Source organism: Mercenaria mercenaria, chromosome 9 (genome assembly GCF_021730395.1).
Source record: "Mercenaria mercenaria strain notata chromosome 9, MADL_Memer_1, whole genome shotgun sequence".
NCBI classification, from domain to species: Eukaryota; Metazoa; Mollusca; class Bivalvia; order Venerida; family Veneridae; genus Mercenaria; species Mercenaria mercenaria.
In genome coordinates, this window is record NC_069369.1 from 23,121,640 (window position 1) to 23,252,200 (window position 130,561).

General features: G+C 35.1%; 4 protein-coding genes across 8 annotated transcripts in view; 3 read left to right on the top strand and 1 right to left on the bottom strand.

Annotated features, from left to right (window-relative positions):
- Positions 1–47,636: 47,636 nt before the first annotated feature.
- On the top strand, positions 47,637–87,552 carry LOC123546042 (protein regulator of cytokinesis 1-like). Of its 5 annotated transcripts, none has more exons than XM_053551022.1 (16): positions 47,637–47,721; positions 60,361–60,481; positions 62,803–62,925; positions 64,093–64,326; positions 65,854–66,024; positions 66,774–66,923; positions 67,591–67,738; positions 70,634–70,770; positions 72,577–72,675; positions 72,971–73,117; positions 74,625–74,744; positions 75,088–75,138; positions 76,519–76,653; positions 76,997–77,173; positions 77,566–77,597; positions 80,274–87,552. In XM_053551022.1, exons 1-16 carry the CDS (start codon positions 47,711–47,713, stop codon positions 80,281–80,283), a joined length of 1,866 nt encoding a protein of 621 aa, XP_053406997.1. In that variant the 5' UTR covers positions 47,637–47,710; the 3' UTR covers positions 80,284–87,552. The 5 variants fall into 5 exon arrangements, with proteins under 5 accessions (XP_053406997.1, XP_053406995.1, XP_053406994.1 ...); XM_053551020.1 differs by lacking the exon at positions 77,566–77,597 and adding an exon at positions 79,136–79,216; XM_053551019.1 differs by lacking the exon at positions 77,566–77,597.
- Positions 87,553–101,715: 14,163 nt separating this feature from the next.
- On the bottom strand, positions 101,716–104,857 carry LOC123546706 (uncharacterized). The gene is made up of 4 exons (XM_045333200.2): positions 104,748–104,857; positions 103,796–103,833; positions 102,913–103,053; positions 101,716–102,586 (listed from the first exon to the last, which is right to left on the bottom strand). Coding segments are annotated over exons 1-4 (312 nt in total). The 5' UTR covers positions 104,749–104,857; the 3' UTR covers positions 101,716–102,454.
- A 4,483-nt stretch (positions 104,858–109,340) lies between these two features.
- Positions 109,341–118,910, top strand: LOC123546705 (homeobox protein Hox-C5a-like). Its single transcript, XM_045333198.2, has 3 exons — positions 109,341–110,239; positions 117,399–117,552; positions 118,100–118,910. The coding sequence occupies exons 1-3, from the start codon at positions 109,756–109,758 to the stop codon at positions 118,353–118,355; spliced, it is 894 nt and encodes a 297-aa protein (XP_045189133.1). The 5' UTR covers positions 109,341–109,755; the 3' UTR covers positions 118,356–118,910.
- Positions 118,911–129,262: 10,352 nt separating this feature from the next.
- LOC123546704 (forkhead box protein E1-like) overlaps positions 129,263–130,561 on the top strand; it is a 3,484-nt gene continuing 2,185 nt past the window's right edge. Inside the window, exons 1-2 of the mRNA XM_045333196.2 lie at positions 129,263–129,539; positions 130,308–130,561. The exon at positions 130,308–130,561 is cut by the window's right edge and continues 175 nt beyond it. Of these exons, the coding sequence (XP_045189131.2) occupies positions 129,456–129,539; positions 130,308–130,561 (338 nt within the window). The 5' untranslated portion in view covers positions 129,263–129,455. The remainder of the gene's footprint in view (positions 129,540–130,307) is intronic.

Consider the following 130,561-nt stretch of genomic DNA (forward strand, 5'->3'; position numbering starts at 1 on the left):
TGGAGAAGGCCTAGCATGTATTAGTTTATTGAGCTTTTTGTTTCAAATAATCCACATATTTTAAAGAATTTATATTTAAAATAGCGGTTATAACAAGATCAAATTTATTTTATGCTAACTAATGAAATACTGTATTCTATCAGTTAAATAATTTTATATCTCATCATTCACACTGTGAAAATATGAAATCTATATTTTCACACTGTGAGAGATATAGCTCCGCCCCCTCATACATTGTGTATGAATTTTAAATTATTTGCTTAAAACAGGATGAAAATTGTAGTCGCACTTTGTTCTTTATAGTATATTTCTCGATTCAAATAATTTTACTTGATCAGAATTTCTTAACGTTATGCAGCAAAAAATAAAATAAAATGGAACTTTATGTTATGTGCGTCTTTTTAAGGTATGACGTCATGTCTGTTTACGAGCGTCTGTTTCCCGCGCTGAGATTAAAATTGTTGCAAAATGCACATATCAACGCAATTGAGCATAAAATAAAAAGAAAATTTGTTTGTTTTTCTTGAATATGGAATATATCTCCCCTCGAAGTGAGAAAATTTTCACATTTTCACTCGCGCTGCGCGCTCGTGAAAATATTTGAAATTTTCTCACTTCTCAGTGAGATATATTCCATATTCACTCAAAACAAACAAATATCCTCTATCTATTGTATAACAGGCAATAATAAATATGTATGATATTTATTGCCCTTATGAGAGTAAACAAGACATGAATACTGTTGTGGCATATAAATGACCTTGTTTATTTGTCAAAAAAAGTTATGATTTATAAATTGCGGATTTGAAAAGCCCTTATGCTGTTGCCTTTATGGCAGCGCATATGTACTTCCATTATGGAAAACGCAATTACACTAAAAATTGTGGAAATTTTGAAAAGAATTTGGACTAATTGGAGAAAGTGTTTATAGTTTGATCTTTAGATCGAAATTTATGGCAATCCACTTATTTCAATATGTGTTATTTCTGTTCTTAAAATTAAGATAATCATCCAAATTTGAAAAAAGCATTGTAGTATGAGCCGCGCCATGAGAAAACCAACATAGTAGCTTTGCGACCAGCATGGATCCAGACCAGCCTGTGCATCCGCGCAGTCTGGTCAGGATCCATGATGTTCGCTTTAAAAGTCTATTGCAATTAGAGAAACTGTTAGCGAATAGCATGGGTCCTGACTAGACTGCGCGGATGCGCAGGCTGGTCTGGATCCATGCTGGTCGCAAACCCACTATGTTGGTTTTCTCATGGCACGGCTCGTATATTTCTTAGTTTTACATTTGAGATCATGCTTTTTTGCAGTAACCCTTATGACAGGTTATGCAAAAACTAAATAAAGGATTAAATAGAAAAGATAAGTAAGAAATATTCCCGAAAAAAAATGGAACAACATTATAGAATGTTTTCCGGTTTAGACTTAGTTTATACTGATTTGTTTTAGCTCGATTGTGATGAAAGCTTCAAGCTTATTCTAACCACTCTCGAGTTCGCTCCAAGGAAAAACCAGTACTGATATCATATGAGATGTCATTGCCGTGGCCCCAGTGGGGCTCGAACCCACGCTAGTTTGATGTTTTATTTAGGACTGGGACGAGTACTCGGTTAATCGGGTCCGATTCGATTACCAGGTGAAACCGGTTTCAATTTTGCGAAACCGTTAATCGCTCTCAAACAATAAACATCACAAATACTTTATCTATATACATTTCTTTGACAAGCACATAGACCCGCAGTATATTTCCGCTAAAACACATCAACTGATAGTCTTGGATTTGCTTAACGTGATATCTCTAAAATAAAATACACCAAAAGATGACTTATTAATTATCACACTGCTTCCAAATGATATTTAAGTCTGTAAGTTCCTAATGAAGTCAGCTGATGAAGTATCTTTATACGGTCGTCAGGAAAGAAAATAGCATTTCAAATATGGCGGTCGATTAACCGGTTCGATTCGATTTCATACAAATGATTAAACGGTTTCAAAATTTTATAATCGTCCCAGCCCTAGTTTTATTATCACAACAACAATCTTTATGTGCCCTTTCACGGCCGTAATAAATCTCCCGTACGTGGATTCAGTGTTGATATACTTTGAGATCGTGGAAAACATTAATATCAATATAACAGAGTTCCGCCTTAGCAAGGGCTGAGGTGTGTGAAGGATGTTGCACTTCCCATCACCTCTCATGAACACACTCAATCAATCCGAGTCTGCTATTATTTTGCTTGGTTGCATACTATGCTTCCAAAGGATCTTCATATAGATTTTACCATTTAACAAGACTTAGCTAATTGCCCAAAGAGCGGTGCATCGTTACAGCCCTGAGGGAAAGCACGCACATACTTGGTGTCATTTCTCATAAATATACTGAGTAAATCTAGAAACGCAACACTTGGCCTACAGTCAATATCTTTATACCCCACAAAACGAAGTTTGCGGTCGGTCGTTTTGTCGGTCCGTTGGTTTTCATGGTTTCCGGACGATAACTCATGAAAGGCTTGACCAATTTAAATAATTTTTGGTACACAGGTGTAACATAAGAAAATACAGGTCAAGTTCGACTTTGGGGTCAGTAGGTCAAAGGTCAAGGTCACTGTGACTCTGAACAGTTCAACGGTTTCCGGATGCTTGGATCTAGGATCATAATTTTTTGTACACAGGTGTAACATGATAAAATACAGGTCAAGTTCGACTTTGGGATCTGTAAGTCAAAGGTCAAGGTCACAAGGTCCGAAGTTAGTAGGTCAAAGGTCAAGGTCACAATGACACAAAACAGTTAAAGGTTTCCAGATGATAACTTGAGAACGCTTGGGCCAAGGATCATGAAAATTGTTAGGGAGTTTGGTTCTGACCAGCAGATGACCTCTTATGATTTTAAGGTCAGTAGGTCACAGGTCAAGGTCACACTGATCTGGAACATTTAAAACGGTTTTCGGACAATAACTTCAGAACACTTAGGACTAGGATCAGGATCACGAAACTCCATAGTGAAGTTGGTCATGACCAGCAGATGACCCCTATTAATTTTGAGTTCCAAAGTTCAAAGGTCAGAGTGCCCCAGAATATTTAAACCTTTTCTGGATAATAACTTGAGAACGCTTGGGCCGAGGACCATGAAACTTCATAGGGAAGTTGATCATGATCAGCAGATGACCTGTATTGATTTTGAGGTCAGTAGGTGTTTATCCGAGATAGGATATTTTCGCCAACTATGGTGCCTGTAATAGTTAGGTCAACAATTCTCCGAGAAATTCCGGCATGTTTTTATCCTTAATAGGATATTTTCGTTACAGAGGCGCCTGTGACAGTGTCATTTATAATACAGTAAGCCATTTACCAAGAATTTTCGATATGTATTCATATCCAATAGGATATTCTCTATAACAATTAATCAACTCTATTTATGGATGTATACTTAATAAGATATCGTATTCCTGTCATAAATATGGATATCGTTACCTCTTGTACTTTTATTTAAACTATTTTTTCTTATTCGCGATTTTAGAATAGAACTTTAAAGTATTAAATCTGCACTGAACATGGGTAGTGGATAAGTCACCTTCTCGCCCTGTGTGAGGTCCAAAAGAAATACGCAGTTAATAACATTTCTTTACACTTCGTTGAATACTGACCCCTTTCTGTGATAATTACTATGCAGTTAAAAGCTAAATCATGACCAATTGACGCAAATAAGTGAGCCGCACCGTGAGAGAACAAACATAGTGCATTTGCGACCAGCATGGTACAGACCGGCATGGATCCAGACCAGCTTTCGCATTCGCGCAGTCTGGTCAGGATCCATGCTGTTCGCTAACGGTTTCTCTAATTGCAATAGGCTTTGAAAACGAACAGCATTGATCCTGACCAGACTGCGCGGATGCGAAGGCTGGTCTGGATCCATGCCGGTGTAACAGTAAATACAGAAAATGACATGCTCATATGAAGAATTATACACCCTAAGCGAGGGTTCGACCATGTTATTTGAAGTCAGCAATCTTTACTACTAGTAATCGGCCTTTGAGGCGCATTTTCTTTTGTATTGTAGAATCGACATTGTCGATAACAGATAAGTATTTCAATTTACAAAAAAAGTCAAGAACAAAAGGAGAAAAAAAACATACAAATGACAGTTAGATAGATTCCAGTACAAATGTATGCCTCGTCCGAAAGTAATTATGATTCCATTTTTTTTCAATCTACGACATCTGAATACTTTAGACACTAACAACACAATACCATATCTGGTATAAAAGCACCAGGTGTGATAAATGAATATGATCTGATTATTCTCAGATTGTCTTGTTTCCGCTAAAAGAAGATGATGCAGCCAATCAGCATATAATCCGTTTTTCATAAGGTAATAATTTCTTTTGCCACCAACAGACATCATACACAGTTTTAGCACATATTTTTTTACCAACTATTGACGCAAAAACAGCCGCATCTTTTTGCGTTGTTTAGACAACTGACTATTGTATTTACATATTTAAACTGACTTTGTTTCAACATTAGACTTTTACGTTTCATGAAAGTAGCTGCAAATTATTTGATACAAGAAAATGTACTTAATTAATCAGTAGCAGATACATCCATCAACAGAGTTTCCTTAAGACAATGTTTTCATTTTCAGATGCAATAAATATATTCTAAAACTTAAGGTAATGAGCCCGTCATGTCAGTCAGAATGTTCCGTTTGATTACGTAGCTCTTCGACAGGAACAGAAAGCCAGCTGTCCAAATGAGCTGCTAGACCACGGATGTGCAGGCTGATCTTGGTCTGCACTGGTCGCAAAAGCAGAATCACTTGCCACCAGCAAGCCAGAGGTTAGCCCTCTCTTCATCCCTGCGGAATTTTCTACGCTATAATTTTCTGAGAGTGCGAAGCTAAAGGAGTCATTCTAGGAATTCTGCCATCTTGCGGTCGGATTCTTTGCTCGTTACAGGCTATTAATACGTTACCGTTAATATGTTTACGGAAAGTACTGACTGACACTTTTGTCCGTCATAAATGTGTACATGTAACACAATATGCATTGAGTATTCAGAGAAAAAATGTACAGAATGATGTATATTTAGTCACAAAATATACAACTTAGTATTAGCTTTGAAATTTACACTACCAGGTGCACATTAAATTTGAATGTATATTTCGCCCGAAATTTTTCTAGACTATAAATTTTAAAAAGTATGCATCTATGACTATTCGTCGAAAGACGTTTGGTCGAAATGTTCAAACAACAATTAAGTCGTTAAAGATTCAATACATGAGTAATTACAATGAGTAACTGTGACACTTAAAGACATTTAATGTTCATAAGTATGAAGTAATAAATATGCTTGAAAATATTAAATGAGTCTGACTTTGATTATACTCACTAAAGACCCATCTGCTTTGGTGGAACTTTTGAAATGGTATCCTCTTACATACGTCTCCTCCATGTAAAGAATTACGGCGTGGGATGCGTGCGGGACGGTCTTACAAAGCTCCGCAAACACGTGGTATACGTGCTCCACGGGCACAAAAGCCAAAGCTGTGAACATTCTAAGTGAAAGAGCCAATTGTTCGCCAGCGATGTACTGAGCCCGGAGCACAAGGTCGACTACTTTTCGCCAATGGGCTTGACAAAGATGGAAGAAACAGCACTCCACGTGAGCCTCGGAAAACACGTCGGTAAAAGCTTTGATGCAAGCATCTTCGAAATCCACTCTAAGACACGCTGGACCCTGAGATCAATTGTCAAAGTATTGCACCAATTACGAGTTATAAAAAATATCTGTTTGTCGTAATTATTGCATGTTTTCTATGGAAGGGAATCTCCGCCAGGACATGCATGCTGCTAAATGACATTGCTATGTTATTTACTTACATATGCGTTCTGCAACATTGCAACTGCATTTGAGTTTCTTACATTTACCTTAAAAGAAATTCATCTTTAATGCTTCTTAATGCTAAGAAAACAGTCCTTTCATAAATATCGGTTATTCTTGCATGTAATTGACAAGTGCGTTCAACCTTTTTGTTTGCTTACTGCAATATTGAAATGTATACTCATGCTGTTACTAACTGTATTCTATGTTTTCTTACGCGTGTTTGATGTTGTTGCTACTGAATGTAACGAGCTATTAACAAAGTTGTGACTTGTGAATATTCCGAAATTTTCATAACTTGATTGTTACTGCTTTTTGGATTTAACATTAGTGATGCTTGCAACGACTTGGTTCTTGTTTATATTACAGTTTCCCGGCAAAAATAATATACTAAAACACATGGCTTAAATAAATATTTAAACTTGCAGTATAACAAAAATTTAAGCACGGTAGTGCATTACATTACAGGGAACCAACAAAAAGCAAAATTTTTAGCGCAAATTAGTATACACGGGAGACTACTCTCAACAGCAAATTCACATGTTCGGTAGTTTCCGTGGGTTAAACAGTGAGAGAGTCTAAACTTACCTGTGTATACTTGTGTTGTTTTCGGTTGAAATTACGTCCCTGGATAGCTGGAAATTATGAGTACTTTTTTTACTAAAACACCGTTCATGGTTCACTGATTTTACGGAAACTGCCGGAAATTCTGGTTCCCAGCTTTCTACGAATTTCATATTACAAATGTTAAAGTCGCATTTGATTAACTTCGTGCTGCCTAGTGCTTACTTAGCACTGTTTTCGCCTTGCATAAATTTCAATCATTGCGATACTAAGAATCCACGAATTTAAAGTAGGGACCTACATAGAAAAGGTCTACAACAGGGACCTATATATCAAAAACAAAAAACAATGGGCAACAACTAAATGTTAACATGCATGTGTTAGTTTTATATAATGGAGGAACGATTTAAACAATTTCAGAAAGTAAAACGTACAAAACACTTAAAACTTGTTCACATAAACATTTTAATATGCCACAGAATGGATGCATTTGCCATTTACACGCAAGAATATGCAATTTACATACATGCAGTGACAAAAGATGCAAGGTATGTGCCACTAACGAATGGAAGGTAACACAAAGACGCACGGATGTTGCATTTAGTTTAAAACGAATAACACAAGGCAACATGCATTTGTCACTTAGCAGCATGCATGTCCTGGCGGAAATTCACTAAAATGCAGTTGCAATGTTGTAGAACGCATATGTAAGTAAATAACATAGCAATGTCATTTAGCAGCATGCATGTCCTGGCGGAGATTCCCTTCCATAGTTTTCTGGCTCGATGGCTTTTTTTTCGTAGAGAAAGTAAAGAATATAGGATCATACATAAGATCTAGCAACTAATTTTAAGAATATAAGTTATTGTAATGTCAATTTTTAATGATTTACCTCTTTTATCTGCCTGATCTTTTAAAGAATGTAACATCTGAGTGTATATAGCTCTCGTTGTTCTGGTAAGTAGACAATAAGCAAGCGGGAGAAGCTGTCCCATGACGATGCCGTGTATAGTATAGAGTTAATAAAAGAGTTTGGGTGGACACTAAAAGTTCCACCCCCATACCAGAGTTCAGTAAAGCATAGATATTGCAGGTTTCTTTCGGTACTAAAGATGATTAGTCTGTCTCGTCCCTCATCGCCGGATAAATGGACAGAACCCACTGTTCACCCCGGCTGTTCCGCTGCCACTGCTCTGGTAAGTGAACTTCATCGAGCGTCTTCGGAATCTCCGGCAAGTGTTTCCGAATATCGCTGAAGAAGTCTGCTGTCTGGCGGTCAGATTCATGGTTACAGTCTGTTTAATACCTTACCTTTAACATGTTTATGACTGGCACTATTGTTCGTAATAATTAAAATCATGTCATGTATATTATATATAGATGTATAGATGTATATCTAATCACCAATAATACATCTAATGGGTATGTAATTTACCCTACAAAGTATGCGTTACCAAAACTGGTAAAGTGGTTATTGTATAATAATTTAATTCTTAATGTCTACCTTGTAAAGTGTTTCAAATCAAAATTGTTAAGAGGCAGAAATTGTTGCTATATCACATGAGAATTTAATAAATAACATTACTGCAATATGTCTAATGGTTATAAAAAAGAAAATAACTTGATGATGTATTAAAACTGATAACGTATAGTGTGTTTCAGAATTATCTATGTTTCAAAGAAATCAGTTAATTATAGGAATGTCGCGAAACAGGTAGATATGCTTTTTTTCAACCCTGGTATGAATGCTGGAGAAAAAAAATGTGAAAGAGTAATTTCTTCACTAGTGAAGATGGGGTCAGTATTCATCCTAATGCACAGCTTTATTCTATGTAAGCAGAGAGGCAGGCACATTCTTCACTGCTTAGACATAAATGTGAGTACTACCGAAAAGACAACAAATAGTCGTGTTGATTGAACTTTGATCTTTATCGTAAGAAAGTTTGTTTTAGCTATAATTTAATAATTTATTGTGTTGTTTTTTTTTTTTGTTTTTTGTTTTTTTTTGTTGTTGTTGTTGTTGTTTTTTAATTTGGCGTCAAACTTTGAAAGAATTATTAATAACGCCATTTTTTCCATGTTTTCTTTGTAATTGACGTCAGATTGCGCGTGCAATCTCGCGGAAAGGAGCATCCCTGATATCGTTACGCTAATTTTGTTTGTACAGAAATAAACGCTTTTTCATTTCCATTAAAATATGTAGTCACAGTAGAGAATGTAAATATTGTCGCTTAAATGCAGTTGAATGTATTTATGACGAGACGGATCTTACATGACTGCCTGTGTAAGACGGTTTTTTCCCTACCGAGGGACAGTGTTGAATGAAAAACCGAGCGTTACTGCGGCGAGGTTTTTTTTTATCCATACTGTCCCGAGGGCTTGGAGAATATGTCTTACACTGGCAGACATGTAAGACCATTCTTCTTGACAATCACGTTCAAAATAGATCGTGTTGACAAATACATCTAGGTATTTTCTAGCTTTATTTTTGCCCGCCCGCTTAGCTCAGTAGGTAGAGCGTCGGTCTACGGATCGCGGGGTCGTGAGTTCAATCCTCGAGCAGGGCGTATGTTCTCCGTGACTATTTGATAAACGACATTGTGTCTGAAATCATTAGTCCTTCACCTCTGATTCATGTGGGGAAGTTGGCAGTTACTTGCGGAGAACAGGTTTGTACTGGTACAGAATCCAGGAACACTGGTTAGGTTAACAGCCCGCCGTTACATGACTGAAATACTGTTGAAAAACGGCGTTAAACCCAAAACAAACAAAACAAAGCTTTATTTTTATAGTTTATGACGTCAAAATAGTGTCAGTACTACGTAACGTCACCTAAGTGCACGTTATTAGACAAGATTTTTCCCTAAGAAAAGACAGAAATATCTATTCCTGTCGCGTGCTTGGACAATTGTATACTTTCCCCGCTAGGTAGGCAAGAAAATAAAGAGGTAAATATACGGAATAGTTCTGCCTTCTACCTAGTGTCATAATGCCTGATGGCTTTAGCCCGAGGGCCAATATAATACCAGGTTTGTCAATATGGCTAGGAGGCACAAACGAGCCGTTTATTGACCTTTTTATTATATAGGCCTACCTTTGCTTCAGATTTATCTTAGTGTCTTCGCAAAGCATCATTTGTATTGCTTTGCTCATTCTGGCCAAGTTTTACAAAGATACGGTCATAAATGTGGTTTTGTCACAAACTGACATACGGGCCTCATTGTATCTGTAGTGTAAATGCAGGTATTGCATCATCTTTTTGTAAATTTTTGAGTAATTGAGGTAAATGTCAGATTTTTTGCATGAAATACTTCTCATGTTTTTCTGCATTTCATAACTTAAATTTCCATGTAAATTTTATTAAATTCGGTTCAGTAATAAGAAAGCTGATTTTTTTATAAACTTCAGTAATTCATGTTTTTATCCCCAAAACCACTATAACGGGCCTTAAATTGTCAAATTTCAATCCGCGACAAAGTAGTCAGATTTCCCGGCTATATCGTGTTTCCCGTGGAAATGCAAATAGTCAGAGTACACGCATTTGTCGTGAATCCCATGAAATTTAGTATTTGGTGGGACTGAACCCTACAAATAGACTGGTCTAGATGTGCCTAGCGCACAGCACTTTCGACATTAGACGAATTTACGTCAAATGTATTTTTCTTGGTAGAAGTTTATGCTCGATCGAGGTAAGAAGTTCATTTGTTAGATTTTTGTATAATTTTTGAATTACGATTTTTATTTAGTAAATTTTTGTTCATTCTACAGAATTTCCCAACGTTTACTTTTCGGCATGTGATTTTGGCTACTTCCGGTTTGTCAGGATAATTTAGTAAATTTTTCAGACTTTCGTAAATTATTTCAAAAGAGGAATCTAAAATGTTTCATTTATATAAGCTGTAAGATTTGTACTGAAATTTGTGTAACATGCTAATTGTAAAGTACTCTTTGTCATAAACATATGTCAAACATTTCGTTGTTAAAGCCCTGCTCCCGTCCTACCTTTTAACCTTAAATTGCCACTGAAAAAGCATGAAAATCCTGACTATGAACAGTGACGCCTGTCAAAATAGAGTGTATTTTATATAAAATTCTATATGAAATACCTGTGGTTTTGCGTGCTAAAGTGTGGCACGTGGTCGTTAACTGTTACCTATTGTTATCATGGGTTGCATACACACAAAAGAATTTGAATAGCCGGGGAGCAAGGCTTTAATTATGGAACGCCGATACTGCATTGCATTGTAATGTTAAATCTATGTGGCAAGTCTAGTACCATGTATGTAATATGTTATTGTAATTTGAAATTATTGTGTGCCAGTCTATTGCACATCTAAACAGTGTCCGTTTTGTTGTATGGCATTTGATATTATATTGATACCAGCTAGGGTATAACGTTTAAATCGCATTGAATTGTGTTAATTTGTAGTTGTAAATAATAGCTGCAGTTTATCATTTTCGTATCAATAATTTTTCATCATAAACTTCTCATATCTTTTCCATACTTTAACTTTAGACTTGTAAGTGATTAATTTTAGAAATAACGGAAGTAATAAGTATTTTAATCACGTGACGTATGAACTTAGTAGCACATATATTTTGTATAAGTAGCAATGTATTATTTATGGAAGCCTACGGAGGTGTACCAAAAGGAGCAGTTTTATGCCCTGACTTGTATTTTGCTATGGTGCTTACCATATGTTATATATTTTAGCTTCTTCCACCAGACGACTTTTACCTGGTGATTATGTCACGACCCGGAAGTACAATACCCGAGGATTACTTGTCTTCACTCGCCTGGATGTGATTTTCCCAGCGCAGAGCTTTCGTCCCATGGTTGTGCCGTAAACCGCAAAGACGATGATTTTTGTAATCCACTGAAGTCAGCTCAGGGATGCAATCACCTACTATTATAGGGAGCCAAAACGGAGTCAACGTATTCACGGTTTAGAGGGACTTGACTTGAAAATATGTTGTTTATTTTGGTGCTACTTAAAGTTCAAAGTTAACGAAAACATCTGTTACGGAACTGTTAGTGTTAAGACTTTATACTTGTTAAAAAGAGATACTGAGCTCAGATTTTTTTTTCATTCTTACAATAAGATTTTCTTTTTCTTTTCATTTATTCATTGTAAATAATCATTTTTTGTAAATAAATTTGTAAATATTGTAATGGGTGTTGATTTGTTCTGGTAGTTATTGTCCCGGTACGTCCGTCCTGTCACAAATGGTGTCAGAAGTGGGATGGTTGACCAGACACAGTAGCTATTCGAACATAGTAACACTCATTAAACTGCAGCAATAATTTGTAAAGATTCCTCTTGTTTTGTTCTATTGTTGTTACACATAAAATAGTTTTATTCATTTTTTTCAGAGGGACGACTTACCTCAGACAAGACAAGACAGATCCATAGCTTCAGCTAACCAGCTTTAGTGGTCACAAACTGATAGACAGTTGCATACGACACTTGGATTCTGGGGTGAGTTCGTTCCATTTATTTTTCTTTTGGGTTTATTTTGTGCCACTCTATGATAAGCCACCATATATCTGTGCTGAGAGTGACCGCCCTTGACAAGGAGAGTTATCCTACTCTTACTCACTCTTACTTGTGCGTCGCCCTACTTCTCCCAGTGATCCGATTATGTACTAGTGTACTGTATACATACTAGATACAGTATTTTAATTTGTGTGTGTTAGCAAGCTTGTTTACTTGCATATACTTTTACCTACTCTTATGTTTTAATGCTACACAGTTGTGTTATACCTACACTCTATCATAGGATAAAGCACTTTGGTTTATTTTTGTTTTATTTGTTACACTAGTTACAGTTGATTATTAGTTGATAAGGCTAGGGTATTGTTACAGCCTACTGCCGCTGTACATTGTTGATTGTTGCCTATGCAACCTTGATTGACACATAGTACTGTTGCGCAACTTAGTGTATTATTATTTTAGTGAGGACGTTTTGTATAGTACAGTCGAGTCCACTTAATACGAACTCGCTTGATACGAATTTTCGGATTAAACGAACAAAGTCTGAATTCCCCGGCCGAGTCCTTCTATTTTCTTTGTAAAATTATTTCGGTAATAGCGAAATCGCTTGATACGAATAATCGGTACATACGAACACATTTTGGAAGTCCCAATAAGCTTAAATATTATGCTTTTCCATCTTTTGATACGAATTAATTTTAGAAGTCGGGTCCGTTATAAAATGTGTTGAAAATAATAATATGGCCTAGCTTGTGCCGCGTGGTAATTGGACAATGGAGTAGTTCACACTTATTCACAAACAAACACTCGGTCCTTTGTGTATCATATCAATATAAAATAATTTAATCAATTAACAGGTCGATCAAGATTTAAAGAGGTGTAAATAATTTTAAACACATTATTGACGTTCTAGTGTCGATTACAGGTAGGCTGTGTCTTACAAAATATACAAACTTTTATACCTCTTAGAATGCTTGTTATTTATATAGTACAAGCTTCAATGTTGGCGGTGGATATAATTTGGCGCTCTTGACCTCGACCGGACATTAAAATTTAAATTAATACAGTTTACCTGTTTAAGTATAACTTTTCTTGAGTAATTTCAATGTTATCTGAATGAATTAATTTAATCAGTTTAAAACTATTATCATAATATTGGAATCTATTCTACGATGATACCGGTGATACTGCCCAAATTGCTCGGACAAATTATCCGGTCATACATTCATTAAACGAATTTCGTTTGATACGAACATATTTCTTAGGTCCGGATGAGTTCGTATAAAGCGAGTTTGACTGTATATACGTAGAATATAGTATTTTGTTTTGGCTTCAGTGGTAACTGTAGAGCCTTAGTGTAAACTAGTGTAGTCTAGTATACCCTCACGATTGTTTAACTAGTGTCTCAGGTTGTTATAGTAGCTGTTGTACTGTAGTGTTTTATGGTGTTAATTTAGTGTAATCATTTAAACATGACTAGCGTAGTAGGTTATGAAGGAGAGGAGTTACGTAACTTTGTTAAGGAAGAACAGGCTAGGGAACGTGAGGAAAGACATAGTAGATTAGAAGCAGAGAAATTAAAAGTAGAGGCAGAGAAAGATAGGTTAGAAACAGAGAGAGAAAGAGAGAAGGAAAGGTTAAAAGCAGGTAGGGAAAGATTGGAGTCAGAAGTTAGGTTGTAGAAGGAAAAGATTGAATATGAACGACAAAGTAGTTTAGAAGCTGAGAAGAAAAGATTAGAGTTAGAAGCTAGGTTGCAGAAGGAAAAGATGGTTTGTTTGTTGGTTTGTTTTGGGTTTAACGCCGTTTTTCAACAGTATTTCAGTCATGTAACGACGGGCAGTTAACCTAACCAGTATTCCTGGATTCTGTACCAGTACAAACCTGTTCTCCGCAAGTAACTGCCAACTTCCCCACATGAATCAGAGGTGGAGGACTAATGATTTCAGACACAATGTCGTTTATCAAATAGTCACGCAGAACATACGCCCCGCCCGAGGATCGAACTCGCGACCCCGAGATCCGTAGACCAACGCTCTTACCTACTGAGCTAAGCGGGCGGGCTGGAAAAGATAGAGTATGAACGTAAGTTAGAATTAGATAAGTTAGAATACGAATGTAAGTTAGAACAGTATAAGTTAGAAATGGAAAAGGAGAAGTTAATGTTAGCTAGGAAATTAGAAACAGAGAAGGAGGAAGCAGAAAGTAGAAAATTAGAAACAGAGCATAAGTTTAAGAGAGACTTAGAAACGATGAGTAAGAAAAGGGTAAAGGTTAAGATGTTAAGTAGGTATTTAGACGGTTGGCTTAGGTTGAGTAAGGTAGAGAATACTTACGAAAAAAAAACAAAGAAAAATATCAAACAGGGAATGCCACGCACCAAAAACGTAGCCTCCTCAAAACGAAACCCCCAGCACGCAGACGCGTGCACCACACACACACACACACACACACACGCAAAGCCAACACATAAGGACAAAACGAACAACACACACGCACACAAAGCCAACACATAAGACGAAACGAACAAACAAAGGAACACAGTGGGGCACCGCCTTGGAACGGTCAGTGGCTTGTTAGATTTTATACTTAGGGATCAATTCTTAGATGTATGTAACAGAGAACTGTATCAGAATTTGAGTAGTAAGAGGTTAGTTAAAGATAGGGATGTAGCAGAAGATGCAGATTTGTTTGCAAAGACCCGTGGAGGTCCCAAGTATGTCGTGAATCGAACCAATAAGGACCGAAGCCATAAACCATATGAAATACCTCAGAGACAGTATCCTAGTAGTCGTAATGTAGGCACTAGTAATAGAGGTAGTAGTAATGGTGCAAATAAAGATAGAGGTTATCAACCCTTTGGTGTACTGAAGTGTACTAATTGTGGTCTTATAAGGCATAGCTCATATTACTGTAGGAGTGGAAAGTACGGTAATAGTACTAATGCAGCAGCAGAGGTAGAGGTAGAGCAGGAACAGGAAAGTAGTAAAGGGGAGAATAGAGATAGTAAGGAAAATAGAAATAGTGGTAGAGGTCGTGACCGAACTAGGAGTAGAGGTAGAGGAAGAAATAGAGATAGAGATAGGAGCAAGTCTAATAGGTCGGAGAGTGGAAATAGTATTATAGAACTCAGTGATGTTGAGGAGTTAGGTATGCTTAGTGTAAGTACATGTCCTACAAAACCCGGTACTTGTAATGGTATGGATGTAATCGCTATTCGAGATACAGGTTGTACATGTGTGATAGTGAAACGGGACTTAGTTGAAGCAAGTCAGTTTGAAGAGAAAACCCGTAGATGTAAGTACATAGATTTGTGTAGAAAGAAGGCTGAGGAAGGTACGATTAATCAGTGTAGAGGTAAGGGTTCAGTTACGTTTGAGGTTAGGAATAAGTTGTTATATAGAGAGTATACCGTCCAGAATTTAGACAAAAGTAGGCAGTTGGTTGTACCTAAATGTCTTAGAAAAACTGTGCTGCAAGTTGCACATGATTCGTTACTGTCAGGTCATTTAGGAGTAAGGAAAACTAGTGATAGGCTATTAGGTGAATTCTACTGGCCATGAGTAATGGCAGAGGTTAGGAGGTACTGTCAGTCATGTAGTATATGTCAACGTACTATAGCTAAGGGTAGAGTAAGCAAAGTTCCGTTAGGAAAAATGCCTTTGATTGATACTCCGTTTAAGAGAGTTGCTGTCGACATTGTTGGTCCGATCGAACCTATGACTGATAGGAAAAACAGATATATTTTGACTATGGTAGATTATACTACTAGATATCCGGAAACCATAGCACTACCTAGTATTGAAACTGGGAGGGTAGCAGAGGCATTAGTAGATATGTATAGTAGATTAGGAGTGCCAGAGGAAATGCTTACCGACTGTGGATCGCAGTTTACGTCAGACCTTATGGCAGAAGTTAGTAGATTATTGTTATTAAGGCAGTTAACTACAACACCGTATCACCCTATGTGTAACGGTTTAGTAGAGAAGTTTAACGGTAGTTTGAAGCAAATGTTGAAGCGTATGTGTAGTGAGAGACCTAGAGATTGGGATAGGTATTTGAATGCTATGTTGTTTGCTTACCGTGAAGTTCCGCAAGAAAGTTTGGGATTTTCTCCCTTCGAGTTACTTTACGGCAGAACAATCCGTGGACCGATAACTGTGCTAAGAGAGTTATGGGCTGGTAAGACGGAGAATGATGAGGTTAAAACCACTTACCAGTATGTTATGGATTTGCAAGAAAAATTGGAGGATACGTGTAAGAAAAGTAGTGCTAGATACAAGAAGTATTACAATAGGAATGCTAGAGATAGGAGGTTTAAGGCAGTTAAGTAAGGTACTTGTATTGTTACCTACGAAGCATAATAAGTTGTTGTTACATTGGAAGGGTCCTTGCGTAGTAGTAGAGGTAGTAAATAGACTAGATTACAGGATAGATGTAGACGGAAAGTTGAAAACTTTTCACGCAAACATGCTGAAACAGTACTGTGAAAGGAAGGATGATAGTAAGTCTATACCAGATAGGGGTATATTAAGTAAGGTTGGAGCAGCTATTGTAGAGGAGGATCAGAGAGATTATGACCGATTAGATCCGAATGAAATATGTTGTTTATTTTGGTGCTACTTAAAGTTCAAACTTAACGGAAACATCTGTGTTACGGAACTGTCAGTGTTAAGACTTTATACTTGTTAAAAAGAGATACTAAGCTCAGATTTTTTTCTTTCATTCTTACAATAAGGTTTTTTTTCTCTCTTTTCATTTATTCATTGTAAATAATCATTTTTTGTAAATAGATTTGTAAATATTGTAATGGGTGTTGATTTGTTCTGGCAGTTATTGTCCCCGGTACGTCCATCCTGTCACAGGCTTGTAGAGTGGTAACAAACTTTTCCTTTGATTTGACGTGGTGACCTACTTTTTAATCCCACATACATTTGTGTTTTTTCAGATTCAAACTTGATCTAAAGATCATCAAGGTTAACATTCTGATCAAGTTTCATGAAGATACAGTCATAAATGTGGCCACTAGTGTGTAAACAAGCTTTTCCTTTTATTTGACCCCAGAAAATCCAACGCAAACCTACGTCGCATAGCCACACCAATTGTTCTTTGATAAGGACTGTCAAATTTAATCATTTGTCCTCGTGAAGTGTTAGGAGTCATTGCAGTTATGAATTTTTATATCTGTATTCCAAATTTCACGATATTATCCTAATTTTTAATTTTCATGAAAGTATGTGGGAAAAATGTATTGTTCGTTAGTTCGCGTAATACGGCTGTATCTTTACAGTGTAGAAACGGTTTTATTTAAAATCAAATATATATCTTGATAGTGTGTTTTTTTTTTGTTTTTTTTGAGTGGGATGGGAGGGGGGGGGGGTGCGAAAAAATAAAAATAAAATTAGAAACTACTTTATGATTGCTCTGTAAATTTCATATCAAGACAAGAAATACAAAGAATGGCATGCAAGTTCGGCTCAGTGGTCATGTCGTTGGAGGTCACGTATGTGTTATCATTTGGCCTCTCCTTCAGTGTCCCTCTACAGGATGCATGTAATATTTTATGTTTGGCCGTGAAGTCACCGTGTCGCAGTGGTACTGCGTTCGCCTCAAGATCATAGGGTCCCATGTTCAATCCTTAGTACGGACGTGGTAGTAGTGTCCTTAGGCAAGACGTTTTAACCTCTCTCTCCCCCTCTATCTCTCTCTCTCTCTCTCTCTCTCTGAATGAAAGTTAACTGAATCTCAAGGATACATTTATAGAGATAGTTTGCATTCAGGGATATACTATCAAATTCAGAATAGAGTAGTAGACTTTCCTGTAAGTGAGATACGCGCATTATAAATTATCATGTAAGCAGAGAGAATTTATACGAACTAGTCACCACCACAATGTATATGTAAACATCTAGAATAATATGAAAATTAAACAGGTTTTTTTTCAGAGTTTTATGGAGTACGTCAAAGCACGTCAGAATGTAATGGTTATTCTGACATGGCTCCATTTGATTACCTGGTAAAAATGAAAAAAGATCAAGCTACATGTATATACATTCTGCAACAACTGTTGACGTGCGGACCGGTAAATGAGCATTATGACGTCAATTAGGACGTCAAATTGTCACATGTCCATTTCATTACCAGTCAGATAAATGAAATCCAGGATAGGTCTAATTTTATCAGAACATTTCAATGAACATGTAAGAATGAAAACAGTCAAGGTCTCCTTGTGGTTATTCGTTCAGATGCTAACGTCCTCGTGTTTCAATTCCTGCGCATCTGGACTCTGAACCGAGATAATTCAGGCGACAAACTACTCAAAAGCCTTGGTTATTTGTTTAACAGAATAGAAACATTGCCTAATAATTAGATATTGGATATAAACATACTCAAAATTTTACAATGTACATGTACTTTTTAATTGCGTTCCAAGACAATAACTGTGTCTGAATTAGTTTTCAAGACTCAGCCGAATAACTTGAAACACTGCTTATGAAAAATGAGTTATTCTTACGATATAGCATGATTATGATTCATATAACATCAGAATAACTGGTACAAATACAGGAAGTTATTTTATGGTCAATTACAATTGCACATATATAAAAAGAATTTTGTTGATTAGTTGGAAAAAAACGTTATTTTTGTGTTAATTTTTTGCGCTGAGGAAGAGAGGCAACTATTCCAAATGCCTGCAAAAGACGGTAGTACCATTAAGTTAGCTTTTTGCACACTTCAGCGTTTTATTTCATTTATTATACTTCTGATAGTAAGATCATTAACTTGAAGCGACATAAAGAATTGATTTAGTTATTTTCTGCTGTTCTATGAAGTTTTGTGTTGAATTCGACCTTTGTTGTGTATGTTCTGACTTTGATTAGGATGTAGTTACACTGAACCATCTGGGAATGACGATATGTTCATATATAAGAGCGGTCAGTTCGAGAATCTACAATAAATATTTAGTTCTAGGAATATACCATTCAAACGCCTATCATTCACCAAACATATGCATATCGTTATTTCAAGCAGACACGTTCTCCGCAGGTAACTGGCTGATTCTTCGCGTGAATCAAAGGCGGTGGAGTGGGGGTGGGGGAGCGAAATGACTTCGAGATTTTAATTATTTTTTTTCTTTTGTATGTACCTTTAACTGTGTATATGTCTTTACCTTTCGTTTCATAAAACATTGGATGTAACGTTTCATGGTATGCCGGTGAGCCGCGTGTTTGTGTTACATAAACATTCATGTAAAATAGAACAAATGATATGAACCCGTTTTATATCCTCGTTTTCACTGTTGGTTTATTGAGATCATTTTTGATGTTTTGTACACGGTGACAATAAAAACTTGTCAGATATGATTTATAAGATAATCAAGTCCTTGGAGTGGTTTGTCGCCTGATGTATCACAGTCCAGAGTTCCGATGCACATGAATTGAACCAAGAGGGCGTTAGCCAGAGTGATGGAATATCTAAGCATCTGAACGATGAACCGAGGTAAATTAGACGATAAACCACAACAAGAATTTGATTATCTTAATTTTTACATTCTCATTGAAATATTTTGATAAGAAGTATTCTGGGTTTAATTTATCCGATTAGCTGAACCAGACTTCTTACGGTAATTTAATTAACGTCATAATTGACGTCATTGTGCCTTCTTACCGATCCGCGCGTCAACCGTTATTTATCAAAGAATATAATTATATAGCTTGATCTTCTTTGTTTAACTGGCAATCAAATCAAGGCATGTTAGACTTTACGCTGGGTCTGTTATAGTATCAATCACATAACAGAAGGGTTTGACCAAATTGATTTTCGAAATGTTTCTGCTTTATTATGTTGTTATGAGCAGTTATAGATCTAATCAATGAAACTGTACTTGTTATAACTTGTGATTTTATTGACAAACTCTCAAATGAACAAATGTGCTATGCTATTTACAGAGGCCCTGTCAACAGACGCCAACTACGTTGTGTTTCATGTTATGTTGTATGTCATGATTTTTTTATTAAAATTACTTAAACTCTTTATAGAAAAAGACATAAAGTTGTACATTGCTTTTTCCGGCCGCAGGCCGATATTGTATTCACCTTTACTTTCTGTAAATATCTGGGGTGAAGGTCATTTAACAGCTGGTTAAAACTGTACATTTTTACTGGTGGATGAAAAAATCCACAGGATTTCGAATGGAATAGATATTATTTTCTTAAGTGGTGTGCATGTGGTCTGAGCTGTATTGTTAGACAGTTTAATCTGTTGTAAGACTCCTGTGGAAATAGCTTAACTTCTGATACGGAGTGATTTCCCGTAAACGATTTACAGTCAACATGTCCCCCAATCAACTCGTCCCCATTTCCGTCGTTTGGTACCCCTTGACCATTTCAAATTGGTTATTTAGTAGTAGTAGTAGTAGTAGTATAGTAGTAGTAGTAGTAGAAGTAGTAGTAGTAGTAGTAGTGGTAGTTTAATTTGGCACACGTGTACATAGCATGGCAATTTAAAACAAATGACATATAACATTGGTGAACTTCATCAGACTAGAAATATGACATGACATAGATAAATTATATGAAATAAAGCCATGTAATGCTCACCAAATACCAGGGATTACACAAAAAAGAGAAAAGGATTCCTCTTATTTCCATTGTGGTCCCTGATATTGGAGGTATGACACAGAAAGTCATGTTATAATTAAATGAGTATGAGTACTAGTATTGCACAAAGTTACATAAATCAAAATAGTTCATTTCGTCCCCCACTTTTCGAGCCTTCCGTTTCAGTCTTATTTTTGTCAAAGTTTCCTAGATTATGATTCACATAATTATGATGTAAAAATATGTGTTCTGTAAAATATTTTCTAGATATAAAGAAAAAAACATGATAAGTTTACTTTAAAACTACATTTTGTTTTGCTTTATAGATACCCTATCGTATGTAAAAGTGCAGAGTGCATGCACGTTTCGTAGCTTGTAGTGTGCATTGGCTTAAATGCGGCTATGTATCTTTTTTAAAGATACTTCTAGTTTGTTAACATTTTCTTCCATTAAAAGAAAACCTCTACCATTTCATTCATCTTCTTTTCAATTACGTGTGTTTGGATTCTAGATTGTCTATTTATTTTGCAATGATATACATTAAGGCAAAGGATATTGCGTAACTTTAATATTCATATATCTCTAAGGGGAGGAAAAGAGCAAACATGACAACAGTCTAAAGGTATGAGATGGTATTGTAACGGAGATAGAAACGGAAATTATTCTGGATATAGCGCTCTGTTGTGTTCTTGTTCTTTCTAGATAATTTCATGATTGCAAAGGACCAGAAATAGTCACAGTATGGGGATACCTTTTACGGCTTCCATAACTGATAATTAGATGTTTTAAAACCAAACAGATATATGGCGATTGTAGATTTTATAATAATAACGTCCCATTACAGCAAGAATGTACCAACTGACATTTTAATATCAAATGTACTATCGTTACATTCATGTTATATTATTCAAATATGAATGTTTTTATTGTTTTATGTTAAAATGTTCACCGTAACCTTTACCATACTGGCATATATATTACTAAAACGTAGTATTTTTGCGCTATTGCTTTTTCAAAATGTTTCTAAAATGTTTCTAATATGTTGTTCATTTATATGGTATCTTTGTATATTATTATTATTTGTATATCAATTTTCTACTGACAATATTATTTTCCAGTAAATTCATGGATTCCAGGGATGTTCACTCTAAAGTCTGGACAGTCGAATTTAATGTCGGCATAGGTCAAAAAACGTCTGACATTTCTTGGAGTTCAATGACTACATGACTTGGGGCAGAGAAAGGTTGTGCACAAATCACCACGATACTGATATTGAATAAGAAATAAAGCCTAATTTGAGAAAGCAATAGCGGAAAAATACTACGTTTTACCTGACCTTGTAAGCTTTATACGCGATTTCAAGTGCAAAATTTTCCAGTTTTATTTTCATTCATCTAGAATGTCATAGGCCAACATGGTCAAGTTTTATTTTCATTTATCTAGAATGTCACAGGCCAGCATGACCAACATTTCAGAAACATTTTGAGAAAAGAATAGCGCAAAAATAGTATGTTTTAGTATTATATTACCTGACCTTGTTTGCTTTTTACGCGTTTTTAAGTGCAAACATTTCAAGTTTTATTTTTTTATTCATCTAGAATGCCATATGCCATCCTGTGCTCTATCAAGTGTTTCTACGCTTTGCGTAAGAATGGGTATTCCTGTTTTTATTACAGTTCATACATCAATATCCTTTATTCACTGTTAAAAGGAGTCAAAATAGTAGCCTTACTTAATCGCCACAAGCATCCCAGTTGCGTACTTACCCATATATTTACGTTCTTGCAATTTTGGCATGTCTATAATGTTTACCACCCTGTTAGATTTTGAATTGTTGGAACACACTGAATGTAGACAAACAGCAAAACAACGTTATACACAGTTGTTCGAACATGTTGCTTCTTTAACATATATATTAAACAAACTGTATACTTCATTCAATCCTTACAGATTTGGTACAGTATAATACGACAGTTAGCGATCAGGACTGTTACAGAGTTTAATTTCAGTACACTAGAGAGGAATTCTTTCTATTGTCCAATCGAGTATACCGTTTGACAGCTTTAAATAGTATTTGTATTTAACGTGACTATACTATTCGGGCAAATAGGTTTAACTAATCACCGTCAAACTTTTTTAAGTGTTTTATTACATGCTATCTTATTTTGTTTTGCAGGATTTATACCGGTCTTTTCACATCAGCCATGCAAACCTGGTGTTAAATGGCCTTGTTAGAGGAGGTGGGACGATGGCTAAAAATGAAATCAACTTCTTCCCAACTTGCTTCTAACCAGGTGAAAAGCAAATGACCTAACTAAGTAAAAGAATAGCCTTTTTGTTGTACGGTCTCTGTATTTTATCTCATTCGGTTGACATGCCGTTTCATTACTGTTTAATTTATTTCTTCTGTATACGTAATAACAAGAAAGAACTCTGTTAGGCATAACCACAAGAAAACTGAGGACTATTAAGGCAACAAAACTATAGACAGTCAAATAGCAAAACGAACGAGGGAATCATGACATTTGTGTTAAATGTAATGGATGTCACAGATCACCATTTGGTTAAAAGAAAAAGCGCCACAATCAGCACAGGAATAATGGCTGTTCTAATAATTAGTACCTTTACTGCTGTGAGATTTTTCCATTTTCCTCTAACTTGATCGATGTCCACTTACAATTCTGCCTATGATTATCTACGGATTCATGTAACAGTTAACGGGTCACAAAGCATAAAATGTTCATTTTTATCAAGAGTGTAGACGGTATTTTCATCACCATTCTAATAAAACAAATATTCACAATTGTTCATATCATATGCGATACCAGAACTTCAGTTTTCCAAAGCCAAGCTTCTGTCATTTCATTTATTCTCTTCAGTCGGCACACTACAGCGGGTTACAAGTTTTCCTTTCTTTTGTTTTAATTTTCTATTTGCACTGACAACTGACAGTTGCAAATTTCACAAATTGATTAATTCAAAGCAAAAGAAAAAATGTCTTCCATCGATTCTACGTCAGAATTCTCAAAACCATCTTAAGAAATAATAGAAGAACGATGGTAACATTATTCTATAACCTAAAATATTATTTTTCCAAGGCAAGTTACTAAATAATGTACATTGTGGTTTTGTAGAACTACATTGTAGGGCTATATCTGTTGTGCTGTAACCCGATAATAAAAATTAAGAGTGGCAATGCTGTCACATAATTATCAGAAGGCATGCATTCAACAGAGTCAACTTTTGCAAATGACTTCGCTTATTTAGTTTTGTAGTACTATTTTGTTATGGTTGGTTGGATAGGACAGAATGGATGACACAAAAGCAGAAAATCAACATTTTTCAATTCATTAAGATTTAAATGAAATGGTTTAATTAAGAACATGAATAATCGCATCAATGGGATTATAATATTTTATAATTGCAGATCTAACTTTTTTCTACGATCACCATACTTTTGTCTACTTCAAGTCGTTTGACATTTTGTTCTTATTTGACTTGTTATATTTCTAAAATGTCTAAACTCATTTTACGCAAGCTTAAGCCTGTCTGTATCTAAATATATTTGCTGGAATAACCCAAAAGAAATGTGTGATTGCTTTAAAACAAGGAAAGATTGGACATTTGACAACAACAAAGCCATATAACGGTCATATTGCAAATACTATAAGAAGTCCTGAAATAAATGACATTGATGTCACTTGTCACAAGTGACCATTCGGATACAATGAGCACCATATTTAACATCGGAATTGCGGTGAATGTAACACCGAATAAGATAGATATCGTACTGCGGTGACAATTTCCCTTCTTGATGGATCAAAACTAACATCATTACCCTTTAATCACCTCTGGTTTCAGGTCGTATGCTATGAAATTTCCAGGAGTTTCTCGACGTATATACAAACTATTAGCGTGGTTCCAATTTTTCATAAGAAACAAACGTGATAAATCTAGATCTATGTATTTCAAACATCATTTTAGGAACGTTCTACTTTTCGCTTACTAGTACTTGCTCATACCTTTTTTTAGATATATATATTGTTAAAACCGACATTCACAGTATTGTACTTCTAGCATTTTCCTTTATTCGTTTGTGGGAGCTTTTATATTGGTAAAGACTATTAGTATTTCAAATGCTTTACAGCGGTCGTCTAATATATTTTACATTATATTTTTCGCATCTGTTTTCTAGGAATCTTATCGCCGCAATATACACATAACAGTTAAAACGTTATATTAAATTAATACATGCGCATGGGTGATTATTACTGTTACAAAGAATATTGCCAAATACTTAGTATTTAGTATTCTTAGCAAACTTCGCACCTGAGACATACATTTATCAAGCATGACAGTAAATAGCGTCTCCAAAAAAGAAAGCGGTGTGTCTTTTTGTCTTTTTGTTCTTTACTATGTAAGTCGTATGTCCAAAAATGTCTTGTTATTTGAAGCATATTGTTTTTCTCGGAATCTGTTTTGCTCTGATTTCAGGGTTTCCGAAAATGACTTGATCGACTCGACTGTTGTATCCCCAGGACAGGTATCACCACATCCCTTGCTACCCAGATGAGACAAAACAGTAGTCACATTTCCAGAATATAACTGTAGATCATAAAGTACTGCCATGAAGAGATGGTTCAAGGACATGGTGTAATCATTTTCCTCATGTCGTATTTGTTCTTTTGTGTATTTTGAGATAAGCTGCTATCTCTAAAAATTCTATATTGTTATGAATGAAATTGTTTGTCTGTCTAATTACCTTGATGTGGTAGTGTCAGGGGCATGAACTCTGTTGGTTAAAGGGAAGAAATGAAAAGATAAGCAATGGTATGTAAGACAGGCTAGAATGTGTGAACTGTAACCGTGGATACATAAATGATTTTAGACTGAAATCTAGAACAAAATAAAACAAGATAAAAACAAGTATATCTTGTTCGATAATTTATATTTGAAGTATATAAAGCAGGTATATTTTCTCACGGTATCGGACATATCACTGTTCCTGTTAAGGAAGTCAAAACTTATAATAACAGACCTACCGAATAATTAATGGCCATGGACAAAGTGGATACAGTTTCTCATATTCCCATAATTGTCAAACTCTTTTTATTTTTTCGTTCATCTACCGGTTATAATACGCAAATATCAGACTGTGGTATAAAACTTCATTTATCTGCCTGTAATAATTAAAAGTATCTCACTATTCTCCCGGGTTTTTTTTATATATTTACCTTTCGTACCCTGTCATTTTGTTATAAATTTTCGGACGAATGGGGATTAAAGTATACATTGCTAGATCTAGTTGTACACTTAGCCTGTTATTAAGACGGTTAAAACTGTGATAATATTCAAATCATGTAACAGATCTATATAACGTCATAAAATAGAACTTAAACTGAATTTCTACCACCTGTGAACAGGATCTACATATATGTTTATTATAGATAGGGGAAATTCTGTTATACCGGGTATTACAAATTTATGGACAGCCCAAGGATTTGTTATTAATCCACATGTATTCTCAGACTCTGGTTCTGATAAAAAAAAAGTTTACCCCTCTAAAATGGAACGTTTGGAGAATGGAACGTGAATCCTACGTTATAGTCAAAATGTTTAACGAAATTGTTGACAGGGGATAGGTGTTCGTTGTTTTTTTTAAATAGTCTCAAAAGATCATTTAAACTTTGTGTTCTCTAGAATGCAAAATTACAAATTATAATTGTGTTCCTCTTTGTTTGTTTTGTTTTACAAAAGTCTCTAGTACAATTCAACGAAACTGTCTCAAAAGTTCGTGAAAGTCTATCTACAGTACAGAGTTTTGAGCTATAGCTGCGAGTGCGACAACCTCCTTCTCTTCCAATCGCGTAAGCCCACGCCCCCCCCCCCCCCCCCCCCCGCACCCCCACCCCGCACACACACACGCACATGAACACACACTTCCGGCAGCAAGTGCAGGTTGTTAGTAAATATATTTGCTGGAATAACAGTTTGATTATTCGTCAAGCAGCTAATACTGCTTTCATTTAATCTTTTTATACCTAGCCATTGCTTGCCTGTCTTTTATAGTTATAATAAGGTGTAATGTATTAAAAGCCGACATATTAAAGGTGACGTATGATACATTGAAGATATTGTCATATATACAAAAACACATATAGATAATCGCAATAATTTGAGTATAAACAAAGTGTCTTTTCTTCGAAGAACATAGAACGTTTTCATGTGTCTTCACTGATAAGGCTTGAACCTCTTCATCCTGCAACAATGTATAATTACGTGAAAATTATAAACTTACACGGAATAATTAATTTAAAAACTTAGTAAAGATGGAAATTTCAGTTTCTGTCATATGGAAGCCGTCAGGAGTCATTTGATCATAGAACTTCTGACTTAGAGCCTTAACCTTAAAACTTTTGATTTTACGGTTGATATACAAAATCACCTGCATGTGGTGATTCAGGTGATAATTTGATTTTGTCTTATTACGATTTCATTATTGGTAATAACTTTGACGATAAGGTACGTACTTCTAGAATTAGAACTTGATGGCTTATATACGAAGGTAGCATTTTTTTGTTGTTGATTTTTTTGGATGACGATTTGACTATATCATTTTAAGAATATATGAGCCGCACCATGAGAAAACCAACATAGTGGGTTTGCGACCAGCATGGATCCAGACCAGCCTGCGCATCGGCGCAGTCTGGTCAGGATCCATGCTGTTCGCTAACAGTTTCTTCAATTCCAATAGGCTTTAAAAACGAACAGCATGGATCCTGACCAGACTGCGCGGATGGGAAAGGCTGGTCTGGATCCATGCTGGTCGCAAACCCACCATGTTGGTTTTCTCATGACACAGCTCATATTGTTTGTTATTTGATAAGGCCTGTATTGTTATCCTTATCAACTTAAAACTTAATTGATAACAACGCAGAAGGTAGAGCAAAGAACTTAGAACCTAGAATTAAGAACTTAGAAAAACAAGACTTACACACTACCATTAAGATGTAACAAACATTTCTTGTACAAAGAAGCTTCAGTATTACGTTTCACAATCATTTAAAAGACATTTTGATCTGTACAAACATGGATATCAGAGTTGTGAGATATAGTATGAATCACTGGTCTGTTGCAAAGTCAAACATTTAAAGCGTTTCTAGTCAAGTCATGTCAAGTCAAGTCAAATAGTTTATTTTTATCTTTCTGTGTTTTAACATGCACCATTACATATTGCAAATGGTACTCTTGCACAGAGCATGTAAAACCTTAAGTAAAGAACTGTTTGGTCCTACAGTATAATAAAAAACAAAAATTCATTAAAACCAATTTCCAGCAAGACCGGATTCTTGTAGTGATGTCATATATTCAACATTGTTTTGGTCTAATTTATGTGTTAGGCCAGTATCAAATGTCAATTTAGCTTACTTTACATTGTTTTAATAGCTTAAGTTTGCAGGAATGATTCACTGCATCTAAATTCTATTCCTAATTGTTTCGTTCTAAATTCTAGGTTCTAAGAGCTCATTTACAAACGATAACTTTTGAACGTAGGTTTCCAATGGATTAATGCGCCAGCCCAAAATTATAGCAACTGATATCTGTAACAAAGTATGAGCCATACATCGTACAAATTAAAGAAATGCAAGTATGATTTGTTCATCGACAATTACCTTTGTGCTCTAAGACATTGGTTCTGAATCGTACGTTTTGGGTCCAAATTACAGCTGCACTATTTTTAAAATAATGATCGAAGATACTGTGCAATACACGACATTTTGTTTCATGTTCTAGAATAAGGAAAGAAATTAAATAATGTAACCGTGCCTATATATGCTCAGTACATCTATAAACGCATCTTTTCCCCTTGATTTTTTCATACTTTCCTTGAACATGTATATTTGAATTTTATGTAAAGTAACACATTTATAATGAATTTGTAAAAAATGTACCTGTAATAACTTTACTTATAAATTAACGACCAACAAGGCGAGCCACGACAAAAGATGCCAACATCAAAGGAAAGAAGATGGTGCTAAAACTGGCAGAACCATACATCTGTAAATAATCAAAATATACCATTTTTCTAGTTTGAAAACTTTATCATTTCCCTTTGAGAGATAAGAAGCATAAAAACTATTCTATTGTCATATATTGGTGTATGTTAGCTGTTACATAAAAATTGTATTTTAGTAAATAATATGTATTTGATTCATTTCTAAACAAGTTTTAAGGATAAAACGTGATTACTCAGTAATCATCATTTCTAGTCTTTTGGGGTCGTTTGAACCCATTCAATGTTATTGTATTGTAGAGCTCTACGCCCGCTTAGCTCAGTAGGTACAGCGTTGGTCTACGGATCGCGGGGTCGTGAGTTCGATCCCCGTGAATATTTGATAAACGATATTGTGTCTTAAATCATTAGTCCTCCACCTCTTATTCATGTGGGGAAGTTGGCAGTTATTTGCGGAGAACAGGTTTGTACTGGTACAGAATCCAAGAACACTGGTTAGGTTAACTGCCCGCCGTTACATGACTGAAATACTGTTGAAAAACGGCGTTATACCCAAAACAAACAAAACAAACAAACTTCACATGGTGCCACGTGTCATTGATTTGCACATTGCATTATCTCTGATGAGTAAACTCAAGAAAACCAAGTCTTCTTTGTATTACTTGGTTTCTATGCTTTCAAAGGATGTTTAAAAAGATTATTACATTTAGAGCTAACTGTGCACATAACAGGCACACTAAGAAGCACGCTGATACATAAATCTGAATATAATCTGCAAAAAAACGATCCATAAAGTCATGTGAAAATAATAGCAGACAGATTAAGGTCTAACAATGAAAGTTTATGACACGTGCAACATCTGTCCTGACCCCTAGCTGCGGCCTGTTATACAAAAACTTTAAAACGACATAATGACCGTAAGGACAATGAATTATACTTATTCCAAACACGATGATACCTTTTGCGGCCGCAACATGGCACATAATAGATTGCTGCTACGACAGTTAATAAAATCTACAAGAAATTCATCTGAAGCATAGGATGCAATCAAGCAAAATAATAACAGACACTGTTGGAGTTTTTTTAGTTTGTCCGTGATGAATACAGCAACACACTTAATCATTGTTCAAGAAGCAAACAGAACGGGTTCCAGTCACACCTACATTTAGGAACGAAAAAAAACTTACTACTTTTTTTGTCCCTATCCATGAAATTTATTACAAAATTTATCAATTGTTTTCTTGTTCTGTTTATCATGTTATTCACGCTATTTTGCTGCTCTTACATCATTAGAAGTATCTATATTCTTCTTGTTTGTTTAAAAAATTGTGCGTAACACCCACACAAGCGCGCGTGCACACGCACACGCACACACATACACACACACACACGCGCGCGCGCACACACAGAGAGAGAGAGAGAGACAGACAGACAGAGAGAGAGAGAGAGAGATACGGTTCTACCCCTTTTAGCTTTGCAAATAAATATATCACCATTTTTTTTAATCTGAAAGGTCCTCAGATCTATCAGGTCTATCAGGGCTGTTATATTTCGATCTTTTCAGATCGTTCAGCACGACATTTATGCCGTGTGGTACTGTTTAGTTTCTTAGTTTGAACATTTCGGCCTGGGTTTTTCCATACTCCCGCTTTCATAGCTTTGAGTATTGTATAATTACCCCTTGGATATCGTGCCTGCTTTTTAATTTTGTCTTCTGGCAGTTTCTGTGATATGCAGGCTCTAGAACCTCAGATCCCCTTTCTAAATTCCACTTTGTTTAGTTCTTCCCATTGTTTTCTCGTTTAGGACAAACCCATTTTTCAACTAGAGACCATACGCCGCTTTTCATGGAATTACATGCAAGTGTATCATTGAAGGATCCATGTGCATCGCCTTATGAACACATATGCGGATGTCTCTAAATTACTTTTGTACTTGTACTTGTAGCATGCGTAAATGTTGATTTCTGCTCAACCCGGGGCTAGAGGGCGTGGACGGTAGCATGCAGTTCTACTACCGTCCATGAACAGGTTCAATTAAACCGAGCCTGCAACATTTTCGTTTTTGTCGTGTTGAGTGACCTGTGGAGTTTCCACTTCTCCTATTTCAATATAGCGTCTGGGATCATGGAGTCTATTCAGTACGTGTGTAATAGAATTTCGTTTAAGCGTTTAAGCCTATGTCAGGGGACGTGACGGGTTTTGCACTTCTAGTTGCTTCTCATAAACAGACCCAGTCAAAGCGAGTCTGCTATCATATATATTTTGGTTGGCTATATTCTAAACTTCTACGGGTATTCTTATAGGTATTATTGACTATCACAATAGGAATCTTTAAAGTCTTCCCGTACTAGGGGGTTACATTTGATTCCATCAAACCTAGTCTGCTATTATTTTGCCTTGTTGCACCTTCTTATATACTTCATTATTCATAAAGATAATAGAAAGTTGGATTGGGACTTTTTGTAACTAAATAAATGTACGGTCATCATATATATACAAAATCGTACCTGATCGTGCCATTCATTTGGCTCTGATGTATGAGTGGCCGCTGTTGGCCATTCCTTTTCGGTTTTCGCCCACTCATCACCCATATCATCCCAGGTCTCTTCCGCTTGAGCTTTAAAAATAAATACATAACTCATTTTCAAACTGTTTTGATGTGTTTTACTTTATCGTCAAAAACGATCTTGCCTGGATTTTTTTTTTCATTGTAAATTTCAGCTATTTTGACACAACTTTAATGTAAATTTAACAGATTGTAAAAAATCATGGTTTCTTATTTGACACTAAAACAACATTATCTTAAAAAGTTGTAATTTTTACTGTTTTTCGAATTTCTTAAGGAAAATGCTTTAATAGATTTGAAGGATCACAGAGTTATGTTTTCACCTTAGCCATCGCAAAAAATGTCGTGGGTAGACAGATAACAGATAAAAAGACATATTGTACATGTTTCAGTATACTGAAGTCAATTTGCCGTGTCGGTATAGTTTTTTTTTCAATACCTATTTAATCGCTTTGTAAAGGGACATTTAAGAATAAAACCTATCGGTTTGAAATCCAAAACTGTGTCGATGTGTGATTCTTACCAGTATTAATATGTTTTATGTGTACTTGTATCTCAGATTCGATATTACGGGTCTTGTTTACATTCGTCTCGATATTTAGTTGACTATGCAATATGTTGTATTTATCAGATGTATGAGCCCGCCATTTCACGTTACGTCTTCTTACGTTACGTAACTTCCGTTTTACCTATTTATCTTGAGGGACCTCCGAAGTGGTTATGGTCACTGAATTAAAATCACTTGCCCCTCACCAATGTGGTTTTAGCCTACTTTATAAGTTATAATGTTTTAAAATAGATTAATCACCGAAATCAGCAATAGGGAAAATTCTGGTTTCCTCCCCTTTCAAAACCTTAGACCCTGAAGACAATATTGGCATACCTAGTAAAAGGCAAGACCCTTTGGGAAATTATTAATACTGCAAGACCGAATAATATTTTAAGTTTTGTCAATCCACGGGCCCATAAGAAAATTGTTATCCATTATGAAAAAACATTTTCATAAAGAAACTAGTCTACTATTACTGCAAGCATGTTCCCTACATTAAAGTTTGAAATTTTTACTAAAAGGTATGGGTAAGAATATTCGTTTATCCATTACCGCCGCTTTTCGTAAAGAAATATTGTTTATCCAGTTACCCCGCTTACGTAAAGGAAAATCCGTTTATCCAGTTTCCGCCGGGTTACGTAAAGATATTTGTTTTAAGTTACGCCCCTTACGGAATAGAACAAGACCCTCCCAGAATTATATTTGTTTTAACCCTAACGGGAAATGCAGGCCTTTTAAGAAAAATTTGGGTAATTAATTGCCAAATGGTTATCAGCTACTAAAATGCATTGATCCTAAACGATACTGTTTGGTCAATCCTTTAAACCAATATGCAGGGTCCATAAAAAAGATATGTCCATCTGTTTGTGGAAAAGCGGGACCAATCAAAAACGTATTTGGTTATCAACTTACCGAAAAGCATAACCCGCGATAAAACTATTTGGTTCATCCACAAATTGAGAAGCAAGACCGACAAAGAACATATTTGTCCAGTTATTTATTGAAAAGCAGGACTCGTAACAAATATTACCGGTTATCAAACTTCCATAATGCAAGACTCATAAAAGAAATACATTACAATCTACTTTGAATATGACTATTATGGAAAATCCTTCATTTTCTGCTTACCGAAAAACAAGACCTATGAAGAAAATATCAGTCTACTTACCGAAATGAAGGAAGACAAAACCCACAATCACAATGATGTTCATCATTTTTCTGAAAGGCAAATGGTTACCTGTCTTTTAAATTTCCAGGTTTGTTAATGTAGGTTTTTTTTTCTCTATAAGATAACCTCCAGAGAAAGCGAACAGTCCCTAAGCAAAACGTAGTTTCAAAATTAACATTTCCAATGGGTGGTTAAACTTTATCTATTTTTTTATTTACGAAGATATTTCACAATACCATCGGTGTTTTTGTTATTTTTAAAATTAAGAATATTCAAAGGGGCATTAAGCAGTCTTGTGGTGTCTTATATACTCGAAAACCGTTCCATAGTTAAATCTTATACATTTATTGACTAAACTTCATGATCACCACATGTACGGTTTCAGTTTTGGGCAAAAAGAACAGAAATATCATAATGTTTTTATTATTGACATTGGAATACACGACTATTGTAATAGCTAAATACGTGTGCACGCGAGGTAAGTCGTCATGACCCTTTCTAAAGGAAATCGAAGTGAAGACCTTTTCGATAAGGATTCAAGTCTGGAAGATCTTATTATTATATTATTATTAGTGCGCGCAAATATAATTCATAAAGTGCACCGGATTTGTTAGCTAGTACTTTGAGTATTTTGATTTTAGTGCAACGAATTTTATCTCGCACGTATAGTATAAAACATATTGTCAATTTTGCACCATAAAAATCACACTGTAATACTTTTTAATTAAAATATTATTCATACCACACTTTTTAAAGCAGGAAAATTTCAAGTAGAAATAATATTTAATGTGATTTAAAATTCACCTAAACGATGTCCATGATCGACGTGAAGATGTAATTTAGCTATTAGTAAATTCACTCGAATAAAATTGCAATTAATCACGAAAAAAAAAAAGAAGAAAATATTAAAATTGCATAACAAACAAAATTACTTACAAATTGTTTCTTTACCCCTTTTTAGATTAACAAATGGAAAGCGTAATTTAAAAGTGGGAACGCTTGAAAAGAGGCGGGTCAAATAAAATGGAATAATTAAAGATTGCTTATCCTATTATTATCCAGTTAGTAAGAGGTCCGACCGTTAAAGGTAAATAGTCAACACTTTTTAATATCTTATTTTGATAGAGCTTGAAAGAGCTTGTTAAAACAAGAAAACTTCTAAAATGGAAATCGGGCTTCAACAAAAAGATATATCTATTTCAATATTGTTATTGTAATGAACAGGCAGCCATTTGAACACAGTGACGTCATTGTTTTTCCCGTCATAAAAGCATTACCAAATATGGCAGCTATTGCGAAAGTATGTTAAAAAAACTACATGTATACCTTTTGTTTGTACATAGTCCTATTTTCTTTGTTTCTCGCTTCACAAAGTTATTTCTAAATTTTGTTTTTCAAATATTGCATCTTCGCCTTAAAGCGTTTATCGTATTCGAATCTTGGTCATACACCGTGCATTTCAATGACATATAAGCTGAAATTATAAGATACAAAAAAAACAACTTTGTTTAAAGTAATAAACATTAACTATCAGTTTTTTCCGACAATATCATGAAAATATTGTAAAACAATCACCTGTATGGATAAAACAATACAATTACCTAAAATAAAACAGCTAAATTAAGCTAGGAGAGTACGAAACTAAGCTAAATACATGCCAAATACATGTAGGTATTAAAAAGTATCTGACATTGATATAAGAATGACCCCTGCACAACGGTGATTATAGATTTATGATCGAATTAATCATAATATTGCTTATAGACAGATCATATAATAGATATCTACATACACCCAAGTAACTGTTTCGGACTCATGAAACTTTGAGTATTTGACACTACTAAGAAACCACCACAGAGTGACCACCCGCTTAGCTCAATAGGGAGAGCGCACATCTACGGATTAAGGGGTCGTGAGTTCGATCATCGGATGGGGCGTATGTTCTCCTTGACGATTTGATAAAAGACTTTGTCACTAAAATTATTCGTCCTCCGCCTCTGATTCATGTGGGGAAGTTGTCATTTACAGGTGTGTACTGGTACAGAATTCAGGAACACTGGTTAGTTTAACTGCCCAACAAACAAACCATCACTGAATGGATTTTTAGCTCACCTGTCACAAAGTGACAAGGTGAGCTTTTGTGATCGCGTGGTGTCCGTCGTCCGTCGTCCGTCCGTGCGTCAGTGCGTCCGTGCGTCCGTAAACTTTTTCTTGTGACCACTCTAGAGGTCACATTTTTCATGGGATCTTAAAAGAAAGTTGGTCAGAATGTTCATCTTGATGATAATCAGGTCAAGTTCGAACTGGGTCACGTGCCATCAAAAATAGGCAGTAGGTCTAAAAATAAAAAACCTTGTGACCTCTCAGAGGCCATATATTTCACAAGACTTCATGAAAATTGGTCAGAATGTTCACCTTGATGATATCTAGGTCAAGTTCAAAACTGGGTCATGTGGGGTCAAAACTAGGTCAGTAGGTCTAAAAAAGAAAAACCTTGTGAAACCCCTTAGAGGGCCCTATTTTTCATGAGATCTTCATGAATATTGGTCAGAATGTTATCTTGATGTATCTAGGTCAAGTTCGAAACTGGGTCACGTAGGGTCAAAAACTAGGTCATTTGGGCTAAAAATAGAAAAACCTTGTGACCTCTCTAGAGGCCATATTTTCAATGCATCTTCATGAAAATTTGGGCAGAATGTTTATCTTGATGTTATCTAGGTCAAGTTCGAAAAATGGGTCACGTGGGTTAAAAATAGTCAGTAGATCTAAAAAAAAGAAAAACCTTGTGACCCTCCTAGAGGGCCCTATTTTCATGAGATCTTTAGAATATTGGGTCAGAAAAGTTCACCTTGATGATATCTAGGTCGATTCGAAAAATGGTTCATGTGGGGGGCAAAAACTAGGTCAGTAGATCTAAAAATAGAAAAACCTTGTGACCTCATTATTGGCCATATTTCTCAAAGGATCTTCATGAAAATGGTCAGAATGTTCACCTTGATGATATCTAGGTCGAGTTCGAATCTGGGTCATGTGCGGTCAAAAACAGGTCAGTAGGTCTAAAATTAAAAAAACCCTTTTGACCTCTCTAGAGGCGATATTTTCAATGGATCTTCATGAAAAATTTGGTCGAATGTTTTCCTGATGATATCTAGGTCAAGTTCGAAACTGGGTCACGTGGGGTTAAAAACTAAGGGCAGTAGATCTAAAAAAGAAAAACCTTGTGACCCTCTAGAGGCCATATTTTCATGAGATCTTCATGAATATTGGTCAGAATGTTCATCTTGGATGATATCTAAGTCAGATTCAAAACTGGGTCACGTTGGGTCAAAACCCAGGTCAGTAGGTCTAAAATAGAAAAAACCTTGTGAACCTCTCTAGAGGCCATATTTCTCCATGGATCTTCATGAAAATTGGTGAGAAGTTCAGCTTGATGATATCTAAGGTCAGGTTCGTAACGGGTCATGTGCGGGCAAAACTAGGTCGATGGTTCGAAAAAATAGAAAAACCTTGTGACCTCTCTAGAGGCATAATTTTTTACGAGATCTTCATGAAAATTGGTGAGAATGTTCACCTTGATGATATCTAGGTCAAGTTTAAAAGTGGGTCACGTGCCTTCAAAAACTAGGTCATTAGGTCAAATAATAGAAAAAGCTTGTGACCTCTCTAGAGGCCATGTTTTTCAATGGATCTTCATGATAATTGGTCAGAATTTTTTATCTTGATGATATCTAGGTCACATGTGCTCAAAAACTAGGTCACTATGTCAAATAATAGAAATAACGATGTCATACTCAGTTGAACACTGGGTCATGTGGAGATAGGTGAGCGATTCAGGACCATCATGGTCCTCTTGTTCTTATTTAGTCATGGAAGTAATTATATGTTGAATCAATAGCCAAACTTTCTTGAAAATTGACAGGACAAAAGTCCGACAATTCCAATAAGAGTGTTAGTCTGCATGGACTGTCATTAATTCACTCTTAAAAGTGTTATTTAACATTACTAGTATACTGAAATTATATACAAATGTATTTTTTCTGTTTTATAAAGTATATCAAATTTTGCCTCTTCACCCCTTCACACAAATCAAAATAAATGGGACTTTATTTACAACTTTGAAGTTATCGACAGTGCTTCAAGTTGACAATAAATCATATTGTCACATAAAAGCTTGTTAGCTCGACTATTCGAAGAATAGTCTAGCTATTTTACTCACCCTGGCGTCGGCGTCGGCGTCGGCGTCACACCTTGGTTAAGTTTTTGCATGCAAGTACATACAGCTATCATTTAAAGGCATATAGCTTTGAAACTTATTTTTTCTTTTTCTAGGTCAATTACCAACCTCACTGGGTCAAGTTCCATAACTCTGACATGTATTTTGAGCAAATTATGCCCCCTTTTGGACTTAGAAAATTCTGGTTAAAGTTTTACATGCAAGTTACAATCTCCAAAACTAATGCAGATATTGAATTGAAACTTCACATGTGTCTTCGGGGTTATAAAACTAGTTGACGGCGGCAAGTCCCATAACTCTGATATTCATTTTGGCCAAATTATGCCCCTTTTTGAACTTAGAAAATTCTGGTTAAATTTTGCGTGCAAGTACATACAGCTAGTACTAAAAGGCATATAGATTTGAAACTTATTTTTTTTCTTTTTCTAGGTCAATTACCAACCTCACTGGGTCAAGTCCCATAACTCTGACATGTATTTTGAGCAAATTATGCCCCCTTTTGGACTTAGAAAATTCTGGTTAAAGTTTTACATGCAAGTTACTATCTCCAAAAGTAATGCAGGTATTGAATTGAAACTTCACATGTGTCTTCGGGGTTATAAAACTAGTTGGTAACACCAAGTCCCATAACTCTGACCTTCATTTTGGCCAAATTATGCCCCCTTTTGGACTTAGAAAATCCTGGTTAAAGTTTTACGTGCAAGTACATACAGCTTTTACTAAAAGGCATATAGCTTTGAAACTTATTTTTTATTTTTCTAGATCAATTACCAACCTCAACTGGGTCAGGTCCCATAACTCTGGCATGTGTTTTGAGCAAAGTATGCCCCCTTTAGGACTTAGAAAATTCTGGTTAAAGTTTTACATGCAAGTTACTATCTCCAAAACTAATACAGTTATTGAATTGTAACTTCACATGTGCCTTTGGGGTTATAAAACTAGATGATAGCAGCAAGTCCCATAACTCTGATATGCATTTTGGTCAAATTATGTCCCCTCTTGAACTTAAAACTCTTTTGATATTTAACCTTTTTGGGTAATATTTTCCTGCTTCTGGGACAATATTTCGAATAGTCGAGCTTGGCTGTCTTACGGGCAGCTCTTGTTTTACTATTAAACTGTTAGAGATAGAAGTTTCCCTGGTTCTTTAGCGTATCTGGTTTAATGTACCCACTCATCGGACTCCCAGCCGAACGTTAGCAAATTTAACTGGAGAAGGGGCTTGAACTCACGATCCCTGATTTCGTAGTTTAAAGTTTTACCATTTGACTGGACCATTGTGTCCCTTCTTTACGTAGTTAATAATAATGAGTATCGTCTTCAGAAAACATCTTTGGTTTGAATAGCTTGGACCAATTCTGTATAAATCAGTGAGTTATCTTTTTGTATCCCGCTGTTATTTAATTAACCCTTTTATTACAAAGATATTAATACATTGTATCTGATTGTCGGCTTTCAAAGCATCCCGGAGTTATGTCTATCACATATATTGTTCATGATATTAATATGTCCTTATTTCGTTCCAAACTGATATTTTCTATGATAGCGAAATGTCCTGAATTCGTTGTCATATTGATGTTGTCTATAATAACGAGACGTCCTTATTTCTTGTCTAGCAAGTGCGTGGTAGCAAAGACGAATACTAGTATGTTCTTTTTCAAAGAAACTCTAGACCCTCATCTAAACTTTTGGCATACGTCCTCTCCTTGAACATATTTTACTATATCCGTGACATCTGAACACAGAATAAAGTGATCAAACTAACGTAGAAATCAGTGTTATTAACACGGAGGTATAACTAAAAAGTATATGCCAGTATTGTTGTCGCGGAGGTGTTTCCCTGAACTTTGTTGTCTTTATTTTTGACTGTTGCATGTAATTTTACAAAATGTTTATACCAATCCGCAAATGCTTGACTCTTTCCCCGACATTTTTTCAGCCAATCCTAGACAGTTCCCTTCCGACTGCATCACCTGACCATAAAGAATCATTGCTGATTCTGTTAAATATTATGTTATATTTCCTACATTTTCTTCATTCTAATATATGAAGGTTTTCTTCTCTCTGATATAAATATGCGCGGCTAATTTTATTGAATAGCTTTTTCTTAGTGCATCCATCATTATCCGTAAGAGGTTCACCATATTCCCAAGATGAAACACGGAAGAAACTTGGTATGTGAGAATGGAAATCACGTTGCAGGATACAACCACAACCTTTGCTATTCTGCTGAAAGTTATTTTTCTAAATTGTATTCATCGAAGAAAGCTGTGAGGTTTGTTAGCACACTCTAGATCACCAGCTAATCCATTTGTCAGGGTTTTAATAAAATCCATGTAACAACTTCGCCCGGTAGGGGCCGCTAGAGCTAAAACTAGAACTACATTAAATGACTTTTTCTCATGAACCGCTTGATGGAACTTCATAAAACTTGATTTGTAGCATCATTATAAGGTCTTCGACCAACTTTGTTCATTTAGGGGTACATGGCACCTTTTATGGGCTGCTGATGCTAAAAAATAGAAATACTAAACAATGTACCTTCATATGGGAAAATTAGACCCATCGATTTTTCACACGAGTGAAAATATTTTATATAGCGCAAAGAAGGAGCCGTTTACTTTATTTAAATTCATGGAAAAAGTATTATAGATATTTTAGCTTTGCAAACGATGTGAGAATATTCAATGCATTGTCTTTCTTATGAATATTTTATTTTAAAAATGAATTTAAAAGAAAATGGTCTTTTTGCGTATACTTTATGTCTGTCTATCTACAATTAGAAATTTAGTAACATATGGATAATTTGCTGAAATTTCTTCTGTTTAACAAAGAATAAATAGATTCTTATGTGTGCTTAAAGACCTTTGCAAACGACTTAGTAATCTATATTCATTTAGCTATTGTTTCATACTAATTTCAGTTTTCTAGGTGAAGAAGAAAATGGTCTTTTTTAAGCATTTTGCAGATGAGTATAGGTTTTTTTTTTCCTTATCGGAAAGACTCGAACATTCTCGTATGTTTCCGTCAATTCTTACGGAATTTAAGCTCCTTAACGGTAAAGACTGATATCTTCTCACCCGCTAAACAGCACACATGTACGGATTTATAAATTAGTGGACGCTCCATAATATGATTTTTTTACAGCCAATAGTCAATTTTAAACAGCTTGAGGATCGAAGTTCAAAATTTTAAAAAGAAACGTTGAAATTTTAGGCGGCATATTTTGGGCAAGTTAGAAGTAGAAAATCAAAATTCAAATTTTGAAAGGATGATGTTGAATTTCGCTTACATTGAATTTCGCACAGACTCGGATATCGAAATTAAAATAAAAAGAATTCGTCGAATTTCGAGGCAGAATTGAAATTAGATCCAGCAGGATGACCGAAATTCAAATATTTTGAGGGGTGCGGTCGTCCAGTGAATAATGTGTCGGCCGCTCAACCCAGAGGTCGTGGGTTCGAGCATCCGTGAAAGGGGTCACGACCATGACTTCTCATATGACACCAGTACTGGGTTTTCCCGGAAGCTGGCTGTTTAAAAGATAGATTCACAGTCAATACCAGTTTTAAATTCGACTGCTTTGAAAATTCGAGCATGCTTGAAATATAATACCGAGAATAATCTATTTAGATTTTTAACAAGGAGCTGTGTTCAATAAACGCCTGATGCCCCCGGTGGCATCCTTGTCGATACAAAGCAACCTAAGTCCAAAACGAGGTCAAGTTCAAGGTCAAGGTCAAACTGAGGTCAGGTGATGTCTGAAGATGAGGGATGGTCACAGGTTACATCTGCATTAGTATCAAGTCATTCTAGTAAGGGGTATTGATGCTTGACGAAACCATTTGGTTAACCTCGTACGGATGGACGGACGGACGGACAGACGAACGAACGGACGAACGGACGGACAGGACAATCACTATATGCCTCCCGCATCAGTAGATGCCGGGGGCATAAAACTTGAATTTCGATCATTGTCATTGTTTGGTTTTATAATAATGTGTTGTTGAGAATACCGTTATAAATGGTATTCTGATTAAACCATCAACAGCCATTTAGGTTTCTATTTTCTAATCTATCTTTGCAATCACTGTAAATTAGACTTAACAATATCCCTAAATCCATATGATCAAAAGTATTAATGTAACGGTACATTGGCGAAGAAGGGTTAGACATCGGCCTGAAATACGGAGTAGGCCGAAAACTAGCGAACAGTCCCGACAGCCGATTTACCTGGCCAAACGTATTATCGGCTTTTGTGGTGATTTTCACGATGGGTCTAATTTTCCCATATGTAACTGATTTCTTCTCATGTAACATTTGATGGATCTTCATCGAACATGGTGTGAAGCACCAAACTTGGTTTGTAGCATCACTGTAAGGCCTTCTCACATTTTTTAAGTCTTACTCAGTTTGACCCTTTTATGGGTCACTACAGTTTAAATGGGAAAAAAAATTAAATAATGTTCAGTTTTTTATGAAACACTGGCTGGATCTTCATCAAATTTGGTTTTCAGTAAGTAAGTAAGTAAGTTTTATTTGGCACAAGTGTACATGACATGGCAATATAGCGATAAAACAAATGACAAATCAATGCATATTGTAAGGTCCACGCAAAAACTTGTTCAAATGGGAGCAGCTGGCCTCTTTTGGGGCCCACTATAGCTAAAAATAAAAATAAAAACTCTCATGAACTGCTTAACGGTTTTCATGAATCTTTGTCAGTAGTGTCTTTGTAAGGGACTCTCCCAAATTTGTTCGAATTGTTCTGCTTTGTCCCACTTAGGGGTCACCAGAGCCAAAAATAGAAAAAAATGTGGGGAAATATTATCTTAAAGTTTGTTTTAATGATAACGCATTTTTGGGCCATAGAAAAAACTTTTAAATAACTTTCAATGAACTTCTTAAAGGATGTTCACAAAGCTTAGTCAGAAGCAAGGTCAGATAGTAAAGGTCTTATTCAGGTGAGCGACATAGGCCCATTTGGGCCACTTGTTGTTGAAAGTGTTATATTTAATGCAATTTTTCAAACGTATTAAATGTATTTCAATAACGTATAGAGATCAATGAACATAACCGTTGTTCCTGGAATCAGGAAATTATAAACTTATTCTTGGCTAGTAATATTAACAATATCCCACCTGAACCATAGACGGAAGACGATGACCTAGTTGTGATGTGATCATTCAATCTTTATAAAGAACTTATTTCTCGCACCAGAATTTCTGGTTGGAATGTTCATGTTGTACTTATGGCGCTAAACAGGCGGGTGACGATAATGAAAATGTAACCGTGGAATATGATTTTAATGGTATTATAACTATAATTTTCCAAACTGAACCACGTTTTAACTCATGCACGTAGTGGCAGCTTTGTAATTAGAACCATGTTCTATGGTAATATAATTCAGTCTGATGTTCTTAAAAGTGTTCTATGCTACACAAATAAATGGCCTGTCCAGGTACTTCTGAATCAGCTGTGATACCGTGGAACCGTCAAACAAGAGGTTGTGAGTTCTCACATGGACGCGGCAAACGTCAGAACTTAATTCGATTAACTAACATCTGAAAAATGCTCGTCATCAGCCTCTATTAAAAGTATATAGTAAGTTACCTAAATCGTTTTATTATTATTATTATTGTTTGTTTGTTTGTTTTTTAATTGACAGTCACTTGTATTAGATACCTGTTTCAGAATTGAATAAAATTTTAACATTTAACAACTAAAAATAATGGGTTTTAGAACGGTAAACATACTGGTAATTAACAAGCACAATTTATGCTTACTGGTAATTTCAAGATGTCCTGCAACACGGAACAAAGAAATCTAATCAATCCATCTTCAAAACAGGCATTTTGTGCAGAGAAAACTTTGTTTGTGCCGCTTGACTGTGCGGAATTCTATACCATTCTGTTTCACTTTACAATTTTCTTTTACAGTGTACAACTCTGTACAGTTTAACTCCGCAGTGTAGAACTATGTACAATTATGTTACTTAGTGCAGAATTATGTACAACTCTGTTCCACAGTGTAGAATTTTATACAAATCGAATTCTGTACAACTCTGTTACACAGTGTAGAATTCTGTACAACTCTGTTCCACAGTGTAGAATTCTGTACAATTCTGTTCCACAGTGTAGAATTCTGTACAACTCTGTTCCACAGTGTAGAATTCTGTACAACTCTGTTCCACAGTGTAGAATTCTGTACAACTCTGTTCCACTTCCATTTGGGCTGAAATTACACTACCGTCTTGTCTAGAAATGACACTAATATAACAGTTATTTTTATTAAAGCTTTGTTCGTACAACTCACGCCACAAATAAGCATTTGTATGCAATGAATCCCATAATAAGTATTGGTGCGGTGGCAGAGGAATAATCGTCAGAATGGCTTTTGCTGCTGTGATTACTGTATTATTGACAGAAGAAATTCATTAAGCTTGACCGACCGCGACTTGATGTATTTCCAGTACAACACTGAACTATAATCATTTCTGACTTCGTTTTATGGTTAGTATCTGTTCCGACGCACAAAAATCTTTATTGATGTAGTTTTGTTACATTGAGGGCATTGCCTATATTTACACATATCTACTTCGGTATTTACTCTGTCAATTTCAGTGATTATTAAGGTACGTCATCATGTTTGTTTTTAATGTATAGATAGGGTAAAGGAATGGTAATTAGAAACAGTTGTTCAAATAAGAGAACAAAGAATAGTAGCACACTATGAATTAAAAGTCATGACAAATTAAATCTACCAGCAAATTTTCTTACTTTTTTACTACTGTACATATGATATCACATAACTGATACAAATAATTTTATGAGTTCCAAAACTAACTTAAAATACTTTTTTATAGTTTTTATATCAGAGAATACTCTTCCTGTAAAACACTAAATTGTAACAAAAGTTGCACATTTTCATAATACAGACAAGTTTTTCTCTTCTTTTTTTTTAATGTATAAGTGGCTTACATCTATTACCGCAAGTTACAGAATAAACTGAATTTTAATCATATCTGTTTTTCACGCACACGAATGATACACTATCTTATTTATCTCATTGATTTTAGATATGTTAAATTTCCTGTTATACTTCAGAGCTGATAGTCTGTCTTTAACTACACTTGTCATTACGAAATATGCAATACTTTGTTTAAATAAAAGTTTAAATAAAGTTTGTTTTTATTTGCACTGTCTTGTCATTACAAAATATGCAATACTTGTTTAATTAAAAGTTGGTATCACTAAAAGATAACAGTTTTGTCAACCTGGTAAAAGTTTTAAATCTAAAGTTTTTACTTTAAATACCTGCATATTTTCTTTTGTTTGTTAGTTTTGGTTAAGCACCGCTTTGCAACAGAAAACCAGTCATGTAATGTTTAGCAGTTAACCTAACTAGTGTCCCTGGATTCTGAACCGGAAATACTCAGTTTTCTACAGGTAAGTGCTAAGTTCTCCGTATTATACAGGTGTAAGTCTATTGACTTCAGACACGATGTATTTAATGAATCGTCATGGAGAACAAAGACCTCATCCAGATATCTGACTCAAGACACTATGATTCTTCCTATTGAGCTAGGGTTGGTTTTGTATATGTTCTTATAATGCTACTACTAGTATTTCTAAAATTCAAAGACTATTTTTCATAAAAGTTGATTTGTACTCACAGGAAGACTGTATATATCAGCTGTATGATTATAATGAATGCACAGATTGATATTATTGTGTGTTTTATTGAAATTCCATCTAAAATTATAATTACATGGATGGTACAATATATATTTAGGCAATTTCTGGAATAACAGAAGAAAACTATTTTAAAACTTACCCCTAACAGTTTAGATAAATCAGTATGTGACAATTTTGGCTTCAATTTCTTCTTAAATATATATATATATATATATATATATATATATATATATATATATATATATATATATATATATATATATATATATATATATATATATATATATATATATATATATTAAAAAACACACAATGGTAGTGGTAACGTTTTTTAATGTATGTTACGGAAATAAATCACACTGTCTGACAAGTAAAGAAGCATAATATTGTATTATTATATTACAAAATAAGTAATGTTAATTGTGTTTCTTGAATATTTTCTAAGTAATTGATGCAATACAACAAGGTTGTTGAAATGGTTACGTAACATCTGTAATGTATGTTACATTATTATTCCTCCTTCGATTAAGTGTCTGCGAACATTATAGATCACATAAAAATTGTTATTTCATCGATAACAATTAATTATATCATTTTATTCAGTTTTAGTGGTCTCAGAATTTTATTCATTGTTTGTGACACTGGTTCATTTTATGCAAATTAGCTAAGCACACCCAGTAAAAAAAAATACATAAAATAACATAAGAGTAACAAGATAATATGATAAAAATCACTGAGAGACTTTCAGAACAGATCAAAACTTATTCATACATTTAAATTGATTTGAAACTTAGAAAATGTTGTGTGTTTTTTTTTTAAATTGTCATCTTGTGACATTCTCATTAATATTCATGAATATGTTAATTAGTTAATTCACATAAGAATGCTGCTGTTTTAAGGCCAATTTCTTAGCTCCATTTTGACACCATTTTTATTGTTTTATCACCAAAACTGACCAAGATATGACTGATTATCATCTATATGGTTGTCCTTTTCAAAAATGAACGGTTGCCACGGAAACAGTGAAATCATATATAATTCAAAAGAGTTTTTCATGGGAACATTTTTTATTTTGAAAGAATTGGTCCTGCCGAACAATTTGGTACCAATGAAAAAAGTCTAGGGGTGGGGCGAGGGTGCATGGTAGACGTTATTGGTCCCCGTACTACTAAAGAAGGTACATCAAATCCTGATTTTATGGGGATGTTGTTTACTAATTTCCTTGAATTTGAGTCATGGCACTTTCCATTCGTATTTTGTAGTTACATTTTTTTTTGTATTGAAAATGGTTACGATCCGACTGTTTTGACACAAATCGATGTGTGGAGTCCAACTCTTTTACAGATGGACGCTTTTCTATCCTCTTCCGTCGTGTTTGATGGAACCCGTGAAAGGACGTTCTTAAATACTACCGGTAGCGCGGTAGCGTGAGCTGTTTCAATATCTTATTTTGGCCTGTTTTGTTTAGCGGTTATAATGGTGTTTTTCTTGTTGCGTTGTTTTCTGAAAAGGCACATTCTAGTCTATACGTCTGTTAATGCGTCTTCAGGATTGCTTTATATTTAACATATTTAAACTTAATGAGCATTTTGTTCTTTACCAACTTAGGTTTTTGTTTTTGTAAGGGATTCACCTGACAGTGACACATTTTATTTACACTGTCCTGCAAGTTTTGAAAATGTGTGGGGTTATTTTCCAATAACAGTGATTATATGTTTATGATAAAATCGTTTTCCTTTTTTTCAATTATTTTATACAAATATAAAGGTAAGATCACTTTCATTACTATGACCCATTTCAGTGTCATGATATTGACAGACATTGCCTGTCAATAAAACCAAGTTAATAAGTTTACACTATAATTGTGATTTGTTACTGTTATTATTACTGTCATTATTATTACTATTATCATTATCATAAGCAGCAATAGCAAGTGGTAGTGGTAATTAATTTCTATTAAATCATTTGCGCACCTCTTCGTGATCTAGTGGAAACCCCTGCTGTGCTACTTGCTCTCCAATCAACTACCATTTCATGATCGCTGATAAGCAGCAGATAAGGACTTTAGGATGGTGACACTTATATTGTAATGGAACTAGACCTTTACTCTTGTTCTACTATTTGATCCACCATTTCCCTAACAAGCTCTTTTTCTTTCTAGATATAAAACGATACCACTGATATTACATAATCATTCCAGAGTATTCCAAGGTTGGTTATATAGGACCTTTTTAAACCTTCAAAATATGCTTGATTTGTTTTTAGATTTGTCATCAGAAAATATTTCGATGCAGGGCAGGGGAGTGGGGAAGTATTTTACAATTTTTTGTCAATTGTCAATTCACATGTCATGACTTTTTCCATAGGAAAAATACATTTTTGCCACAAAGTTTACATTATTCAAAATATTCAAAAACTTCAAAAGCATCTTTCTACCACCCTCGGGGACCTTTTGAGTGATATAGTTTATGTCTAGATCTTGCAGAATAAAGCTGCCATTTACGAAAAAAACGATGTTGTGGTTCAGGTAGAACAATTAAAGAGTATTCATGATACAGATACAGATACAAGTACAGATACAAATTTTATTTAAAGTCGGTGTTACATATATAGACAACATTATAGCTATTGGCCGACATAATTCATAATTTCAATGTGCACAGATCCTGATTATGCCAGGATGTTAGAAAACATTACTTATTTAATTAAATTAACGACAACGGTCCATTTTGGCCTCCTTTTGTCCATTTCGTTAAATTCATATCATTTCCGTGAAATAAATTTTGTTTCGTCTCTTTCGTATTTCATCGTTATTAGCATGACGGGAAATCGTATCGCCCAATCAAAAAGCGTATTACTGCGGGAATTTTGAATCCGAATTTAGAACTAGGAAAAAGGACAAAATAAATATAGAAAAATACACTTGATCCAGCCATGGAGTCCAGGTAAACTCAATATTTGTCAGTTGTAAATGAAGCTGTATAAATGTATAACGAAAAATATAACACATTAAAGGCGGAATTTGTTCTACTTGAAATTTCTAAAGTTCCGCTTCTAAGTTCTGTCCTAACGATATTTTTTTTTTTATAAAATTTTGAAACTTTAACATGTTTATTCACAGGAACCTGAAATTCTATCAATAATTAAGCCAACACAAGTCTTTATAAAAAAAGACACCCCTCTATATATAAAAAACACACTAGTTAGGAATGCAACGCATTCACACCCCACCCACCACACGAAAACAAGGAAAATTTCACAAAACAGAAGTGTGACTTGGTGGTGTCGTTATCTAAAGGCAACAAAAATATACCCAAAACTATGCTTACTAGTCACTGTCATTGTATTGACTAACACAAAATCAACAGTTTTAACATTTCGTTTGTCGTCGAAGCTATTGTGTGACGTCACGTTTTGCCTCGGAGATAATAAAAATACAAACTTGAGCATAATAATTTCCCAAAAGCAGGAAAGTAACTCGACCACTGACGCAAGCGATTAGAATAACAACAAGGTGAAGAAATCCCTGGTGAAGTCCCTAAAATGACTTCCTTCATGAAAAAAAACGCTGAATGCCAGAAATTCCAAACGAAATGTTTGTAATTCAGGGGGAGGGTAGGGTCATTGAGTTTGACTTCAAAGGTATTCTGGCCTAATGGAAGTGTATCAGATCCAGAAAGATTAAAATATAACTGAACTTCCACTTGGACAGAGCAGCTTTGAAGTAAAAGCTCAAAGTTAATTCCTTACTGAAAGGAAAAATGCATGTGGACCCTGCACTCGGCTACAACTTTCGTCAGCCTATTCAGACACTAAAATTTTGAGTTATATGTTAAAAGTGTCTCTGAAAGGAACTGTTTTACAATTAAAGTTTATTTACAAAGATAAATTGTTCTTACAAATAAACAGATGTTTGCTTTTCAGCGTAATCAAGGCTGTCCGCCGATGTAAAATCTCATTATAAAAAGAAAAAATTCCATTCATTTTGTTAAAATCTCATTGATTCAATGCAAATGGGAATTAATCTCATAAAGGTATCTGCCAAAAGTGATTCCTGTTTAGGGAATAAATGAACACTACAAACTTGATTTTTTTTTCTTTAAAAATGCACCATATAAACAAACTGATTTCGGGCAAGTAAAAATGTTTTCGGGCAAGTGGTTTTCTTAAGTTACTTGCCCAAAAGGGCAAGTGCTGAAAAAAATTAAGCCGAAGACTGTGTGTATTTTATACTTCTTTGCTTTACAGTATGAGTTTTGTGATGATAAATGTTATAAATTTGTGTTGTAAATGACAATCATGCTATGACCAGACTTCCGGAAAGTCGTCGGTCCAACAGACGTGACCGCAAAATTTTGGTGTGGGTCGCCGTTTTTAAACCCGGATGCAGTCCGACTGACCGGCATTTATTGTACTCCGAGAACCGCAACATCTCTGACAAAATGGCGTCATTAAAAAAATACCTGTGCCGAATCCAGAAATTAATGCGAAAACGCCTGCCGAACGTACAGAAAGCAAAAATGAGTACGAAATGAAGAGGTTCTATCTTGATATAAATGATAAATGGCGAAGATTCGTGCCTAGCTTGTAAAACAGCATGTTAAAACAGGGCTTTTCATCAGGAAATTGGGAAGAGGCCTTGGCCTTTCAGACTGGGAAATTTATTTGCGATAATTGTCCATTTTGGGAAAAATAATCAACTGGAAGTAAACAAAGAAAGACAGATTAAATTTATCTCCCCTGAAATACACAGATTAAAATCCAGGCCATGGAACATAACCGATTAGACTTGTAATGAGTTACATGTGGTTCTGTGCGTTGTTAGGTTATAGTGCGACAAAAAATCGATACCAGACAAACGCTTCCTCTGGAAATACTAAAATGTAAACAAAGTCCTAACCATCTGTTGGCATAATTTTGGGAAATCTTACCTTGCATTTTGGGAAATATCTCTGCCACAGTTGGGAAAAAATAGTATATTTTTGGATTGGAAAGTGGCCTTATATAGGCCTCTGTTATATAAGGATGAAAAGCCCTGTAAAATGGTAGCTTACTAAGGCTTTTTTGGTTCTGCATTACTAGTCCAGCCATTTTTCCCAACTTTCTGGAAGCCTGATGACAAAATTGAAAATATATGGTTATGCGTTCGTAATATTGAACTTTATCCCATATATGTTCCTTACCGTATAACCGGATCAGGCATTTACCAGAGCTCCAGATAAGCTGCGTATTTGCGTATTTACGCAAATAAAATTGCAGAAAACCCAATTGAATTCATACAGTGTGCGTACTGAAACGCAATTAAAATTCCTAATACCAAATTTGTACAAAACGCTAGATTTGACTGACTGGTTATACGTTACTGCAGAACAGGTTGCAATTTATCGGAAAAATCAGGGACTACCTTAGCCTGGAAATTTAGGGAGAAGTGACTTCTCCCTCCTTGGGAAACAGGGAGAAGTTTTGAAATTTTGGGAGAAGTTCGGCAAACGTGAGACAGAACATTGCTTACATGCATTAAATAACAATAATAATGTTTATTCAGTTCCATTTTAGTATTATCTTGCTATGACTTAAATAAAAATGGTGCAATGTTTCAACAATACAGTACATATTTGTACTGTTTTACTGCAAAATATTTAACAACTTGACACAACAAATCTTTCCTCATATAATCAGTACTTAATATTTCTTGGATTAAATTTTTTCCTTCCTAGAGCAGCTTTTTCAGGTATGTGAGCATTCTGAGTTTAAATTTTTTTTATGTTCCTTCAATTTGACAAATTACAGAGTTTAAAAAACTCTCTATCTTACAATGAAATGTTATTTGTATTGATCAGAAGATAAAATACTTAAAAATCAGGGGCAATATTTTTTAAAACTACATATTTTGACATAAAAAAATCTAAAAATTGGTTAAATGTATTACCTCCCTTTAACACATTTCAGAATTAATTAAAAGAGTTGTCTGCTGTTTTTGTAAAACAACAAATTTAATAGTTTGTCAAGGGCCATATATTTAACTTAAATATGTTTTTAATGAAAGAGAAATGCAGATTAAAATGAATAGTAAGCAGATCCCAACTGAAAAAAAAAACGTCGGGAGTAACGGGTAGTCTACACTGTGATGGCAATAAAAATTTCGAAACGATTTTTATCTGAAAACAAGAATAACTGGATAAGACAAGTTCTGAGGGCGTTCGGTTGACCCGAGGTTCCGTGTTTTGACCCGCGAAAATCATGAAAAACTCGTAGTTGACCCGCACAAAAAAAGTGTCCCGTGCGTCAGCTCGATCCGCGAAATGCGTCTCGAGTTCGAAGTTCTGCATTGTGAATCAAAATCTCGGTGAATTTCAATTGTTCGCTGCCACAAACTAAGTATGCCAGTAGGCGGAGCGTCGTAAGTTAATTAGCTACTGACAGATGTCCATCACTCCACGCGCCGACTGACACGTAATTAGGTTTGTAATTCGGAAGTTAATTATCGCCGTTTTACGAAGTTTTCGGGCTCTCTGATCTCCGATGTCGGTCAGCTTTAATTATTACTCTTTCATTCTTTAATTATCGTTTACTGCAATCACATTAAATGCAAACAATTAGCAGCTTATCATGCGGCGTCAATCTGAAATCGAGTGATCATCTTTTGTTGTCATGGACACGTTTCGCCGCGCGTGCCTCCCGGTGACATCCTGTGTATTGCGTATTGTGTTTACAGACTTTACATAACCGAGATGTATAATATCGGCGCACTTTATTGCCGATTATGTTTTCCTTTCATCCAATTTTAAGGCGACTTGAACTTCGCTTTTCTGGGCGGGAAGGGCGAAGTGAAATATTTTAAAGCGAAGTTTTCGCTCAACTTCGCCACAAACGCAGTCCCTGAAAAATAACAGGACCATTCAGTCGGCTGATCGATGTTATTTGGTCGCTTTGTAAACAATTTTACGCCGATAAAATGTAAAGAGGTTGCAGGAAAAAACATTGTTGCAGCACAAACAAACAAATTAGTGGGATATTTTGCTGTTCAACAATGACAGTTATCTGTTTGTGACGATGTAGTGTCACCAATACTGGATGACATCTTTTGGGAGAATGCATATTGCGGTGACCACATCGTTCGGGATATTGTGGATGAACTGATCTCAGACTGCATTAAAAGTGAAAAAGAAAACAACAGTATGAAACATTCATTACAATTTTAAATACATTTTTGTATTAAACATTGAAGGGCGCCATTAAAATACTTAGTCAATCCTGTTTAATGATATATACCATGTATACTGTAAGCAAAAAAATACTCAATTGTTAGTGCGAGATTGGTAAAATACCCAATTGGTTTTAGCAAATACCCAATTACTTCTGAAAAGGCTGGGTAATGATATTATTTTTACCCAATTCAAATTTCCAATACCCAATTCAGACAAAAAGTGATGGGTAAATACCCAATTGCACCAAAAGCTTATCTGGAGCTCTGATTTACACAACAACTTTATTAACTCCATGGCAGATATATACATTAACCTGTGATGTCGTGCAATGGCTTTGACGACAAACAAACTGTTGATTTAAATAAAATCATATGCAAGTTGAACGTATTTTATGTAAATTTCCACTCGAAATTTCGGCATATAGTGACGCTTCCAGCCTGGCACTTTCGACTCACATTTCGGCCTTATAAAAACATTTTGACAAATTATTTATGAAAAGATAACTAGGGCCTTGCATTTATAATTGATTCATTGAAAACTCGATAAGTTTTTATAACTTTATCGCTGAATTATCGGTTCTTTTCATACTGATGTATGTTTTCAAGATGGCAGCGACTTTTCATTGGGAAAAGTATGGCCAAGTAGTACGGCTTCGTATTTATAAATCGAGATGCGGGCCATTCTCATCCATCAAAGGTTCGTCAAAATCCCAATTTCATCCGGGGAACCATGGTAGACCTCTGGTATGCGAGAATGGATGCGGGAGTAAAGACATCGGTCGATTCTTATGACTTTGGTATCCTAAATGTTTCGTACTAAAATAATTTGTACCAAAAAAAATCGGAAAAAAAATTGTTAGGCTTGGCAGGTAAAATTAGGGTCGGTCGGTTTCCCTGAACCACACATATTTTTTATTTTGGCCTTAAACATATATATATTGTACCTGATGTACCTCCTTTTGGAGACGCGAGTCGTTAGACTTTTGGGGTTCTTGTGCCCCCCTACTGGTTGCATATCCAGCCCCTAGTTCAGGGATGTACCGTATATTTAGTGTCTCCCATAAAATCATCCAATCTTGACTTAAATGTATTTAAAGATGGTGCTAAAACTATTTTGGCTGGCTTTGCATACTGAAAAGAAATGCCTCCTTAGTGATTGCTTATAAAATATAAACAGAAAAAATGTATGGTGACAGGGATTTTTTTCCTTCTTTATAAAGTACCCCTTAAAGGACCTTTTCCCAATTGAAAAATGCAATCTTTTTTCCCAATTATCATCCAAAAATTCCCCAAATGACCAAACTAAGTTTGCATTTTGATGACTGCAGAAGGAAAACTTAGTTACATTGACATTCACCATGATTTAACCATACAAAGCCCTCCTGTGTCAATTCCTCATTTTGAATGTGACTAATGCAATCATTTCCTGAATCCTTGAAGTTTTATCTTTCCAGCTATGCAGTAAAAAACAATTACGCAGCCAAGGCTGATAAAGTCTTACGCAAATGGTTTTAAAGCTATAAAACTCAACATCCCATTATGCTCATCAGGTCATGATCAGACTAAAAGAGAATTTGATTAACCACAGTTTGCTACTAATTACACTTTAAAGGTCACTTTGTGAGAACAGCAAAAAGGCTTTTTTTGAATAACTTACCTGGGTTATCTATATTTTATAACTAATACAGGTTACAAAATGCTTGAAAAAGTAACTGAAATAGGTTACATAACTTAAAACAGTTACACCCCTGACTGTTTAATTTGTACACCACTGAACAATAAAGGAAGCGTTTCTTGAATAAAGCAGCTAGAGCTGTACTTTTCAGCAAAACTAAGCACTTCGAGTCCGTATACGAAATTATCATATTAAATTGTGTTTGTCGCTTCAAAATATATGTAAGTGTTATAACCTATGTTCCTTCAATGTGCACACATTCTTAAACACACTGGTTATTCGGGTACCTACTCGTGTGAGCGATACCGCCCTCGTGTGATTTATGTACATGTTGGTGAACAGGAAATTCACACCTTTAACAGGTTATTATACCGTAATTAACTGAAGATTTGAAAAGTTTTAGTATTGAATGTGTAAGATCATACCTTAACTATATCCATGTCAAATATCTGTCTAATATAATCTGAATAACTGTGAAAAAAAATACGTTTTTTGCTGCGAAAATGAAGATATTTTAAGGCGATGGTATATATTCTCACGATTGATGGTATTATTTCGGATTATATGAGGATATTTTTGTTAGGAAAATGAAAAGCAGTAATTCTATGTGTTAGCCGTTACTTTCATTTCACAAAAAATGGAATCACAGTAAAATTAGATCGATTTTTTCGAAGACAGTGTGTAGAAAAAAAGATACCTCTGACGCAGTGATTCATTTTGCCGTGCGTCCTGCGTCAAAGACGCGTATTTTTCATGGGGGACGCGTTAATTTAAAATGTGTGCAGCCGCGGGACGCAAACAAAATTTACTTTATCACTGTTCGATTTGTAAAGCATAGGGCTTGAGCTAGGGAGAAACTTGAGCGAAATAGTCGCTTTGTAGCTCCCCACTTCGCTCTAATCTAACATCAAAGCAAAATTCAAGTCGCCCGATTTTTTTTTATCCACACTCCACCAGTTATCCGCTGTCAGCCTGTTGACACTCGACTGGAATATACGATTGCATAATTTAAGCTCCGCCTACTTCAGATTACCGAGAAGTGCGAAGGTGACACTTGTTTTGTAAACTGACTGTTGATAAACAAAGCAGTAGAGATTTATATTACCCGTACATTAGCTTACACATGCTTTTTTGACCTTTAAAAAGTATCTTACCTTGACTGGCTCGAATAATTTCCTTAAATCCACTTATTTTTACTCATATTTTTCAAAACCAAGACTTTAGAAACATAATTTTAATCACTGACACGTTCTGAGATTAAAATAACAACTGAAATTTACCCAAATTTTTGACACTCGCATCAAATTTAGAAATTGGGTTAAACATGTTTGACAACTGTTTCTTTTGATGTGAGCCGACACCAGCAGATCAAAGAAGACAGTATTCGAGTGATGTCATAGTGATGTCACTGCTATTGACATGCATTTAATTCACATACTTGTTATTTAAAGTGACTGACTTTGGGTGCATTAGCACTGGGAGCTTTATTTATTTTCTGCTGATATGGAATTAACATTTTTAATTAATTGTATTCTTATATTTTAGGGGTTTTCTTGGTTTGTGCAATCATTGCAAGAGTGAAAAAAAAAACCTTTAATTTGCAGTTTAATCACATCAGATTCACAAGGTTTACAAAGATTAGAAAACAGAATCACTGACATTTTCAGTGAATTTATTTACTTTAAATTAATAGACTTAAACAAAGACAGGAAATAATAAAATTAGTTACGTTATAATAATTATATATTAAGCGTATTTAGTTCCTTTTTCAACTTGCATGACTCATTACTCACTGGCTGGGACTCATTGTTTCAAAATATGTGAGTCCCATGGACTCGTATCTTCAGATTTCAAAATGAATCACTGCTGACGATGTACCATGGTACCATCCTCGTTGTTTCTGTCAATCGAGCGGATACCGTCCTCGTTATTGAAATGATCATTACATTGAGGCAGACCCATTTTCTAATTTAGCGATAACATGCAATGACCAGCCAACAGAAAGATAAAACTTTGGTCTTTTATGCCCTTCAGCTACTGGAAGCAGCCTATTCAGAGAAAAACTTCTCACATCGCTTCAAATTCGCCATCAACTTAGTATCAAGATCCATCTACATAGACACATTCTTATGTGTATTTTCAATTGAATATTGCTTCCGTACATTTTGTCTTGTTATTTAAGTTGTTACGGGGTATAAAATGTTCATAGCAAAAACAAAATTAAATTTGTTCAGAAATTCTATGATTTTTGTCAAATATTTTATTGCGATTGACCCATGTTTCTAAGCTTCGTTTTGAGGAATAAAGCCAGTGATTCGGTCGAAAAGTAGTCGAAAGAAGCCGGTAGTAAACAGATCCTTATTTCTCCATGTTTTGTTTTTCGAAAATTCGTATGGCACAAGTGCTTTAATCACACATTTTACTGCAAGAATACATCATGCTTGCATGAAATGAGGTGGTTTATGTTTATAGGCCTACACTCCAAACTGCAAGTTTTGCGGATCGAAACCGAAAGTAGGGGTTTATTGTGCGGACATGAGCATATTTTAGGGTAGCAGACCACAACTGACAGGCATTTTATTAGGAACTATTACACTCCCTCTTTATTTTCATCGGTACTTTAAGTTATGATAGAACTTTCATGAAAAATAGGTGTTGGAAAAAGGGATGTTCTATTATAATTTAAGATAGGTAAAGAGGACATGAAGTTTAGTAGGTTTGCAGGTTTGTCGGAGCATCGAGAAATTTGCTTATCATCAAAATGTTAAAAATCAGAGCTGAAAGGATGGGGGGGAAAAAAGAAAACGACGAGAAATTTTGGTGAACTGGGTCCACCCTATGCTTGCTCTGGGTAACTTTTTGTACATCATTTCAAAGTTATTACAGCTCGTCTGATACTTAAACTTTAACAAAATATCATCTTACCTGTCTTATCGTCTGTTGCTAATTCTGTATTGCAAATGGTGATTATGAATCTCAGGGGAGTAAGTTAAAGTATAAACAAACCAATCTGCTCTTATATTGTGCCTTTGTATTGTGCCTTTGTAGATTACAAGAAAGCGTTTGATTCTGTCGATCGTACGTGTTTATGGAATGAATTGCTGCAGCATAACATTGATGACAAAGTCTTTGAGGCTAAATATGCAATATATGATAAAGCCAAATCTTGTGTAAAGAGTAGCCATGGTCTATCAAATTTCTTCATTATAGCTCAACTGGTGTACGACAAGGTGAAAATTTATCACCAATCTTATTTTCTGTTTTCTTGAATGATTTAGTCTCACGTATGCCTAATTTTTTTCAGGACTAGTGGAATTATCAAACAATGTAAAGGACCTGCTAAATGATGATATTTCAGAAATGTTTTCAAGTTATTTTTGTTACTTTACTTTACTAGGAACAATTTGTTACAAGTTGAAAGAGGAATATATTTTAATATTGAGCTCAATAACAGGACTTGTTATCTGTGTGATAATACATCTTACCAAATGACTTTCAACAGTCAAATGTAATGTCATTTCAACGTTTATTTCATAGTAATGATAGTACTCTTCTTTTTAAAGTTAGCATTGTTTGTACAGAAAATAATTCAAATTTTTTGGGAGGAATAGATTTTTGTCACTAGCAGTTATCTGCTGGCCAGTTAAAACACTGTTTTCAAACCTGGTTAATTCTAAATGTACACCATCTTTTATCTTTTAGCTTACAAAATATTTGTATCAGATCTATTATGACCGTTAAACTACTGTTTTATTTTATGTATGCCCTTTAAGTGTTGTTTTGTTAAATTTGTTGTTATTATAATACTAATGCCCGTATGGGTCCAGTTATAACTAAAATCTTGAAATCTTGAATCTCACAGATTTCCTCCCTTGACGTACATTTAACGTTTACAACCGCTGTGAGGAATTTGTGAACAAACATTAAAAAGAGATTGGATCTGATAACCAGACTTCCCTATCTGCTTCTTTTTCTTCAGTTAGTCACCTGTAAGACACTTATACAGTAGTGTATATTGTATGCACTTGTAAATAAGTCGCATAATTAGCACGAACTTAATGGAGGGTGCACCTATAATTACAAGATACAATAAAAGGCAGATTTATGAAGCCGCTGCCTCTCCCTATACGAATACATGCCCAGAGAGAGGGTCCGATTTCCCTTTCAGGAAGAAATAGAAGGTCAGTCTTAACATAAGCACTTATGCACGATGCGACAAGTTTGGTCGCTTTCATAATGAGACTGAAGGAGAAAAAGAAAAACTCCAAGTAGGCAAGATGATAGAATGTGTAGAATAGAGGGTGGGTGTGAGGGAAGATTTGATATTGGTGAAATACTGCTAACTCACTTCTTTACATTTTTAAAGTTAACATTCTAATCAGATAGATCTACTAAAGGTCGGGTTTCACAATTCCAGTTCTTATTTCCAGATCCTCAAAGCGATTACCTTTAATTGCGTTCATTTAAGTGTACCGTATTGAGGAAGTAATCGTTGCGGGGAGTTTTATAAATGTTCACTGACATAACGAGGACGGTACCCATGTGCAAACGGGTAGGTATCATCGTTTATTTTCATCCATCGTCAGAGGTACCATCAAAAACAGCGACAGGATGCATATAATTTAAATTTTATCAACAAAAATAACTTGCAGGTACACGATCCATTCGTTTTGTAGTTGAGTATGCATAGTTTTACCAAGGAGAGTGCCAAATTCAGTTATCTCAACTTCGAACAAAGAAAAATACGTCTCAAAACGTCAAATTACATGAATTTCGTTACATTTCTTCAAATTTTGTAGTCATATCAATATTATTGAGGACTGATATTTTCACCAGCGCGAATTAATGCATTTCCTCGGACGATTATGTCTTTAAAATGTTCAACATGCTTAAATATGTGTCATACGTTGGTATTGTTTTTATATACCCTATACAACCTACATGTATATAAATCACACGAGGGCGGTATCGCTCACTCGAGTAGGTACCCGAATAACCAGTGTGTTAAAGTTTACAAAAATATTTTTTCTAACTTTTACTGTAGTATTTATTATCGTCAGTTGTAAAGTGTTGAAAGTGATACACATTTTAAACTGATTCAGGATACCCGAGTAGACTGTACACCTACCACACTCAACGGTCTTCGAATTTGATACACTAACGAGACTGATCAGATATTTTCTGAAGTTTTCAGACATTTTCATCTATCATCAAAACATTTAGCTGACATCACAGCAATAACAACAATTACAGTGCCTCTATATAAAAATCATTAGGAGTGCAATGACTTTCACACCCAACCCTTTTCTCCATTAACCAGGGATTTTTTTACCATTTCAAAACTGGGGCCCGGGGCCCATTCAGTTGGGAAAAATGGTGCGTAAAACCTGAAAATTTGGAAATCCAAACAAGAGCTGTCAGTGGACAGCGCGCTCGACTATTCTCAGTGCTTGATAGTATAATATAAGCAATGAGTAAAACTTTAACATTACAATAAGCATATTCTAAGACGAAAAGGGGCCATAATTCAGTCAAAATGCTTGATAGAGTTGCCTCCTCCTTTTTACAGACTGGGGTCATGATAGTAAACAAGTATGCAAAATATGAAAGCAATATTTCAATGGACTTTGCAAATATTTGGGGTGGTACGCAAACTTTAACATTTATTCTAAGTCGAAAAGGGGCCATAATTCAGTCAAAATGCTTGATAGAGTTGCCTCCTCCTTTTTACAGACTGGGGTCATGATGGTAAACAAGTATGCAAAAAATGAAAGCAATATCTCAATGGACTTTGAAAATATTTGGGATGGTACGCAAACTTTAACATTTATTCTAAGTTGAAAAGGGGCCATAATTCAGTCAAAATGCTTGATAGAGTTGCCTCCTCCTTTTTACAGACTAGGGTCATGATGGTAAACAAGTATGCAAAATATGAAAGCAATATCTCAATGGACGTTGAAAATGTTTGGGGTGGTACGCAAACTTTAACATTTGTGTGACGCCGACGCCAGGGCGAGTAGGATAGCTCCCCTATTCTTCGAATAGTCGAGCTAAAAATAAGTTTTACCATCATGCAACATTTATTTCAGCATTGTTATTGTTGGGTGTCGTATTGCAAGTCTTTTGTGTGACGCTAACGCCGACGCCAGGGCGGGTAGGATAGCTCCCCTATTCTTCGAATAGTCGAGCTAAAAATAAGTTTTACCATCATGCAACATTTATTTCAGCATTGTTATTGTTGGGTGTCGTATTGCAAGTGTTTTGTTTTGTATTTTTTTGTCTTTTGAAAGTGTCTACTAAATTTTCTGGTATTTCTTCAGTGAGAAACTCGCAGACACTCAACAGTCAGTAAAATTTTGGGAAATTTAAACCTATGAATTGGGAAAATAAGCACATTTTTGCAATTGGGATGGGGCCCATATTCGGCCCCAAAATCAGCCTTAAAAATCCCTGTTAGCAGAATTTTCATTGAAACAGCTTCGCAACCATCTTTTCTGGTGTAGTAGACAGTTAGTGTTTAAAAATCTCACAAAATCTATAGATATATATTATTCTATCTTTAAATGTATCATGTTGCGTTTCAATTCCCCAATGTAGATGATTTCTCAGGACATTTTCCCAGTTCTGTCGGTATTGGTGGCATTCCGAAACTGATGAAAAAAGGCTTCCCTTCATACAGGTGTGTATTTTTTTGTCTTTCAGCAAACAGTTACTGATGTCCTTGGAAAAGGCTATGGACAGGCTGAACAAGATTTGGGACCGAATTGGAATAGGAAGGGCAGCAAAGGAAGAAAGAAGCTCAACAGTTCTCAGGCATTTACAGGTATATGGTGTACATTGTAGCTGCTGCTAAATACTGTCATAGTGTGATTAAATCCTCTGTGGAAACACTGAGGTCAAGATATTTCAGTTTTCTTAAGATTTCATGAAATGATGGAAATGTATAAATGATATTAAAAATGAAAAATAACATCTTCAACATATAGTACATGTATGAATAAACATGATCGTAAGGTAGTGAAAGCAAGTGCCTCCATCTACAGTGGAATACTAGCCCTTACAGAAGAAAAAGGCCTGCTGCGTACTCTTGCTGTGTACATACTGCGTATATGATGCGTACATGATGTGTACTGAAATCAAGGGCTTTAAATAGTACGCAGGATATACACCGCACATACACCGATAGTACGTTTGTAGTACACTTTTGACATGCAAATGAGCTCTGCCGCGTACTACTTGCTGCGTACATGCTGTGGACTACATAGTACACAGGATGTACGCTGGAGGAAATTAGTATGCGGGAAATAGTACGCAGCATGTACGCGGCACATACACTTTTCACATGCAAATGAGCCTGCGGTGTACTACCCCTGTGGCGTACATGCTGTGTACTCCTGCGGCGTACAAGCTGTATACTCCTGGCCCGAGTCCTGCGGCGTACATGCTGTGTACTCCTGCTGCATACATGCTGTGTACTCTTGTGGCGAAACTGCTGTGATAATGTAAATTCCTTACCCACCAACTTTCGTATGCAAATGCTGATCATTTGGACAGAAAAAAAACAGAAAAAAGATAAGTGACATGCATCAATAAGTATTTACCCTTACCAAAATAATGTAGATTGATGTTATCAAATAAATTAGTATGCTTTTCTTCATCCACTTTTCAATGAAATAAATCAATTTTTGTAGCATGTAATTTGCTAAACATTTGAAGAAAATGGCGTAACTGCATCAAGGGGAAACAACTTTAATGCAACTAAATATAAGTGTTATGATTTATTATAGACGATGTGTGCGTAGTATGTATTTATTTTGATTAAAATCCATCTGATAACAATCTAGGACTGGAATTATATTAGCATTTATACACTTTTACGTCCGTAAAAAGTAGAGCACCAAAAAATTTTGGATTGATTTTTTCCAATGGGGCGAGCGCAATTAGCCAAAAATGTTCTGAAAATATACGAGCGGCAAATCTGATGAACAACTTTTTAATTTGGTGAGGCCTTAATGAGTTAACATAATGAGCATTAAAGCCTTTATAAAACATGATAGAATGTTGTTTTGCTTAAGAGTATTCAAATAACAGTGAGAGCTATTAATTCTTCTCATTTGGGCGCTGTTGAGGCATTATCCTGGTAATTATTTCATGTATTACAAAATGTAATGCAACGAAGTTCAAATAAGGCTTTTCAATTATCCAAGTTAGAAAGCTCCAGGATTAATTCAAAATGAAAAAAATATATATTTACACTGCATGCAAGGTGCAGCTCAGAAATCACTAAGATGTAAGCTTCACAAATGAACATTGCAAATAGTTTGGAAAATTTTCATTGTTCAGAATACCGGTAATCTGAACTATTCTATGCTATTAAGATAAAAGTTACTCGGAAATCAAGTTCTTGCTTCCAAAAAAAAAAAAAAAAATGTACAAATCCTTCCTGCATGAAGTGTACTTCAGACTTTTACCTAAAAAAATTCAAAGTATAAACACCAAAAGAAAATGAACAAGTCCCTCACGCATATATGAAGTTTACTTCAGACTTTAACTTATAAAAAAAAAAATAAGTATAAATGCCAAAAGAAATTGTACAAGTCCCTCCTGCGTACATGCAGTGTACTCCTTAAATTTTCAGAGTCTGTGCTGCGTACTTGAAGTGTACTAGTGACCTCCTGCGTACATGCTGTGTACTCGTCGAAATAGTACGCGGCATGTACGCGGCATGCGGTGTATGTAAAATGTACTCCTCTGGCGTACTACTGTGTTCGCGGCATATACACAGCAAATACGCAGCATGTACGCCACAGAGGCTTGCTTCTGTAAGGGAGGTCTACATATCAAGGAGCAAACAGAACAGGGAAAAATGTTAACTCCTTATTGCACAATGAAAACAAAGTTACAGAACTTTCAAAATTAGATCATAATTTGGTCTGAAGCAGGGTTGGCATTAAAGTGGGAAATACACATATTTCCGTGGACGTCAGGAAACACTGAGAATTCTTGAGTAATGCTGAGAAATATGATTCAGACGAATTGTTAGATTTAAAATTCTCCAGAATGGAAATTGGGTAACTGTTAACAAGATTATTGAAAACTTAAAGTGTTTGGAATTTGAAGATGTTAGTTTAATTTGTATTTTAGGGATTACTTGATGATATGGTTGAAGAAGAGGAGACACTAGAGAAACAGATTGAGCAGAGAGTAGAGGATCTTACCGTGGAACTGAAACAGCTTATACAAGACCTCAATTTACAAGAATTCAAGGTATATTAGCATCAGTTTACCAAGGCCAAGTGGCACTGACTATTTAATCAAATGCCGACATGACTCTAAATAGTTTTTTAGTTTATTCTTTATTTGTCAGAGTCTCATTGTAGGGATAACGCATGTTTTTTTTTCATGTTAAAAGATCTGCAGAATCTCGAGGGATTGGTTGGTGCCCGAGCCCATAGGGCGAGGGTACCAACGAATCCCATGGGATTCTGAAGATGTTATAACACGAAATGAACATGCGCTCACACTATTATAGCAAAAACGTGAAAAATTTCTAATAAATGAATAATTCTTCCTCAACGTCATTAAATTTCCATGAAATGCTAAGGTTGTTTTTTCACATTGACGTCATTTCCATTTGAATTATCCGTTTTGGGGCTGTAATATGTTTACGCTTTGCACGGAATGTCCATATATAAAAAGGTGTTATAACAGCACATGAGCGCGAGAATCTCTCTGTTAACACACGGTTTCTCTCCTGTTAAAACACCCCAGAAAAGTGACAATAACAGCAGTTTTATGCTAGAATGAATATTTTGGCATTTTTCCTGTGCATAATATTTTCATTAACAGGTACCATTTCTGTGGACATTATTATTTGCAGAAGGTATCGCTTTAAAAGGTAGATAGTCCAATTAAAGTAGTATAGAGAAGAAATAAAATACTTGTTGAAATACCACAGTAAATAAAAAGTGAAAAGTTATTGCAACCGCAAAAACAAATACACGTCACATGTGACAGTTCTTTTGCAAAAATTGTTATAATAGCCAGGGGTTAGTATGCCATTTGCCACTTGAGCCATTTGCTACAGTTTCATGAAAGAGGCTGAAAATGTGTTCAGGTTACTCTTAAAATGAGGTTATTTCCTTTGCATAACATTCTAATTCTATAATTCTTGTACTGAATCTGTCTGAAAATGGTTATTAAATGTTTAGTCAGTCTGACCATAGATAGCAATTAGCATTGATATATTTGAAAGACATCAAATGGAGGAAATGTTTCTAGGGCTAGTAATGATAAAGGCCTTTTGTCTTCTTTGTACAAAGTTTGTAACACATAGTCTGTTATGGTTTTATACTGAGCAAAACTTCTTTTATGTAACTTAACTTAAAAATGCTCAGAGCCTCAGATAAATGATTAAAGGTGGATATTTTGTAGAAAACACCAGGACTAGCAGTCCTACAAGTGGAGAAGGAGTTAAGGACAAAAGTGGAGACGCTGCGCAAGGAGAAGAAGGAACGTATGAAGATACTTGCCAAGTTGAAGCAGGAAGACCAGTTACTATGTGACGCCATGTGTATGACACCGTATTATATCCCGTCAGGTACCACCCCTTCTGGCGAACAGCTTGAGCAGCTGAAACAACACGTGGAAAAACTTGCAGTGGAAAAGGTAGTTGGTGATAAATCACGTGGTATCAGTAAAGGAAATTTTACAATAGATTAGAGTCATTTTACCTATGCTCGACCAGCCAAGTGCTCGACCACTATTTATAAATGTACATGATTATTGAAATAAACCTTTGATCTCACGATTGTTGTTCATTTATTTCCTTCCGAGTATACTTGTATGACATCATACACATTTGATCTAGATCTTTAAGGGGCCTGTTTGATTACAGACGACAGCTTCTTTGCATCTGTCAAAATACTTACCGTGAATCTCCTTTAGAAAATGATGCGTCTTTCCAGAATTCTTTAAGAAGAGTACTGGAACAACGTATTTTATAGTCTTCTAACCTTTATTGATAATTTGACATAAGCTTATATCTGTAAACTATCGACTTGAAAGTAAAATTTAAGATGTAAACAAACACGCCCACCTCTCGACGGGTGAAAACAAAAATGGCGCCTTCGTTAGTTGCGTTTGAGATAAAGAGATTCACCGCGCCATAAGACAAGTTCGATAAAATGATTATGGACATTTGACTTTTTGAAGTTTTTAGGTTGGTTTGATTGTTAAAACAGTTCGATTTCTTGTTAAATTACTTGATGGATACTGCAGACACACCATTTACCAATGTTCCTTTTGCCCGCTTTTCAGGTAGGTGTTTCTATCTCTTGTTTGAAAGTCTGAAACTTATTAGTTTTCAAATCTGAAAACAAAACTAGAAAATATGAAGTTTTGACTATAAAAATATTTGTTTGATCCTATGATTATCTCTGAAAAAAGAAATCGGCTGGTCGAGCATAGGAAAATGTCACTTTAAAATTTAGTGTTTTACACCCTATAGTTTGAACCGCGCAATATTTTATCCTGATCAATGCCAGCCAGACGCATAAGTGGAAATTAACCAATAAAAGTAGGTCAATTCAGAAACTAAACGTTTTCCACAACCTTGTCAGTTCTTAATTTGTTTCGAGAGATATACATGTAAATCTGGTCGAGCATAGGTTAAATGAGTCTAAGCTTGTTGGGAAAGCATGCACATATATCTGAAAAAATGTTTTCTGAAAGAACTAATCAAGTAAAATATCTGCTCCATTCTTGAGTATCTTAGTATATATCAAGTTTTGTTTTAATACATAAACATTGAATTATGTTACTTTTAAATTTTTGTTACAGTAAACAGAACTTAGTTCACATAGAGCAGTACCAACACATAAAAAATCAGATGTTATTGACATTTTGTTTACAAAACTGAGTCCTTGAAGAGCTTTGAAAAAGATATATTTATATACATGTCTATAAGTATAAAAATTGAAAACTTTGTTTTTTATTACTATGAAATTATATTTGCTTTGAGTGTGTTGATTAAGTTATGGTCATATTATTGTAACATGTGTTTGAATGGAAATTGTTAATGATTGATCATATTTTTATAGTTCAGTGTAACACTGGATTACTTAATCTGATGACATAGAACCTTTCTGTGTCATATCTTATTGTATTTACCACCAGTTTTGTCCATCATTTCAGACCCAGCGTTACGAGACATTTATCAAACAGAAGAAAGAAATCACAGACCTGATGTTACAGATGGACAGATCACCAGAGTCCGGCTTTGAGAAAGAGGTTGTAAACGAAGAAGAAGCATCATTCACCTTGTCCAAGGACAACATGCATGCCCTTGATGCTCTTGTTGCAGAGGTAAATATATATTAGTCTTGGTTGGATATGCTAGTTGTGTGACACGAAATGTAATGAACTTTTGTTTAATATGACTGACAGCTGGTTACCAGGGAACCTTGATGGCCGGGTGATTAAGGTAGCTGATTTTGAATTACTTGCCTGTCACCACCGCGGGTACAAAACACAATTTCTTAGTGTATAGAATTCTTCCTTGTGAGGAAGCAGTCTAGCTTGTGTTAATACTGATGGTTAGGGAGTCAATCTAGGTGCCCATTCATTCTGAAATAGTGGCTAAAGGAGCATCTCGGCTTTCCCTCAACCATCAAGGGCTGGACTTATAATTGTGTAAGTGTAGGATTAAACCAAACAGAACAAAAATAATCTTGCATAAAGCTTGAGATTTTAAAATAGATAAAATAAAATATTATATAGATTTAAGTTGAGACGAAACTTATTTGCCTGAATGTATATGCTTTGAACTAATCGATTTTAAATGATGGTGTTGAAGTTTGACTGAAATATCTGAGATATGCTGTATGCCCTGATTTGCTGAAACACTAGACTATTTTGCTTGTAATAGTTTTGTTTTAAATGTGATTGTCCATGTTCACATATATGAAAAAGATGAAGAAAGAATGTGAAATTACTTACCTGAAAGTTTTTGTCGTGTATGCAAGAGAGTTGTAAAAAAGCTTGACTGAGAAAATGTTTTTCCCTTATCAACTTCTTTTTTAATGTGTTTAAAAGTGTACCTTTCAATTTTACAGCTTTTATCCAGTAAGACCAAATTGGAAATGACAGTTGCTAAACTGTGGGATAAGTTACACACACTGTGGGAAAGGTTAGAAGTTGCTAAACACGAGCAGGAGTTATTTGAGGACGGTAAAGAAGGCATAAAACCAGCAGTTATTGAAGCAGTAAGTCATTCTTCTAATGCAGTCTGAAATCATAGACTGCTGAAAGCATGTGTTAGAGATGATGATCATTTGAACTTAATAACATTGACCTTCACACTATATGAAATATCCAGTGTGGCTTTTAAGTGATTAGTATGCTACAGATTGAGTAAAACTTGCTTATGCTATATATATATATATATATATATATATTGTCAATTCTAATATGTCTTAGATGTAAAATAGTAGATAATATGACATAGCACTATTTATGGGTTGCTGGGTTGCTACAAGTAGTAGTTGGAAGTGTAGTCTAATGTTGCCTGTCAACTAAGGGGCCGTGACTTCAAGCCCACCTTGGCCTTGACCATACCTTCATGTATGACAGCAGTATAGGAAGTGGATTGTAGAGTGATTTGAAAGAGCACTAAGCTATCATTAATCGAGCTGAAATAAAATTGTATCCACTTAAAAACATCTGTGTTGACATGATGATGATGTCACTTTTGGTTTGTGTTATTTAAGAATAAACATTATTTGTCATATTGGAATTGAACTTGAGTTGAAATGTCATATAACATATAGATAAAATGCTGCCTTAGGCCCAGATAGCTTTAATAATACATTGCTAATGATACTTGTAAAATTTGACATTCAGCTTTAGATAACTAGATTATTTTGTCTTCAGCTTAACAGTGAAATACAGAGATGTGAGGCCCAGAAGTTAGCACATATTCAGAAGTTTATAGATGGTATGAGACAGGAATTAGAACTCTGGTGGAACAAATGTTACTTCAGTGCTAAACAAAGGAGTGAATTTAAATTCTTTACTGAAAGTAAGTTTGTTCATGTCTCTGAATTTGAAGTGAATTGAGAGGATGAAACCTGATTGAAATCATATAAATTCATACTGGTTAGAATGTGTGTCTTAGGATGGTCAGAATTTTGTTATTAACATACATATACATGTGTGTTGTAGAGTGTAAGCATTCAGTTGATAGCTTAGTTGCAGTCTGCTTGCTTAACCCTTTAGCCTGCTTGCGGCAAGGGATTATGCCTTTGAGACCAGTGTAGACCTTGATCAGCCTGTACATCCATGCAATCTGATCAAGATCTGCTCTGTTCACCACTCAGTCGGTATCTAATTGGTAAGCATCCCTTTTAACAGTCAATGGTACTGTCCAGATTGAAAGATGGGCAAGTTCATTATAGAAATTTAGTAGGGTAATGGTTAAAAAGGGAAGTGTTGCATCTGTTTTAATAGTAACATTGTTTATTTCTGTGCTGGACAACTTGGGTCAAATTTTTAAAAAGAAATTTATCATAAGCACTTTCCTGTTATTTAGTCAGAACCAAGAACATTAGCTTATAGCAGTACATATACATCTACTGTGAAATCATGTCAATTCGTGGGCATGAAATTTTATGGTTTGGGCTGAAAAAAGTGGGAGGGGGAGCATTAATATTTCCCCTTGTCTGTGTCTGTCACAATTTTTATTGTACGTATCTCAAAAAGTACTTGACCCAGAGTCATCAAACCTAACAAGATTGTTGTTCAGCACGTAAAGTTATGCACCTAGTGTTTAAATTTGGATTTCATACAGTCAGAACAATGGCCCTTGATTAAATTTGATGGTTTGGGCTTAAAAAATGGTAGAGGAGCACTTAGAAGTAAGATTTGCCCTTGTCGGTCTGTTGCCCATCACGAGGATGATTGAGGGTTATAGGCATGGTCTCCGTCCGTCCTTCTGTCTGTCCATAACATTTTGTGTCGGCTCTGTATCTTGTTAAGCCCTTAAAGGATTTTCATAAAACGTGGGTCAAATGATCAACTCATCAAGACAATGTGCAGAACTCATGAGTCAGCCATGTTGGCTCAAGGTCAAGGTCCAAGGTTTGAGCCTTCCATTTAGTGTCCGCTCTGTATCTCTTAAACCCCATGAAGGATTTTCATGAAACTTGGGTCAAATGATCAACTCATCAAGAGGATGTGCAGAACTCCTGTCATCTCAATGTCACAACTCAAGGTCAAAGGTTTGAGCTCTGTATCTCCTAAACCCCTTGCAGGATTTTTATACTTGGGTCAGATGATCTCATCTTGACGATGTGCAGAACTCATGAGACAACCATGTTTGCTCAAGATCAAGATCACAACTCTAGGTCAAAGGTTTGAGGCTTCCATTTTGTGTCTGCTCTGTATCTCCTAAACCCCGTGCAAAATTTACAAATTTATTGATTTCATCATACAGGGACTATAAAATATACTAAACAACATCAAAGCTTCCACCCAGAACCATCAATCCTTTCATTATCCATAATAGCAGCTGGGGATATAGCTGTCTTTCAGACTGCCTTGTTCATTATTTGTGTTGTGAATATCTCAAAAAAGTATTTGACCCAGAGTCATCTAACCTCACAAGATTGTTTTTCAGCACGTAAAGTTATCACCTAGTGTTTTCATTGGGATTTCACACAGCCAGAACAATGGCCCTTGACTCAAAAAATGTGCATACTGTGAGAAGAGTTGGAGCACCAGTGTCCTGTAGACAAACATCTTGTTTGAAAAATAAATGAACTTTTTATGCCCCCGAAGGGAGGCATATAGTTCTTGAACCGTCTGTCGATCTGTCCGTAATTTTCGTGTCCGGTCCATATCTTTGTCATCCATGGATGGATTTTCAAATAACTTGGCATGAATGTGTACCACAGTAAGACTATGTGCCGCGCGCAAGACCCAGGTCCGTAGCTCAAAGGTCAAGGTCACACGTAGACGTTAAAGGTCATATTTCATGATAGTGCATTGATGGGCGTGTCCGGTCCATATCTTTGTCATCCATGGATGGATTTTCAAATAACTTGGCATGAATATGTACCACAGTAAGACGACGGGTCGCGCGCAAGACCCAGGTCCGTAGCTCAAAGGTCAAGGTCACACTTAGACGTTAAAAGTCATATTTCATAATAGTGCATTGATGGGCGTGTCCGGTCCATATCTTTGTCATTCATGCATGGATTTTAAAATTATTGGGCATGAATGTGTACCACAGTAAGACGACGTGTCGCGCGCAAGACCCAGGTCCGTAGGTCAAAGGTCCTAAACTCTAACATCGGCCATAACTATTCATTCAAAGTGCCATCGGGGGCATGTGTCATCCTATGGAGACAGCTCTTGTTTTTATGCCCCCAAAGGGAGGCATATAGTTTTTGAACCGTCTGTCCGCAATTTTCGTGTCCGGTCCATATCTTTGTCATCCATGGATGGATTTTCAAATAACTTGGCATGAATGTGTACCACAGTAAGACGACGTGTCACGCGCAAGACACAGGTCTGTAGCTCAAAGGTCAAGGTCACACTTAGACGTTAAAGGTCATATTTCATGATAGTGCATTGATGGGCGTGTCCGGTCCATATCTTTGTCATTCATGCATGGATTTTAAAATAACTACGCATGAATGTGTGGCACAGTAAGACGACGTGTCACGTGCAAGACCCAGGTCCGTAGGTCAAAGGTCCTAAACTCTAACATCGGCCATAACTATTCATTCAAAGTGCCATCGGGGGCATGTGTCATCCTATGGAGACAGCTCTTGTTTTTATTTTATTACATGGATAAACCTAACCTAAGTCCCCCACAAAATATTTATAATTTTACTTCATTTATAATGAAATGTGATATTAGGGGATCACTTGAATGTCAAAATATTTTATTAAATGTTTAACATATTTTCAGCAAATTACACGGAAGAATTATTAGAATTGCATGAAAAGGAAGTAATGAGGCTTAAAGAACACTACGAAACCCATAAGCAGATCTTAGAACTGGTTGGGAAACGTGAAATTCTCTTCAACAAAATGATTGAATTTGAGGTAAATGTATACTGATATCGAATGAAATCCAGAACCCAGCAGAACTTCAGTTTTGTGAGTAGTACTTGAATCAACATGCTTTCAAAAGTGAGACATTTAAGCAAATATTGTAAATAAGAAAAAGAGACAAAGAAGTTTAAAGGATATTAAAGTTCGGAATCTTAACTGCCCATGAATCACGAAACTTGGCCATGTTGAATTTTTAAGTTCCTAGTATGGTATAGCTATTTTGGCAGTAATTTGTAAGAAAATGGTTGAAAAAGTAACTTTCGACCCCTTTTTATACGCCCGTTTTACGCCGTTTGAAAAACGGGACGTATTATGGGAACGCCCGTGGCGGGCGGCGTCCACAGACTTTGTCCAGAGCATATCTTCTACATGCATGAAGTGATTTTGATGAAACTTGGCACAGTTGTTCACCATCATGAGACGGAGTGTCATGCGCAAAAACCAGGTCCCTAGGTCTAAGGTCAAGGTCACACTTAGAGGTCAAAGGTCAAATTCAAGAATGACTTTGTTCTTCATGCATGGAGGGATTTTGATGAAAGTTGGCACAATTGTTCATCATCATGATCCGGAGTGTCATGCGCAAGAACCAGGTCCCTAGGTCTAAGGTCAAAGTCACAGAGGTCAAAGGATACAAGAAAGAAAACTTTGTCGGGAGCATATCTTCTTCATGCATGGAGTGATATTGATATAACTTGGCACAAATGTTCATCATCATGAGGCGGAGTGTCATGCGCAAGAACCAGGTCCCTAGGACTAAGGTCAAGGTCACACTTAGAGGTCAAAGGATACTTGTAAGAATGAAAACCTTGTCCGGAGCATTTTTTCTTCATTCATAAAGGGATTTTGATATAACTTGGCATTAATGTTCACCACCACAAGACGGTGTGTCATGTGCAAGAACCAGGTCCCTAGGTCTAAGGTCAAGGTCACACTTAGAGGCCAAAGGTCAGATACAAGTATGACTGTCCGAAGCATGCTCTTTTCTTCTTCATGCATGGAGGGATTTTGATGTACCTTGGCACAATTATACACCATCATGAGACGAAGTGTCATGCGCAGTTCCCTTCTTTAGAATTACTTCCCTTTGTTGTTACTATAAATAGCTTATATTGTAACTTTTTCATTACTAGTCGTATGGAAAAATCGAGACCACTTTTCTGTAGTACAACATGCATGCTACATCCAATTTTGAGGTGTATTTTGACCAATTTCTACCTAGTAAAGATTTTTGTGTGGACTTACAATTTTTTTTTTATTTATTTTTTTTTTTAAGATTAACTTCCCTTAGTTGTTACTATAAATAACTTATATTGTAACTTTTTTATAATTGACCATAGGGAAAAAACAAGACCACTTTTCTGTGGTACAACATAGATGTTACTTTCCAATTTTAGGTGTATTTTAAGGTATCTCTACCTGGTAAGGAGCTTTTTTGTGGACTTGGAAAAACAAAAGACTTACAATGATTACTAAACAACCACAAAATTAAAATTCCATTTGCAAATACAGGTGCTAGAGTAAAGAAATTGGCTGTGACAGGCGTATATTGTGACATTCTGGCACTCTTGTTTGTATATAGACAACAAGAAACTTGATTTACTGTGTTTTGAACATTAAACAGGTTTTTTTTTTCCACTTTTACCAGAATAGCCCTACTTAGGGTAGATTGGGGGCATTCAGAGGTGCAACATGGCAGTTTTGGTTTGTTAATTGTCCCATGTAAATTGAATTATCTATGAAGAGAATGTGTGTTCATTCAAGAAGTGAATTTTTGAAATTATTATTTGTACTTTGCAGAAAAGAGCAAATGATCCAAATCGCTTCTTTTCCGATAGAGGCGGAAAATTGCTACTGGAAGAAAAAGAGCGTAAGGCCCTAATGAAACAATTACCAAAGGTAAGCTGTTCATTATGTGATTATAAAGGTTTCATTTTACACATTGATGATTATTCTGTTGTTTAATTTGTTGTTGGAGAAACAACATATGTAGGTCATTAATTCAGCTTATTGGAGTCTGTGTAAAGTAGAAAGGGAATTAAAGAAAGAAAAGCTTTAGGTGTACTGTCAACTTACTGTGCAAGAGTAAAGTCCCTTGACAGAGTATCATGGCCCATTGAGTTAGATACTAGGGTCAAAGATTTTGATTTATATCATTATGCTTTGACAAAGATATGTTGACATTTACTTCTAGGTTGAGCAGGCTGTGAAAGATGATATTTTACTTTGGGAAAAGGAACATGGAAGATCATTCTTAGTAAATGGAATGTCCTTTATAAGATATATTGAGAAAACATGGACAGACTACGAGGAGGCAAAAGTTAGAGAAAAAGAAGAAAGGGTAAGATTGATGAGGTTTCAAGTGTTGAGTTTCAATGAATATTGTTATTTTAGAACAAAATTTAGAAAATGACCACATATATAGCAGTAAATGTCTACTAAATGGTGTGTGAAAAATAAATTACACAGCTACCTTCGTACAAGAACCTGACTAGAAAGCAGTAAGCATTTAATTTTAAATTCTCTTACACCTACCCAGAAATGAGAACAGTCAAACTTATGCTACAGACCATTTCTTAACATAGACTATCTTGCTCTAAAGACTGCTCTTTTGTTTCCTGTTTTAATTTTACCTTGAGTTTTAACCTGTGAATAAAGACCACCTGCAAAATAAAGAATATTTTTAGCACCCACAACGTGGAGAAATATAATAGTCTGAGACTGAAAACGGTTTCTGATCAATAACTGAAGAACACTTTGGACTACAGGTGTAAAAAACCCCGCCCGCTTAGCTCAGTAGGTAAGAGCGTTGGTCTACTGATCGCGGGGTCGTGAGTTCGATCCTCGGGCGGGGCGTATATTCTCCGTGACTATTTGATAAACGACATTGTGTCTGAAATCATTAGTCCTCCGCCTCTGATTCATGTGGGGAAGTTGGCAGTTACTTGCGGAGAACAGGTTTGTACTGGTACAGAATCCAGGAACACTGGTTAGGTTAACTGCCCGCCGTTACATGACTGAAATACTGTTGGAAAACGGCGTTAAACCCAAAACAAACAAACAGGTGTAAAACTTCATAGGATGATTGCCTATGGTCTGTTAATAACCCCTATTGTTTTAGGGGTCAGTAGGTCAAGGTAGGAGTGACCTTGAGACTGAACATAGTTTCCAAGCAATAACTGTAGAACACTTGGATTACGGGCGTTAAACTTTATAGGGCTATTGTTTTTGGGGTCAGTAGTTCAAGGTCACAGTGGTCTTCAGACCGAAAATTGTTTCTGAAGTATGCTTTTGCATTATGTCATCAAACTTCATTGAATGGTTGCCTATTGTCATTAGATGACATTCATTGTTTTGTGGGTCCATAGGTCACTGGAGAACTTTTGGCCTACAGGCATCAAACTTTATGGGATGATTGACTGCGGTCAGTAGATCACCCCTAATATTTTTGGTATCAGTAGGTTAAAGATCGTTGTCACAATGACTTTGAGACTGAAAACGGTTACTGACAATGCACAAACCACCAAAATGGTTGGCAGATGTCCCCTATCCGTGTTGAACACCCAGGATCTACACACTTTTTCTAGGAGTGGATTTGTTGAGCGCTAATTTTTTCTGTTGACTTTTTGCAAAGAAATCTTAAGCTTTTTACTTTCTTCTGATGTTTCATGTTTTGTTTATGGTCATGATGGAAATGGAAACTTAAATATTGCCATCAAAACTTTGACATTGCAGTTTAGAGAAAGGAAAATTTATTTGAAAAGAAAATGAACCTGGTAAAATAAGAAATAGCAATGAATTTTGTCCAGGCAGTATCAGTAGGAGTTTTTTATTATAACTGTTCACAGCAAAAAGCCAGAACGAAGCTGATGAATGAAGAGATGATTTTTGGCAGTAAGCCAAGTACGCCAGTGAAACGAAGGTTCCAGACAACAAATACACCGACAAAAACACCAAAATATAGAAAGGTAAATACTTTTTCATAGAAGAATCAGTTCAATCCTCAACATTGGACCAACAGAAATGAAGTGTATCTTAAATCATGTCTTAATGTTATAAAAATGATTGTTTAACAGATGTAAGGATAGAATATAATATAACTGTAGATGTTTATGAATGAAAGAAAAATATGTTGGCATTTCTTTGTTCTGTCAAAAGTAAACATAGTTCAATAATCTTTTAAATTTTTCATAAGTGTAGATTTTGTTTTGATAGGTTTTGTTAGAAATGCCTTTTTGATAGAAACTTCAGTTGTAAAGAAATATAGAGGAAAAAAGACAAGAATTTTTATCAGTATTTGTGCTGTTTTAGATTGACAGTACATGTAGCAGTGGTAGTTCTACAGTACATGTAAATATACGGGTAAAACAACACTTTGTACTTATGAATGCAATCTGTTATTAATAGTCTTTTCAACTTGTTTCCTAACAACTTTCAGCTTCACTTGTTACCTGCAGCATAGGAAGGCATTCTTCTTTCACTCCTAATATTTTTCAAGTTTTTCCATACAGTAACATGTTCAAAATGTTTTTAAAAAGTGCCCTTTTACTCATTGTTAAATTGATAAGATGAGTTTAACCTAAAATTATATAATATTCTTGAGCTGTTTCGATTACTGGGTATACAATGGAACCCCTCTAATCTGAATGACCTGGAACAGAGTAGAAGTTCAGTATAGATGGGTTTTTGGAGGAGAGGGGTTTTGTCAGTGAAATTCATGCTACATTACATTGTTATACAATTACATGTACCAAGCAACCTGATTCATTAAAAATCCTTCTCTTGGTTAGTTACTGTATGAAACAACACCATTAAAGTTTTATGGACATGACTGTGCTACCAAACAGAGTAAATTTTGTCATTATGCTAAAAAGCAAGAGCAAAATTTCCAATTGGCGTTATAACTGTTCGGTTTTCAGAGGTAATTTTACATTGATAGATATAGGTTCGGTCTGGAAAACTTATGGTTTATTTTCCGAAATACAGGGAGTGCGGTTTACGGTAGTATATTTCAAATGAAATAAGAAGGTCAAAAATCGGGCTGCAAAATGCGCTTGGTTTGGACGGGTTTCTGAATTCAGGGGTTCCAGTTTACAGGGGTTAAACTGTACTAAGGAGATGATACTTACTGTTATTACACCACTAAATTTTCACACTGCAGCATGTTGATCTAACCTTTTCTATCGCTGGTTATTTTATGAGTTAAGGTGTAATCAGTTAAAATTTGTTTTTGAATATTCAACAAACAACTTCAGTCTTAAAATATCCAGGAGTGATCCTGGTAGAGAAATACAGGTAATTAACATCTTACCACTTTCCCCATACTGCTGTGGGTTCGAAACACCTCTGGCAGAAACTTTTGGATGTATCATTTTCAATATGTTGAAGTTGTCCAGTTGATTTGCAGAATATTGAAAGTTACAATATGCTCAAAATGGCATTTTTATGGCTAAAAATCCAAGAAAACAAACAGAAAATTCCAGGGCATATTTAAGAAAAATGAAGTAAGACATATGCAGGAAAGAAGGATGTTTGTATTTTGTGTGAATTTCTCTGTTTATCTAAGCATTTGTGAAGGACTTAACTGCAAACAGAGAGCACCTGTTTCTAAAAGTCAGTAATTACTTTCCTGTTTTAAACAGAAGTATATTTCAACCTGATATTGTAAATACACTAATTGCGTCTCTTTTTAGTATGATATCTATACACAAGATTTGACTGTTACATTGTTTCTCATTGTAGATTAATGATTCCAAGACACCTGCATCGTCCACAAGCAGAATGCAGCATACTACAGTTTACCACTCTCCGTACAGAAAGGCCCCAGTGTCGGCAGTTCCGCAAGCTAGTAAAGTCATGTCCGCTTCTAGCAAAACAGTAAGAATATACAGTAATGTAATGTAATAATTCAGTAATGCAAATAAGTTGTCACCAACATGAACAACTGACTAATAAGTATAAGTTTACTGTAAACAGCTTCTGAGTTAACTCGTGTGTTAGTCACACATACCATTGCCTCTCTGCCTCAGACTTAGAGAAATAACAGAGTAAGTAGTTCTAATTTTTGTTTACTCTCCATGATCCAAAAATTATATAGAGCACTTATTTCTTCTGTAGCACCTACAGTGAAAAGTTTGAAGCTGCAATTATAAAATCCTTATGCAGTTGTAGTTTAACTTTTATTTGCTAGCATAACACATTATGTCATTGTTCATTTCAGGCCCCTGGATCTCGTAACAGAAGGCGATCAAACAGACTTGCTCGTAAAGTTTTAGCAGAGAAGAAGGAGGGTACGAACGAGACGGTGTTCAGTCATACAACAGTTAGCAGCAATACAAACACAGGGTTTGGTGGGAATATATCTCTGGCCTCAACCGGATCTTACCACGATTTCGCTGTGTGTACTCATGTTGTTATACCCACTGTTTCTGTCAAATTAAAATTGTGATGTTTGCTTTTTAATTTGTTATGGTTAGGTAGCAGTGTTTTTTAATGCATGACAGAGGTTAAATAAGACACATTGTAATGAGTTTGACATTTTGCACAGAAAACAAGAGATCTTCCCTTTCTCTTGGGTTAGATTTTGTTAGAAACCAGAGTTTTCAGACCAGTCGGAGAGTGCAGTCTTGTAAGTGGTCATCTTCAGAAATGAGTTCAAAATCTACCCAACATAATGCTGGAGTTGTGAGACTGGTCTTGAATCTCAGTTTATGAAACTAGTTACACTATGTTTGTTCTGGAACTTGCTTAAAGTTTGTTTCATAAGTAACTACCTCATTTGTGTTTTAGAGCAAGTATTTTAAGATAAGCACAGAAAAGGGGTAACTTCAGTTTTAAAGAAATTCAGTATTTATGTAATAGGGAATTTCTTTCCTATATGACTTAGAATCAGCTTGACATACTATTTGACTGCAAGAAAAAATGTTTTGTCACATTGGTCAGTCTTGCAAAAATGCAAGTTTTTTTATGTTTTGACATTCTTGTTTTGCCTTAACTTTACGTATTTTTGTACAACCCATTTTAATCATTTTCATTTTCTTCCATCTGAACTTTTGTTGCTGTTTCTAAATTCATGAAATTTTAAAGTGTAATGCCTCTCAACAGATAGGTGGGCCGGTGGTCTAATGGTAACACACTTGACTGTCAATCCAGAGGTCCTGGGTTCGAATCCCAATCCAGGCAGTGGAAGTTTCTGAGATGCTCTTGAGTGTCTCCCACCTAACTAGAGGCCTGCACTGGTTCTTCCGAGGAAAGATGGCTTCGCGTGTATCTGTGCTATACACCAGGCACGTTAAAGAACCAGACTGTCTATTCGCAAAGAGCTAGGCTAAGTTAACCTGACACATCTGTATCTAAAAAGTTCTCTCTTGTCTGTTCTGAGGGCTTTATCTCACTCTGTCCCTCTGGTCAGATTGCTCTGTGTCTGTACTAGGTTGAATTTTGCGCCCTGTGTGGATGCGTTTGCTATATGTAAAGCGCATTTGAACGTGTTTATCATGAAAGGGCGCTATATAAATCTGGTATAATAATAATAATAATGTGTTGAAACGGCTTTAAAGGGGTATTTGTGATTGGATGGTTAAGATTTCTGAGTTTAAATAACTCGCTCTCATCTCTGCAGGCAGTAATTAGGAACCGCTCCAACTGAATTATAAAAGATTGATGATTCTTCCCAGGGGACCACCTTTGCCTAAAATACTGCCTGGAGGGGTAACAAGGGTCTTCCTCCACCATTATTTCTTTACGTAAATTTTCGACCCAATAAGAAAAAGGTTTTACAAATTCTCATTCATGAAATTGTTTGTGTAGCAATAAATGCTTAGGTATTCCAGTTTGGTAGAAAAACATACAGATTTATGTTTGAGCAAAGGAAGTACAAATATAAAATCAATGAATTCCCCTTACTTTTTCTGGAGAAGTAGGAAACATTTTTTTCATGTGGGTTAGAACTTTAACTCGCATGCCCCGTAGGTGCTGTGGGTTAAAGCCCTACTCCGGTTGTCTTTCAAGAGAGTCATCCAGCTGACTTGAAGGTTCATGGTCCTGTGCCTAATATAATGATGCCATAGGAACATTGGGTCTTCCATTGCCATTTACGCTGGATAGCTGTCATATATGACCTGAAGTATAAACACTACCTGAGGCCACATAATGAACTGAACTTTTCGTTGTGTTTATGGGCTGAAAACAAGTTTGCATTTTCTTTCTGAGGGCCACATATTATATTAAGTTCATATTTGTTAGCTTTATTGATAGAATACTGTAATTCTGAAGATTTGTCAAATCGGACGGTCAGGCTGGTTTTATTTCTCAGTTGAAATTTACATTATATTTATTTAAATGCCCTTATTTTATTCAGAGCACCCTGTCAGTAAATCATCACTCAACACAGTTATTCAGCCCGTCACCCAAGCCTAAAGGCCTCCATTCACTTTGATATGTAAGCAGTTACACCTTTTACACCTGCATCTTTTAAGTTCTTTATTTATTTTTTGTAGAAAGTACCTGTATAGTTTCTTTTGGCTTTTACTGGATTCTGAATAACTTCAGCTGACTTCACATAAATACAGACTTAGATAAGCCAGATGATTATTAAAACTGAGAAAAAAAAAAGGAAAAAAAATTAGATTCCATTTTGGAATTCCAGTCACAACTGTTTTAAACGACTGCACTGCGACTGTCCTTCATAACTGGGAAGTTTAGCTTGAAAGTGGGTTTCTTAGTATCAGATAATTGAAACCGCATATGTATAGAAGCTGTTGTAAAAGCTGTTACAAAAATGAAATTGGGAACACTTAATTAAACTCAGTTGAGTCAGAGTGACTGCTGGAAAAATTGAGGTTGAGGTTTGACCATTCATTAGATATGATATATTTGTTACTCAAATGGGAGTTTGAAATGATATTTTAAAGTCAACACACTTAAGACTAATATGTTGATTACTAACAGGATTTTCTTTTGTTCCTTAACAGTATGCATGTATGTTACATTATTGACTTTATGTTCTGTTGCATGGTATTCCCACCAAGTTCTCGCTGTTTACTTACTGCTAACTCTTTATTTCAGTGTTTCATTGATAATAAATTGCATGCATTTTTTGCAAGAATGACCAATTTTACCATTCTTTAGTAGAAACCTATTCAGTTTTAGAGCATTTACGTAAGCAACTATTACGTAATAACAGTATATCTATTGATTTATTTTGTGAAAAGATTTATTTTAGTAATGAAACACAGTAGGTACAAGTTTGACAACAGTGGAAGGAATTTATCGGATTGACAGTCATGAATATTGCAAATTTCTGTTAAAGAACTAATATCTATGACTTGTATTTAATAGCTTAACTGGTATAGTTGTTTGAAATTAGCATGTATTAAAAGTAAAGGTTAAAAAATCTGATGAAAGTCGATTATAGATTATCAATACATTTATTTCTGGAGAGAAAAAAATGTTTTCAATGAAGGAAAAAAAGTCAGTGTTTTTGTTTTCTTTTTTAGGTGGGATTGAACCCCTCAGCCCGTCCGTTTTGCCGCAGCTCTATCGCTCCCCCACACACCAGCCCAAACAAAAATATGGACCATCATAGACTATAGATAAAAACGCCTAATGAATAGACTATCTCATCATAGAGGACACAAAACTCTGAAATATGCAACAGTTTCGGCCCGCGGAAGGAAGATCTGCAGGGTAAAGTTTGATAAGGGTACATAATGAATGCCTCATAGCGGATGACACAAATACCCTACAAATTCATACAGCAGTCTGTAGAATTTTGATTTGCAAACTGAATGAAGGCAGAGTGTTATGTGACCTACATGCTTCCACTATATTAGCTGCTTCTGTTGCGAGACAATGTAAGAAAAACAATGCTGTGCAAAAAAATGTGCTTTATTTACAGGAATTGCTACAGACAGCTGCAGTAAAAATAAAGGAAGACAATGTTCTAGGAGAAACAGATACTTGTGTTATATTTGCTGCTACAGTCTGGATGTTTTCATAACCAAGAAGTTCAAATAGTTACACAACTGGCAGATATGCTTTCACTGTGGTTCAGGACCTCAAAGATGCGGAGAAGAAATTGATGCACATTTGTTTCAGTTTTTGAGAAAACAAAATACCAAATGAACCGCACCATGAGAAAACCAACATAGTGCGTTTGCAACCAGCATGGATCCAGACCAGCCTGCACATCCATGCAGTCTCGTCATGATCCATGCTGTTCGCTAACGGTTTCTCTAATTGCATGGATCCTGACCAGACTGCGCGGATGCACATTCTGGTCTGGATCCATGTTGGTCGCAAACGCACTATGTTGGTTTTCTCATGGTGCAGCTCAAATATTAACTGACTTGTAAGCAGAAATTCTGTCAGTTTCATCTGTTGTGATGTTTTGATTAGGACCAAAATGTAAATATGCTACTAGTATATTGTTACACTGGGTAGTTAAAACTTATACATGCTAGATCTCAATTACATGTTGAGGGATGAGTGAGAAATAGGTCTAAATGCATGTAAATAAAGAAGCACTCAAACCTCATGGGCATTCACCCTGTCAGTGTGTTTACACTGGAATTGAAGAGGACAATTTTCTCAAAGATGGACCATTTTAAAAAGTAGAGAATAGATCACAGATCATGCTTTGGAAGATTGGTCTGCGTCATAGTTGTATTAGAGGCTTTGTATAAATTATAATGTACATTTGTATATGTAAACATAGCTTTCAAAACTATTTATTGTTTTATTATGTAATAGAAAATTTATCAGTGACAGTTCAGAGCTTGGCATTTGTTTTTAAGTGTTTTTTTTTTTTTTTTTTTTTTTTAGCTCACCCGAGCCTAATGCTCATGGTGAGCTTTTGTGACCGCTCAGTGTCTGTCGTGTGTCCGTCAAAATTTTCTTTAAAGATCTTGAAATCCACTGGACAGAATTACATCAAACTTCACAGGAATGATCTTTGGGTGGCCCCTTTTCAAAATTGTTCAAAGAATTGAATTCTATGCAGAACTCTTGTTGCCATGGTAACCGAAAGGAAAAACTGTAAAATCTTCTTGACCAAAACTACAGGGCCTAGGGCTTTGATATCTGGTATGTAGCATCATCTAGTGGTCCTCTACCAAGGTTGTTCAAATTATCCCCCTAGGGTCAAATATGGCCCAGCCCCGGGGGTCATGGTTTATATAGACTTATATGGGGAAAACTTTGAAAATCTTGTCTGAAACCACAAGACCTAGGCCTTTGGTATTTGGTTTGTAGCACTGTCTTATGGTCTTCTACCAAAATTGTTAAAATTATACCCCAGGGGTGAAAAGAGGTCCTGCCCTTGGGTCCTAAGTTTTACATAAACTGATACAGGAAAAAACTTCAAAAATCTTCTTGTCTGAAACCACAAAAGCTAGGCGTTTGATATTTAGTATGTAGCATTGCCTTGTGGTCCTCTACCAAGATTTTTCAAATTATTACCCTGGGATGAAAAGAGGCCCCGCCCTGGGGTCACTTAGTTAATATTTGAGTTACGAGTATATAGGAAAATATTTAAAAATCTTCTGGTCTGAAACTGAAAGGCCTAGGCTTTTGATATTTGGTATGTTGCATTGCCTAGTTGTCCTCTACCAATATTATTCATATTATTACCCCCGAGATGAAAAGAGGCCCCATTAAAGGGGTCCCAAGTTTTACACAGACATATAGGAAAAACTTTAAAAATCTTCTTGCCTGAAACTGCAAGGCCTGTGCTTTTGATATTTGGTATTATGCATTGCCTAGTAGTCCTCTACTAATATTGTTCAAATCATGCCCCTGGAGTGAAAAGAGGCCCCGCCCTCATTATATGAGTTATATAGGAAAAAAATACTTAAAAATTATCTGATCCTATTTCCTAGTCTGTTTAATTATAATTACCTGATAACCCCAAGTAATATGATGTCCCTTGACCTGCTGACCTACTTTCTTGTTTTTGAAGATGAAGCCTTGAAATTTGGATGACTTGCACAGTTTTGCACACCGATCTTAAAACTGACTTTCATTGACCATGAATATGACCTACTGACTTTCTCAGTATTTTAGCATCAGTTTGACATTTGAAACATGTAGCTCATATTACTCAGGTGAGTGATCCAGGGTCACCCTCTTACTTTTAATTTGTTCAAGACGTTTTTTTATGCATGAATATTTCCAAATGTTATAGCCATAATTGTTTACAGGTTCTTGGTAGGATAATTTAGCTATGAAAACATTCCTTATCAAGCTGAAAATGTAACTGGAAATGAGCATTTCTGAACAGACAAGTTTTTTTATAAAAGTAACAGAAATGCCAGGGTCAGTTTTCTGACTTTCGAGTTATTGACTGTGGCATGTGAAATATGATGATGAAGGTAACCTGATCAGCCAAATGTTTTATAACAAAAATGGGTAGATTTATAACTTTCTGGGCTTGTTTTCATCAACGTTAAGTCCAAAAAAATCTGATACAGACTTGTTTATTTGTTTAAAGCTGAAAACAGTATAATGTGAAATTCTTCTGAAAAATAGCAAATTGTTAATTGTTTGAGTGTGTAGAAGTTATTCTAAAAATTTGGACATAATATATTTGCTTTATTTTTGTAATTATCCAGGAATTTTTTTAAAGCCATTATTAGCAGAGTGCAATTTTTTAGTGTAGATAGTTGTTTTTTAATGTTCCTAAAATCACATATAATATTTGTTTTATGGTGCTGACTTGTGGCTTCCTTATTGTTGCCATGCCCCAATCCCTCTTCCCCACCCTACCATATAGCAAGTGAATGGAAAATGAATATTTGCTACATATATGTACGTAAATTATGTTATTTTGTCAGGTTAAATTTGTATTTTAAAACCACCATGTGAAAATTTAGTAAATCACTGCTTGAATGAAATAATCTGTTGTTTGTATATACAGTTGCTTGTACACATACTTGTATATACTTTGTATTATTATTGTACCAGCATTTTACTAGTCAGAAAATGAGTTACCTCATTTATGAAGCTGTTTTTGAATATAATCATTGAAATTATTTTGGTCTGTTGCTGGTCATGGGTAGAACTTTGAAAACCTCACAGATTTCCTGGTTGTGAAGTAACTTATGCAAAACATGAATTAAACCTGAAACATTGGTAAGCTTATTTATAATATTGTTCATAGATTCTTTTTTGTATGAGCAGCCATATATTCACAGAGCTTTTAAACATAGTTGCACTTATAATATATTTAAGGAAATTGATTTTTTTTATAAAGCTTCTCTGTTTTACATAAAAATGACTTTGTTCTGTAAGTATTTGTCCATTTTAATTCTTATGACAAAAAAAACTGGTACATAAGTTCACATCACCTTGAACTTGGTGTAATGGAGATTTACACTCATTATTATTTCATGAGCAAAGAATTTGATGTTTTAATGCAAATGTTGACCCCATCAATTAATTTCCGTAAATCATATAATCATTATTGCATGGTAGAATGATTTGAAGAATTTTTATTTAAGAACTGTAAAAAATGCATTTTGTCCCAGCCTTTCTTGTCTTAAGTGTGACCTTGCTACTTTTAAAATTCCTGTCCAATCTTCTAGAAATTTAATATAAAAAGCAACTACACCCTTTGGCTTGTAAATATTGCAGTTGTTTCTGTACATGTTACTTGTTCTGTGCATTCTTCCTTATTCTTTCTATTTCATCCTCTTTTCTAGCAGATTCTCATGAATTGCAAGTTCTTATACATGTATGCGGAGTAGTATTTAAATTTTGAAGGAAAATTTCATAGATTACATAATTGAATAGTTACCAGATTTATTTGAAGTTCATTTTATTTGCGTTAGAACTAGTTTTATTGTGTAACAACTCGCTTTTTTAAATTGGTGGTGTTAATGTGAATTAGAAGGATCTTGTGTGGTAAAAATGTATTGTTGTGAGAACTCTGGTTAGAGGAAAATTTCATAAAGTAGGGTGATCAGGAATAAGGTACTGAATTACCACTTTAATACAAGATATTAGTAGACTTGACATGAAATGCAACTTTGCTGTTGGATAACTGAAAAATCATTCTTGGGAACAACTAGTCATATGCTCGAGTTTTTGGGCTGGTTTCTGTACTAAGTTTTTTTACCTTGATCCATAACTGTTTAGATCGAGAGTGAAATTCTGTAGCACATGTGCAAATTTGACTATATTTTAGTTTTAAGCAAATCATGTTCATTACCTATGATTGTAGCTAGGGCTGGGACGATTTCAAAATTTTGAAACCGGTAATCTTTTGTATGAAATCGAATCGAACCGGTTAATCGGCCGCCATATTGAAAATGCTGTTTTCAATCCTGACGACGGTATCAAGGTACTTCCAACAGCTGATTACATTTGGAGCTTAAAAACTTTATCCTTTTCACACAATGTGACAATTAATAAGTCATATTTTGGTGTATTTTATTTTACACATATCATGACAGGCAAATCCGCGACTGTTGACTATGTTCAATGTGTTTTAGCGGACATATACCACGGGGCTATGTGCTAGTCAAAGAAATGTATAAAGATGAAGTACAAATTGTGATGTTTATTGATTGAGAGCGATTAGCGGTTTTGCAAAATTGAAACCGGTTTCACCTAGTAATCAAAATGGATCCGATTAACCGAGTAATCGTCCCAGTCCTAATTGTAGCTTCATTCGACAGTCAGTGTTGTACTTTTCAGTATTACTGCAAAACAGATACAAACAATAGCTAAATCATAGACCTGTTTTGTTTGATATAATTAAAATTTTCATGCATTTATGGGCTGCATAAGTTTCTCAGAGTATTAAAACAAGGTTTTATTTAGTTAAAATTTAAATAAAAAAGATCTTTATTGTTATATGTTTGGTACTGTTTGATGATATGTAGCAAGAAGGGTATAAGGTTTTAAAAGAGACTAGACTAAGGATGTATTGCATCGATTGGTCAGTTTGAATTTGGAGCCCAGATTCAACTAATCAAAGTCTCTAGATTTCCAAACATAATTTTATAGCCTAGCCTTGTCATTAAACCAAAGCTGTGACAAGAATTTAACTATTAAAAGTACTTCTGGTTTATTATTGATAGGTTACTGTGAAAGTATTTGCATCAACTTAAAAGTTTTTTCTGCTTTAGTCCATAGTAATATTTTACTTGCTTCAATGGTTATGTCCCCTGGTTAATTACCATTGCAGAACTGAGGTACTTTATCAAAGCAGCTTTAAACTGATATTTTAGAAAATGTAATAATAAAATTTTGAAACATTTCATTGCTGTTTAACTATAACTGGATTGTAAAGCTTACTTCAGTGAATAACCTTGTATTTTTGATCATTTTAACAAGATCTATGCCAAACAGGTAATTTATGTTTGATTCTGTTTTATAAAGTTATCTTGTACAAGAAGGTTGAACATCTTAACCAGAAGATTTAACATTTTGAGTTGCCTCAGGTCTCCCCCCCCCCCCCCCCCCCAATATGAAATGGTATTTTTATTATTAAAATTTTCAAAAAAGATAATGTTAAGAATTTGACCTATTATTGGCTTTATAGGTCATTTAAAAAGCACTTACATTAAAAGTTTGTAATAATGTACTTTTATATTTATTATAAGGAGAAAGCATGGCCACAGATCTGTACAGTTAAAAAAATACTTGAAGATTTGTGTATTAATTAATGAAGACCTTCACATGGTTTATTGTCAGATTTGCCACAATTCTAAGTTTAGACGCGCAAGAATTGAACAATTAGGGCCGAAGCTCCAGACTGTGATAAATTTGTCATTCTTGTTTACTGCTCATTGAAACATTTTAATTAAATGAGCTGCGTCATGGGAAAACCAACATAGTGGCTTTGCGACCAGCATGGATCCAGACCAGCCTGCGCATCCGCGCAGTCTGGTCAGGATCCATGCTGTTCGCTAACAGTTTCTCTAATTGCAATAGGCTTAGAAAGCGAACAGCATGGATCCTGACCAGACTGCGCGGATGCGCAGGCTGGTCTGGATCCATGCTGGTCGCAAAGCCACTATGTTGGTTTTCTCATGGCACGGCTCATATGTTGAACTTCATTTATCCTGGTAGTATGAATGTACGTCTTGTGGCAATTTGACATCAAAATGGTCTCTCACTTGTCAGCGTGTCAACTGTTGTTTATGAAAGAATATACATGTCCTGACTTCCTTCTTTGTTCAACTGACAGACAGATCAAGCCCTTCCTTCTTTGTTCAACTGACAGACAAATCAAGCCATGTTAAAATGAGCATTCTGATATGCTTATTTCTGTGAAACACACTTGAGCTAAAATGACGTCACTGTTTTAGTTGCGGCCAAGAAAGAGCACTACTATATTTTATCCTCTGTTTTAGATAAGGGCATATCAGAATTGAAAAAATGTAGAGCAAAATCATGTTTTATTTAAATTGATACACTGGAAATTGGTTATATGTCAGCAGAATTATTCACTCGGGCTATGCCCTCATGAAATTATTCCACAGACATACCTTTTTTGTGTATTGATGAATTAAAGCATGATTTTTCTATACATTATTTCTTAATTAAAAAAATACCCATAGAAAATAAACATGTGTGTACATTTGGTAAATATAGCATTGTATTTATCGTACATGTACTGTTTATGTTGAAATGTGCTTGCCAGTAATGTATTTGACATGTATAAATTTTAAACATTAAGCTTCCTGGGAAATACAATTATTTAATATAAACACCTTTTAATCTTCCATATTTAACATTTTGAGAACAGTAAACTTATTTTACAGGTTGCTTTGTGTTTTATTTCTTTTCATTGGATCCTGCCCTGTATAAGCTCAGTTTACTTATCTCGGGTTGTATTTTACCTTGATAGCAGAATCTGATGTGTACCTATTTTTAGTTCACCTGAAAACAAAGTTTTCATGGTGAGCTATTGTGATCACGTTGTGTCTATCGTCTGTCCATCAAGTCGTCTGTCATCAACAATTGTGTTTAAACAACATCTCCAAAACCACAGAATGGATTTTGATGAAACTTGGCCATGATGTTTCTTGGGTGGTCCTCCACCAAAGTTGTTCAAACGGTTCCACTTGGTTGCACATAGGGGTTCCAGAGCTAAAATTAGAAGAAGAAAATCAGACGACATCTCCTAAAACAATGGTCCAATTTTGAAATAATTTCACACAAATGGTCTTTATGTAGCCCTCTACCAAGATTGTTCAAATTATACTGAATCGTCAAAAAACATGGCAGCCAGGGGCCGTGGTCAATTTTCCCTGTATGTATATAGTACAAACTTTTAAAATCTTGTATAAAACTGTTAGCACAATTTTAAAATAATTTCACACAAATGGTCCTTGTGTGACCTACAAATAGTGTTCAAATCTTTTTGATTCGTGAAAAAACATGGCTGCCAGAGGGCATGGTCACTTACCATAACAATTTCTTTAAACAACAAAAGCACTGAATGGATTTTGATGAAACATTACACAAATGATCTTTGGGTAGCCCTCTTTCAAAGTTGTTCAAATGGTTCTGGTTCATTGAACATATGGGTCTTTTTTGTTAGAAATAGGTTTTCAGTTATCAGACTTGTAAAATCTTTTTATGCCTCCGGCATCTACTGATGCGGGAGACATAAAGTGATTGTCCTGTCCGTTCGTCCGTCCGTATGAGGTTAACCAAATGGGACCGTTTCGTCTAGCATCAATACCCCTTACTAGAATTACTTGATACTAATGCAGATGTAACCTGTGACCATTCCTCATCTTCAGACATCACCTGACCTCAGTTTGACCTTGACCTTGACTCATTTTGGACTTAGGTTGCTTTATAGGGCCATCTCTTGGTTAACCAAATGGGACCGTTTCGTCGCATCAATACCGTTTACAAGAATGAAATGATACTAATACAGATGTAACCTGTGACCGTTCCTCATCTTCAAACATCACCTGACCTCAGTTTGACCTTGACCTCGTTTCGGACTTAGGTTGCTTTGTATCGGCAAGGATGCCACCGGGGGCATCAAGCGTTTATTGAACGCAGCTCCTTGTTCTCTAGAGCTTTGATATTTGCATATGATATAAGGGTGTGACTCTCTACCATAATTGTCCAAATTATTGCCCTGAAGTCAAAAATGGCCATGCCCCTGTGTGTGACATGTACTTACTATCGGTGTATATATAAGAAACTTGTTGTACTGTCTAACATAATTGTCCAAATTATTGCCCTAAGTTCCAAAATGTGTGTGACATGTAATTGATATAGGCTAACATAGAAGAAACCTAACTTTGTACTTGTAACATTATGTAACACAAACACACTTGAAGCCTTGTACACAGGTGAGCGCTTTAGAGTCAACGACCCTCTTGTATTATTAAGCAATAGGGATGATATATACAAGCATAAACTTTGTTACTTGGCTCTTGCATCTGTGATGTGCCACAATTTTTCAGAGCGTCGGTTACTGTTCCATTACTGGTAATTTGTTCTGAAACAAGGTTTTTGTACCCCACCCCCCACCACGATGAGTGGTGGGGGCATATAGATTTGTCCATCCGTCCAAAGTTCGTGATGCGCCTAGCTCAACAACTATTTGATATAAATTGATGAAACCTTGCATGAGTCTTTATCATGATATGAACTTGCACACCTCCTATTTTTCGTCTGGCTCCGCCCCCTATTTCCAGAGTTATGGCCCCTGAAATAGTCAAAAATGCACTTTTTCATCTTGTGACGCACCTAGCTCAAAAAGTATTTGATATAGATTCATGAAACCTTGCACGAGTCTTAATCATGGTATGAACTTGCGCACCTCCTATTTTTCATCTGGCCCCGCCCCATATTTCCAGAGTTACGGTCCATGAAATAGTCAAAAATACACCTTTTCACCTTGTGACGAGCCTAGCTTAAAAAGTTTTTAATATAAATTGATTAAACCTTGCATGAGTCTTTATCATGATATGAACTTGCGCACCTATTTTTCAAGTAGGTCCGCCCCCTATTTCCAGAGTTGTGGCCCCTGAAATAGTCAAAAATGCACATTTTCACCTTGTGACGCACCTAGCTCAAGAAGTATTTGACATAAATTGATGAAAACTTGCATGAGTCTTTATCATGATATAAACTTGCGCACCTCCTATTTTTTGGCCGGCTCCACCCCTATTTTTAAAGTTATGGCCCCTGAAATAGTCAAAAATGCACATTTTCACCTAATAATGTGCCTAGCTAAAAAAGTATTTGATGTAAATTCATAAAACCTTGCTCGAGTCTTTATCATGATGTGACCTTGCACACTTAGCATTCTTTTTGAGAATCTTAGCGCTTATTACAGAGTTATGGCCCTTGAAATAGCCAGAATAGTGGATTTTTTGTTTGTGATGCTCATAGTTCAAAAAGTATATGGCCTAGAATAATGAATCCTTTTTATAACATGTTTGTTGAGGCTTTACCCCTTTAAGACTGGAAACATTTGAATTATTGCCCCTTAGTTGTGACAAATGTACCAGTGGGGGCGCACCCTGTGTCCTACAGACACGTTCTAGTTTCTTTGAATGCTCTTTAGATATTCACAATTCCATTGTATACATTATCTGAATTTTTACAGACCTTCACACATTGTTAGAGAAACATTTTCAAAATGTTGGTTAAAAAACTCTTGAAAGCATTTTCCATTGTCGAAATATTTTAGGGTCATAAAATTTATTTTTGAATTCCGTTCAGACCATATTTGTTGCTTGTTGGGTCCATATGAAAAACTCTACAAATGGAAAGTTTGCCCTTGTCCATATGTCTGTTAGGCCAAAGTTGTGTCACATATATTTAAAAAGTACTGAAACTAGAGGAACATTGAAGCTGTGCATCTGGGTTTTATATGGGAGTGTTTAACCCCCATCCCCTTTACCTCTCACAAAAAAACTCTTTCAGTTTCTTGTGAATTTCTTGATTATGTTTTGTAGTATATCATGATGAATACCCCCAGACAGCAGCTTATTGCCGATTTTTCAAACTGAAGAAATTGTTAGGGAATTTCTAAAAACAACCATCGTTTTCATCCCAGAAATTCTAAATGTAAGCGATGTCCATTCCTTAACAAAACTGTCTGACTTCAAATCACTTGCCCTTCGTCGATGTGGGTTCGAGCCTCACTCGGGTTGTTGAATTCTTCATGTGCGGAAGCCATCCGGCTGCCTTACGGAAGGTCGGTGGTTCTACCCAGGCGGCCGCCCGTGATGAAATAATGCACTGAGAGGCATCTTAGTTTAAACATATTTTTTTGCTCATTTAATATTTACAAGAATATATAACACTTTTACAACCACAAACAAATAAGCGAATGGGTCGGGCCACAAGTTCTTACAACATCAGATGACGGCCCTCCCCAACAGAAATAATACGAAACAAATTGGCGGGGAAAATCGACGCTTTTGTAATTTGAGATATATTTTTTATGAGAGATAGAGGGGAGTGGGGGTCCAGCTCCTTGGGAAGTCGATCTTATATATAAGACATATCAATATTTTCAACTTTATATTCTCATTCACTATTGATTCCGAGTTTCTAATGTCTGGTTCAAGATTATTCACAAGAGAAGTTGCTGATGCCGGAATAAAAGGTGAACTGCATATCTGACTACGACGAGCTAATGTTTCATATTCGTTGTTATTACGAATAGGATAGGGAGTAGATTCAGAAACAGATGCAGGAAATACATCTACTCGATAATTTGGCAAGTTTCATTGTCTTGCTAAGTATAAACAGTTACAAGTTTTTTGAATAGTGCGCCTGTCTTTTAATGAAGCCCAACCTATTTCCTTCATTAGGCGTTCAATTGAGACTGATCTGGTTAAGTTTGTCAATGCATGCTGCTTCGTATAGAATTTTTTTCTAAAGCTTAATCCTCGTAGTCGGTACATCCATCCCATACAACAGATGCTGTTCTAATAAGGGTCTTAAGTAAGATATGTTTATTTGATTCAAGGAATCCACCATCAAAGCCGAAAAGTCGCCATATAATAATATTATATAGAAAGTGACTTATAATTGTGTCGGTGCGACGTTAAACCCAACAAAACTGTCGATTTGATCAAGAAATGGCTTCGTTTTAGTTTAGTTTATACTAATTTATTTTCGCTCGGTTGTAATGAAAGCATTAAGCTTATTTGAACAACTTTCGAGTCCGCTTCCTGAAAGAAACCAGTACTGGTGTCATACGAGAAGTCATGGTCGCGCCCTCAGTGGGACTCGAACCCACAACCCCCGGATTGAGCGGCCGACCCCTTAACCACTAGACCACCGCTCCCCTTGGCTTCGTATTAATAGAAATAAATGAAAAACTTTCACTACCGATTTACAGCTGTTTTTTTTTTTTTTTTTGTCCAGCAGGCGTCAGGTTAGCCGGTTATCCAGTGTGATTATGTCCACATCAATGGCTGCCACCATGTCCTAGAAGGCATTTCGTGCTTTTCAACTACTTGACATATTTAAATATATTTTACCGACCATGTTCCAGCCAACAACTTTCCGGTTATTTGAGCTGAAAGAAATATCCTTGGTAAAATAATTGGAAAAATGGAGACAACTCCGCTAAGTCTTTATTGTAGGCTTAGGTGATTATCTCGTGCAAACCATGCACTTTTTATCTCAATGCATGAAAAAATCATGCATAATTAGAACACCAGGCGCGTAACTTCACATGCTATATAACTTTTATGAAAAAGTCAAATACTTTTTGAGAAACATGCGACACAATCTTTACGCCCTTAATGCATATACTTGACAATCAATGGCCATAACTCAAGCCCCGTGTTCACAAAACGTTTTAGGGTCTCAGCTGAGTTTGCGTTTGAAATTTTAATTTAAATTTTACTAAAACTTCAAGGTTAAATCCCATCTGAGACTGACCATCAATACTGAATATTTACTTGAACAGGAGGTTTATAGCTCAATGAATCAGAGTACATTTACAAATGGATTTACGATTTGGCAAGTGGTGGACTTCACTATTCCCCTGTGGTTCTCTCTACTGATGTTTTGTTGTAATGATAATCAGTTTGTTCACAGTTCTTTTGCCTGTAAAAGTTTTAAGGGACTATCCAAACTTTCGCATTTTGTTAGGATATACATGCACTACCGAATAAGTACAAATATACTCCCTAACAAACGCCCCCACCCCACCCCCTCCCTCTTATTTACCAAAAACTTATCCACGTCTCTGGTAGAAAAGATGTTGCAAAAAAAGCAGAATTTCTAAATTTTCAGTTACCAAAACTAGACGATTGACAATGCCGCGTGGACATGCGGACTTATATTATGATCAAAAGATGAATCTCATTGATTATTCATTTTATTTAAAATGTTTCTCATTTTTGTGTTGATTTTGTTTATTTTGAAAAGTGATTAACTTTGAACAGCGCGAAGGTGTTTTTGTTGTTGTTGTATCATTATATTATGCAGACGATAGGTAATGCCGCGCGGACATATGGTATCGTCGTGTATAGATGAAACTTCATAATTTTGAAACCACTTAATGATCTATACATGTAATGCTCTGAGAGGAGTTATTGATTTGTCTCCCCTTTTGCACTTAATTTTCGTCAAAAACTTCGAAACAACTGATGTCAATTTGACAGAACTTGATATGTTGGTAGACTGAACAAATATCTAAAAGGAAGAACCGTTTGTTTTTATTTCAAGAACCATAACTACTCTGATTAGAATTGACAATATTTTGTGCACTTAGTAACTTAGTTTCTCACATTTTCTCTTGCAGAATAATCTGCTGAATGCATGGAATTAAACGAAATTTTAACATATTGACAGATAAAAATAAGAGAAAACGCAAAGATTTCATATTGCATAATTTCTGATTAATCTCCCATTTATAAAAGAACACGGCGGTATGGGATATAAATGAATCTCAGACTGCACTCTTGTTGAATCTGCAAGCAGTTAGTGCAGAATGGTTCAGACGCATCAGCTTTCGGCTACATGCTTGAAAATATAGCACATTCTATTCATCACGGCTGTTCCTCCACTCTTAATCGTAGTAACAAGCCACTCAAAGGTTTCAATCAATCTTGTATATAATTAATTTGTAGTATTTAGCACGTGTCATGATTGACGCGCTGACAGATTTAGTCGTCACATGATCTGGATGCTTAACCACGTGACCTAGACCTCACATCTTGCCAAGCTATACCGGCAATGTGTAATTCTCTTGTATAAACTAATTTTATCTTTTAATTCTATATTTCACTCTAATTCGACTATTTATTCACTTAAATAGGTGTTCGGCTAATGCTTAACATGATACAAACCGATTTAATCAATCGAATGATGTTAAAATAGAAATGCACGCTTAACTTGGCTCATTTTGTACTTTATAATTGAAATTTCCGGCTAAATTTTCTCAAATTTCTGTTTGATTGAAACAGGTCTCCACACCTGGTGAAAATTGCTGGTCTAAAGCATTACAAATTGTTTCAAAACACATTATCAAATGTATTATATAAATCTAATTCTGCCAAATAACTGATATTTTTTGCGTGAACGCTCATCTTTTGAGAAAACCAGTAGTTAAACCAAATAGACAATTTAAGATCTTTTTATCATTTTGTTGCTGCAAGCAAAAATACTTCTACTATTTATTGACTGTTTACTCTGTAAACAAGATCAGCCTTTATTAGCCTCAATTATTGACTGTCACATTCTGACGAATAAAGAGATATTTGAACATTTTTAACAACCGAACAGTATGAAATATGTGAATTCAACTACATTTTTGTGCCTTTGAAACATTTTTTATAGTGAATGCTTTATTTATAAGTACTGCCTTATTCGCTAATTCTGAACCAAGTTTTTTTTTGTACATCTTGATTGTACAAGAACTAACTATGCGTTATTATAAACCTACAGGTCGTTGAAGAATGATTTCTTTGATCATCATGAAAATGCAGTTTTATAAAACTCATCTGTTATATTCCAGCTATTGTTACGTCTAAAATATTCCCAGTCATTTTTTACTTTCAAAAAGAATAAAAACATAAAATTTCGCAAGACGTAAATTAAAAATGGCAACCCGTGTCTATCATGATATGATTAAATATAATATAAAAAATAGCATAATGAAATAATCGTGAATAATGCCATAGAATGCGGATCTCCGATTTTAATCATGGACAGACTTCGCCAAAATAAGTACAAATGTACACAGAATTATACAGTTTATCTGAGCATAGATTTTATTGTTTATTAATGTCTCATCAATGTACATAAATATATTGCAATTAAGACAACGTATGACAATATACTAGTATGCAAAAGTACATGATCACTCAATGAAGACTTATAAGAGGTAATATGATATTTGATATAATACCATTCCATTCATTCTAATACATAGAACAATAAAGACTATAAGACAGAAAATATGTTTCACTTAGAAATTTTCCTTCAAGGAATATGTAATTGACATTGTTTCTTTTTTTTTCAAATCAAGCTAGCATAAAAATGTAGCACACAGCTCTGCTTTTGTTTTGTTTTTTGTGCCCAATTGTCACAGAATATCGTGAAATTCTGAAAAATCAGGATCTAATCAAATTCTAAATTGTAAAAAGAACGTAAATCGAAACAACCGGAACTACTTTTTAAATATTAAGATATCCCGAATATTGAAATGCAACGACGTAAAGTAAAGTAAAAGTATTTGTTTGCTTTGATATCACCCTTACTGAAAGGGCCAGCCTTTGTGCCATCCGAGACACCAACATTACTCCCTGATTTCCATTTCTTAATGCCAGACACCAGGTAGGCAGTCAGTAACCATCATTTAAGTAGCTGTCGGCTTACCTACCGGTCCTGGACTCGAACCTTAGACTTCCCGATTGCGAAGCCAGCTCCTTATCGATAAAGCCACAGCAGCTATATATAGCCAAAATCTACTGCAGTAGGATAGAGTATAAGGGTGCACTTATACTTCCTTACTATTGAGCTATAGCTTTTATAGCGACACGGTAGAGGATCTGTCTTAGGTGGTAAAGGTCCCGCGTTCGATCTCCGTTCCGGATTGAAGTATTTTCAGTCTGGTGTACACTACTATCAAAAGTAAGTCAGTAACTTTTGTGTCTCCTGCAACGCTTCGCTTTTTTATACACTTTTTTGTTGAGGGGCGAGTACTTATGTCAGTTATAAAAATAGAAGCTTTTAGACATCAACAGAATCAGTCAATCTGTAGGTCAATGCACATTTGAAGCAAAACGCGCTAAAACTAAACTTTAAAAATTATTCTGTTCTTTCAGTTATATGCATCAAGTAAATCATCCATACAAAAACACGTAAAAGTCTCTATGTCAAAATTTGAGAATGAGCTATGATATTCAACTTTCGAGTTAAAATAATTCATTCGAGTTACATATATATACTCTCACAAAGAAACAAATTCAAATAAAATAGGTAAAACTCCTGACGGAAGAAAAAACAAATAGACGTTAAAATGTGGCTAAAGTTCAGTCATATACATTCTTTTTCTCTTTTTTCCGGGTTTCTTTATATCTGTCAAAATAATTAATTTTGTCATGTTTTTGTTTTTATTTAACACATTATTTTTAATTTGCATTTTTTTTTTACATTTTGAGCGCACGTCACTGGACCTACATTTCAAGATCCGATAAAAGTTGCGTGCATGTGGGTCATTTCCGCAAGATTTTACGTGTAGGTAAGATTCGAATCTATATATTTACTGAACAGATCAATTTGTATCAATTTAGTTTATTTAATTAAAGCCACCCTTTCGTTAATTTCTTCCATACGCAAAAGTAGGCGTATAATTTGATAAAGTAAAATATCGCATCTTTTGTGTGTTCATTTATGATAAATACGTCAGTAATCGGCCAAATCTTTGACCAAATAAATAGATAATGTATATATTTCTATTTGAATTTAACACTTAAATATGACTTAAGCCTTTCTATCCAACTGATTTAATGAGAAATCGACCCCCGAGGGTCATTACCGCATGAGACTATTTGGATATAGAGTGTAAGTGGTAACTGTATCAATTAGATATAATTGGACAGAGATAGGCATCGTATTGACTTTTAGCACCTACGTACGACCCCTCACTGGATTGAAAGTCATGTGTGTTGTTCATTCAAAAACAAATATATATATATACAAGAAATATCCTTAAAAATGATGGTCGGCGAATTGTAATAAGGAAAGAAGTTTATGAATTTTTCATCTAACATTCATCTTTCATCTAACATTTTTCAAATTGCAAAACTAAACACCGCACTTTAACAATTGAAATGGTTCTCTTTTAATTTTTCGCAAAGGTTTCGTAGGGTTGCAATTTTGTTTCGTTTATCCTTAGACGAATACTTACAGCAGTAGTTTGATGAAGATTCATGAAACGGTTCATGAGAAGAGGTCATTAAACGTGTTTATATTTTTAGCTAAATTGGTCCCTATCCTCATTTGTAACAAAATAGCAGAAGACCTTACGATATTGTTACACATCGAGTTTGATAAAAATCCATTGAAATTTTAGTGGTTAATGCGAAGAAAGGCATATCTACTTTTAGCTATGGTGGTCCTTAATAGGGCCCAAGTTCCTATATAAATAAATTTGGAAGAGGACCTTATAATGATGTTCCAGACCAAGTATGACAAAGATCCACCAAGCTGTCCATGAGACGCTGTATAAAGGCATTTCTAGTTTTAGCTCTAGCAGCCCCTAAAAAGGGTCAAATGTCACAGCTGAACAAAGTTGGCTGCGGGCCTAATAAAGATGCTACAAATCAAGTTTGATTAGAATACATGAGAAAAAATCAATTAAAGGATTTTTTTATTTATTATTTTTATTTATTTCTAAAATAGGCCAGCTGATCCCTGCTTTCACAAATGCATATTCGCTATTCATGAATCTTTGGACAATGACGTCACACCTATAAAAAAAGTGAAGGTCAAGCAGAACGTACAATTGTAATTGACCGTAGTCATATCACATAGATAAACTGTATGCAGCGTACCTTCATTACAGTGTAATGAGATTCAGTCATTATATAGCATATATATAATGAAACAGATTTCAACTGAGTTCAATATTTGCATACCATACTAAAGAAAAATATCCATATATAATAAATCAGTTAAATAATTTATAACAAATATGTCAAAGCAAACAAGTACTCATTTTAATATGCAATCTGAATAAGTCACAAAAGCAAGAAACCTTTTCATATACAGACGACAATTGTAACAAGGAAAATCTTTTAAAAAGCACTTCTCTACATAAAAGACTCTTATCACACCCTTATTCATGTGATACGCAGACCGTATTCAGCTCTTTCTTTAATTTGATATATGTTGGTATTTGAACAGGTTTTTATCATATTTATTAAAATTACTTATCATTTTGAGATATATCAATATTTTTGCTAAATATACTGAGCTAAAGTTAGCTTTAAAACTGTGAACAGCGTCGTTTAGGATAAACGCTTTGTCTACATTTCACAATCAACAGAGTGAAAGAAATTGACACTCTCGTCCAATCAGGCAGAGTGTTGCATAAATCTTCCATTTTGATAAATTATCTATAATGCGTTATCAAGCAGTTTGATTTGCAGTTTGAAGTCACGTGGCATAAGTAACGAAAACGAATTTAGACGGCGTCGCCGAAAAATTCTGTTCTGCTATTTCGAAATCCTTCAAGCCAGTTTAAAATTTCAAAGTGAAAGAGTTTCAAATGAACAGGTCACACGAATTGACCGGAAGTTAAAATTGAATTTATAAATATCAATATAACCTTTCTTACTCATTTAAGGCTCCAGTATGCTTATTTAAATCGAAACCACGTGCTCGATATTTTGTTTGTTTCTTAATAGCGCAGGATTTGTGAAAGTCACAATCGGCGATATGACATTATAAACAGTATTTTGTGTATATGTTTATATGGATAATAAACTATGTTTAAGTCCAAAATTTAATGAAATATTGTCTGTTGTCTAGTATTTGCCGCACGGATAATTTTAGAAACTATATAATAGCACAGAAAACGGCATATTTTCGTACCATAATGCAGAAAACGGTATATCTTCGTACCATAGTGCAGAGAACGGCATATTTTCGTGCCATAGTGCAAAAAACGGTATATTTACGTACTATAGTGCAGAAAACGTATATTTTCGTGCCATGGTGCAGAAAACTGCATATTTACGTACCATAGTGCAGAATATGGTATATTTTCGTACCATAGTGCAGAAAACGGCATATGTTCCTACCGTAGTGCAGAAAACGGCATATTTTCGTGCCGTAGTACAGAAAATGGCACATTTACGTACTATAGTGCAGAAAACGGCATATTTTCGTACATTAGTACAGAAAATGGTATACTTTCGTACAAGATAAAAGCAAACACAATTTTGTCAAAATGGCATACAACAAACTCGCCACACTTATATCGTAGCTAAAGTTATGTGTCATCAAGTAATTAGATTCTTTACAATAAATCCAGAAAAAGTTGGCGATACTAAAATGATAGGAATATGGCCTTCAACGGAGCAATATATTAATTCTACTTATTATTTCTTTTAGTTTAAGATACTGGTATGTTATGAATTTCTATGTGACTTGCGTCCAAAATCATACAATACATTTCATTGTTTTCAATATGTATTGTTAAAATTCAATTTTCAATGCTAAAATCTTACTAAAAATATGCTATATTTAGACCATTTCTTGTAAGACGTGTTGTATGTACATGTATATGTTTCGTAAAAAAGTGAATTTGTTTGTTTGTTTTGGGTTTAACGCCGTTTTTCAACAGTATTTCAGTCATGTAACGGCATGGGTAAAAAAGTGAAATCAGCATCAGCATTTTTATTCTACTCACCCTGGCGTCGGCGTCGGCGTCACACTTTGGTTAAAATTTTGCATGCAAATACATATGGCTATCATTTAAAAATATATTGCTTTGAAACTTTTTTTTTTTCTAGGTCACTTACCAACCTCTCTGGGTCAAGTCCCACAACTCTGACATGTATTTTGGTCAAATTATGCCCCCTTTTGGACTTAGAAAATCCTGGTAAAAGTTTTACATGCAAGTTCCTATCTCCAAAACTAATATGCAGATATTGAATTGAAACTTCACATGTGTCTTCGGGGTCATAAAACTAGATGATAACATCAAGAGTAATAACTCTGACATGCATTTTGGCCAAATTATCTCCCCTGTGAAGTTTTGCATGCAAGTTACTATCTCCAAAACTAATACAGATACTGGATTGAAACTCTATAGATATTCTAATACTAGTATTTAGGGTAATATTCCTGCTTCTGGGACAACAATTCGAATAATCGACTGCATTTGCTGTCTTACGGACAGCTCTTGTTTAGTTAATGAAACAATCGACTTTATGTAGCGACAATTTCTGTGTAAAATTGATAGAAATTTTATATTCGTCTAGCAAAACATTTGATACTTTGTTGGTTTTCTAGACTTCTGGTGACTACAAAACTGCTTTATGATCTAGAACAAAGCAAAACAAAAACAAAAACATACACAACTTTTCACTTACATCGAAATGACTCATGGCTGAAATTGAAAATATTGGCATGGTCAAGCAAGGACTGAATGAAGTCCTAACCCCGCCATGACAAGCAAAAACGCGTTGGAATGCACGATATTTTCAATACACTTGATTACGTTCGTACTATAGAGATATTTAATTAATAGACTTGAAGAAAAGATATGGCCAAGGGGAGTTGAGGTGTCACAGTTATTTGAATCATTTGTTGACATTTGAAGTTTGGCTGTGAAATGAAGTTGTATATAATTATTCAACTTATTGAAAAGCATTTTGCTCTTTTTAACTATGCCCCCTTATCGTGGGAACATTACTTAAATTATTGCAAACCATTTTAAAGAAAAGACAATTATTTTCTAAATCAGTGCGCTGATCTATAGTTAGATAGGAGATTGCACAAATAAACTTTTAAGTGAGAAAACGTTGTGTCAATTGAATTCGTTTACGGTTCTTAGGGCTTAATATTAATACGGGATAATGAAAAATAAACTCGATTAGTGTATGTATAGATGTGAAAAAAATAATCATAAAATGACATCATCCAGAGTATTTTAGCAGGTGTGTATGTTGATAAGTGAATAAAGCATAAATAATGAAACTTTTCACGTCTGAAGGAGTTCCGTGTACACATCTCTGTCAGTGGGTGGTACATTCTCACTAATAGATTTACGTCATAGGGCATGAAACATTTTGATACAATAAAAATCGTCTTAAGAATGAATTAGTCTAAATGAACATATGTTCGTTACTCATCCTCTCAAGCTATAAAAGAACTATTATCATTTCATTAGAATGACAAGGCAGTTGATGTGACCGCAACAATTTTCTTGTTTACCAGCCATTTGCCAGGTGTCATCCTAGTGAGTGTTTCATAGAGAAAAAAAAAAGAAACAATTCCTTTTACTATTTGAGTCTCTAGTTGGTACTCTGAGGTTGCATCCAAATCCCATGCCTTCATAAATGACTGAAAGATAATATGAGCCGTGCCATGAGAAAACCAACATAATGGGTATGCGATCAGCATGGATCCAGACCAGCCTGCGCATCCGCGCAGTCTGGTCAGGCTCCATGCTGTTCGCTTTTAAAGCCTATTGGAATTAGAGAAACTGTTAGCGAACAGCATGGATCCTGACCAGACTGCGCGGATGCGCAGGCTGGTCTGGATCCATGCTGGTCGCAAAGCCACTGTGTTGGTTTTCTCATGGCGCGGCTCATATTCAAAGTACAGACGTAGTCTCTGATACAAAATTAAAACTGCATAAAACGAAGCGTCATGTTCGTCCTGGACTATACTTTTAACATTTTTCTTTCCAGGCTTTGGGGCGGATAACAAAACGAAGCTGAAAATCCGAGTTATTCTAGTATATATATTTTACTCATTTATCAGACATGAAGTCGAAGGGTGTAACCAACATTTGCACACTATGATATATAAAAACAAACTGTTCACTACAGACCGGCATAGGAGCGTCTTCAAAAATTAGGAGCCAATCTGGCGACACGCCCAAAAATTTTCGTAAACATTTTAAACAACCCCAAAAATCATTTTTTCCTATTGAAATATACATTATATCTGTTATTTATATTATACAAGACTTATATAGCGCCCTTATCATGATAAACACGTTCAAAGGCGTTTTACACAGTACAAAGGTAGCCACTCGGGGCTCCAAGTTCATTCTCTATTAGTACAGACACTGAGCGATCTGACCAGAGGGACAGAGCAAGGGAAAGCACCAGAGATAGAGAGAGAGACTACTATATTCAGAAGCATGTATCGTTAGATCTATTCGCTCATAAAACAGGCTTACTTTATTTTTTCCTGTAAAATCAATATCTTTGTGCCAAATGCAAAGGACCAAGGAAAAATTATTTTGCCACTCCAAACACATACACTCAAAGTTGGATAGCCCGGCTCCCACGTTGCTCTCCTATACCTATGATCAAAGAAGTATAAATATAGCTCATTGCTATGATGTAGCTGATGATATTTGCGCACTTTAGGCCAACCAGTTGCTTCTTATTAACAAACGCAGATACATATTGAGGAGAAATCATGCCATCGCAGTTAGATGTTCATGTTTTCTCAGTCATAAAACAGTCACAGATCAAATAACTAGTCCAATAACAAGGCCAATCCAGACTGCACCAAGCACCACGGCAACCGATGCTATAATCTGCGCGAGCTGGCCACGCGCGTTGGCACCAACTGAATTTCCGTCCTGAAACTGTTTCCTTGCCTGAAAATATTATACAGAAATAAGTAACCATATAGAAATATTATCAAAAGAAAAACACTTGCCAATACCCTTTTTTTTTACAAAACTTACTCTTGGAAATAGATCAAAACGGTTAAAGAAACATTCATCTGTTTGATGCCTTATAAACTCCTTTAAGCTATATTTTTACTTATTTTCCAGGGCCAGAATTCAGTTGTACTAAAAATTGTAATGATTAAAAATAGTGCAGAGAATAGTGTACTTTTTTTTATTCCTTAGCTTACTCTAGAAGTTTTAGAACACTGTTCTAGATAGTCAAAGGAATATGGCCTAATATAATTACTCACCGTTAACAAGAAATAGAGAGCTACAAGCCCAACAGGAGGAAATACGACAACAGATGCGATCACCAGTGTCCATAGCAACACCCCTGAGTGTTCTTGAATTTGTCTGTTACTTGTTTGCCCTGTATCTTCTATTTTAAACACCTGAATATACATTATATATTTAACAAATAATCAAGGCCTTCGAGTGGTTTATCGTCTAATTTAGCATGGTTCAGAGTTCAGATGCATAGGAATTGAACCTCGAGGGCGTTACTGAAGCATCTGAAGATATGATAAATTACAAGAAGGCCTTGATTGTTTTCATTCTGACATGCTCACTGACATATTTTAATAAATATTATGCTGGACATCATTTAACCGAGGGGTAATGTATCGGACGTCATGTGGCATTTTGATGTCATAATTGACGTCATGATGCTCTCTTAGCGGTCCGCGCATCAACCGTTGCTTATTTAAGAAATAATTCATAGCAAAAGCGTGTTTTAACACTATTTATACACGGTGGGTGGTTATATGTCGGGCGTAATAATATCATGAGGGCGCAGCCCGAGTGAAATTATTTGTACGACGTATTACCGCCAGAGTGTTTAAATAGTGTTAAAACACGGTTTTGCTATAAATTATCTCGATTCTAATATGCCCTTAATTTAAAACAATAGATAAAATATAGAAACGATCTTTCTTTATCGCAACAAAATCTTTGATGTCACCACACGTTAACGTGACGTCTTTCTAGCGTATGGATGTTTTAACAGAGACAAGCATATTAGAATTGTTTGGCTTTTTTCATAAATTAACAGCGCTAGATTAATTTAAAAATAATCAGATAACAAGGTCGTGTTGATATAAAAAAATAAGCGGCAAATCAGGCTGTTTCCCTTACCTCACTGTTTGTCTGTCCTTCTCTATTTTCTATAATCACTGAAATTATATTAATTTCAAAAAATTACAAAAGCTAGACATACTAACATTATTAATAGCATATGGTAGATATATCCCATTTAGGTCTACCTCAAGAAGAATATGCAACATTTTGCAACATTTCCTATCATATTATTATAGTAATCCCAGGGCATGTTCAGTATTTATGTATAATTATTATATTTATTATACCAGATTTATATAGCGCCCTTTTCATGAAAAACACGTTCAAAGGTGCTTTACATATAGCAAACGCAGCCAGACAGGGCGCAAAATTCATCCTCAACAGACTCTGAGCGATCTGACCAAAGGGACAGAGTGAGATAAAGCCCGCAGAACAGATAGAGAGAGCAGATTTTGATACAGGCCTTTCCGGCTAACTTAGCCTAGCTCTTTGCGAATAGACATTCTTGTTCTTTAACGTGCCCAGTGTATAGCACCGATACACGCGAAGCCGTCTTTTCTGGGAAGAACCAGTACAGGCCTCTTAGTTAGGTGGGGGTCACTCAAGAGCATCTCAGAAATTTCTAGTGCCTGGTCCGGGATTCAAACCCCGGATCTCTGAATTGGCAGTCAAGCGTGTTACCACCGGTCCACCGTACAAAACTAAGACATGATATCACGTTTTCTTATTTACAAGAGCATAATATCGCACTTATTTAAGATGAAGCATTTTCTAGAAAAATGCACATACACCAGAAGTTATAGCGTATAAATGAAAAGTTTAAATCGAGAACCACACACTTAAAATATCAATTACAGATGTGTTCAGCTTTTCAATGTGATACATAAAATACAATAAGCCAAATTATTTAATTCCTTTTGCTAAATAGGTATAAACTATTAAAAGACAGAGAAGTACATTACATTTTTAAATCATTTTGTCCAAAACAGAGAAAAAGAAACACACTTACTTTTCAAGCTTGTAGTTCCATGTTTTCAATTATTTAATTGAAACTTGTTAATTAAGTCTTTAAAGAAAAAACAAAAGTTCATCTAAATGTGTGTAATAAAGTCTATACAAGAGTTTTAATTTCAATAGCAATTGTTCTATACCTGTCAAGTAAAGAGCCGGAACGTTGCATTTTTGAAGCACTTATACTACAAATATTTTTTATTGTTATTTTCAGAAATAGACCTAGAGATCGTCGTTTATCAATTGGCAGTGACATGATTTAATTTATGAATATTTGCTTTTCGATTCCAGATTTTGAGCAAAAAGGATCTATCTTTACAACTGAAGTTTGGTCATATTATAAACGTTTAATTTTGAGTTTTGTTTCTCTTTTTTAAATGCTTTAAATCAGGAAAAACATGTCTGAGTCGGGAATCGAACCAGGTTGCCTGGGAAATAAACACTTTCCCAACATTTTTGCCAATACACCACGGGGGCCATTTATCACGGAGAAACGCTTTTCAGTTTTGCATGGAAACTTAGTGAAAAGTCCCATGTGTTTCCATAACATATTATATTTCAAAGCCTTCTTAAGAAATATTATCGCAATAATTTCGGGATATCTAAATTTTTCCCTTTTTTTCTATGTGATATGTAACCATTGAGATTTAACAGTTTTATAGTATTTAGCACATTGTATTTCTGATTTTTGTCTCTTTAATATATTTGCGGCCTATTTCAAAAACGTACTTGTTACACAGCTTGAATATGAAACAATTTGATATCATTTTTTATAGATTGCCATCCGCACATGCATTGACAGATACGTTAAACGGTATCGGCGACATCTCATTTGAATTTCCGTTTTATATTCTGTTGATTCCTCAGTTACGCAAATCTCTTTCATTGGGTTTTAATAATTTACCTATAAGATAGAATTTTGATCGTAAGTAAAGAGAGCGGCATGAGCCAACGCAAAGAGCCACTGACCGTTATATTATTGTCCATTTCTTCTATGATAATCATCTTTCAATCGTGTACCATAACACTTACATTACAGAAAAAGTGCTAAAATGGTTTTATATTGCAATTTTTACAACAATTTTATGACTTTTATATGTCTGATGTACATTGATACGCCGACGATAATTATTGATGAAATATCCAAATTACGCCGGCTGGCGGCCATTTCCTTTGATATCTAGTCAAAAAATTAGTTTGTCTTTGAAAAATTATTCTTAATTTGTCAGAAAATACCGTTTAAATGGTTATTAATTTGATATCAACCCGTTTATAAAATAGTTTCTTAATTTACATGAAAATGCTATTGACACCATTTCGTCCGTATAAATTTTATAACATTGTTAAAGAATTACAAATATAAGAATCATTGTTCAGGAATTGCAAATATTAGAAAGAAAAGTGAAATATGTTAATTAAGGTTTATTTTATGAAAATTGGTTTTTATGTCTCTCCATTTTTATTACATTCATTTAAGCTGAAAATATTGTAGAATATGTCTACTAATTCGAAACCCTAGTCATTCCGCTTTCTCTCATGCGAATGCGAGTTCTTATTTTGATTGACTGTAATATGAAACAGCTGGATTATCACCGAGTCCTTTACTAAACATATTTCTGGTAGACATGTGTATAAATATATATGTAATAGAACTAATGCGTGTTTTGTATCACTCCAACATTTTAACACTTTCAGTGAAACTACAAACTGACTTCGTGGAGTAAAAGCTATTGTGAAAGGGATTCTGCACTTGACTTTCTGAGTGCATTTATATTATTCTTTTGATTCCATGCATTAATGTCGACATAATGTATTCAAGCGGAATAAAACTTTCTTGTCCGACTCTCGTCCGATTCTTGTCGAAAAAAAAACCTTCAGAAATGATCCTGGATAAGAAATTCTGTCCGATGTACCGTATAAAATGAAGTCGTGATCTTTGGGGAGAAAATGTCTCCCGAGTCTTCACCAATGTGAATTAATTTCTCAGGAATACCAGTCTCTGAACAACAGACATATGTCAGACTTCCAAGTGGTGGTCGCTATAGAAAGGTTGCATTATAATATAAAATTGTTGATATTCTCGCGCTTTAATAAAGAAACGCGTGAAATCACGAGATAATTACAATTCTTCATTTTTACAGAATATGCAAATATTCATATTGATACACAAATGTCACGCCATCTTGAAACTGGTATTCAATTTACCGTTAAAACATGTCGCTGCCATAACATTCTCAGTGTTTTAAGATATACCTTCGTGATAAAATATATGATTAAAATCTAACAATATCTACAAATTGACAAAAAATATGCATGCAATTTAGAATTGTTTAAATTTTAGAGTTATATATATACCTGCAGGCGGGTGATAATATAGGACTGAATTTGTACGCACATTGATGTATGCTACAACAACTGATTTGTCCAAGCTGTTTCAGATTTACTAATTACCATTAATTTATTTATATACATATTTTTTTCACCGTTCGTCACATACATAATGTATGCTGGTTATGTCAACAAGGATCGATAATTTGATAGAATGAGTCATATACTCTTGCCGGGGCCGTTGTCTGTTCAGTTTGGCCACACGTTGTCAATTTAGATAGTTTATTTGTCCATTTATTCAATAAACTCTTACATGAATTTTACCACAAAATAAATGCTAAAAGACAGGATAATATTAAGAATACACATGGCCGCTCTTACTACAGTTGAAAGAGACTAGATAATAATAATAATAATAATAATAATAATAATGATAATAATAATGATGTTCAGGCACGTGTCCAGGTGGGGGGCCAGGGGGCCCGGCCCCCCCCCCCCCCCCCCCCCCAGCTGGCTGCCTAGTTACGATTTTTATTACTATGGGCCCCTCAATTAACAAATTTATACACCAGCGCAACTGGCTTGATTTGACAGCAATACACAGGCTAAAGAGCCATAAAACCGTGTCCGGTAGTGGAAATTAGCCCCAGGCATGTCACAGGTAAAGTTTATCTGTGCATGCTTCATTGATCGCTTGATGGGTACTTGATTGGGTAGTGGAGAAACTATTATGTTTTTTACTCTTTGGAAGTGTTATAAAATGATCAGAACATTGTTGGTTTTGTTAAGTAAATCTTAAAATGAATCTGAAAATTGAAAATTATGATGGTTGTATTTTGTTTTTACATTAAGGCACATTCCCCAAATTTATTAAATTGATAGATATTTATCCTATCTTTTTATTTTACAACAATTATGAATTTGAAACTACTGTATCAATTTTACTCTTTTGGGTCCAATAACCTTACTTAAAAACTCTCATAGTTTTAAAAGTAGTTTCTCAGTAAAGCTCACAAAACGCATCTAAAACTCGTTGCTTATGAGGGGTTTTATACATAAAAATATCATTTAATATGTGTTGTGATGTTATAGTTTGTACAGTCAAAGAAGTATAAAATACACATCTATTTATTTTTATAGATCTTTGGTACAGTTAAGAGTTCATTGTCATTTGAAATCTATGATGTAAATAGTAATTGTCATAATACTTCGTTTGTTTTGTTGGAAATCTAAAAACATTTGGCCATTTTGCAAATAGGATACCCTTAATAATTAGACTAGCCACTAGACTGATAATTACGATATTTCTATGATTTTTTTTTCTTTTTTATGTTCATACAGACAAAAGCCAGTCTATTCTAGAGATTTTCTAAGAGGACTGATGTTAAAATTGTAATATTGGACATAGTATATAGACTGGCTCAGTTCACTACATGAAATCATAAAAATGTGAAAAAAATTATCATAGTCTAGGAGCTAGTTTTCTTAATAATCATCTTAAAACTTCAACATTTTTTTCAACTGGGTATCATACAGAAAAATAAGTCCATACACTGTGACTGCACAATCATATATACATTGAAAAAGGAAGACTTGATGAAGTGATTAAAAAGTAGACTTTTCCTTAAATATATGATACATTCATGCATCCTTAAAGGTGCTTCAGGTAGCAGGAAAATGCATCTATTCATGTGCCATATTAAAAAAAATTTTGCAATCGGGAGGGGTAACCCACCCCAGGTTAGGCCCCCCAGCAAACAAAACCTGCACACGGGCCTGATGTTAATAATAATAATAATAATAATAATAATACGTTCGGTTGGAAATGCTCTAACTATTCAGCCTGGTTTACATCTAAATACATGTACCACATTTCGAAGCCATTATTTACAGTCGAGAATAGGTTATATCAAAGATCTATGAAGTAATTTTTTTTTTAATTTTTCTCGTTATAATGTTATATGTAATGTTCACATTCTTTGAAGTCTAAGAGGTTATGATCTAATTCAGGGCTAATATTGTTTTCAGGGAATATTAACAAACATGAACAATAAAACAACACCCAACATAATATGCGAATGAAAACTGAAAATATGAGCAAAAAATTCTTTTGCAGCTTTCTATCAATTCATTAACGCCTTATGCTGATTGGTCCGCCTACCACCACGCACACCAATGGGAATCGACGAATTGCGCTTAATTGAAGATGGCATAAAATGGCCGGGAGGAGTCGAAAATGAATGGTATAATGGGATGTTAAAAGGATTTAACGCGATTAGATTACTATCACGATACAATATTGCAATTATCAATGAGATAACTTGAAAAGATCGGTTAATCGAATCAGTGTCAAGTAGGGGGATGAGCAGAAAAAGTGACAATTTAGATATATAAGGAGAATTTGCACGCACCCAGTATATAAAGGATCTAATGACCCCAATAGGTTCATTAATGTTTTACATCTTTTGGTGACTGGATTTAATGGAGATTTATATAAATTAATGACAGATAAAAAACAACATTTTTCGTATTTTTATTCTGTGGTTACCATAAGTAAATGGACGTTTTTCTCATGAATTTCAAGTTCGTTGAACGTTTTTGATGCACATGGGTAAGGCCATTTGAACGGACTTCGCACTTACGCTTTTACCTTTATTTAGTGGCATATAGGAAGTGAAATGCATTCAAGTTCTGCCCAGATGCTAGCCATGGCTAATTCATTTTGGCCCTTGGCTTATTCGTTGAAATCATATGACTTGTCTGTGCATCCCGCATTTTTATCATCTGCATACAGAACAATTCCAACCTTACCGTATGCTCCACCGGCAACTTCGCAGACGACACCAACATCATCGCCTCCTCAAAAATCCAGTGACAAATTTTCAATAGACGCTATTCTAAGCAAGGACAAACGACCGGACTCAACGAGTTCAGAAAATTCAACAGACAATTTAAAGAAATTTACACACAGTTTTCTCGAAAGTGACAAAATTCATGATACAAGTTTTCAAAGACGACACCAGCGTTTGTTTGAAGCAGCACATCCGTATCTAGGTCACACGAACGCTGTTCAAGATCTACATCAACATGTTCAGCATTCGCAGCAGCCGACACACCTATCGCCTGCGTACAGACAATTGAACGACTCTCCGAGAACAACCGGTAGGTGAACTTGTGACGAAAAAACTTTTTTTTTGTAATAAACTTTTCTGAACTATAGAAAAAAATTGATCGTACATCCTTACCTAAAAATTGACATGGATCACTACTGCATAAGACTGCAGTAATCTGCATGTTAGACGGCGTCCGGTACCGAAGGACGCGAAACATCTCGTTTTGTTACAAAACATTTTTACCCTTTCCTTTTTCATTCAATCAAAATTCAACCAGCAGTTCTATACAATATCCTTGCGCGCTAACAAATAACACGTATGTTAATACAGACCAAAGTAAATAGTGGAAATCAAAAAGAAAAACAGAACACGTCAGAAATGGAAATTCGATATGGAATATATTCATGTATTCGTGCACATTTAAATGTACTCTCAAGTCAAATGACCAGTTCTGACTCTGCCTCCTCCAAATAATAAGAATAATAAAAAAAAACGTCGTTAAAAATGCAAGTAGTAATCCATGTCCATTTTTAGGTAAGGATGTACAATCATTTTTTTCTTTAGTTAAGAATTTTTTCATACTCTGTGAGCTTGAAGAACATTAATGTCTAAGACATATAAGAGCAGAAAAAGTACAAGCCACCGCACTGGTTTTTATTTTATATGGCATTTTCTGCACCTACTGTTTAAGCATTTTCTGAAAGTAAGTAAAACTTAAAAAAAAAAAAATAGGGGTACTTTATAAAACATATTTTAAAGAAACATTTTTCAAAATGGCGGATATCCTGAAAAGATGAAACAACAAACGCTCGTATATCCTTAAAGAGAACAAAGGTTTTTTTATGAAAAAGACAGCTAAACAGATACCCATAGCTTTTTTTTCCAAAGTTTTTTTTATTGGAGTTGCATTTAAGAACAGAACAGCACAGAATCGAACAGAACTGAATCATTTATTGAGACTTGTACATTGTACATCGTCTAAACACCAACATTTACAATACATATATTCACGTTCATACAATTTTAAAGAAAATAAAATCTGGAAGTAGATCCCTCGGAAGCACCGAGAACAAGGCAAACAGTGAAAATTGCAGACTCGGTTTGATTGAGTCTGTTCATGAGCAGTAAGGGAAAGTCACAAATATGTTATGAACCATAGAAAAAAGAGAAAACATAACGTAGTCCTTATAATCAAATATAATGTAGTTAGCAAAGGCAGTGAGAAAAATAACTAGAATGGATGAAAGGTGCAGGCTTTATGGCGAGATGTTAACACTTAACACATTTTACTAAAATTAAAAAGAGCGACAACAAAAAACTGTCGATATGTGCGACAAAGTTTAAGTTTACCTGACCAGGAAGCAGTGGGTTAGAATCCTGCTAGTTTCAAGCTGGAGGGTGAGCCAGTGTATATGTGCACTTGTCAGAAGTCAAGTTAATGCAATTCGTAATTTTTTAATAGATTCATCAGTTTTATAATTTCTTGGATTTTTAAACGACTATGAATATGCCTTCATTTTGCACAGACGTGAAGATGAAAAATATATGCATTCATGCGATGATTTAATATTTTTAGAATTGACTAAGAAGACAGTGGTAACATGCCGGACTGCGAAACCATGGGTCGCGATTTTTTAAAACCACCGGCTCCTCAAACTAAAATTACCAAAATAGCCGTTGTAGCTTTAAATCGAGGTCCCATGTATGTTTAAGTAAGAAAGCCTAAACTGAGCGTTGTCTGTATTTAATAATATTCTCCGAAATTTCCATGACTTGAAATCTCATGGAGAAATTGGTGGCCACAAAATTAGCCGACTGTGTACTTTTACAGAGCTGTATACTAATTACGTTTTTGCAGTGAATTATTGAAGTATATAAGTGAAATACATGTATAACATTTATATATTACACTACTTTGCGCGGAAAAAATGAGTAAAATTTAGTTTAAACCATTGAAAAAAAAATAAATAAAAAAGAAACGTTGTTTGTTATAAATACGTCGAAGATCAAAAGATATTTCACTCGTGGACACCAAATCTTCCATTTTCAAATTTGGCTGAAACTGTTACATCTGGGGTTTGCTATTTCGATCTTACACTCTCGGAAACAAACAAATACTTATATCTTGTTATTTTCTTCTGTCTCGTAGTTGGTTTACAGAAACTGATATAAATAAATGTGATATTATTTTTTTAGTTTGGGAATTTTGGCCTTTGGGATCTAAATGTATCTAATGGTATGATTATGGTTGTTCAGTGTTATTGAGACCTAGATACAAATTAATGTAGTTTTCTTAATCAATGAAGAAACAAAATTGAGCAATGTCAGATTTTATCTGTATTTGCTAACATTGACCAGTTTATTAAAAAAATGTCAGTTATACCGTTCTTAATTGAAACTGGATCAAAGTATTTTCTAATTACGAAACATGGTTCTTTCACAAATCTTTCAACACCTCGGTCTTAAAGTTATATAATGTGCTAGTACTGAATTAACTGAGAGTAACTGATATGAGACGTGCCATGAGAAAACCAACATAGTGGCTTTGCGACCAGCATGGATCCAGACCAGCCTGCGCATCCGCGCAGTCTGGTCAGGCTCCATGCTGTTCGCTTTTAAAGCCTATTGGAATTGGAGAAACTGTTAGCGAACAGCATGGATCCTGACCAGACTGCGCGGATGCGCAGGCTGGTCTGGATCCATGCTGGTCGCAAAGCCACTATGTTGGTTTTCTCATGGCACGGCCCACATGTTCTATTACGTACAATCACACGCATTTTCGCGATTTCAATTTACTGGCTTTATAAACACGCCGGTGACGTTGAGAAATGCCAGATCATGGAGAGGCAGGTTTACCAGAGAAAGTGCGAACATACATAATCACATACGTATCTACTAAACATATACACAGAAACGAAAATTAGCAATAAATACTTTGACACTTATAATTAAAATCGCAAAAAAGGTTCTTATTTTTTTCTTATTACTGTTTTAATTTAGCCCACCAAAGAATCACCTGCCTATAGACAGCCTATAATGCAAGAAAAAGCTAATATATCTAAATTTCTCAGCAAGATTTCAAAGTTTACGCGGCAGAAATTTAATTTGCAAAATAATTTGTTAAGATATGTAGAATATATTTCGTAGTTTTTCGTAACTAAGGAAGATGAAAAAATGCAAGGCACTGAATACATGCAGTTGATTTTGAATACAAATAATACGTTTTAAAATGAAGTTCATTCAGCATCACATTGAAAAAGTCAAGTCAAATGTTTTAAAAAGAAAACGATTACTGTTACACTTTTTTTGCCGTTACTGTACCATCGAACAGCAGTTGTTACAACCTTACCGTAAATGTTACAATTAAGATTGTGCTTGACAAAACTTATTATTCACTTGTATTTTATAGGAAAAGTTATACAAATTTATCCCAAAATTTTATACTTTTTTTCTTAAATCTTATCAATTTTGCTGAAGAATTCGTAGATAGAAAGTTTTGTCACATGTGTAAAAAGCACGTCAATATTATTCATAATAACTGACATTCGCTGATAACTGTATTTTTTAGCGATTGCTTTTGCAGATAGAATTTTTGTCACATCACTTTTTGATTTCTGTAAGTTATGTTCCAACATCCTGTTCATACTTTCTGCAGAAAAAAAACCATCATCGTGCACTGGAAAACCAAACACAATTTTATTGCTACTTCTACAAAATACTCCCTATATGAAAACACACTTTTTGATGGCAATATGTGTAACAAGTACCTGAACAGTTTCTATGTTTATATGTAAAATTTTAATAACATTTCTACACAAAATGAATTATAAAATGACGATGGCGGACACCGGCTGAAAATGGAAATTAAAATCTTTTTCGCTGTTTCATTAGTATATCAAAATTGAAATAGTATATTCATATATGAGATAACAGAAGTTAAACTAAACGCATCTGAGTTATATTTACTATTTTTCTTGATTTCAATTGCAAACGATGGTATATAATTGTCTTTTTTTTTAAAGAGAAGACACAGTAATTGACTGACGACTTAAAATACCTACAAGAACATAATGATTAATTCCGTTTTTTTACAGTTTTATATTTGGGCTACAGTATTTTGTACAACAACAAAAATAGCAAATGATTTAATGCAGCATTAAAATTTACCGGAAGCTTTAATCGAATGGGCGTTTGAAATTCAAACGGGAACAGTCTTCTTTCAGATGTAGGAAAACGACGGAACTACTTTCAGGAAATGGTTCCATCAAGCACTTTATTTTATGTGTATTAATTTTTTCAGTACCTCATCAGGTTTTGTGGTTAGCATTAAATAGACTTTTCATTTACATTATGAGAAATTGACAAAAGTTAAAAGCTCCATTACCTTTTTTGTATTTGAAACGCTAAATGCCACTTTTCCAAACCCCATAATTTTCGCCTTTTGTGAAAAAAAAATGCCACTTTTCTAAAATATATTAACTAATTACAATACTCAAATATTAATATTGATAATTTTCGTAAACCTTAGTCACTTCCATTATATTTATATTTAATAAAGTTAAAAGGGTCCTCGATTCTATTTGAGGAGTAATTTAACATTGTTGCCTTTTTTGAAAGAAGATTCAATTCACATTGAACCCAATTCTAATTTTGTATAATAACCTTTTTTGAATGGGCGTAACTTTTCCCGCAGTTTAATTTGTACCATATTATTTTGTTCATTTCAATGAATCTTATTCACTAAGGGGTTTATTAACCTTTTTCAATGACTGAATCGACATATTATGTCAACACTTATAATTTATTTATATATTAGATCGCTTATTCGACGAGTTAATAAAAAATGTCGAAGTATTTTGTATTTCTTCCGTTAATTTTTCTCAAATTACCTGTTAGTAATCAAAGAAAGATTTTTTTGTATGTGGAAAACGACTTTCAAATTAACGCCTTTTTTTGGCACACATTTGAGACACTTTTTTTTCAACAAATAAATACAAAGATTTTCATGAATGAGAAAGATATGATTATTAAAAACTTTTACAACGGTTCTCGAACACCAGATTATCGCGAATTTTAACCAGACGACCATTTTTACGTGACTACCCACAATTTTTGTTAGATGTCGCGAATGTTTTTAGAGTATTTAAAAAAGTATAGTTTCACCAGAATATGAACAAAGCGCTTCCATTAGTGATACACATGAAAATACCATAATCTGGTATGATTTCCCCCCTTACTTTTAATGCGACGACAAATATTCTATATATAGAACTTTGTTAGTTCTTATATTTGTTTATTTTTTCTTGTTTTCATTTTTAACCAGTATTACAGTTAATTGCTGTCATATAATCAGTTCACAGTTTCTCCGCAAGTTTTAGGTTCGTTTAATCATATTTCATTGTAATTATCACACAAGACATAATAGTAAATGTTCATCAAGAAATAAATGTACAGATACATATATATACAACAGCAAACCAACAGTACATCAAAACATATAATACTACAGTACATCAAAATATTTTTGGTAATATTGCAATGGTGTGATAATACAAAAAAGGTTCCGCAAATAACTGACAACTTTCACACATGCATCAGAAGCAGGGTACGAATGACTTGAGACAAATTGTCTTGTGGCAAATTGTCACGGAGAGCATACGCCTCACCAGATTTCTTGTATTTTCCGTGTTTAATTTACAGTTATTACATGTTAGCGGATCAGTATTTCCAGAACTCTTTATAATTTGGTATTCATTTTATCAGAAAGAGAAAGAATCAGTGGCAAAATATGGTTAGGGTTTTCAACGTCGGAGTTTCGATCAAAGCGGAGCCCCAAATGTTTTTCCCCGTTAATATCATTGCATTTTTAAAAGAGAGTTTTATTCGAATATGCTTCCAGAAATCTGTTCGATTATTCGACACCAGTAATTCAAATTCGTTGATATTTATTCCATGTAAACTGTAGTAAATAACCTAATATAAAATTTTGTTAAAATAATATAGCATGGAAACTTCACAGCAACACCGGTCTGCAAGATGATTCCTTTTATCTAGACGACTTTCAAATACAAACCCAATCTGTATACTTAATTTTATAAGACTCATTATTTCCGTTTTCGACAAAGCCAAGGAGTTAGAGCACTCAACTTTTTTTTTGTGAATATTAAATCACAAAATCGGAAGCATTTGGACATAATGGATGGGACGTTATTATTCTCTGTTCAAAATGAACATACCGTTTCAGTAAATTGAACATAATTTTCTATAGCGCCCTCCAAAAGCAAACAGTGAGCGAGCGAAAGTAAACATTTTCAAATAATTAAAATTTATTTCAAACTGTTTAATGACTGTCATTTAATCGTGAGAAAAGACCGTCTGGTAAACTGACTAATTACACTTTAGCGACCAGAAATGAAATATAATTTTATTTGTAATGTAGAATTTTTCATAATAAAATTCGTCTAATTTCATTATGTCATTAAGTGAGCAATTAATCGGATAAATTGAGATTGGATGAAATTGAAACGGAATTAATTGGTAGCAGTCAAAAGAAAGGGGAAATTGCTACATTATATTTTATCAAATATGTTAATTGTTACCAAATTCTTTCGACTATAATTTCCCTTTTTGCAGTCAAAAACGAATCTTTTACATTTTATTTGCACAACAAATTAAAAAAATACTGCTTAAAGGAAATATTTCAAATGGTTTACCATTAATTGCACATTGAAAGGTGCTATTATAACTTTTCGAACCCATGGAATTGTGTACTTGAACTTCACAGAACGTTTTAGTTGCAACATTTAATTACCACACGGATGTCTACGTAAACGTCGTATTCAGGTCAAATTAGTAAGATTGTGTCGATGAGTCAATAAAATTATGTTTTATATCTTTGTCGATCCAGTAAAAACGTATCGATGAGATCACGTGTTCATTACTTGGAATACTTAGCAGACGCCGTTGAAACCGAAACCATCCGCAAAATTGTTTAAGAAGACCTAAGTGACAGATTAAATTTGGAAAAGAGTTATCAGAAACTAAGGAACTCACCCACTCCTAACCCCCTTAACACCTATAGCACCGAGGCAATTATCCTTAACATCCTTTCTCAAAATTAATGTTGACATTGCTCTTTTTACGTGACAGTACATGTACATTCTTAGTAAAATAAATGATTTATTCTTATTTCCATGTATATATTTTAGGTGTTGACAAAAGCGAGAAGAAATCTAGTCCAAACTGTCAGTCATGGAGTAAACAAGCCAAAGGGAAACGAGTTCGAACCATATTCACACCAGAACAACTTGAAAGAATGGAGGCCGAGTTCGAACGCCAACAATACATGGTTGGAACTGAAAGGTATTCCTTAATTAACATAAATTCTTGTTTTTAAATTTTGGTGTCCAATTCTAAAGGACTTTTTGTGAATGACGTCAGATGGCGGGTGCAATCTCGGACAATGCTTGATATTATTGCACAGATATGTTCTTTATACGAAAATAAGCGTTTTATTTTCTATGCAGAACATACATTTGAATACTGAAACTAACTTTTCTGCCGGTGTGAATCCACAGGACTAAACGATTTTTGCCAGGTTAATAAAATCAGGAAGTATATTATTAGAATGCGAATTACAATTTAACCGTTGGTGGTGTCGTTTTGGCTGTTCTGTACAGATGTTGAAAATCGATATACTGACATTTATTTCAATCTTCTGAAAACCACTTGAAAGAAAGCTAACGCGAATCATGGATTTGCATGGAACCTCAATGTGTTTTATACCCGTCTAAACGTACAAGAAATAGCATTGAATTATACAGCATGTTACAAGAAAAATAAGACATTATTTAATTGTCTTTCAATTTATAATTCAAACTTTGTATTCGTGATTTCATTAATGTTTCAGATATTACTTAGCGACATCACTTAACCTGACAGAGGCCCAGGTGAAGGTATGGTTTCAAAACAGACGCATTAAATGGCGAAAACAACACTTAGAACAGCAAAAAGCGAAACTTAATTCCATAGACATTTACCGCCAGGAATCTGGCAGTGACTCGGAGAGCGAGGAAGAAAGACATGTGATTGGTGGAGGCAGAAGTCACGTGGAGTCGTTGACAGACCCGTTCCAAAGTCCACGTGAATCCCGTGCAACACAATAGACGCGAATCACGTACAAGGAAACAGAAAACAGAATATCGTGTACAGTGTTGTCATCAAATGATTTAAAAATAACAAGAAGTTGTGAAGAGATGCATTAAGACATCTAATCTAACCCTAATTCACAAACTTATAAAGACACCCTAGTCAAACGGCATTAACTTTTTTTTACCGATGTTGAGAGTAGCGCTGATTTCAGTTATATGAAACTGCCGTTCAACATAACCTTTTGAAAAGATGTTAAAGTCATATGAAGGAATAAATGACATTAAGGACAAATAAATTTGACCTTATTTGCTGTGTAATTTATGTTGTACTATTACAAAGTTCGACAACTCATGATTTTATGATGGATTTATGGTACGATTTCTTCGTAGCAACCCCTTGTCGTGTGAAGATTTATCCCTGTGATTTTTTTTTTTGTAAAATATCAGATGTAAACTGGTACCAAGATTGGTGCCACCTGTGCCGTTCACACTGGTCAGACATTATTGAATTATTAAGTCGGACAAACACATTATATGTTGCATATATTTCTTTAACAGAAATAAAATGTTGTGAATAAACATGGATTTTTTCCCTGTAATTTGCTTTTACAGTTGCTATCAAAGTCTCGAAAAGTCATCCGGCAATCCCTACTGAAATGCTTTAATGTATTCCGCAGCATGTACTTGACAATAGCAAAATTCTAAGCATAGAAAGAAACGTCTGTCATATCAGTATATGTGCCGCACTATGATAAAACGAACATAGTGCATTTGCGACCAGCATGGATTCAGACCAGCCTGCGCATGGTCAGGATCCATGCTGTCGCTAACGGTTTCTCTAATGGCAATAGGCTTTTAAAGCGAACAGCATGGATCCTGACCAGACTGCGCGCAGGCCGGTCTGGATTCATGCTGGCCGCAAATGCACTATATTGGTTTTCTCATGGTGCGGCTCAATTATATTCGAGCACTGTCACCAAAGTTCATGAAATATAATCAATCACTTGAATTTATATTACTATTCATGACAAGCCAGCTAAACTTTAAATGTTGGCGCTTTGCATGTCTATATACGGTGGTATGTTTAGGAAAAACAACATTTTTTTCTAGAATCAAATTATCTCGAGTTCTGGAGAGAAGTTGTCTTGGTATCGAAATAAGATGTCGTGTGCTGGAGATAATATGTCAAGCGCTCGAGATAGGTTTATCTTTAAACACAAGAGAATTATAATGGTCCTAGATGGATCACCCGAGTTTCACTGCTAAAAGTACATTGCCCACAGTTTTACTTAAATGTTTCCATGACATATTCTTTTGCCAAGACATTTAGAGAAAAGCCATGTTCATGGCAACTATGCTTTTTAGCATATCAACATAGCATTAACAAACGACTGCCGTTATTAATGTATACGGAGTTTAGACAAGACGACTTTCAAAGTGTTCACTTCAGTCTACATATAGTAAAAAATAATCCCGCCCAAGATGGTAATGCCTTAAGAAAGCGTGATTTAAGTATATTAAAAAAAAAATGGTCGCCCTGACACTGACGAATTTTCTCCATATGTATTACTATATGTATTGTCAGAATAATGTATCAGACATGATTCTTCACGGAAGACTTTTACTTATACTGTAAATATTATCTGGTTTGTGAAAAAACACGGTCGCTATGGGTCATGTCTTGCTTCGACATGTGTATTTATATCTCTATTAACTGTTAAAATCAGAAGATCGATCTAGAACCATCATGGCCTATTCGTTTTAAGAGAAAATTACGTCAAGCGCGCAACATTTTATCTTGAGCGCATGACATCTTATCTCGAGCGCACAACATATTATCTTGAGTGCCCGATATCTTATTTTGAGCGCACGTCATATCATTTCGAACGCACGACATCTTATCTCAAGCGCTCGAGATAATTTAATCTAAATATGTAAGTGTGTTTCCTAAAATACCACCGTACTTAACAAATGTTATAAATAAAAATGCGTTATATTGCACTTTTTCTAAATGCATTGGATTGTTAAAATGTAATATGTCGATATGTAAAATGTCAAATGCTTTGCGAGATCAGTCTTAAGACATCAGCATCTGATTGGTTGAATACAAGTTTGAACTGACCAATGAAAATATTGCATTCTGGGACTGGTTACCAAATTCATTTTAATAGGCATAATAGACATTTACGAATTAAGTCTACGTGAACTGTGAACACCTAAGACGATCGATTTTTCAAGGGGACCGTCTCAACATGATAATTTTAATTTATGTGTGGTAGGAAAACATTCCAATAATGATGGTAAGGTCTGGCTTATTATGTTACCGCACAGGATAAGATTTGGATTTGTCTGTCCGTCTGTCTGTTCGCCAGAGAGGTGTTTTGTTATGCATATCGCAAAAAGTATTTGATCTAGCGTCATAACACTTTCCCTAAAGGTTCTTCAGTATTATAAGTTGCGCATCTGCGACAAAGTTGAAAAGATGAGCTCATCTGTTCGCAATGTATCCGTATTCCATCGTCGTCGTCGTCGTCCGAAATGAAAATAAATCTTAACTGGGTTAGCTGGGATCAAAATGTAGGTCAGCAGGTAAAACATTGTGAAAACTGTAGAAAACGTAATATCTTGCGTCTCCATTCCTTTGTTGTTTTATACGCCCGAAGGAACGTATTTTGGTGTTCGTCTGACCGTCTGTCTGTCTGTCTGTGTGTCCGTCTTAGGGGTCAAATCACTTGTCCCTCATCGATGTGGGTTCGAGCCTCACTCGGGGCGTTGAATTCTTCATGTGAGGAAGCCATCCAGCTGGCTTACGGAAGGTCGTTGTTCTACCCAGGTGCCCGCTTGTGATGAAATAATGCACGGAGGGGCACCTGTGGTCTTCCTCCACCATTAAAGCTGGAAAGTCGCCATATGACCTACCATGTGTCGGCGCGACGTTAAATCCAAAAATTCAAAAACTTTTACCAAAAATTCTAAGTTAAAAAGGGACATAACTCTGTCAAAATTCAAATCACAGTTATGAGGATTGTTTTTCCTGGTGAAGACTTCGATAGTAAATAACTATTTTAAGTTTAAAGTCAATCGCTTTGATAGTAACAGAGACATTTGACTTTATCAAAAATTTTAACCAAAAATTCTAATTTAAAAGGGGGCATTATTCTGTCAGAATTCAAATCAGAGTTATAGGGATTGTTTCTCCCGGTGTAGACTTTGATAGTAAATAAGTATTTTAAGTTTCAGGTCAATAGTTTTGGTAGTAACAGATATATTTGACTTTATCAAGAACTTTAACCAAAAATTCTAAGTTAAAAAGGGGCATAATTCTGTCAAAATTCAATCAGAGTTATAGGGATTATTTCTCCTGGTGAAGACGTTTATTGTAAATAAGTATTTTAAGTTTCAAGTCAATAGCTTTGATAGTAACAGAGATATTTGACTTTATCAAAAATTTTAACCAAAAATTCTATGTTAAAAAGGGGCATAATTCTATCAAAATTCAATCAGAGTAACGCAGATTGTTTTTCCTGGTGTGGACTTCGATAGTAAATAATTATTTTAAGTTTCAAGTCAATAGCTTTGATAGTAACAGAGATATTTGACTTTATCAAAAACTATAACCAAAAATGCTAAATTAGAAAGGGGCATAATTCTGTAAAAATTCAATCAGAGTTATGGGGATTGTTCTTCCTTGTGAAGACTTTGATAGTAAATAAGTATTTTAAGTTTCAAGTCAATAGTTTTGACAGTAACAGAGGTATTTGACTTTATCAAAAACTTTAACCAACGGAGACGTCGACGCCGACGCCGCAGCGACTGCAATAGCTCTACTTTTTCTTCGAAAAGTCGAGCTAAAAACAGGCACGTCCAAATTTTATATCACCTACCGCATAGTGATGATATAATAACTCGAACCCTATTGCCGTTATAAACTCTTTTTCATATCGCGCATAATATAATTAAACTATGTTGAGACGGTCCCCTTGAAAAATCTATCGCCTTAGGTGTCCACAGTCCACGTAGACTTAATCCGTAAATATCTAATAGGACTAAGTAAAGGTGCTGGTCTCGAAAGTACTTGACCTAGTCATTTATAATTACGTGGTATTTCGGCGAGAAAATAACGTGCATATATCTGTATCCAGCGTTACATTACCTCTTATTCATTTGGGGAAGTTACCACTCGACTGTAGAGAAAAAGAACTGTTACGGAAAACAGGAGCTCTGGGGTGGGTGAAAGTGGGGATAGGGGAGTGTGGGAGCGGGGTAGGTGAGCTAATGTTTTATATATCTAATTCACTGTTGAAATGATATCAAAGCAATCGCGAACTATTTGTGTATATGCTTGTGATGAATGTATATAGTTCCTTTTAAGATCAAATCAGCAAAGATTTGCACATTTTCTGGGAGGGAGACTCTGAGTTGTTTAAAGTTCTTCGAAAAATCTCAGTTTTTGGTTTTGTTGCATATAAAGAAATTTGATCATGGATCACAAACATCTTGAACGAATTTCTATAAAGCGGTACGATTTCTTGATGTTTGGACGGGCTAGCTTGTATTTTGTCATCTGAATTTCAATAAAACGTCAATCGTGATTTCATTAACTTCTTCTCTCTCGCTCATCCATTGTCACGAATTGCAATACAGACTCCCTTATGAAGATCAAATAAGACCATTCCATTTAATATAATTCAGTTTCAATGTGTAATTACGTCTTTATTCCGACCAAAATGCCAAGATTCTCGACAAACATAAAGATAAATGACCTTCAATGAACATTTCTGCCGCAAAATGATGCCGCCATATTGAGCGGATGCGTCTAATATTCATACGCGTATCTCAGATTCCGTGCTTAGGCATTTATCCTTCCGCGAAATCACCCGCTTGATGAAGATTTTGTGTTGTGGAAAGCTTTTCATTAATTGACCATGCAGAAGCTTATTATTTCAATTACAGTGCCCGTATTGCCCGGCGACAACTATTTACCGCACAGAACATAGTTCCAGACTGAATAATTTGGTTTTTAGTGCTCAATGTTTGCAGAAACTCGATGGTCTATTTGACAGATTTTCAATAAAAATGAATGCTTGATTTAATAGGCCTTCAAACAACATTTAAATGAAACCCCTCAATGCAAACATTCCTAGGCAAACGCCCCCTGAACGCATTCAAAAAGTACTCTAAATTAAAGGCAGCCGTCATTTCATTTTAAACAATTCAAATAAATACACGTGTCACTAAAATATAGCGGTTCTGTTGTCTTAATGTAATTAGAATATCTTCTTTCTGTGTCACTCTTTTGTGTGTCTGCATATGATAAGATGAATGCAGTTCCATTTATAATTTAGCTATATCTTAGATAGCATTGTTTATATTTCTGCATTTATTATACTCGCCTCAATAAAAAATGACAATTTGACCAAACGATATCATTGTCGTGATTATAAACGAAAATGAATTCATTTCGAACATAATTACTAGTCAGTCAATATCAAAAGTACTTGCCATGCGCTTTTATAAACAGAAAAAATACCTCTACATCCAGCCCTCACAGAAAAACAGCAACGACAGCTACAGGTTAACAGAAGTATATATTTATGACCTAGATGAAAATGATTCCAAAGGGCGTTTCATAAACCATGGTCTAAGAATATAAAAATGATAACAATTAGCTTTGAGATCTTACTATAAAATACACTCTCGTTATTCGTCAATTTTAATAAACGTACAACCACGATAGAAAGAATTTTTGTTTTGAAATCATATCATAGAGCCATCGCAGCGTTTTTTCGCATTTTCTTATCGTATAATCACGCTATCGCATCTTGGCTTCGTGTTTTCATGTGTTTTTTTTTTTTTTTTTTTTTTTTTTTTTTGGCGTTCTCACATCGTAATACCGTAATTTTTGCTGTTAGGTTGAAGGGACGATAGTGCGATAACACGGTGCGAAAATGCGAAAACACAATGCTAAATCGGGAAATTGATACGTATCGCATGCGTATCTTCGCGTCGTGTTATCGCACTGTTGGGTTAACCAATCTACACGGCGATACAACAGTGGTCCTAACGGAACACCGAAATATATGGAGGAAGGGATTTAAATATGTACGTGTTCGCGTACAGTAAATCCCTAAGCGTAATAAAACGGCTGCCAATGTCTATGAAATTGACTGATTATTTCATCGAATGGCTCGCTACATGTATATTTTCGCCACTTTTAAAGGCAAAAAACGGGTTTTACATGTGCTCATGTACGTGTGCGTCTAAATTTGGCTAAAATTGCTACTTTCAGAAATTTTACATTATAATTTTTATATTATGTTTACTGAGACATATTGTAATAATAAACCTTTCACAAACATATCTGTTGTTTATTTTACCTTCATGCGAAATAAAGAACAAAATGATGGGAGTATTGTTTTATTATGTTAGTGGCGTAATAATATTTTCCCGGACTTTGTTTTTCACTTAGTTGATATAGTTCAATTTAGTCCCCGAAGTCAAAACGACCCGAACTTATTTTGAATACCAACTACAAAAGATAACCCATTCGGTTTTGCTAGTGCCACGGAAGAAACGTAAAACAGGGTTGATTAAAAAATTTCCATTACACTTTTTGTTTAAATTACGCCCTATATTTCAGGCGAAAATAATATTAATTGGCGTGTGATTAAAATAAAAAGCTTTGCAATAAATGCACTACTGTATTAAAGTTAAAATTGTGTTGTAGACCAGAAATAACACTGCACAGTTCAAAAACGATTTATTTTTTCAGCCAAAAATATCCGTTCCGAAGTTTTCCGAAAAAGACGGAGGGATAAAAAGTTCTACCATGGTATAAATGTGCGCGTGGCTGTCTGTCTATTTACCTTTAAAGTGGGTGACTCGACACATTCCTGTGTCCACTAAACATAACATAACTATGTTGATGAACAGACCACATAAAGATGTTTAATTAATTGAACACCTGGATATATTTTCCTTCTCGATGACTACCAAATATACACTTCTTTGATTACTACTGGTATTGCGTATAGATCTACCGCAAACTAAACCGCAGCTACTCCTGTGTGAGGCTGTAGTAGCCAACTTTAGATCTGGTATATTTTTGCATTCTTATGCAGACAAAAAGCTATAATAACTGGGCAAGCGTTACGGGACATTCCGGGACATTACGGAACGTGGTAATGGATGACGCGTTTTCACATCCGTCCGAAATATTTTCAGTTTCTTGTTTTAGAACGTATTTGGTCTTATAACTGGCACTCATTGTACTAGAAACAGGGCATGTGACTGTAAAGGTAGATATGCTCTATTATATAGATGAAGGGTTTACGCCCGTCGTTCGAGAAAAGAAACGGAAAGGGCACTTTACAGGTGTCACGTCGACAGGTCTGCCAGTGGACAAGCCATCTTCACCGTATCGTATTCTTTCTAAATCTAAATTTGCTAGCATGGATATGGACAATAAAATGTCTGCTATGTTTGATATGATGCATGAATTTGGCAAGTGTAATCAAAAATACTTTTTCGTACGCACAACATGCAGTGAATGAAGTCCCGTGACGCCCGTATTAGGTTGTTAGTATACAAGTCGCTCGACTTGGAAACAACATCATATTTAACGGCTTCTCAGAGTCAACTAACGATGAAAGATGCTTTGATATGGTCTCTGAACTCCTGACGGATGAGTTTGGATTCGACAGTGTTTCCATCGCCGTCGCCTATCTCACTGGAAAAAAGAAGATTGCCCGTGGCTTTGGTCGTGGTAACCCTCATAATAGAGTCATTCTTGTAACAATTTGTGATCAGCGTGATATTGAAAACATTATCCATAAGGTCCATGTCTTGAAGGGCTCTTAATTCGGAATATTATTATGATTATCCAGTGGATAAGGGAAGCACGCAAGGAACTTTGGTCCCGAGACAGAAATCTACATTTTATCGTAACGTCAAAATTCGTGTTCCCTGCTGATATACTATTCAATGGAACTGTAAATACAATTCATGCCATCCAACGGCACTGAGTATCAAAACATGCCGAAAAAAAATACAGAGACATTTTAACACGAGTAAACTTGGTTTATAATATAGGTTTAAACAGGAAAGGCTAACATGAAATAAAAAGGATATTACATTTTTGTGTCTTCCCACATTAAAATGAACTCCTTGAATATTTTTTTTTTCAAAAATGCTCGGCACAGCCTCTCATTTTATGATTTAATTCAACTACTTTAAAAAAAAATGAATATGAAAAGATACTTACAAAACATCCTCCATTTTCAAGATACTATTAATGTAAAATAAAGCCTGACCCCGGCATATGGCAAGGAAAATCATCTTGCGTGTAAATATCATCCCATACCAAAACGGCATTATTAATTCCTTTCTAAGCATAAAAAAAATGATTTTAAAAAGGTTGACACGTGTAACGGCTCTGAATTATACCTTTAAATCCACTTAAAATATGCACATCTTGTGAATCATAGGCAAATAATATTTCAGAAATAAGCACACGGACCTATTCATTTTAATTGCTCTTATAATATATAATATGACATTTAATGATTATTATAATTCATTAAAAATCACTCTTTATTGAATTTTCGGCCGCCTGGCCTTTCAGTCTTTTAGTAGGAGTGTATCTCAATATATTAATAACCGAGAAAAAAAGTTAAAATAAAATGTTCTTTATAGAAAAAAAAGGTATGTTCGTTAAAATTCAGCACAACTGTGATTTTCTTAAAGACTCACATTGCAAAACTTGATAAGAGGTTCAAATTTTTCAACAACAATGCAGCAAAAAATCAAAACACATGACCTGCCCTTTTTTATTTCGGGAAAGTGTACTCTGAAATTTTGAAAACTAAGGGTTAAATAAAATATACACTGTAAAAAATGGTCCGAATATGTAGAACTATCTCAATTATGAATATATTATAAATTGTGTTGATTTAAAAAAACGTTGATCTTTGAACTTTTAAATGGATATTCTGACTCATTTGCCCATTTTTAAGATTGACTGCAAATGTCTGTACAATTGTAATAGGTGCAAAAATATTGTTATTGCATTATATTAGAATCACTTAAAATTAACGCCAATTTCTTTATCTTTTACTTACAAAATTGTCTCAGCCAAACATATGCCTAAAGTATTTTTGAAAAATATACCAGTATATTTTATTTTATTTGAGTCTCATCCATTTACATTTTATACACATACACAAACAATAAAAATCACACGTATCATACAAGTAAATGGCCATCCTATATAGAATTACAAGAGACTATCTAAAAAGTACATTACACTATTAAAATCACAGTAAAGCTATTGCAAGTGTATTGTGTTGTATTTTGTGTTGTGTTGTGCATGCATTTATGTGTGTGTGTGTGTGTGTGTGTGTGTGTGCGAGCCTGTGTTTGTAAAATAATTACCTCTGACAATAACTAAAGCACTTCCTATGCAAAACTAGTATTTATATCAATACTGAATTACAGGAGACTTAATTATTATCACTGTTAATTTGTACGCACACATCTTTTTACATGAACCATATTTAAATGATAAAAACTGAGGAGCAGTCGCTAATTGAAAGTTAAAAACGTCTTAAAACCAAAATAAGGTATTAAGAATCTTTCTATGCAATTAAGAAATGGTTTAAAAAATCAGATATCTCCCTGGATCAGATCAAGGATGAACTAATTAGCAACTGCTTCTCAGATTAGATAAAAATACTCAACTCATACTACCGAGTAAAACAAGATGTTACATAAAGACATTATTTATAATGATAAAACATCAGTGTTTTATACAATGTTAAAAATTATACCTAATTATACAGGATGTTATATCTAAGTTGAAGAATACTGTAGCAGGTTTTTGCGGTCAAATAGTCATATCTTTGTTGGAGAGTACAAAAACTAGTTTTTGATCTTCTGTTAAATTAACAAAATTCATGTTTATATTAGATGCTTTGTTTAACATTGGTTACCTTAATTCGTTATATGAACAACATTCGAAAAGTACATGTTTTTCATTTTCTACTGACGATTTACAAATGGGACATATTCTGTTTTCAATAGGGAGGTTTTCATATCTTCCGGTCTCTAATCTAATTGGCGCTACACCACATCTAAATTTAGTGAAAGAGGCTCTGTGCTTTAAAGGCATATTCAAGCTCCTCTAATCTTCAGTTACAAAGTCCTCCTTTAGTAATTTATAAGTCCTTAGTTTATTTTCCCCTCTTCTACTTGTACCAGTGTCTCGATTAATAAGAGTTTTCCATTCAGCTTTATAAACTAACACAGCTGCTTCTACAATTTTATTACAGTAGATTTTAGATGACATATTGGCACACTGTCTTGAAACTTCAACTAAATCTAACTTCTCTAAACACCTAAGACACTCAAATTGCCAATTTTTACATCTCTGACCACTTTTCAACATACCTGTATTGAAAACTTTATAATTTACTCTATTAGTGTCCATTTTAATAAATTTATGCCACTGTTGACTAACAGATCTTTGAACTTTTAAATGGATACTCTGACTCATTTGCTCATTTTTAAGGTTGACTGCAAATGTCTGTACAATTGTAATAGGTGCAAAAATATTGTTATTGCATTATATTAGAATCACTTAAAATTAACGCCGATTCCTTTATCTTTTACTTACAAAATTGTCTCAGCCAAACATATGCCTAAAGTATTTTTTGAAAATATACCATGTTAAAAATAAAATGAAAAGTCTAAAAACAATTGAAATTCATTCATATTCAATATATATCTCAAACTGTGAACAACAGCGGTGTTACTGGCATACAAATTTTCGCGCCATTCGCTTGGGCGCTTGATTAGCACGTGAAAGGTGTTCACTCAACATAATCAATCAGTAGCAAATTACCGCTAGTCAACAATCTTGAATAGAGTGATTACATTTGAATTAAATTACTCAAAGTTTGCACGGGCAATATAAATATTTGTTGGAAAACATATACAATATCTAATGCTTTTAGCTAAGACTTAATTGCGAATAAAAAAGCTGATCTTGATTGGGACCTGATTATACATCTGTGCACTCGTGTGTGTTTTTTTTAATCGAATTTTTGAAACATTGTAATGATGCAGCGATTCACTATTGACTACCTCACAGGAAATATGGGCAGTTCATACCCGGAGCCCAATGGTTCTTCGGATGCTGAGGTATGGTTGTTTATAATTTTTCTCTCTGTGTTTTTTTTTTATGTATTTTCCGAACAATATATGCATCTGTGTTTTTTTTTTTGTTGTTATTTGTTACCGAGAAGAGGTCAAATATAATATATTATAGTGATCAGGTGATTTAGTGAGTAAATTTGTATTTTTGTGATAAATGTGTTTATTGTGATAGTAGTTAATGTATTAAATATTTCATACATTTGCTGTACCTTTGCCCGATGTAGTTCATCTGGCATATACTGTCAACAATTTACTTGGCCCTATATCTGGTTATATATTGTTGACTTCGAATCTCTTGTCCCTCACTGAATTATGGATGGTCAGGTGATCGCCTATACCCACAGATACTTGGGGGTCAGCATCCCTCCTCTCCCAATCCTCCGTCCCTGCCAACCTTCAGCCAATATATTTTCGCCACAAACTGATTATCATTATCTCGATCATACAACACCTTCTGTTACAATTGATAGTAAATGGTAATTTTTAAAACATGCTGAATTTGTAACGAAACATATTCAATGTTCGAGATATGTGCTCGACTAAAATTAGTGGCTGATATAGGCAGGGGCGGAGAGGGGAGGGGGGTTTGACCTCCAAGTGTCTGGGCCTATACCTAAAATAATGTCTAGATGGGTACCTGGTACTTTCCTTCTCTACCATAAAAACTGGGAAAAATCGCCCTATGACCTGAATATATGTCAGTCTGACTCTACACCCAACAAAAAATAAAAATTCCATCTCCTTTATTTGCAGATACATGTTGCTAACCATGACGGTCTACTTACACACATTGGTTCCAACTATCTTCACACTAGTCTCCACTTAGAAGATGTGTATAGCATCATCAACAAGGACACAGAAACAATCTCCGCCAACAAGCACGTGATGTCTCCTCTCGCAATAGATTCTAACTACGCTACAGTTGGAAGCGAAACTTCTCCACTTGTCGCAGACTCGAGTTATGTCTCCATTGGAAGTGAAACGTCTCCACTTTCGTCCCCACCAAC

Coding starts and splice junctions, on each gene's coding strand:
- LOC123546042 (XM_053551019.1), top strand. Junction 64,327..65,853: donor AAAAACTTGCAGTGGAAAAG/GTAGTTGGTGAT, acceptor CCATCATTTCAG/ACCCAGCGTTACGAGACATT. Junction 75,139..76,518: donor CAGTACATGTAAATATACGG/GTAAAACAACAC, acceptor TTCTCATTGTAG/ATTAATGATTCCAAGACACC.
- LOC123546706 (XM_045333200.2), bottom strand. Junction 103,054..103,795: donor AAGGACAGACAAACAGTGAG/GTAAGGGAAACA, acceptor ATGTATATTCAG/GTGTTTAAAATAGAAGATAC. Junction 102,587..102,912: donor CTCTCTATTTCTTGTTAACG/GTGAGTAATTAT, acceptor TAATATTTTCAG/GCAAGGAAACAGTTTCAGGA.
- LOC123546705 (XM_045333198.2), top strand. CDS start 109,756: ATGCATTCAAGTTCTGCCCAGATGCTAGCCATGGCTAATTCATTTTGG. Junction 110,240..117,398: donor CGACTCTCCGAGAACAACCG/GTAGGTGAACTT, acceptor TATATATTTTAG/GTGTTGACAAAAGCGAGAAG. Junction 117,553..118,099: donor TACATGGTTGGAACTGAAAG/GTATTCCTTAAT, acceptor TTAATGTTTCAG/ATATTACTTAGCGACATCAC.